This window comes from Asterias rubens, chromosome 19, assembly GCF_902459465.1.
Source record: "Asterias rubens chromosome 19, eAstRub1.3, whole genome shotgun sequence".
NCBI classification, from domain to species: Eukaryota; Metazoa; Echinodermata; class Asteroidea; order Forcipulatida; family Asteriidae; genus Asterias; species Asterias rubens.
The window spans coordinates 7,140,467-7,266,987 of NC_047080.1; the positions used below are offsets into that span (position 1 = coordinate 7,140,467).

The following is a 126,521-nucleotide window of genomic DNA, read 5'->3' on the forward strand; positions in this document are numbered from 1 at the left end:
TTGTCTAGAACTGCTTGTCCCTGTGTAATTACTTTCTTTTCCGGAGAATTATCACTTGACGTTGACTCTGATAATCTTGAATCACCGCTCTCTGTAATCTTTATTTCATCACTAGAACTTGCCGTGGAAATATTACTTTCATCTTCCCCTGAAACTTCACCTAAAAAGGATTCGTTCTGGATCTCTTGTTGTACTGGACTTTCCATCTTTATAAATTTCTCTTTTCGTCACTTTTAAACTCTTTAATTCTCTTTTCTTGATTCGAAGTTCTTTAATTCACCAGTCTTGAGATCCCACCGCTGCCACCAAAATGTAACGATTCCGGGGTGGGGTATGGTTCTTATAAATTTAACCAAGCCGCCACTCTGGAATCTGAAGAAGCCACAGGGGAAGGATGAAACATAATATTGGGGGATTGTCCTTAAACTCATCGGATGGGGCACATTGAAATAAATCAACTGTTTCAAACAGAGGGTTGACATTAACCGCAAGGAACTACACAGTGTGTATTTTATTTAATCATACATGTTCAATCACAAAATGTACATAGCGCCCTCTCTTGATTTAACCGGTATTAACTTAAGGTAATCTGCAATCAACCAGTTCGCTGGTTCATCATTCGCACGCAGCAGTACATGGTAGCGTGGCTGCTCGTGTTGTAGTAATTATCTAATGAGATTCGCCAATAAAGTGAGTAGCATCGTTTGCGTGTGTGTGTGTGTTCTTGAATGGTCTTGAATGGTCTTGAGGTCTTGAGTGGCGATCTCTAGTCTGGAAGCGACTGAGCTCCCTCTGGTTGGCTTTCGTCCCCTTTTAAAGCCTAGCAGAAGTACGCGCTGCACGCAGCTTGCCTAAGCCAGAGAACTGATTGGTTAATTTATAAGCGTTAAGAAGACAATAGACCTTATCGCAAATACCAATGCGCAAGCGCAGACTGTTGAATGAGGTGCATTGTGGGATATATATGGATCAAATTTGGGTACCAGCTAGACCACAATGCACCTAATTCCAAGCTTTACGCGCGCGCCCCGGTATTTGCGAAAAGGTCTATGTAAACACATTTTGGTAGCGTGTGCGCTAGCAGTTTGTAAGCGTGCGCGTAAAGCGCACGCGAACGCACAGTCCAAACGCACAACTAAATGTGTGAACACTTAATTTAGCTGAAACTTACAATAATGGTGAATTAGCAAGACATTATAAATAAAGAGATAGCATTTAGGTTGTCTCAACAACTCTATAATTAATTCTAAAACGCAAGGCAGTTTTCGCCACACTATGCTTTCATAGTTACGAACTTTGTGAAACATCAACGGCTGTTTTGAAGCTGTAAACGAACATTCCATTCAAAGTTCTGAAGCAACAAAATTGTTAGAACGCAGTTTGGTCAGGACTCGGGATGTAGATTTTGCCAAATCCGTTTTGTATTAAGCAATCGGCCGTCGGGTTTTGTTATCGAAAGAGCCCTCATGTGCAGCTGAATCGGGTACTTTTTACGAATTTCTCCAAACAAAATTAACCAAACTGGCCTATAAACCCTTAAAACAACAAGGCAAATGTTTTCTGAAAGTGAATTAAGTGAGAGGATGTAGGGGTAGCTGGCATACAAAACCTCAAAATAACTAGGCAAATGTTTTCTGAAAGTGAATTAAGTGAGAGAATGTAGGAGTAGTTATTAAAGACCAATAAAATTACCGTTTCTATTATTTTAGTTTGTATAGGGTTCCACAGATAATTATGATAACATATAAAATTGGATGTTTTATCAGGGGACTTCGTCACGCGGGGCGCGCGCCCCGGCGGATGTTGACCAGAAAGTTTACATGAGAATTAATTGATATGAGAATAAACTATAATGAAAGCAGTTTGGGCGGGACTCAGGATGTACATTTTGCCAAGTTTAACTGAATAATAGCAAATGTGCTCAACACAATAAAATAAGTGTGTCATTGGAGCAGTGTACGTGCTATATTTTTAGTCGACTAAACATTATTACCCTTACAGCCATCTTAGCTGGGAAATACTCAGTGCAGTGGATAAAATTGACACAATGACAAAAGCCGATTGAATTAAAACTATGAGTAAAAGAGGCGAAACATAATCCACATTACGGATAATGCGTTGGCCCGCTCGATCAACACTAAAATATTACGAAATACCCTACATAGCATGCCAAGTACCATCATTGCCAAGTATACCCATCCCCAATATTAAAGCTCAGTTCCAGAAATAAACACCAATTCCTTTAGTTGGAGAACGCAAGAGAGAAGGTGAGGAGGGGAGGCGACGCGTCGCGACGTTTCACAACTAAGTTGTGCACGCTCAACAATTAATTTTTATCAAAATACAACATTAATGACAAATTTCCATACCGATTATAAATACAATTTCTAATCCAATCCTACGAAATGATTATTACCTGTAAGAATACCTCCCTTGCCCCCACATTACCTTTTACAACATTTTTGTAGAATCCTCCTCATCTGCTAGTTTTATTCAATCATAGACCTTATCGCAAATACCAATGCGCAAGCGCAGACTGTTGAATGAGGTGCATTGTGGGATAGATATGGATCAAATTTGGATACCAGCTGGACCACAATGCACCTAATTCCAAGCTTTACGCGCGCGCCCCGGTATTTGCGAAAAGGTGCCTTTTCGCAAATACCGGGGCGCGCGCGTAAAGCTTGGAATTAGGTGCATTGTGGTCCAGCTGGTATCCAAATTTGATCCATATCTATCCCACAATGCACCTCATTCAACAGTCTGCGCTTGCGCATTGGTATTTGCGATAAGGTCTATAGACCTTATCGCAAATACCGGGGCGCGCGCGTAAAGCTTGGAATTAGGTGCATTGTGGTCTTGCTGGTATCAAAATTTGATCCATATCTATCCCACAATGCACCTCATTCAACAGTCTGCGCTTGCGCATTGGTATTTGCGATAAGGTCTATAGACCTTATCGCAAATACCGGGGCGCGCGCGTAAAGCTTGGAATTAGGTGCATTGTGGTCTTGCTGGTATCAAAATTTGATCCATATCTATCCCACAATGCACCTCATTCAACAGTCTGCGCTTGCGCATTGGTATTTGCGATAAGGTCTATGTTCAATCACAAAATTTACATAGCGCCCTCTCTTGATTTAAACGGTATTAACTTAAGGTATTCTGCAATCAATCAGTCTGCTGGTTCATTCGCACGCAGATGGTAGCGTGGCTGCTCGTGTTGTAGTAATTATCTCATGAGATTCGCCAATAAAGTGAGTAGCATCATTTGCGTGTGTGTGTTCTTGAATGGTCTTGAGTTCTTGAGGTCTTGAATGGTCTTGAGTTCTTGAGGTCTTGAGTGGCGATCTCTAGTCTGGAAGCGACTGAGCCCCGACCATAGAAATAGAACCCGGAGAACGCTGAGTGTCTCATTGTGCGTGCGGTTTCGACCGAGCTCTGGTTTTCGTCTCCTTTTAAAGCCTAGCAGAAGTACGCGCTGCACTAAGCCAGAGAACCGATTGGTTTATTTTGACATCGCGTATACGCACCAATCGTTCAAACGATAAAAAACGTTTGCGCGAACAGTTGCGAGTCGTTTGCGCGAGTGGAACGCACCCTAGATCGGCCGTGCGGCGCGTACATACACGGGTTCTGGCATGGGGGCCGCCATTGCCTATCTCCCGTGTTTATTTTCGCGCGTAACATTTCGAACGTGAAATTTTTACCAAAACTTGTTCTACACAAGCAATGGCGCGTATGCACGCGCGGCCGATCTAGTTATTTAATTATATATCTATGGTGAACACTTATTTAGCTTAAGTAAAAATCCGGAATAGTAAATTAGCAAGACATTATTAATAAAAGATATATAATTAAATTGTCTCCAACAACTCTATTATTAATTCTAAAACGCAAGGCAGTTTCGCCACAATAATATTATACACAGAATAACCTGAAATCACAGTTTGTTTTGATAAAATAAACTCAGTAAAATATCAGATAAACCAGTGACGTAAAATTGTTGCTTTGTCTGTGTTTTTTTTTAGGGATGGGGGGGGGGGTCAAATCTATTATTTTCTATACTATGAATCAAAAACTACAGTGCAGCGGTCTTTCACTCACATGGACAAATTTTGGCAAATTTTAATTCGCCCCAGATTACAATCCTTTTGAACCACTGAAATTGCCATTTTCAAAACAATTACACATTAGTTTTTCCCTTTTTTTGTTTCGAATTCAAGCAAAAACAAGTTCACATAAAAAGAAAAAATGCAATATGCACCCAGGAGTCATCTCATGCTAGACATGCTGAAATCAAAGATTGTTTTGATTTAATAAACTCAGTAAAATATCAGATAAGCCATGGAAAACACAGACATAGCAACAATTCTAAGTCAGACTTAGAATTGTTGCTTTGGCTGTGTTTTGTAAAGTTTCTCTGATTTACTGTTACACACTTATCTTTATTTGCAACCCCTGTTTCAGTTCCGCTAAGCATTATTTTTTCTAGACTTAATTCTAGGCAAATTTAATTCAACCAAAGATTGCAATCTCTTCGAACCACTGAAATTGCCATTTCTAAATAAATTACACACTTCTTGCCCCTTTTCTGTTTCAAAGTTAAGCAAAAACAAGTTCACAGAAAAAAACAATATGCACTGCCCACGTTCATCAGCTCATGCTAGACAGGCCCTTTGGTTGTTATGGCGAACGCTTCCTCCCTGGTAAGGGTACCATACACGCGAAATTACAATGCCGATATCAATCGATGATGTCTTCGTTAGCCAATCAGCGTTCAGGAAAACCATGTTGTCTAGTGGTGAGTCTTTTTTTTTTTTTTTGTCGTAATGTGAGATTTGGATTAACGGTGGAAATCGCTGTATCCTGACTGGACTAGGAACGATCCGGTCTCGGTTTAAACCATAGAGCTATATATATTGACTAGAGAGCTAACACCCCGCGTTATACACGCACCAATGTTTTGAAGCCGTGTGGGCGCATCCATGTTTATGTACAAACCATAAAGCTATATATTGACTAGAGCGCTAACTTGCTCTGCGTTTTGAAGCCACCCTGGGCGCAGACATGTTTGATGTGTTGCGTGATTACAGAACGATCTTAATTTTAGGAGAACACACATTGCCGCGATTTTTTTTTACATTTGGCGTGGGCGCTTACATACGCGACTGTCCATTGCGTACTTCCGCGCCATGAAAACTGTAAGTTCGACTTGGTTGACGTACTAAAAAAAGTATACGCGCCTTTTAAACATGATGCACACAGAGATATAGAACTAAATAACTAGATCGGCCGCGCGTACAATACGCTGGTTCAGCCTGTGCGCTGCCATTAATCACGTGCTGACGGCAACGCGCAACATTTGAAATGATGTGACGAGCATGCTTTCGACGACTAAACACACATTTTGACTAAAACGAGGAGCCAAACGTCTTTAAATTTCCGGATACTGTAGTCTCTTTCCATCCATTGTTAGAATAGGCCTAACGTTTACCGAGTATTTCTTATGGTGTAGATGAAATGGTGACTAATTGTGCAGCAGCTATATGTAAAAGCCGAGGGAGGAGAACAGAACCTGGAGGACAATCTCTCCCTAAACTGAGATACCATAGGTGAGTACAAGTACATGTACATAAACACTCATTATACAAATTTATGCGTGCACTATAGTTGGGATAAATGCTAGGCCTAATTTGTTGAGGGTGGTCGATGATACAGGAGTCCAGAGTCAGAGTTCGTTATTGAGGTTAAACTAACGGTTCTTTTCAGAAAACAAGAACAAAAGAATGAAAAGAAATATAGATTACTGACACCAACGGCGAAGCAAATCGTATGCCCTACTTACTACTAACTGGGCAGTCATTGGGCCAGATAAATAAAAACTAGCATTTGCTTTTACTAGTCTTTTACTTAAATCCTTATAAATAAAAGTAAGCCTTAATATTGCAATTGGTCGAACTAGTAGGTAAAATCAATGCTTGAGGGACTCTTCTTATTGAGACATTTTACTATTACCTGATAGTTTCACAAGATACTGGGCCGTATAAAGGGCAGCATTAACAAAATGTCGATAAGTTTAAGATCAGGCATGAGAATTTGCTCAAATCTCTATAAATAACCTTTTACTGCAAAAACACCATGTACTTGAACGGATTAGTAAGTGGTCGGAGAAAAGCACAATAGCGGGGTATTCAGGAGTATAACAATAGGCATAGACTCGCAGATCAATAGCGATTAACTGAAATGCAGGCAGGGCAGTTTCCACTTAGTCAAAGTTTTTGATGGCGGCAGTGGCTATGAGGAAACAGCCAGCCTCTCCACGCCAGCGCTCCAGAGATTGGTTCTTTTAGAGCAATTAAAGTACACACCAAATTTATAAGTAACATTTGTAGTTGGATCATTAGGCCAAGGGAAAAATAACCCTTTAATACTGACGCGATACCGAGTCATATATGCAACACTGTTGTTCAAGTAAAATCTCAAGCTCCTCATGCAGTATGCAGTAGCTTGTAAAAATACAAGTAATTGCTACAGTATGTTAGTAAAATGTCGTTTTTATTTATATGTCTATAAGTGAAAGGTAATCCAGCGAGCAAAATGTTCATGCCTGATCTTTTACTTTTCAGTCTTCTTGCTAATGCTGAACCTTTAACTTGATAAGTAATTGCTAGTTTTTATTTATCCGGCCCATTAACCATAGCATAGACTCATATGGTGGCTTTAAAGGGACATCGCAAATATATATTGACGCCAATATTGACGCCAATATTTGCGACTTTTACCCCAAGTTGCAAATATTGACGCCAATATTGACGCCAATATTCACGACTTGGCCCAAAGTCGCAAATATTGACGCCAATATTCACGCCAATATTCACGACTTGGCCCAAAGTCGCAAATATTGACGCCAATATTGACGCCAATATTCACGACATGGGCCCTATGTCGCAAATATTGACGCCAATATTGACGCCAATATTCACAACATGGGTCAAATGTCGCAAATATTGACGCCAATATTGACGCCAATATTCACGACATGACCTAAGTCGCGAATATTGACGCCAATATTGGCGCCAATATTTACGACATTGCCTCCAAGTCGCAAATATTGACGCCAATATTGACGCCAATATTCACGACATGGGCTACACGTCGCAAATATTTACGCCAATATTGACGCCAATATTCACGACATGGGCCCCAAGTCGCAAATATTTACGCCAATATTCACGACATGGGCCCCAAGTCGCAAACCCGCTCAGGCGTGAATATTCATTGTTTTTTTAGCAACCTAGGTAGCTGGGTGGGCAAGAAAATAGTCTGGCTACTCGTGCTGCGCCGCGCCATGCGTAGGAAAGTACAGCCAGAGATCGGTGGGTCTGGGTGCCAGACTGTGTGGGAAACAGACTCCCCAAGTTGCTTTAAAAAAAATTCACGCCTGAGTGGGTTTGCGACTTGGGCTATGTCGTGAATATTGGCGTCAATATTGGCGTAAATATTTGCGACGTGTAGCCCATGTCGTGAATATTGGCGTCAATATTGGCGTCAATATTTGCGACATAGGGCCCATGTCGTGAATATTGCCGTCAATATTGGCGTCAATATTTGCGACATAGGGCCCATGTCGTGAATATTGGCGTCAATATTGGCGTCAATATTTGCGACATAGGGCCCATGTCGTGAATATTGCCGTCAATATTGGCGTCAATATTTGCGACATAGGGCCCATGTCGTGAATATTGGCGTCAATATTGGCGTCAATATTTGCGACATTTGACCCATGTTGTGAATATTGGCGTCAATATTGGCGTCAATATTTGCGACTTTGGGCCAAGTCGTGAATATTGGCGTCAATATTGGCGTCAATATTTGCGACTTTGGGCCAAGTCGTGAATATTGGCGTCAATATTGGCGTCAATATTTGCAACTTGGGGTAAAAGTCGCAAATATTGGCGTCAATATTGGCGTCAATATATATTTGCGATGTCCCTTTAAAGCCACCATAGACTCATGCTTGCGTTCTGATTAAATCCAAAGACGCATTTTCTTAATCAGCTGAGGCAACTGACATCATTTGAATTCATATTCGAAACAGACATTCAGCGCCAAGTTGCAGAGTTATTTTTCAAGTGTAAAATACAAACAAGCAACAATTATTAAAGCTCATAATTATTTACCAATAGACCCTATTGATTTTTGTTTCCATCTCAGATTTCCCCTCAAGGACAAAAAGAGGATGAGCATTTGGTTGCACAGAGTAAAGAGGAAACTACCAAATGGCAAACCTTGGCACCCAACTGAACATGACATGTTATGCAGCGACCATTTTTCTGCCGAGTGCTTTGAGGTTCGATGGGGTAAAACATATCTTCGCGATAACGCCTCGCCATCATTGTTTGAGGACTACCCAAGTCATTTAAAGCATGTAAGATCAACACAAAGCCAAGAACTAAAAGTTGAATTTTTACTATATTTGTTTCATTATAGTAAAACGGATGTTGAGTTGCTTTTAAAATATGATTGTTGTGAAACTATACTGATACTTTATCATACGTGTATTTTGTTACAAGCGGTCGTAAAACAAACAATTGCAAGATTCAAACATGCATCGTCAATAGAAAAAGGTATGCTATATAGTGTATATCAGAGCTTACCAAACAACATGTTTTAAGCTCACCGCTCTTATTAATCTTGCAATAATTTCCCCTTTAAATATAGAGCAAATGTGATCTCTTCGAAGATGGCCTTAAGCCCCCGAAGAAGAGTACAAGGCCAGTCGTCAAAGACGAAACTTCACTTGCCCCCTCACCACCAAAAGCAAGTAATCTGAGCGACCACGACTATTCACGGCCAACAGAAATGGATCTACCACAAAGTGTGGTAGACCAAATCGCAAGTCTAAAAAAAGATTCAAAAGAGCTCAAACGTACAAATAGCCGCTTGTCCAAGAAGCTCACAACAGTAAAACAAGTTGTGCTTTCTTTGAAGAAAGAAAGCCTCGTCACAAGCGACAGGGCCGAGACGATGGAGTCGAATTTCTCTAATTTGCAGTTGGAATTCCTTGATAAGAGGCACGACTCGTTAGGAGATAACCAAAGCTACAGCGATGAGATGAAAAAGTTCTCCCTGTATCTGTACTACTGCTCCCTCAAAGCATATGAGTTCATCAGGAAAAAGATCAAGTTGCCTTCAGTACGCACTGTGAGGAGATGGCTGGCTACAATATCCTGCTACCCTGGTTTTACAAAGGAGGCATTGGATGCCATTAGAGAAAAACATGCATCTTCAGAGCACGAAACCCTTGTTTGTCTCATGGTGGATGGAATGAGCATCCGGAAGCAGGTGGAATTTGACGGGTCTTGTTACGTAGGGTACGTTAAATTAAGTCTTTACAAAAATGCCACTTTGTTAAAATGGATTTTTTTAGTTTGATTAGTGCTGCTAATGTTTTTTTACATTTCTTTCCCTTTAAAAAACAGATACGAAAATCTCGGCTTTGGAAACATCAGCTGTTGTCCTGCTACTGAGTGCATAGTTCTGATGGCAGTTGGAATGAATGACAATTGGAAACTTCCAATTGGATACTTTCCTGTAGCAAAAATGTGCGCTGAGACACAGATGCGACTGATTACAGAGGCCTTGGTTCTGCTGTGGGATATTGGAGTAACAGTAGTTTCATTAACTGGTAAGTTTGCTAATACTTCATTATAAATCAACCAAGGAGTACTGTGGAATTGTTACAGTTTTGATATACCAACATCTCGTTGTCCACAGGTGACGGATTGAGTGCGAACCTTGCAACAGCAAAGCTCCTTGGAGTGGTCTTAGACCCCCCTCATAGTATGCAAACGTGGTTTCCACATCCATGTAATCCGCTGGAGAAAGTAATAATGGTACATACTCGATGCCTGCCATATGCTCAAACTCATGCGCAACTTACTTGGTTCTTGGAAAGTCCTCTTGGATGGAGAAGCCAACTCATATGGTGAGCTAAATCTTCTAACTTATTTTTGTTTTAATCTACATTCCCTGTACTACCAAAAAGGAAGAAATAAACACTTAAATAAATTAATGAATTAATCAATAATAAACACAAAATGCAAAAACAGAAATAAAATTCAAAATAATTAAAATAAACTAATAAACAAAAAATAAATCGCACATTATTTTGTAAATTTAGTGTGTTGGCAGTTCATTGAAAACCTTCATCAAACCCAAGATGCAGAAGGGCTCCGAGCAGCAAACAAGCTTCGTTCAGCACACATACAATGGCAAAAGCAGAAGATGAAAGTATCATTGGCCGCACAGACGATCAGCAACTCGGTGGCAACAAGTTTAGAGTTTCTGAGAGATCTGGGTCAACCAATGTTTCGAGGCTGCGAGGCAACTACAAAGTTCCTTCGAACTATTGACAGGTATATGATCTAGTTCTTGTTGTTATGGAAAACTAAAACGTGCTTCCTTATAATTTTATATTTCGATCCGCTCTGTGTAATCTTACATTATTGTATACTTTCAGATTGTTTGATATCTGTAATTCAAGAAATCCGTCTGCAAAAGGTTTCAAGGAACCCCTTAAGCTCTCCAACTTGGCGTCATGGCGACCATTCATGGAGAGGGCTAGGCTGTACCTGATGAACTTGAGGGACATCAAGGGTATTCCCGTCATCGATACACGAAAGAAGACGGCACTGGTCGGCTTTATTGCCGATATTCAGTCCATCGATGGTATCTTTCAAGACCTATGTGAGGGTCCACAGCCCAAACTGAAGTACGTCATATTAAGCATTACAAAAATATATATATATTTATTATTTGTAATAATATTTAGATTTGTGTATCTCGTAACATTCCATTGATGTAAAAGTATAGATTCTGGCGACAATGGAAAGTATATGGAAATGTAGCTATATCTGGCATGTTTTACAATGTACGGTTTCCAGGTATTTGTTGACTTACAAGTTGAGCCAAGACCACCTGGAGCTCTTCTTCGGTGCTATCAGGGGTAGAGGAGGGCACAACAATAACCCATCTGTTGCCCAGTTCAGGTGTATGTAAACCATGTTAAACTAGAAATGACGAATATTTCGTAAAGGGGATGTAAAGTGTATGTTATGCATATTATTGGCACTCTTGAATTGTATTATATTAATTGGATCTGCTTAAATTCTGTCACATAGACGAGCGTACCGCCCGACAGCTCCTGTTGTGCCACATCAATCCGCCGCCATCAAACACAAACTCAACGGTACAGGATGACACGACCCTATACTGTCCCTAACCCCACCTACAGATGTCATCACGACCACACCTGGAGTACCTCCTGAACTCAGTGAGTTTAATTGCAATGTAGTTGCATATATAGCTGGATTCGTGATAAGAAAAATCGTCAAATCAATCAATCCATGCACCGAATGCATGGAGGCGCTAGTAAAACTTCCTCCAATTCCTCATCACTACGACAGGCATCTTCATCTAATCCAACTACGAGATAACGGGGGGTTGATATACCCATCTGATGACGCCATGGCCGTTTGTAAAGCTTCGGAGAGAGTGTTCCGTATGTATAATGGTACCACCACACCGTCACCTATGGCCAACCTTATGGAGACCATGGTAGGAAGAGCAGCCCAAGATATGATTAAGAGTGGTGTGTTTTCGTCACCACAGCACACCCTTGATCCAACTAATTCTTTCCTCCACGATCCATCACATGGAGAGAGCCTGTAACCAGCATCGCTCGCCAGTATCTTCGAGTCAGGGCGTATGACTTCGGGAAAAAAACAACAGAGAAACTTCAAGGCCAGAAAGTATACGAAGCGTGTATTCCAAGTTGGTTTTGTTCAAAGGGCAATAAAACTACAAAGGACATGACTGGTTTCAGACGATTGGTGATTTTTACAAAATATTGTAGTCAACATTTAAAAGACTATTAGGACGCCAGTTGTTTAAAGGCAGTGCACACTTGGTAATTACTCAAAATAATGTTTAGCATGAAACCTCACTTGGTAACGAGTAATGGGGAGAGGTTGATAGTATAACACATTTTGAGAAACGGTTCTTTCTGAAGTGACGTAGTTTTCGAAAAAGAAGTAACTTTCCACGAATTTGATTTCGAGACCTCAAGTTTAGAATTTGAGGTCTCGAAATCAAGCATCTGAAAGCGCACAACTTCGTGTGACGAGGGTATTTTTTATTTCATTCATATCCCGCAACTTCGACGACCAATTGAGCTCAAATTTTCACAGCTTTGTTATTTTATCCATATGTTTAGATACACCAAGTGAGATGACTGGTCTTTGACAATTACCAATAGTGTCCTGTCTTTAAATCATGACGGGTCCTCAACTTCTTTTAAGTTTGACCAGAGCGGACCTCATAGAATTGCTTAAAAATAATCATTGTATAATTCCAAGATGTCATTATGTACCAAAATATTTGGTAAAATTCTACCGTGAGGCCGTTTTTACATAGACTTTTGTTTTCGTTCATTTGAAAGAGAGCATGTTTTATCTCTTCTTCGGGGATTTTGTTGTTATCCGAATCTTCAAGGATACCTTCAGGAATTGCTTAAGCTTCAATGTTCGACACAATTTCATCTAAATGGGTTTTGGATAAATACTCTGAATTGTACAGGTTACTTTAGAACTCAGTAGCAACATCGATCATTATTCAATCATTTATTTATTTTTTTGTTTATTTATTTATTTAATTATTTTGTCATCATTTAATTTCATTTTGTTTATCTTTATTATTGTTTTAAACTGTTCTTTTTTATCAATATTTTGTGCCGTTCTTTATTGGGAATTTCATATCTTTCGATAATGACGAGTTCGTTGAAGCATCTCTAATCTATCTTGTTTCAGCTGTCATGTCTTATGTTCGTCTGTTCTTTTGTTTGCGTGTCTGTCTGTCTGTTTGTGTTTTCTGTGTTTGTCTGTGTGTCTTTTTTTTACAAGGTTCTACTTATCAAAACAGTCACATACTCTTATCTTATCATTACATTTATCCTGCTTAGGTCTTCATTGCTTTACTCAAGCTTCATCTTGTCGACCCTTTCACAGAAGTATGGAAATAAAATGTGTGTCTGAATGGAACTGAATTAATTGAATTTAAAAACTTTACTGCTTAATTGGTTAGTTTGAACTGCATTGTAGCTACCCACAAACATGTTAAGTCAATGTTAAGACGATCGTTTAATATGTACACTACTTGTTAGTAACACGAAACTGGCATTGTCAATTATTTTTATTCTGCGCGTTGCCGTCAGCACGTGACATTTTACCGCGTCCATGGCGAACCAAAATTGTTTCTACACAGGCAATGGCGCGTGTGTACGCGCGGCCGATCTAGTTATTTTAATTCTATATCTATGGACGCACATGACGCTCGCAGTTTGTACGCTCATAAACTCGGATTGTGCGTTTACATTTGCTGCATTTTTTTGTTCGATGACACAAATAAAAGAACAAACGCACTATCATGCAAATAGCCGTACAATTGCCGTACAAAATTTCAAGCTTTGTATTGGTTTGTACATAAACATGGATGCGCCCACACGGCTTCAAAACCTTACTGCGTGTATAACGCGGGGTGTTAGCTCTCTAGTCAATATATATAGCTCTATGGTTTAAACCAATACAAAGCTTGAAATTGTGTACGGCAATTGTACGGCTATTTGCATGATAGTGCGTTTGTTCTTTTATTTGTGTCATCGAACAAAAAAATGCAGCAAATGTAAACGCACAATCCGAGTTGATGAGCGTACAAACTGCGAGCGTCATGTGCATCATGTTTAAAAGGCGCGTATACTTTTTTTAGTACGTCAACCAAGTCGAACTTACAGTTTTCAAGGCGCGGAAGTACGCAAATGGACAGTCGCGTATGTAAGCGCCCACGCCGAATGTAAAAAAAAATCACGGCAATGTGTGTTCTCCTAAAATTAAGATCGTTCTGTAATCACACAACACATCAAACATGTCTGCGCCCAGGGTGGCTTCAAAACGCAGAGCAAGTTAGCGCTCTAGTCAATATATATAGCTCTATGGTTTAAACAGTTCCAGGTAGAATATGAAATCATCTATCCATACATACTAATTGGGGACTGTTGCCGACGTTCACAACAGAAACATTTGCCGTGTTTCTGTGACTTGTTTTCTCCGTTTTGGAAGCCATTTTTCACGTACAAATTTCTCTTTTTAAAAATTGAGTTGCACCGATTGTTTTTATACATAACGACAGATATGCTCTTCGTTTCAATTTACTGGTACATTATTTTGTTTGAGACTTTTCAGAAAAGGCTGAAAATGACCGAATTCCAGAAGCCCTTTTGACTAATTAGTATTCAAACCGAGGTCACGAAAAAACGCTGCATATCCCTGCAGATAAATAACAATGGGGATTAGTGTTCTGCAGGTAGACTGAGTGGGTTCAAACTCTCCAATCCAGTCTGAGCTATACAAAGTACAGGCCTGTACCATCTAGCCTCTACAGTCATCATTACCAGCCGACCGTTGAAGTCTCATCGTCTGTCGAGTAATCCAATTACGGAGTGGTCTAAACATAGAGCAACCTGCTTATTCATTCCTGGATCTGACCCTCCACTGCATGGACATTATATATCTATGGATATATCTCTTGACCCAGGTCCCATCCAACAACCTGAGCGACTATTAGAAAGACCTCAGAACTCATATATTTTACATCATTCAATGGGTTTACTCAACACCAGAAGTATTGGCCGAGCCAACTTTCAGTGACAAGAACTATATCCAAGTCATTGGACATAATGAACAGATCAAAAACGGAAAGTTTGTAAACAATACTTCCCTCAATCAACGATCATGAAATTGTGCCTCAAAACTTTAACATCTTTCGTCGTGACAGAAACCGTAACGGTGGAGTCTTTATAGCCGCAACACCTTCTCTTTCACCCAAAACTGTTGCAATATTCCAACATGAATCGTTGGAAATCATCTGGATTGAAATACCTATCAGCGGGGAAAAACTTTTATTCGGATGCTGCTATAGACCACCTATAGCGCATCTGCTCAATGGCATGACCTTTTTTCAGGAGTGTCTCAACTCTGTTTTGGTTATTAGCCAAAATTACCTGGCTTTCTACATCTGCGGTGATTTTAACATTTCTTTTACTTCTGATGAACCTCTTCTGGGACAGTCAAAAGTCTTACAGAATAGCTTGACAGCATTTGACATGGATCAGCTCATTAACTTTATCACTCGACCCAGCCCAAACCTGTACCCTCAGACGGAACTACAATCGATCTGGTTTTTACCAATCGACGATGAACTTTGAAGGTTTGATGACCTGTCTCTCGAACACTCATTGGGACTTGTGTTTTAATGATTTAAATGGTAAAGGAACACGCCTTGGATCGGACGAGTTGGTCTATAAAAAGCGTTTGAAACCGTTTGTTATAAAATGCTTGTGGTTGGAAAGATGGTTTAAAAGTAGAATACAATGATCCACACAATTGCCTCGAAATTGCGTGGTTTTCCTTTTACTTTGCGTACTAACACGGTCGGCCATTTATGGGAGTCAAAAATTTGACTCCCATATGGCCGACCGTGTTATAGTCGACGAGGTAAAAGGAAAACCGTGCAATTTCGAGGCATGTTTGTGTGGATCATTATGTTCTACTTTTACAACATCTTTCTACCCATATGCATTTTATAACAGATTGTTACAAACGCTTTTCAAAGACCAACTCGATCCAAGGCAACGTGTTCCTTTAATGAATCTTGGAATAGCTAATTGTGATTTGTTTTTAGCTGCTTTCAGAGATAATGTCCCCATCATCACACTTAAAGGAAAAAACGCTCCCCTTGGAACTCTGATGACATTGTCGTAAGAAAAAAAGATTGTATAAGTCTGCTCTTAAAAATCCAGGAAATCTACCCAAGTGGACCAATGTCGTAATTCGCTCAAGTACTTGGTAAACAAATCTTACTGTTCTCATTTTACCAAACTGGCTTCTAACGTTAACCTCGACAACCCTAAAAAGTTCTGGTCTTTTGTTAAAGACAGTAGAAACTATTGGTAATTGTCAAAGACCAGTCTTCACAGTTGGTGTATCTCAACATAATTATACATAACATAACAAACCTGTGAAAATTTGAGCTCAATCGGTCGTCGAAGTTGCGAGATAATAGAGAAAGAAAAAACACCCCTGTCACACGAAGTTGTGTGCTTTCAGATGCTTGATTTCATGACCTCAAACTCAAAATCTGAAGTCTCGAAATCAAATTCGTGGAAAATAACTTCTTTTTCAAAAACTACGTCACTTCAGAGGGAGCTGTTTCTCACAATGTTTTATACTATCAACCTCTCCCCATTACTCGTAATCAAAAAAAGGTTTTATGATAATAATTATTTTGAGTAGATAGTGTCCACTGCCTTTAATAGCAAGCGGTCCTCTCATGTAGCTCACAGTTTTCGCATTGATAATGCAGATGTTTCTAATCCTCAGGTGATCTGTCATAAATTTAACAATCTTTTAACAATCTTTTAACAATCTCATTTCAGTACTCCTGATACACCCACTTATTTTTATTGACATCTTCCTGAAGGCTGTGGGGATCGCGTTGGCTACTCACCCCTCGGAGGAATATCCACCTCCCATTCTGAAGTTCACAAATTGCTTAATTTTCTCAATCATTCTAAATCTGCTGGCCCTGATGGCATTAATTCATGCTGGAAATTACCGACCCTGTCATCTGTCCCCTAGCTAGCTCCGCTCCACAACCAATGCAAACAAAATGACTCGGATTTGGCTCGGTCTTACTATAACTTACATTTTTGTAATTAGTTCTCAATAATTGTTTGCTTTAAAAGCATTAATAGACAATAAATTGTTATATTATCAATTAACAAATTGTGATGTATGGCTAATATTTCAGAATTCGTTCGAATAAAACAGATCTTCACCTTCAGAATTGAGCAAAATGAAAATGTTGTCACATCCCTGTACTGTATGTATTCTGGAACACGGCTGGTTATTTCTAGCTTCGGTTTCGGTAGCTTCTTTGTGTGGTGCGGATGCGCACGTACAAGAGGCAGGTTGTCTAGTAATGTGTACACAGGCCAGATGTGTGACTTCTTGACTTGCCGTAATCGTTGGGAATGTTCCCATATGGTTCTTTAAAACAGCGACATTGTACCACACAAGATATTAATTATCACAACTAATGTTTACCACTACGACAACACATGTTTTCAACTAAATAAAACATGAAGAATCAACAGGCAGAGCGGAGCTAGCTACAGCATGACAGTGACAGTGTATACCCCACAGCGTACCATACAACAGTAGCACCAGACACCAGACTGAGTAGCGCTGAGTAGTAGCACGTACACTAATGCATACACACGTACTAGCTGAGCAGTATGGAAGTTTTGCCATTAATGAGATTGAATTCGAAATACGTGTTTAGTGTGTTTCTTATTTGGACTGCATACGTATTTTGTAATTGTGCCAATGTACCTGCTCTTCAGTCCTTGTATAATATTTCTGACCAAGTAACGGTTCTAGAAAACAAGACTTTGAAAAGTACAGTTTATAATTCGGAGCAAGCTTGGTTTGTTCAATTTTATTCTAGTTGGTGTGGACACTGTTTGCACTTTGCACCAGTATGGAAGGCTTTTGCTGTCGATATCTCTGGTAAGTTTGGCCGATTTATTATATTCTTTGTAATGTTATCTACTCTAGCCCAAGAAAGTGGCTCTCTTTTTAACATCGGTCTCATCACAGTCGACTGTGATGAGACTGATGAAATGTTAAAAGAGAGCCATATTTCTTATTAAATTAAAGGAACACGTTGCCTTGGATCGGACGAGTTGGTCTATAAAAAGCGGTTTGAAACGTTTGTTATGAAATGCATATGGTTAGAAAGATGTTTTAAAAGTAGAATATAATGATCCATACAAGTATCACTCAAAATTGCACGGTTTTCCTTTTACGTCGCGAACTAACACGGTCGGCCATTTATGGGAGTCAAAATTTGACTCCCATAAATGGCCGACCGTGTTAGTCGACGAGCTAAAAAGGAAACCACGCAATTTCGAGGCATTTTTGTGTACACAATGTAGATCATTGTATTCTACTTCTACAACATCTTTCTACCCATATGCATTGTATAACAAACGGTTCGCCTACAGAACGCTTTTCAAAGACCAACTCGACCGATCCAAGGCAACGTGTGTTCCTTTAACAGTTCAACAAGGTGGGCTACATGTGCATGTACTCATACATACATGTATCATGGTGAGGAACACCAATTCTAGAAGTAGAACTGTACAATAATAGTACAGTGAGTTCTACCTCCATGGTATTATCTAGCTAAAGGTTCGATCATCAAGATTCATCTTCAGTTTCAGTAGGATTTGAAAGGTGCATGGTGGAAATTAGTTGCGACAACGTAACCCTCCTCCCGATGGCTGGAGAGGAGGGTTACGTTATCGCAACTACAGTAGGTGGAAATCTGATACAGAAAGGTTTGCGGTAACACATTGTAATGGTAATCTCTGAATGAGTGGTTCTGAAAAGAACCATTGGTTTCAACTTGAGGTTTCGATCAGTGTGCTCTGAGCGTCATGTTTCGTCCCAACTTGATAATCAATCCATCATCCCAACTATAGTTAGGACTGGTCCATCGTCCCAACTATAGTTGGTGGTCCCAACTTGAGTGTTGAAAGTGGGGCGTCCCAACTGTAGTTGGGATACCCCATCTCCATAGATCTCAACAAGATCAATTTAACCGTGATCGTTCATGCATGGATTGCAACAAGCGGGACAGGGCAGGGGGTCCCAATTGTAGTAATGACTGTAGTGGGGTTTATTTTATAATATTTATTATTTTATCTGGTAGGGGTGGCCTCAACTATTATGGGACAGCCATACTACAGTTTGGGACAGTCATTACTCAAAGTTAGTTGGACCCCCAGTCCCAGTCTGTTTTAATGACTGTCCCAACTGTACCTATGACCAGATGACTGTACCAACTATAGTGGGAACAGGCCAAGTCCATTTAATAATATTTTAACTGTTAGGGATGGTCTCATCTATAGTTGGGACAGTACTAGTCATACTATAGTTGGCACAAGTTATTTTAGTTGTGACAGTCTGAACTGTATAAAAGTATTGCTTGTTCGTTGTCTTAGCCCCTACCCACAGGATATATATTTTTGTTTGATGCACCCAAGTTCATTTTTATTTACAGTTGGGCTCGAACGCGAAACACTGCAATTTTCTAAAGCTTATTACTAGATAATAATAAGTTGTTCCACTCAACCCAACCCTTCTACTACATGTATGCGGCTGCGTTTGGGCCACAAAACTTAGCTGTTTCACACTGTTTAATCTGTGCACTCACAACCACTAGCACACATCAGCAAAAACCAACCCAGTACCACTGCAGCACGCTGGTACCCTGTTTTACTGTCCCAACTACAGTTGGGACGCCCCAACTTTAACACTCAAGTTGGGAGTTGGGACCAGTCCCATTATCAAGTTGGGGCGGAACATCTACAAGACTCATCATGGACTAGTAGTAAACATACAGTTCCCATCCATCGTCCAACCAGCACCCTTTTCTCGGAAGATGTGACCATACCATACCAGGCACATCCATAGACCAATACAAATACTTGGCCTTCTACCTAGAACTTAAATGAAAGAGAGTACAAATTTTTAAGATATAATTGGCATTTTAAATAAGGGAATCAATGTGTGGTGAAGAGGTTTTCAACTAGTGGTTTAAACCCAACGAGGCCTGGTTCTTGACAATTTTACCGAGACGAAGTTGAGGTAAATTATCAAGAACCAGGCCTCGGCGGGCTGTAAACCGGTTGTAAACCGATTCAATACACGGTCAAAAAACATCAACACTTTTTGGTCAAAAAGTAAAATCAATGCACAAATTTTAATTGTTCAATGATTTCTTTCAACACAACACCCCTCCAACTATGAAATGGTAGGGCCCTCGGCCCGATCGGGTAAACAACTCTTTCTCCTTGTAAGGGAATGCTGTGCACGTCGCGCGTATCGCGTGATGTGGAACAATTGTCTCGGCTGTTGCTCTCGACCAATAGGAATGAAGAAACTGTCTTATAAGCACAGATGCAACCTCGCGTGTCACGCCCATGTTTCAACACTTTTTACTGGTCATAAACAGAGGTGTAAAGACACCCACGTGACGCGCTCTCCACCAATAGAAATAGCAAAACTGTCTTGGGTATTTGTGAATAAGAATTTAATTACTACTTTTGCGATGGATTTAATTTAATTGGTTATTTGATTTTGTCCAGGTTGGCAAAGTATTGCAAGATTAGGAGCTGTTAATTGTGCCGATCAAAAGAACTCTAAAATATGCAGTCAAAACATCGATGTGGGTTTTCCAACATTGAGGGTAAGTGAATTATACCCAAAACCACCTACATTTTGTGAGCAAACATTGGCAAAAGGTGTTTTTAAACATATGGTGGTTGCCGATAATATTTCCACTTCCCGTCAGTATTTACAATGTTTTAAAATCTTTACCAGGCCTCTTCATTAACTTTTGTTAAACTTTTCATAACTGAACTTGTGTTCTATTGAGGATACATTGTACCCTTGTCCCAATGAAAGCCAAGTTGCATGCCATGCCTGAAGACCTTATGGTTGAAGGTTTCTTTTTCTGTAAGGTTGTATTTCTGCCATTCATTTAATTTGTTTTCTTTCTTTTTTGTTGATATTAAGCTTTTCAGGGCTTTGCAGAAAAATGGCACAGGTGATGTAAGCAAAGGTATGTAATCGATTAAAGATTTAAAGGGACATGTTGCCTTGGATTGGGCAAGTTGGTCTACCATTTGTGATGAAACGCATAGATTAGAAACATGTTTTTTAAAATATAATGATCCACACAAATAGGCCTCGAAATGGCCAAGTTTTCCTTATCATGTTGTGAACTTACATGTCACTCCAAAAAATGGGTACTTCGGTAACTGTTGGGCAGTGGCGCCAAAATTGAACAAAAATTGCATAGTTTGTGAAGTTCTGGAAGTCTGACTCTTATACATGTTCATGTAGCTAATAATGGTTAAATGAAAATTTCTCTTTGCACTAAGTGACTCCCAGCCATACAATAAAATAATGTGCATGGGAGATCTCCTGGGAGGAAAAGGATAGCTCTGCCAGTACTGTTTTTGGATTTTATCAAGTTTTATAAGAAATACTTCGGCCGAATTGTCCTCGACAGCATTCACAACAATGAGGGAGACGCCCAATGCGCAAACATGGCTCTATAGTACCTGTAGCTCGATGCATGATACACATAAAAAGATGGCAGGACGATAGCTAACACTTCCTTCATGTTCCTTCATGTAGTTTGGAATGTTATCTCCGTTTTTGACTGTCTTCATGCCTGTGTTCTTCTTTTGATTTGTTGTGTTTGGTTCCCCTGATCAAGTGATTTCCTGCTAAGATAGATAACTTCTTCTAGCACTTAATGTTGGACTTGAACTTTTTTTTCTTTCTGCGAACTCTATTTACATGAGTGTACATAAAATGTAACCTTGTTTTAGACAACTTTTCAGACCAACTTTCCAGCTTTCATTGCTCAATTCTACAAGTATGTCGTCTATCCCTGTTGCTTCCCCAGGTTTGATTACAACATTGATCACGGTGTCAAGTGGTTTTTTATTTATTTTTTATTTTTACTGTTTTATCCCACTTATCTCACCTATTAAAAATACATTATTTCACAAATTTTGATAGCAAAGATATGATTTAAAAATCAAAGACACTAAATCAAAGAAGATCTGCAATTACAATTACTTTAATTTATTGGTTGTTTTTGTTTTGTTATAAAGGCCAAAGAGATGTTATACATTTGAGGCATGCATTGATCGATCACATCTCCAAACACAGCGGAGATTACAAACCATCACACTGGCCCAGACTGGAACCAGTTGGGTAAAAGATTTAAATTTTATAATCTACATTATTTACTTAAAGTTATGGATGGGGGTATGCTTTGAAATGTTTAAAGGCACTGGACACTATTGGTAAACTACTAAAAATAATGGTTAGCATAAAAAAACTGACTTGGTAACGAGCAATGGAAAGCTTTTGATAGTATTAAACATTAATTTTGGGGTTGAACAAAGAATTGACTAGAGTGGGATTCGAACCAACGACCTCCGGATTAACATGCCGGCGCTCTACCAACTGAGCTATCTAGCCCTATATTGGCGGTGTCCCTATTTTGTCAATATCTTTGTTCGGGGGTGCCAGTCAGAAGCCATACAACCGTTAACTGCCGTGTAGCCAGGGATCATACCCAAATTACGATACAACCTGGGAAGCGGCAGCCAGGGGATCACCTTAAGGGGATGCGACTTTTTGTTTCAGATATCAATTAGTATTGAACATTGTGAGAAACGGCTCCCTCAGACATAAAATAGTTTTTCAGAAAGAAGTAATTTCTCACTAAAATATTTGAATTGAATTCAAGACCTCAGGTCGCAAAATCAAGCATCTGAAAGCACACAACTTGCGCGACAATGGTGCTTTTCTTCCATTATTCTCGACTATGATTGACGACCAGCTCAGTTCAAATTTTCACAGGTTTGTTATTTTATGCATATGTTGAGATACACCAAGTGAGAAGACTGGTCTTTGATATTTACCAAAGGTGTCCAATGCTTTGACAATTTTACCAAAGGTGTCCAGGGTTTTTTAAAATTGCCATTATGTGTACAGTGTACATTTTGACCCATGGATATGTACAGTTAATGTTGTAGAATGAGTTTGCATGTAAAAGAACCAGTTTCATACCTGAAAAACACAAGATTGGGCTCTGCTTTAAATGGAAACAAACTGCAGCTTTAGTGCTAGCATGTACCAGAACATAATATTATTGTCCACTAATAACTGCCAAAATTTTAGAACTCTAGGTCCGTAATGTTTTAACATATTTTGTGTATTTTTATGCCCCGTCGACGAAACAAGCTAAATGGGCATAAAAGTGTTTGCCCTGCCCTTCTGTGTGTGTTGGTGTCAGTAGGTTTACACATTTAAACCGGGGACCTATGACAAATGAGGACAATAGGGTCCACGGTTCAGGAAAGGTCCACAGTTGGAAAACGTGTACAAAATCAATGGGAGCTGTTGAAAGAAAGTAAGAGTATAAACAAAAGCAGGACAATAGGAGGTCCACAGTTGCTGGCTTATAGCTAGTATAATTATACTAGCTTGTGTGCATGTGTTTACGTGTACATTTTGTAATCATTGTCCAAGTGATAACTCAAGAAGGACTTGGCATATCAACTCCAAACTTGGTTTTGTGGACTGGTCTTAGGATCCCCCAGAAACCTATTGTTTTGGATCCACTTGGTACACGTAGCTCAGGTAGCAATAGCTCAAAAGGGACTTGGCGTATCAACTCCAAACTTGGTGTGTGGACTAGTCTTAGGATCCCCAGAAGCCTATTGTTTTTGGATCCACTAGGTACACGTAGCTCAGGTAGCAATACAGTAGCTCAAAAGGGACTTGGTGTATCAACTCCAAACTTGGTTTGTGGACTGGTCTTAGGATCCCCCAGAAGCCTATTGTTTTTGGATCCACTAGGTAGCTCAGGTGGCAATAACTCAAAAGAGACTTTACATAGCGACTCCAATATTGGTTTGTGGACTGGTCTTAGGATCCCCCAGAAGCCTATTGTTTTTGGATCCACTAGGAAGCTCAGGTGGCAATAACTCAAAAGGGACTTTACATAGCGACTCCAATATTGGTTTGTGGACTGGTCTTAGGATCCCCCAGAAGCCTATTGTTTTTGGATCCACTAGGTAGCCCAGGTGGCAATAACTCAAACGGGACTTTGCATATCGACTCCAAACTTGTTTTTGTGGACTGGTCTAAGGATCCCCCAGAAGCCTATTGTTTTTGGATCCACTAGGTAGCTCAGGTAGCAATAACTCAAAAGGGACTTTGCATATCGACTCCAAACTTGGTTTTGTGGACTGGTCTAAGGATCCCCCAGAAGCCTATTGTTTTTGGATCCACTAGGTAGCTCAGGTAGCAATAACTCAAAAGGGACTTTGCATATCGACTCCAAACTTGGTTTTGTGGACTGGTCTAAGGATCCCCCAGAAGCCTATTGTTTTTGGATCCACTAGGTAGCTCAGGTAGCAATAACTCAAAAGGGACTTTGCATATCGACTCCAAACTTGGTTTTGTGGACTGGTCTAAGGATCCCCCAGAAGCCTATTGTTTTTGGATCCACTAGGTAGCTCAGGTAGCAATAACTCAAAAGGGACTTTGCATATCGACTCCAAACTTGGTTTTGTGGACTGGTCTAAGGATTTCCCAGAAGCCTATTGTTTTTGGATCCACTAGGTAGCTCAGGTAGCATTAACTCAAAAGGGACTTTGCATATCAACTCTAAACTTGGTTTGTGGACTGGTTGTAGGGTCCCCCAGAAGCCTATTGTTTTGGGAAATGTAAAGGTCATTATTGCTAAAACAAAAGAAATGTTGTCCAAGCAATAAATTATGAATGAGATTAACCTCAGCGGGGCATCTGTGTTTGTCAACACCATTCTTGTATGTATTTAATTTGGACTTGAACAGCCCTCATGTTTTGTTATCTGGCAGGATCAAGTGGTTACTTGAAGATTCTACAAGAAGTACAAAGCCTGGCGTCACGTTTAGAGCAACAGTTTTTGAGGATGCCGAATCATATGCTGGGAGAGAGGTGAGACCAACAGTTTGGATATTAATTTTGTTTTTTACCCATACACCGATGTGTGTTAGCACTGTATACTCAGTACTTTCCAGAGTCCTGTGAACAAATATCACAGGCATATTACTTCGGTGGGATTCGAACCCATGACCCTTCAATTCTAGAGCAGTGTCTTATTACCAACTAGACTGCCGAGATTGCCCGGTGGCGAGAGGCAGTTTGAATCCTATGTTTTGGCAGCAGGTACCGCAACGATAAATAGAAATTTAATTTGCACCGTTTAGATAATTGGGTTATTTCTATACTGTAAAACCATGATATTAATAGACTATGCAAAGAGGTAAGACTGAAAGGAGTGAAGATCTGAAGATGTTGCTAAAGTAAGAAGGGTAGAGTAACTTTATTATTGACGTACATGTTCAAAGAAGGTTGGATAAGGATGAGGCTTAGCTTGTGATAATCAAGAAACTTCACAGCTTGGAGGTTTGTATCGTTATATTGACTTGAAGAGACTCATTCTATGTATATAAAATTATATGTTTTGATTTCTTGTACATTTATATAGCTTATCTTGGACACGATGGCTAGGACAGATGTTGTGATTGTGAGAGTGCTACAACCAGACTTGAATAATTCTGTGGCTAATTGGAAAATTACAAGATTGCCCTCATTGTTTGTTTATAAACAAAATGAAGAACCAAAGGAGTTATTATTCAAGTAAGTAAATATAATAAGTACAGAAATTGGCTTGCTGATGCTAATATTACAGGTGCATGGTTTGCTAAAATTTTCCTAAATGGACTTTTCCTATTTGTTGGTCATCTTTAGAAAAAGTAAAACTTGTTCGGTCATTTGTTTGTGTCGGAACATATAATTTTCAGTTTAGTTTCCAGTCTCGACCAAAAGAGGGGGGGGGGTCAAATTATGTCGGTTCAGTGCAACTGAATAAAGTAGGTCCCTTTTTGTATACGTTCAAATTGTCAAAATAGCTTTTAGAGCTTTAAATTAATAAATCAACTAATGACGTGTAACACAGACAACGCTGTCATCTTCTGGTGTTGCTCTTACTAGTTACTAAGGTAGGAATCATCATTTAAATTTTCAACTTTGGCTGAGGTCGCACTCTATTTGGCGATTCTTAAGTTTGCAAAGACCATTCATACTGTGATTAAAATAACAACATATATTTGCATGGTTTAGGATCTCCAATTTCATGCTTGGAAAATGTCTACTCCAAACATGAAAGTTTGGCTGTAGTGGCTAAGTTACCTCTCTGTGAAAACACTCTTGATATGTGAAGTTTGAAGGTTGTGTGAGCTTGCAAAATGTGTTTTTCTAATCCAATAATCACAAGGGAAAAGAATAAAAAAAGTATTAAGAAAAACACTAACAAACTAAACCAAAAGACTTTTCAGGCGGATCGCCTGAACACATTATGAGAATAAATGCTTAGTTTGACATTTGGGAGAAAATTTGGTAATGGCTCAAACCCTTTTAATCCCATAGTGACTAAAAAGTTGAAACCCCCAATCTTGATGCAATGAGGGTGGGATTCAAACTGGGGTCTACAGCATGGACAAGAAAACCTCTAAGCCAAACTGATCCCCCCCCCATTATAACTTGGATTTTGAACATGCAACATGAAAAGTGTTTTGACTAGAGTAGGGTAAATTTACTTAAGTCAAATTGTTTTGGACGGGCATAACATTTATTAGTGTATATAAACATGATAAATGTCTTTTTGTATTTTCAAACAATTGTTGGTGTATAATGTTTTCCTTACAGATCAGATACAAGAGAGTCGATTCATAGTTCACTTGAGGCTTATTTAAATCAGTCTGAACTGAAGATTAAAGGTAAGTTGGTCACCCATACAATAGGGGAATAAAGGGTTAGCGATGAGTTTTTTCTTTGCCGTGTGATAAAGGCTTCGCCTTCGGCTCGGGCCTTTATCACACGGCAATGACCCTGCAAGAGGTTTTAAACGGCCAGGAAAGAATGAGTCACTACTCTTTTATTCCCATTCATAAATGCCTTTTTGGTTAAAAGGTTTAATCAAGTAAGAAACTCTGTAAAACTTATCCGTTTCCAACGTGCTTGAGCTCTGTATGTACGACGTCCCTGTGTTGAATGAGATGCCTATTTCCGACAGTTTCTTGATTCTTTCGTGCGCGTGCGTGTATAGTCTTGGTGCAGCAGGTTCTCGTTTTCCTTTCACACACCTTTTTGCACCAAGACTAGCGCGGAGTATCCGCTCACAACCGGCTATAAACACTGGTCATTATCAAATATTTAAACACCCCCACGTGACGCGCCCTCCACCAATAGGAATAGCGAAACTGTCTGAGGTATACAGTCGACTTAGTCGGTATACAGTGGTTTTGAGCCACGCGCGTGATTTAAGCCCTCTATTGTCTGCTTGGGTAAACCAGTCCGTTGAATAGACTGGTGGCACTCTACAAGCACCATGCAATTATCACCTATATTGTATTGATCATTGGGTTTAAGGGCTTCATGTCATTTCTCAACCTTGACGAAGGTAAGCTTTTTTTACTTATTCCAGGCCCTCGCTACAAACATCTGAAAACAATACATTTTGTCTCCAAGGGACCGCAAAATTACCTCGTTATAACCGTGTTCTCGCTACTTCCGTGCTCGTATAATCCATATTTTAATGCATTGAAACACGCACGGGGCAGTTCGGGACCGGCAAAAAACCTCGTAATAACCGGAACCTCGTAACATGCGAGCTCGTAATAACGGGAGTCGACTGTATATGAGTACAAAATAAAGACCCCTATTACTTTTGTATAATTCCGCAAAAAGCAACCCAAGGTCTCTTATCATTGATTCGATACTAATTTTCAAGATTTAATATACTGTTAAAACCTTGTAATTTGACACCTGATGACATCCTGACGTAAATTGGATCGTCTCTGGTTATTGCCCACAACCAGTCATTGTTAATATTTAATACATGTAGCTTATGTCTTATGTTGTTGAGGATACACATAACTACATGTACATGTACATAGTGCACTTTAAGGGTGAGCACTGGAACCATCTAAAAAAGAAACGGGACAATTAAAAGAGGAAAAAAATACCTTAATATCTGCCACCCCCCTCCCCCCCCCCTCCGCCCCTCCCCCGAACAATAACAATAGATGCTTGGCTGTAGCTACAAACACTTACATGTAATTATAAGACTAGAAAACTCTATAAAGTGTCCTGGTATTCTTGCAAGCAGATCAAAGCAGAGCTTCATCAAACTTGGCTGGCATAGATGAGAGAAATCATAGAGGAAATGATGAACACAGAGTGACCGCCTTACAGAGGATCAATGGCGTAATGCAGGACAGGGAAACACTCCCAACAAAAACAAGGATGAGGTACGGTTATGATTATCTTGACTTGTATTTATAGTGTTAATTCAGGGGAAGAAATCACATTTAAGTGTAGCAATGACTGTATACCTGAACTAAGACTTTTGAATAAAAAGTAGTAAATATCGACAAGTACTAGCAAAAAGTAAAAGCATCAACTTTCAAGTAGAAGCATTCAGTAAATGCATCTTCCAAAGTTTGTATCTATAAACTTATTCTTTTACAGCAAAGTATCCACTTAATGCTTTGGAGTAAATACTTCTGATATCAAGCTGTCTGTCATGGCTTCTAGTTAAAATTAGACATATCATGTGACGCACTCTAAACCAATCAAAAGGCAGAATCTTTGCACGGGGCGTTATAATAGTATACACATACTGCCTGGCAATGAGATGTGCGTCTATTCCCCTGAGGGACTTTGAGTGAGCCTGCTTCGGGAAATAGGTCCCTCTTCTGATCACTCATCCAAGTCCCTCGGAGGAAATAGACGAACATGTACAGGTGTACATGAACACTATTTACCTCATTGATATTGTGTATAAATATTGCATTGTTACATGTGGATTACTATTACTAGACTAGTATACACATATTGACAGGCAATGAGGATAATAGTGTATGTCTATTCCCCTGAGGGACCAGAAGAGAGACCTATTTCCCGAGGCCGTATGTGTAATAAGAAAAGACATTTGAAATTCCTAGTTGCCGTTCACGGTTTACCTCAAGAGAGGGCACTGAAACCAGTCAAAAGTTAAAAGACTAGTGCTCGCTCGGGCACTAGTTCCTGCAAAACATGGCGCGCATTTACTAGACTATAGTTAATTCCTACGTGACCGTGTTTCAGCCAGCCAGAATACAGAACAAGCACGAGCTGTGTTATAATAGTCTTTATCTTCCAGTACGCACTGATCCACCAATCAGATGCTTGAACTGGAGGGTGGTACAAAAACCTATAACCTACTCCCAGTTTTTTTTATTGCACAGTGCGTATTGTGTGTGTCACTGCCTCTCGCTCCGTATACGGACAGTGCAAAAACTACCTTCTAATCTTTGTGCGCGTGCATGCTTTTCAGTCTGAAATTTAAAAATTGCGCGTTGCACATGAGACAGGAAAATGAGTTTAATAGAACACACGCTCTCGTGGAACATGAAGAATAACACGCATCTGCGTCCCATATCCATGGGACGCAGAAGCGTTATATTTTTTATTATAGTCCACTCGTGCTTGTTTGATAACTTATTACAATACATTGTTTCGTTCAAACTAATATTACTCGGCTGGATAGTGACTCCACACTTTATCCAAGGATATTAAAATCAAACAAGTAACTAAATGTTTTTCAATTTGTATAATTTGTTTGGAACTGGATAGGTCAGTTGTCTCTATGCAAGATTTAGAATCAACATTGGTGTATTCACTAAAGCATGAGGTCGGTCTGCAGAGGGTTATTAGTGCACAGGCATTGGAGGCACTCAAGGCATTCATTCTAGTTTTAAACAAAGTAAGTATTTTTTTCACTTTCTGGGGAATCCAGCTATGTTTGTTAACTTTAAGTTCATTTCGAACACACAGAAAAATGTATGAATTTATTAAGGGGTATGTTTGTTACAGCATCATTGGCATATGATAAGGACAGCTCGTTCTATAATAATAACAATATTTATAACACGCCTTTTCCTAAAGGATACAAAGTATTTTTACTGCAAGGTGAGTGGGACGAAGATTTTGAATTGTGAGACCTAATCCATGTAATCTTTAGCACCATGTATTGGTTTACAAGGTGCTACGGCGGTCGATCAGCAGCCATAGCCAGGAACACCGGGGCGAACCCCTTCTCTTTTGCGATAAGTGCATACACTAGGTTCTTTTACATGCATTACACAACATGGGACCAATGGCTTTACGTCCCATCTTGCTTCCCATCTTGCGTAAGGACTTTTTTGACTTAGGCGCACGGTCCATTTAGGGCCGGTTCGGCAACCATCACACGATTGTCAAATGATTACAGTAGCAAACGATTCAGCAGCGGTTGTGAGACGATTGGGGGATAGGTTCTTCAAATGCTTCAGTGCGCTGAGCTTGTCCGGTCGTCCAGAGTCCAAACAAAAGGGCTATAATCGGATTACTGTCCATTGTGTTGGGATTATAGCTTTGACTGTTGCATAGTAGACTATGAATATGAATTTCAAAAGTAAAATGTTCAAACGCTTTATTTTTTGTGCTGTGTTTTTTTCATTTACAAAATACTTGTCAAAAGATACCACACATAGTTTTTTTAATCGTGAAAAACGATGAAGTATAACCTGACATTCTACTTTTACCTCTTTATGTCATGTATTTGCTGGTTGGCTTTGCCTAGCGCTGGGAACGTCAATGTATGTCACATGGGTACATCATGTGCATGTATACATGTACTGCTCTCCCTTGTTGTTAAAGAGATCACAGCCTAGCTAGGTCCACAGCAGATCAGGAATTGGGTTGCCTCGTAGTTAAATAGATCACAGCCTAGCTAGGTCCATAGCAGATCAGGAATTGGGTTGCCTCGTAGTTAAAGAGATCACGGCCTAGCTAGGTCCATGGCAGTTAGGGAATTGGGTTGCCTCATAGTTAAAGAGATCACAGCCTAGCTAGGTCCATGGTAGATCAGGAATTGGGTTGCCTTGTAGTTAAAGAGATCACAGCCTAGCTAGGTCCATGTCAGATCAGGAATTGGGTTGCCTCGTAGATAAAGAGATCACAGCCTAGCTAGGTCCATGGCAGATCAGGAATTGGGTTGCCTCGTAGTTAAAGAGATCACGGCCTAGCTAGGTCCATGTCAGATCAGGAATTGGGTTGCCTCGTAGATAAAGAGATCACAGCCTAGCTAGGTCCATGGCAGATCAGGAATTGGGTTGCCTCGTAGTTAAAGAGATCACAGCCTAGCTAGGTCCATGGTAGATCAGGAATTGGGTTGCCTCGTAGTTAAAGAGATCAAAGCCTAGCTAGGTCCATGGCAGATCAGGAATTGGGTTGCCTCGTAGTTAAAGAGATCACAGCCTAGCTACATTTGTAGGTCCATGGCAGATCAGGAATCGGGTTGCCTTGTAGTTAAAGAGATCACAGCCTAGCTAGGTCCATGGTAGATCAGGAATTGGGTTGCCTCGTCGTTAAAGAGATCACAGCCTAGCTAGGTCCATGGCAGATCAGGAATTGGGTTGCCTCGTAGTTAAAGAGATCACAGCCTAGCTTGGTCCATGGCAGATCAGGAATCGGGTTGCCTTGTAGTTAAAGAGATCACAGCCTAGCTAGGTCCATGGCAGATCAGGAATTGGGTTGCCTCGTAGTTAAAGAGATCACGGCCCAGCTTGGTCCATGGCAGATCAGGAATTGGGTTGCCTCGTAGATAAAGAGATCACAGCCTAGCTTGGTCCATGTCAGATCAGGAATTGGGTTGCCACGTAGTTAAAGAGATCACAGCCTAGCTAGGTCCATGGCAGATCAGGAATTGGGTTGCCTCGTAGTTAAAGAGATCACAGCCTAGCTAGGTCCATGGCAGATCAGGAATTGGGTTGCCTTGTAGTTAAAGAGATCACAGCCTAGCTAGGTCCATGGCAGATCAGGAATTGGGTTGCCTCGTAGTTAAAGAGATCACAGCCTAGCTTGGTCCATGGCAGATCAGGAATCGGGTTGCCTTGTAGTTAAAGAGATCACAGCCTAGCTAGGTCCATGGCAGATCAGGAATTGGGTTGCCTCGTAGTTAAAGAGATCACAGCCTAGCTAGGTCCATGGCAGATCAGGAATTGGGTTGCCTCGTAGTTAAAGAGATCACGGCCTAGCTAGGTCCATGGCAGATCAGGAATTGGGTTGCCTCGTAGTTAAAGAGATCACAGCCTAGCTAGGTCCATGGCAGATCAGGAATTGGGATGCCTCGTAGTTAAAGAGATCACAGCCTAGCTAGGTCCATGTCAGATCAGGAATTGGGTTGCCTCGTAGTTAAAGAGATCACGGCCTAGCTAGGTCCATGTCAGATCAGGAATTGGGTTGCCTCGTAGTTAAAGAGATCACAGCCTAGCTAGGTCCATGGCAGATCAGGAATTGGGTTGCCTCGTAGTTAAAGAGATCACAGCCTAGCTTGGTCCATGTCAGATCAGGAATTGAATTGCCTCGTAGATAAAGAGATCACAGCCTAGCTAGGTCCATGGCAGATCAGGAATTGGGTTGCCTCGTAGTTAAAGAGATCACAGCCTAGCTAGGTCCATGTCAGATCAGGAATTGGGTTGCCTCGTAGTTAAAGAGATCACGGCCTAGCTAGGTCCATGGCAGATCAGGAATTGGGTTGCCTCGTAGTGAAAGAGATCACAGCCTAGCTTGGTCCATGTCAGATCAGGAATTGGGTTGCCTCGTAGTTAAAGAGATCACGGCCTAGCTAGGTCCATGGCAGATCAGGAATTGGGTTGCCTCGTAGTTAAAGAGATCACAGCCTAGCTAGGTCCATGGCAGATCAGGAATTGGGTTGCCTCGTAGTTAAAGAGATCACAGCCTAGCTAGGTCCATGTCAGATCAGGAATTGGGTTGCCTCGTAGTTAAAGAGATCACGGCCTAGCTAGGTCCATGTCAGATCAGGAATTGGGTTGCCTCGTAGTTAAAGAGATCACAGCCTAGCTTGGTCCATGGCAGATCAGGAATCGGGTTGCCTTGTAGTTAAAGAGATCACAGCCTAGCTAGGTCCATGGCAGATCAGGAATTGGGTTGCCTCGTAGTTAAAGAGATCACGGCCTAGCTAGGTCCATGGCAGATAAGGAATTGGGTTGCCTCGTAGTTAAAGAGATCACAGCCTAGCTAGGTCCATGGCAGATCAGGAATTGGGTTGCCTCGTAGATAAAGAGATCACAGCCTAGCTAGGTCCATGGCAGATCAGGAATTGGGTTGCCTCGTAGTTAAAGAGATCACAGCCTAGCTAGGTCCATGTCAGATCAGGAATTGGGTTGCCTCGTAGTTACAGAGATCACAGCCTAGCTTGGTCCATGTCAGATCAGGAATTGGGTTGCCTCGTAGTTAAAGAGATCACGGCCTAGCTAGGTCCATGGCAGATCAGGAATTGGGTTGCCTCGTAGTTACAGATATCACGGCCTAGCTAGGTCCATGTCAGATCAGGAATTGGGTTGCCTCGTAATTAAAGAGATCACAGCCTAGCTAGGTCCATGGCAGATCAGGAATTGGGTTGCCTCGTAGATAAAGAGATCACAGCCTAGCTAGGTCCATGGCAGATCAGGAATTGGGTTGCCTCGTAGTTAAAGAGATCACAGCCTAGCTAGGTCCATGTCAGATCAGGAATTGGGTTGCCTCGTAGTTACAGAGATCACGGCCTAGCTAGGTCCATGTCAGATCAGGAATTGGGTTGCCTCGTAGTTAAAGAGATCACAGCCTAGCTAGGTCCATGGCAGATCAGGAATTGGGTTGCCTCGTAGTTAAAGAGATCACAGCCTAGCTAGGTCCATGTCAGATCAGGAATTGGGTTGCCTCGTAGTTAAAGAGATCACGGCCTAGCTAGGTCCATGGCAGATCAGGAATTGGGTTGCCTCGTAGTGAAAGAGATCACAGCCTAGCTTGGTCCATGTCAGATCAGGAATTGGGTTGCCTCGTAGATAAAGAGATCACGGCCTAGCTAGGTCCATGGAAGATCAGGAATTGGGTTGCCTCGTAGTTAAAGAGATCACAGCCTAGCTAGGTCCATGTCAGATCAGGAATTGGGTTGCCTCGTAGTTAAAGAGATCACGGCCTAGCTAGGTCCATGGCAGATCAGGAATTGGGTTGCCTCGTAGTTAAAGAGATTACAGCCTAGCTTGGTCCATGTCAGATCAGGAATTGGGTTGCCTCGTAGATAAAGAGATCACAGCCTAGCTAGGTCCATGGCAGATCAGGAATTGGGTTGCCTCGTAGTTAAAGAGATCACAGCCTAGCTAGGTCCATGGCAGATCAGGAATTGGGTTGCCTCGTAGTTAAAGAGATCACAGCCTAGCTTGGTCCATGTCAGATCAGGAATTGGGTTGCCTCGTAGTTAAAGAGATCACAGCCTAGCTAGGTCCATGGCAGATCAGGAATTGGGTTGCCTTGTAGTTAAAGAGATCACGGCCTAGCTAGGTCCATGGCAGATCAGGAATTGGGCTGCCTTGTACTTCCCCTGGGCTGGCAGTTCTGACTAGCATTACACATTTGATGAGCTTTCTAATTTTGTAACACATGTCAGGCAATCAGAAAGCTTTAGTGTGACGAATAAATCTGGGCCATTATACTTGTTCATGTTCGATGGAATGCTGATTCACATACCTTTGTAGACTCTTCCATTGGTCACTGACATGCACATCTCTTGAGGACCAATATTCACGAATGGAGCGTGTTGCGTCTCGCTTGAAGTCGGACCCTCTTTTGAGAATGATTCCGTGTACATACATGTATGTAGCTCATTGAGTTTGTCAGCTGTGTGTGTCTGGATTTGCCTTTAGCGTGTTTGCGACACAGCGATGAAGTCAGTGTTCATGTTACTTGCTATTGGCTCTACATCTGGCTTGGTGTCTGGTAAGTTGGTACAGCTTGCCCAGGTTTGTACATGTAGGTAACATTAACAGATTAAGGTTTAAAATTTGTAGTCGCAGTAGCATAGCTTGCAACCTCATTGGTGCAGAGAGGACTTGCTTGGTGTAGATAGCCTGTACGAGCTTATAGTCGCTTTCCACTGTCACTGGTTTCCCAAAGACGTTGTTACCTGCCATTAAGTGGTTTTGTTCCGCCAATCTTAGTGTCTTTCCTCTTTCTTTTCCCTCTTGTACTCCTTCGGCCCAACTTCGCCCGCTTTCAAGTATTTCTGCACAACTTTGAACAAGTTCTCCTCAGTCCTCCTAATACGACAATGGAAACTCCTGCGCTCGATGTTGACACTGTCTGCCACACTCAGCAACCCCCTACCGCCCTCTGACCTGCTCACATTCGTCTGCGGATGAAGCATACCATTTGTGGTCATCAGTTTTCTTGTTCTCCTGTCCATGACATCTAGATCTTCCTTAGTCCACTCAACTATACCCGTTCTGTACCTCATCCTCACCTTTGATTCCACATGAAGGACATGGTCCGATTCTAGTACATCAAGAAACTGGTAACTCTCCTCTTCACCCAAAGCCCTCATCTGTGCGCTATCTGGCAGAGCGATGCCATTGGAATGTACCCTCTTTCCCCTCTTCATTGTCATTGAAGCGCGTTTCTCAAGGCAAAATTGCATCCCGATGTCATCGCTTAAAATCCTCACGGTCTGCACCAGCAAGTCGATCTCTACCTCATTCTTTGCAAACAACTTCAAATCGTCCATCAAAAGCAGATGGTTTATCTTACACCCCTCCTTCTTCATTTCATAACCGGCACTCACCTTCCTCCGAATCTTTGACAGGGGCATTTGTGCAAGAACAAACAGCAGCGGAGACAGAGAATCACCTTGGAAAATACCTCTTCCTACACATATCTTGCCCAGACTATCATTGTTGGAGTGGACTTTCGCACTGTGCTGTTTCATGGTTCTGCCTAGAACCAAAGTACTGAGTATACAGTGCTAACACACATTGGTGTATGGGTAAAAACCAAAAATGTAATATTCTTTATCCCTGATGCAAATTAAACATCTATTATATCGTTGCATTACCCGCTGCCAAAACATAGGATTCGAACTGCCTCTAGCTACCAGGCGATCTCGGTAGTCTAGTTGGTAAGACACTGCTCTAGAATTGCAAGGGTCGTGGGTTCGAATCCCACCCAAGTAAAAATGCCTACGTGATATTTTTTCACAGGACGCGGGAAAGTTAGTACTGAGTATACAGTGCTAACACACATCGGTGTATAGGTAAAAACCAAAAATGTAATATTCTTTATCCCTGATGCAAATTTAACATCTATTATATCGTTGCGGTACCCGCTGCCAAAACATAGGATTCGAACTGCCTCTAGCTACCAGGCGATCTCGGTAGTCTAGTTGGTAAGACACTGCTCTAGAATTGCAAGGGTCGTGGGTTCGAATCCCACCCAAGTAAAAATGCCTACGTGATATTTTTTCACAGGACGCGGGAAAGTTAGTACTGAGTATACAGTGCTAACACACATCGGTGTATGGGTAAAAACCAAAAATTAATATTCTGGTGTTTATGTTCAGAAGAGTGTGGGTTCGAATCCCCAGTCGTGAAACTTATGTCCTTAAGCAAGACACCTAACCATTGCTTCGTCCTTAGGATGGGACATACATGTATTAAAGCTGTTTGTCCCATGTGTTGTGTAACACGTAAAAGAACCCAGTGCACTTATTGAAAAGAGAAGGGGTTTGCCCCGGTGTCCCTGGCTGTGGCTGCTGTATGCACCGTAGTACCTTGTAAACCCTTATAAGGTGCTACATAAGTGGGCCTCAGAATTCATAACTGCAATAACCTATCTTTCTGAAAGTTTGTACATACTCAGCGCCTTGAGTACCTTGTTGGTAGATATGTGCGCTATAAGACTTTGATACTATTATTATTATTAATTGTATTAAATGATTCTACGTCTTGCAATACTTGACTGATTTATCCTAATTTTAAACCTGTAACTTTTCCTCTTTTGTTTGTGCTCAGTACTTTCCTGGTAGATTGCAAGTCATGAATGTACTCAGTAATTTGCAGAGAATGCTTGAGCCAAAGTCACAGCTATCAAATGATGATTGGTTTAAGATCCTACAACGAGTCAAGGGAAATCTTGCTGCTAATCAGGTACATAGGTCCCACTATAATCCCAATTTGAACTTGTTTTCCACTCCCAACTAGAAGTGGGGCAAAAACTATTAAAATGCCATAATTGCAGCTTTGCAGTCAATATGCAATGGATTTTGGACATGATTTCATAGCTTGAAATGGCTTACACTTTCTTCATGGCGTTTTATATTCAGTTATGATGTCATCAAAGTTGACAGTACCTTACTGTGGCCAGTTTTAAATCGTATTGGTTTCACACCTATATTTATTAATACCTCAGACAGTTTCGCTATTCCTATTGGTGGAGAGCGCGTCATGTGGGTGTGTATAAACCTTTGTTTATGACCGGTAAAAAGTGTTAATTCATGGGCGTGACACGCGACCTTGCACCTGTTCTTATGAGACAGTTTCTTCATTCCTATTGGTCAAGAGCAACAGCTGAAACTGTTGTGCTGGATGTGCGCGACACGCACAGCATTCCCTTATAAGGAGTTGTTGTAAGGGCGGCGGAGGGCTTTACCATTTCAAAGCTGGAGGGGTGTTGTGTTGAAAGAAATCATTACACAAATACATTTTTTGCATTTATTTTACTTTTTGACCAAATAGTGATGATGTTTTCGACCGAAAAGGTATTTATGAATGGAATCAAAGTGTGTTGAATCGGTTTTCAACTAGTGGTTTAAACCCGCCGAGGCCTGGTTCTTTATAATTTGTAAATTATCAAGAACCAGGCCTCGTTGGGATTCAACCACTAGTTGAAAACCTCTTCATTACACATTGATTCCCTTAGTAATTTTGTGGAACAAAATTTCATCATTCATACTTTACTGTTGGATAGTATCATTTTGTGTGAAATTTGAATAAAATACAATTTATGTAACTAGGTTTATGGTGAAAAAAAATGATGTTTTTTGTGTGATCGAAAAAGCACATGTTAATATGTCCCGAAGAACTATTGTTGTACTTTCAGTGTTTTATGGAACTTGGTATGATTCCTGTATTAGAAGGAAAGAGTAACAATGACATTATTCACACCACACTGTTAAATTATGGAATTTGGTATGATTCCTGTATTAGAAGGAAGGAGTAACAATGACATTATTCACACCACACTGTTAAATTATGGAATTTGGTATGATTCCTGTATTAGAAGGAAGGAGTAACAATGACATTATTCACACCACACTGTTAAATTATGGAATTTGGTATGATTCCTGTATTAGAAGGAAGGAGTAACAATGACATTATTCACACCACACTGTTTTATGGAATTTGGTATGATTCCTGTATTAGAAGGAAAGAGTAACAATGACATTATTCACACCACACTGTTTTATGGAATTTGGTATGATTCCTGTATTAGAAGGAAAAAGTAACATTAACAATGACATTATTCACACCACACTGTTTTTTTAATAGGAATTTTCGTTACAACTTGGGTTGCAAGCCAAAAACAAAAGCTGATTTGGTAGAAACTGCTTGTGTTGTGATATTTTGAAAATTTGTCATCTTCGTTCCTGAATACATGTACCTATAATTTGTTTTACTCTGAGTGTCTAGTTTGGATTGGTTTTCCAAAGTACACAGACTGATTTAAATAAAAGTTTGTATTGCCTCATAATTCTATACGATATTTAAATATATTTTTATCCACAATGCAAATTTAACATCTACTATAACAATATGTCTATTTGTCTTGACAGCAGTTTGCTGTTTTTCTTGAGAATGAAGTGAGATGGCTTAGTTGCCAAGGCAGCACACATGTTTACCGTGGTTATCCCTGTGGTCTATGGACTCTTTTCCACACCCTAACTGTAAGCCAAGCAGCATTGAATTCAAATGGTAGGTCAAATTGCCACTGCTGGTTTTTAAAGTTTTAATATTTTTGATTTGCAAGTTCGCCCCATGAACAAGGCTTATATTAAAGGGCTACTCAAAGAAAACTAATAAAGATGAAAGTTAAAGGTCAAAATAACTCAGGGGGTTGGGGGTGGGTGTGGAGCTGAAAGTGATTTTTCTCGTAAAACAGTCTTAAAGCAAGGAGTCCTAAAGAGATATTGGGTGCGTTCGTTTAGCTTCCCTGGGTCGACCCCGGTCTGCCACGTTCGAATAGCTTTGATGGGGCTCACCTGGGTCAGCCCCCAGTGCCCTGCTTGTGGAGTGAGTCACTTGGGGGTGACCTGAGGTGCATGCCGTCACCATGGAGGGCGAGTGTGATAGTTCGATTAGCTCTTGTCAGAGGCTCACCCGAATGAGCACCGCGGGGTCGACCCAGGGAAGCTTATCGAACGCACCCATAGTTTGTGGAATGAAGCTGATGGAATGGTTCTTTGTTCTACATCTTAGCAAAACGACCATTTTGTTTGAGAAATATCTTATTCTCTTATGTTTATGTATTTTAAAGTAACTAAAGTTACCAGAAGTAAGTCAGGAACACTCTATGTAGCTCTCAGATCTATTGCCATTAGTGTTTTTTATTTTATTTATTTGAAGTGAAAATGTACATTGCGGTTTATCTGTGTTGTTTTGATTACAGATGTGGATGCTGATGCCAAGGAAGTACTGAATGCAATGAAAGGATACATGAAGTACTTCTTTGGATGTCGAGAGTGTAGTGAGAACTTTGCTGAAGAAAGTATTAGTCTGGATTCCAGTGTTGTTTCGTTAGATGACTCAATATTGTGGCTGTGGGAGACTCATAACCGTGTAAATAAACGTTTGGCTGGAGCTCTATCTGAAGACCCTGAATATCCTAAAGTACAGTTTCCATCTGAGACTGAATGCAAGCTATGTCACGATCCATTCAATCCTAGTCATTGGAAGACGTCTGCTGTCTTACATTACCTCAAGGAGTTATATAGTGTTAAGAACATAGATATGAAAGTAGATAAGTTAAATCGGAGAGTTACATTTGGTTACTTCACAATTGGCATAAATGCCACAGATATTAGTATGTGTTTGCTGCTTTACAGCCTATGTTCTGTATTACTTGTTGTAATTTGTATATATATCAATCATAGGAGAAAGAGGAAACATGTCAAGTACATAATTTGACATGACTCTAAGACTGCGTCACAGTACTCCAGCTTCGTCTCATTTTAAAGCATTATATCATTTATGCAAAGATAAAGTTTGAACAATGACCAAGAAGTAGCCTGAACCATTCAATTCCATGCAATATGAAAAGGCACATGCAATACTAATTGGTTATTACAGGTCACATCAAGTGAAATTTATTGTATTTTTCTTGCTTATTATATGGTTTTACTTTTGTTTATTACAGTATTAATTTATGACCTTTACATGACCTTGTGGTGGTCTTTTGTGGCATAGACCTACATCATGTACATGTAGCATTAAATGACAATGCGCATATAAATGACGCAGTAGCACTGGTTATTGAACATTTAGCTACCTACATGTAGACCTACATGTAGCATTAAATGACAATGCGCATATAAATGACGCAGTAGCACTGGTTATTGAACATTTAGCTTGGCATCTTTTACTGTTGCCATTTTGAATCAGATGGGAATCTGTGCAGACTGATACCATCTTTAGTAGTGTTGCAAAAACACGGCTCACATACCGAATGTCCAGAGATTTGTACAAAGAAACAAAGTGCATGTAGTTCTTTCACACTCGTCAATCGTTGTGTACTGATCGACAACAGGTTTATATGTCTACGGCACATATTTGCCCACATTTTGGGTGCAGGTTTCACCCCAAATTTGAGTTTGTATGGGTGTTTTTTTGTTGTTTTGTTATTTTGTTATTGCTGGCGTTCGGTGCGGGATATAAACCTTTACATTTGAAACAAACTTGCATTCATAGGGTCAAAGGAACACGTTGCCTTGGATCGGACGAGTTGGTCTTTGAAAAGCGTTTGAAGTTGTTATGAAATGCATATGGGTAGATAGATAATTTAGATAAGTAGAATTTAATGTTCCACACGAATTCAATATTCCTCGAAATTGCATGATTTAACGTCGCGAAAAAACACGGTCAGCCATTTTTTTTTCCTTCAAAACTTTGACTCCATAAAATGGCCGACCGTGTTAGTTCGCGACGTTAAAGGAAATCTGTGCAATTTCGAGTGATACTTGTGTGGATCATTATATTCTACTTTTAACATGTTTAAAGGCAGTGGACACTATTGGTAATTACTCAAAATAATTATTAGCATAAAACCTTTCTTGGTGACAAGTAATGGGGAGAGGTTGATGGTATAAAACATTGTGAGAAACGGCTCCCTCTGAAGTCCCATAGTTTTTGAGAAAGAAGTAATTTTCCACGAATTTGATTTCGAGACCTCAGATTTAGAACTTGAGGTCTCGAAATCAACCATCTGTGAAGGCTAGTCTTTGACAGTTACCAATAGTGTCCAGTGTCTTTAAAATATCTTTCTACCCATATGCATTTCATAACAGTTTCAAATGCTTTTCAAAGACCAACTCATCCGATCCAAGGCAATGTGTTCCTTTAAAAGTGCATGTTTTATACCTACTGGGAAAGAATTAGAATTGATAAACCCTTTGGTAAGTTTATTAATCTGCTCAAAGCCAGTGCGATGCTTATGCAGAAAGGCTTTATATTGTTCCTTATTGTCTGCCACGTCATTGTTTTGGAATGACACTTTTCTGATCCCTTTCTATTTAAAGACACTGGACACTAATGGTAATTTTCAAAGCCCAGTATTCTTACTTGATTTATCTCAACATGCAGAAAACCAGAGGCCTACATATACCATCACATTAGATAGATGTATTGTATCATTGTATACAGCACTGTGGTTAACCCATCTATTGTATCATTGTATACAGCACTGTGGTTAACCCATCTATTGTACCATTGTATACAGCACTGTGGTTAACCCATCTATTGTACTGTTGTATACAGCACTGTGGTTAACCCATCTATTGTATCATTGTATACAGCACTGTGGTTAACCCATCTATTGTATCATTGTATACAGCACTGTGGTTAACCCATCTATTGTATCATTGTATACAGCACCCCATCTAGCAACAATAGTGAATTATGTACAATTGATTTACAGATAGCATTAATTTACACGAATGTTCAATTGATTAAGAAAGAGTCAGTTTTGATTTATGAATAAATTTCTGTTTATCTTTAAAAGGAAACCCACCTAGTTGGAATAAATGAATGTGCTCAGAAATACACTTGAGTTAAAGCCTTGCAAGTATTATCGGTTAGCATTATCTGATAGGTCATAATGGGTCCTGTTGGTGCCCATACATCAGCGGCTTAGAGCCACTTAGAGCCTTGCAAGTATTATAGGTAAGCATTATCTGATAGGTCATAATGAGAACGCTATACATCAGCGGCTTAGAGCAAATTTTGGATTGATTGGATTGACCAAAAACTAGTCTTGCCAGAGGCCGTAATGTATGCCTAATATTACTGGCCTGCATATTTGCTAAAATGTTTGAAGATTGGATACATGTACAATGGTTTCAATTTGGGTCACTAATAATAATAAGCAATCCCTCGATGTCCAGGAAGATGTTCTCCACAGAATAAACTAAGTTATTAGGGCTGAGGTAGCTGGTGCCTTAGGTGACTTCGTCGATGACTCAAAAGTCCGATCCGTGAGCCACATACTCTCAGGCAGATGTCACAGGTTGTAGTTAAAGGGAGGGTTGGACCATGGAGTTGTCTCTCGCGTGCTGCTGACGCTTAGCTGTTGCCTGAGCTAGTCGATTCATTTCAAAACTAGTCGTGCCTCTGTGCAACAGTTGCCTCCATTATGCTCGATCTGCTGTCAGGAAGCAGTAATTTATACTACACTTTTGTAGCGATGCTTTTAGGGTATCTTTGTAGCGCTTCCGTTGCCCTCCGCGAGTCCGTTGTCCTTTGCTAAGCTGAGAGTAGAGTACCTTTTTAGGAAGGCGCTCGACTGACATCCTGACGCATTGGCCAGACCATCTCAGCTGGTGTTTGATGATCATAGCTTCAATGCTGGTGGTTTTTGCCTCAGTGAGGACACTTGCATCCGTGCGGCGGTCTTCCCATTTGATGTTAAGTATCCTTCTGAGGCAGCGCTGATGGTAGCGTTCCAATTTCAGCAGGTTCCTGCGATATGTAACCGTACAATAGCTAGGGGATTACAACAGCACTATATACAAGAAGTTTGGTGTGAGTTCGTAGATCATGATCATTGAAAACACAATGCAGCAGCCTTCCGGAGGAAGAACTCTCACATTTCATTCTGTGATGAATCTCGTTATCGATGTTGGCTTTCTGGGAAAAGTGACTATCGAGATAGGCAAAGTGCTCCACGTTTTCAAGTTCTTGTCCACCAATGAGGGTTTAGGAGCAGGTGAGAGTTGACCGGGAGCAGGTTGATGAAGCACCTTAGTTTTGCTAATGTTGAGAGACAAGCCCCAGACGTTCGTATGCATCAACAAAGAGGTTTAGTATACACATAATGAATGTTTATGAGTGCAATGGTGCGAATATGTTCATGAGTTGAAAGATGGAATGTTCTATTCAACGAGGCGGAGCCGAGTTGAATGGAACATTCCAGCTTTCAACGAATGAACATTTCGCACCATTGCACGAATGAAAAACCTTCATTATTTGTTTTATATAACATCCAAGTAGATCTTTGTAATTTTGATTAAAAGATACAACTTTCAAAACAAACAAAATGTAGGCCTACAATTTTTAATTGTAGAAGCCGAATGTTAAGTAATTATACTACCTTGCAGTAACACTGCTGCGTTACCAAAGACACGCGCACGCAGTGATATGTGTTTACTCAGCCTTTTCGTTCCATCCGAAAAGTACTATTGCACGCTGGCAGCGTGCAATGGTACTTTTCGGATGGAACGAAAAAGCACGGTGAGTGACTCAGCGTGCAATGGCACTTTTATTTGCTATCACGTGACGGACAATCCTCCAATCAAATGGCAAGGATCTGCTCGGGTGTTATATAAAGTGGATTGTAAGCCAGCTTCAGAGTGTGCAGCTATTGCACAGTGTGCAACTATTGCAGAGTGTGCACCTATTGCAGAGTGTGCACCTATTGCAGAGTGTGCACCTATTGCAGAGTGTGCACCTATTGCAGAGTGTGCACCTATTGCAGAGTGTGCAGCTATTGCAGAGTGTGCAGCTATTGCAGAGTGTGCAGCTATTGCAGAGTGTGCAGCTATTGCAGAGTGTGCAGCTATTGCAGAGTGTGCAGCTATTGCAGAGTGTGCAGCTATTGCAGAGTGTGCAGCTATTGCAGAGTGTGCAGCTATTGCAGAGTGTGCAGCTATTGCAGAGTGTGCAGCTATTGCAGAGTGTGCAGCTATTGCAGAGTGTGCAGCTATTGCAGAGTGTGCAGCTATTGCAGAGTGTGCAGCTATTGCAGAGTGTGCAGCTATTGCAGAGTGTGCAGCTATTGCAGAGTGTGCAGCTATTGCAGAGTGTGCAGCTATTGCAGAGTGTGCAGCTATTGCAGAGTGTGCAGCTATTGCAGAGTGTGCAGCTATTGCAGAGTGTGCAGCTATTGCAGAGTGTGCAGCTATTGCAGAGTGTGCAGCTATTGCAGAGTGTGCAGCTATTGCAGAGTGTGCAGCTATTGCAGAGTGTGCAGCTATTGCAGAGTGTGCAGCTATTGCAGAGTGTGCAGCTATTGCAGAGTGTGCAGCTATTGCAGAGTGTGCAGCTATTGCAGAGTGTGCAGCTATTGCAGAGTGTGCAGCTATTGCAGAGTGTGCAGCTATTGCAGAGTGTGCAGCTATTGCAGAGTGTGCAGCTATTGCAGAGTGTGCACCTATTGCAGAGTGTGCAGCTATTGCAGAGTGTGCAGCTATTGCAGAGTGTGCAGCTATTGCAGAGTGTGCAGCTATTGCAGAGTGTGCAGCTATTGCAGAGTGTGCAGCTATTGCAGAGTGTGCAGCTATTGCAGAGTGTGCAGCTATTGCACAATCATCTGCATACTCAAGCAGATTTACTGCAGTCACATTGGTCTTGGTTTTGACACGCAAACGAGCAAGATTGAAGAGTTTTCCATCCATGCGATACTCGATGTTTACCCAAGGCTGAAGGCGGTCCCCAACGAGAAACAGTATGGCAGCTAAATACAGGGCGAATAGGGTGGGAGCAATGACGCAGCCCTGCTTGACTCCAGTTTTGATTACGAACGGGGCCGACTCAGAGCCATTACACAGGATAGTGGAAGTCATGTCTTCATGCAGAAGCTTGACGATGTTAATGAACTTCTGTGGACATCCGAAACGTCATAGTAGGCACCACAGGGCCTCTCGATTGACAGAGTCGAAAGCCTTTGTGCGGTCAACAACTTTTCATTCGCATCACTTTTCCTGCAGTAGACGTGCCACAAAAACCATGTCAGTGGTACCCCTGGTTGGTCTGAAGCCACACTGTGATTCGGGTAGAACTTCTTCAGCAAGTGGGAGAATTCGATTCAGGAGAATACGAGCAAGTATTTTCCCAGCAATGGAGAGAAGAGATATTCCACGATAGTTACCATCAATTAGGGTTACTAAAGGCTCTTTCACTACACAGTGTTTAGTCAAACTCTTGATGATATTCACAAAACCACTGATATATCCAAGCAATCTGCATACATTGTACTTATAACAGCAAAGCTTTTGAGAAATTAATCAGTAACATGTACACATGTAGGTGCCATGGATCGTTAGTTTTCTGTCTTCTCGTTCACAGGTACATGTAGTGAATGATAGAGTCAAGGTACATGTACCAAACAATACTCTCCAGCTGGGACAGAAAAAAGTAAATGCTGGGGCCCAACAAGCTACACAACTTTGCCTGATTGCTTTTCTGGTTAACCAATCCTCCAGAGATTACTTGTTATGCTGAGTTGATGACATGACCCTTACCCCCGTTTCAGACAGTGGCGCCAGAGTCCTGCCAGAGTCCTGTCAGAGTCCTGCCAGAGTCCTGCCAGAGTCCTGCCAGAGTCCTGCCAGAGTCCTGCCAGAGTCCTGCCAGAGTCCTGCCAGAGTCCTGCCAGAGTCCTGCCAGAGTCCTGCCAGAGTCCTGCCAGAGTCCTGCCAGAGTCCTGCCAGAGTCCTGCCAGAGTCCTGCCAGAGTCCTGCCAGCGTCCTGCCAGCGTCCTGCCAGAGTCCTGCCAGAGTCCTGCCAGAGTCCTGCCAGAGTCCTGCCAGAGTCCTGCCAGAGTCCTGCCAGAGTCCTGCCAGAGTCCTGCCAGAGTCCTGCCAGAGTCCTGCCAGAGTCCTGCCAGAGTCCTGCCAGAGTCCTGCCAGAGTCCTGCCAGAGTCCTGCCAGAGTCCTGCCAGAGTCCTGCCAGCGTCCTGCCAGAGTCCTGTCAGAGTCCTGCCAGAGTCCTGCCAGAGTCCTGCCAGAGTCCTGCCAGACCAAATAGATAAGGAGCAACTCTACATGTAGGTCTTCCTAAGACAAGTGAACTTATCATAACACTTAAAGACAATGGACACTATTGGTAATTCTCAAAGACCAGTCTTCTCACTTGGCGTATCTCAACATATGCATAAAATAACAAACCTGTGAATATTTGAGCTCAATAGTTCATGGAAGTTGTGAGATAATAATTAATGAAAGAAAAAAACCACCCTTGTCACATGAAGTTGTGTGCTTTCAGATGCTTGATTTCGAGACCTCAAATTCTAAATCTGAGGTCTTGAAATCAAGTTCGTGGAAAATTAATAGTGTCCACTGCCTTTAAATAAGGTTCGTCTCATGACAAGATCGACGTCCGAAACCAAGGCGCACCAGAGTAATTCCTAACGACTGCAACAGTTTGTCTTTTGACGTCTAGCACGTCCAGTCGCTCGTAACTATTTCAGATTTCAAACATTTTATGTACTTGGGTAATTCAGAATTTAGTTTGGCACACTTGGGGATGCCTGTCTACCGTACTACCCTAGTTTTCTTTCTTCTCGTTCTTCTCGTACCATGGATGGTACAACGTGCGTTAATCAAACCATGCACTATGGTTCATTCATTCATTCATTCATTCAACGGTTAACTTTCATTATAGAGTCATTAAAGCCATTATACACTTTCGGTACAGAAAAAAAAAAAAGTTCACAGATTTACAAATAATGTACAGGGTTTACAGAGGGTAATGGTGAAAGACTTCTCTTGAAATATTGTTCCACGAAATGCTATACTTTTTGAGAAAACAGTAAAACAATATCAATTCTCGATAGCGAGAATTACGGATTTATTTAAAACACATGTCATGACACGGCGAAACGCGAGGAAACAAGAGTGGGTTTTCCCGTTATTTTCTCCCGACTCCGATGACTGAATGAGCCTAAATTTTCACAGATTTGTTATTTTATATATAAGTTGTGATACACAAAGTGTGGGACTTGGACAATACTGTTAACAAAAGTGTATAATGGCTTTAAGGTACCAAACAATAAGCATGATAAGTGTTCAAACATTTCATCAAAAAATGCATGCTTTTATTATGTTGAAACTGTTCATCAAAGAATTGCGACACTTGATATACATATATTTATTTGGAATATTTTAGGTAGTTTGACTGTTGCAGATATCAAGTCTTACGTAAAGCTGAATACTTTGACAATTCTCAATGCAATTTTAGTCCATCTGGTTTGTTATTAAGATTTATGTAATACATTTGATTTTATCCAAATACTGGTGTAGTTCTTGCTACATGTTTGACAGAGCCTTGGGTTGTTTTGTATGTTGAGACGGATTGTTTGTGACGCTTTCAACTAAATGTTTACAAATATTTACAGTTTAAAGATGACATGTTTCTATTGCAATGCACTAATTCAAGCAGTCAACATACATGTAAGCCACAACAGTGTACATACAATGTACGTGTACATACACTGTACATGTATTAAGTTTGCAATCAATTTCTTTCATACAGCATTGAATATTAAAAGATGACAATCCGCCTAGCTACATAAACAAAAACAAAGCCACAATCACTGTTTGTCTCAATTGATAATGGTATATAAAGCAATACAGACACACAATACAAACTAAGAAATACAAACAATTATTTTTATCTTAAAAGAAGAACTAGCCATGTTGTACTAACTTAAAGTAAAATAAAAGACACTAAGAACCAAATTGATATGTACAATAATACCCAAACTATACTAAATTGAAAGTAATTATGAAAGGTTTGCCTGGCCATGGCTAACAGTAATGACAGTGACTTGCCTGGCCATGGCTAACAGTAATGACAGTGACTTGCCTGGCCATGGCTAACAGTAATGACAGTGACTTGCCTGGCCATGGCTAACAGTAATGACAGTGACTTGCCTGGCCATGGCTAACAGTAATGACAGTGACTTGCCTGGCCATGGCTAACAGTAATGACAGTGACTTGCCTGGCCATGGCTAACAGTAATGACAGTGACTTGCCTGGCCATGGCTAACAGTAATGACAGTGACTTGCCTGGCCATGGCTCACTCTGAAGTGAAATGAATCATTTTTAATAAAAATTAAATAACTAAGTCAGGAGGTCAGCGAGGTCACAGTTTTTGCAAAAAAGCATCAAACTTGACAATAATCAAGGATAAGAGAGTGCTTCAGAACATGGAATTTGGTTTACCTTTTTCATGGCACTGAAAAAACATGAAGAATTGAGGGAAAACTGAGCAAGTTGTCTCAAAACTAAAAATGGTAGCGGGCTTATTGTTTAAAGGCACTGGACACTATTGGTAATTACTCAAACTTGTGAGAAACGGCTCCCTCTGAAGTAACATTTAGTTTTTGAGAAAGAACTAATTCAATTTGATTTGAAGACCTCAGAAATAGCTTTGAGGTCCCGAAATCAAGCATCTGAATGACAAGGGTTGTGTGACAAGGGTGTTTTTTCGTCCGTTATTATCTCCCAACTTCGAAGACCAATTTTCACAGGTTTGTTATTTTATGCATATGTTGAGACACACCAAGTAAGAAGACTGGTCTTTGACAATTACCAAAGGTGTCCAGGGGTGGACATCACAAAGAGTTAGGACTAGTCTTATCTCAGGTTAGGTAAGGACGAGTTACTCGTCCTAACTTAGGACTAGCCATGCGTTTTTTATATATCCTATGACTAGTGACTAGTCCTAAGTTAGGACTAAATCTAACTCTTTGTGATATCGACCCCAGTGTCTTTGAATAAAAAACTTAATGAAAATACCTCATGTAACGAGCCTGATGTGATGTGGTTGTTGATCGCTGTGGTTCAATCATAGAAACACTCTCTGTATTAAGACTAACATCATTGAATATCACTAATTATATAACACCCAAGCAGATCCTTGCCATTTGATTGGAGGATTGTCCGTCACGTGATAGCAAATAAAAGTACTATTGCACGCTGAGTCACTCACCGTACTTTTTCGTTCCATCCGAAAAGTACCATTGCACGCTGTGCAATGGTACTTTTCGGATGGAACGAAAAAGCTGAGTAAAAACATCACTGCGTGCGCGTGTCTTTGGTAACGCAGCAGGTGTTACTGCAAGAAGGCATAGTAAAATTACTAGCATTCAGCTTCTACAGTTGAAATTGTTTGTTTTGAAAGTTGTATCTTTCAATCAAAATGACAAAGATCTACTTGGATGTTATATAAAACAAATAATGAATGTTTTTCATTCGTGCAATGGTGCGAATATGTTCATTCGTTGAAAGCTGGAATGTTCCATTCAACTCGGCTCCGCCTCGTTGAATAGAACATTCCATCTTTCAACTCATGAACATATTCGCACCATTGCACTCCTAAACATTCATTATGTGTATACCATCTTTCAACTCATGAACATATTCGCACCATTGCACTCGTAAACATTCATTATGTGTATACCATCTTTCAACTCATGAACATATTCGCACCATTGCACTCATAAACATTCATTATGTGTATATTAATGGTTTCTACATGTACATGTAGATAGCAGACAGTCACAAGCTGAGCTCAAAATAACTACAACGGTGTCTCTCCCATTGAATTACTTCAAGTAGTCTCAATCATCAGTCAGTGTGTGTTCAAAGTCATACAAAAATCTGTATTGGACAAGGCTGGCACTCCAACAAGAAACCTGACATGTTCCTTTTTACATACAACCAGTACCAAAGCTCATACTATGTGAATGTATTGGACAAGGCTGGCATTACAACAAGAAACCTTCCATGTTCCTTTTTACATACAACCAGTACCAAAGCTCATACTATGTGAATGTATTGGACAAGGCTGGCATTACAACAAGAAACCTTCCATGTTCCTTTTTACATACAACCAGTACCAAAGCTCATACTATGTGCATATCCTGTAGTGGAACTCAAATGTACTTCAACCTGTAAAGTTCACAACTCCATTTCAAGGCATGTTGCCTTTACAACTACCCTCAACTGCCTCCCAGAATGAAAGCTTCCATAGAGGTCACCAAGCTTTGTCTAATATACATTGCATTCATGACGAGTGTTAACAGTCAGAACGCCATATTTTAATTGTTTTATCATTTTCTAGTGCTGCCGATGCAATTAGATTCTCTGTAGGATGACATGCTGTGCACAATACCACATCTGAAACAAAACAAGAATAACATCAGAAAGCAAATGGACTTTATGCATTGAAGACACAATCAAAGATTTTACAATATTGCTCAAGGCTGTTTCAGTAGAAATTGCATTTTCATTCAAATCATACAAAATAAAAGATATTCAAACATTCTTTGCAAAAGGAGAAAATGCGAGAGGGCATCAAAATTGGACTTTAATTTTTTTAAAGTCCAATTTTGATGCCCTCCCGCACTTTTCTCCTTTTGCAAGGATGTTTGAATATCTTTTATTTTGTATGATTTGAATGTCTTTTAAAATTGTAAAATTGTCGTTGGACCGCAAATTTTTGAATGTTTTTAATTAAACCATAAACTAAGATGTGTCAAGTTGTGCCATGAAATGTAGCCTAAATGTTGGAAAGAAACTTTTATCTTGAAAGGACTGGTAGCCAGTTTGTTTATTTTTCACGCTTGCCGTAAGCACGTAATTCCCTACTTCCGTAAGCGCCGATTCTGTGCTTACGGTAAGCAGAGCCATGAAATTGGGCCCAGGTTGATGGTTGGCGAATATTTACACACAAAAAAACCCCAAAAATATTCAAACACATTCAAATATCAGGTCTTGGTCAGTTAACCATTAAAAGAAGAAAAAAACCTTATGGGGCCCCAGGTAAAGTCTACTGTAACATAAAATAAAGAAAGTAAGATTCGCTTGATTTAAAAGTGAAGGTACGAAACGGTTGCCTTTTACAGTTTATCTGTTTAATTGTATTTCTTTAGCCGTACTTATTTGAATCCTTGTTGGAGCGAAACCTAACCCTAACCCTAACGCATTAAAATTAAATTGGCTGCTCATTTTCCGAAATTGACCGAGAAAACCTATAAATGAGCGGCCTGAAAAAGAGAATGAAATTCCAAGCTGATTAATGACTACATGTATGTACATACCAGTATGTCCTTGCAGTTTCTGTACAATCTCCTTGGTTTGTAGATTCCAGATGTACACCATGTTGTCTTCAGACCCTGACACTATCCACTATTTTAAAAGATTGTTATTGGTAGGCATTAAATTTAAATACAAAACGAAAAAGACTCACCGTGGTTATAATTATGTCTCAATTCTGTAGACTGTATAATGCTTGTATTACATTTGATGCTTTTGTTGTTGTTGCCAATATTGAAATAAAAAATGTCTGAACACAACACAAAGTTTCAAATAAAATCCTAAAATAAATAGCTTCAAGGCATCACTGAACTACTCTGAAGTAAGAGTCAGAATGCCTTAATACAAGCTCAGAAAATACCAGGCGCTGGTTTATACAAGGTCCTGAACTGTCCCATGCGTGTTTCTATGTGTTAAAAAGCTGAAGATAAGAGCTACCTTACAATGTATGATGAGGTCAAGGATAGTAGGAGTTATTTTAGCAGCCTTGGCGCATCAAAATGGGTTGTTTTTCATACTTTTGCAAAAAAGCTTACCGTTTAGTAAAGGTTTGTAAATTACATTCCGGTTATAGGATTTGAGGCATTGCATGGTGAGGTATCAATGTATATTTGGTTTGCGGTAACACCATGTGTGTATCTACTTGCCAGGTAGAGTTGTTCTTAGGGAACTGTCTTGCTTTATTCTACTGCCGAGGAGTAGATAATCGGAGGTTCGGGAGACTTCTCAGTTCTGAAAAGAACTGTCCTTATTTATAGGGGTTCAGTGGATCCACTGCAGGTCAATCAATGCTCTGATTGGTTGTGTGGTTGGCGGGCTCAGGGCTATTGTTAGGGTTGGCCATTGTGTGAGAAACCTCTCGGGTGCAGTGAGGCGTGCCAGTAGGTTGGGGGTTGTTAGAGGAGGAGGAGGGTGGTAGGATTGTATGCCAAATGCTGCTGATGAAATAGCCGATATCTTGTGGCACAGTGTCGTGTCTGTATATTTCGATAGTTTCCCTTATACGCCTTGTATACCAATGTCTCTCAGGTGCTATGATACGAGCCTGATCCCAATCTATGACATGGTCTAAATCGGTGGAGTGTTTGACAATGGCAGATATGTCATATTCCCCTCTGCGGCCGTGTGCTTGATGTTCTTTTAGCCGGGTAGTTAGGTCTCTACCGGTCTCGCCAATGTACACTTTACCACAAGTACAAGGAATTCTATAGACCCCTGCCTGACTGCTAGAGTCATGCTTGTCTTTGTGAGTGTGTAGCTTAGTATCCAACTTGTTGCGAGTTCGGTAGTAGACCTTGATTTCGGCCTCACGGAGGATCCGTTGAATTTTGTGTGAGGTATGACCAATGTACGGAAGGACCGCAATGGGCATATCTTTGGATTGTGCAGACTGAGAGTTGTGTTTTGAAAGGGACTCTCGTTTGTTTGGTTTATACCCATTCTCTTTCAGCACTGTGTTAAGGTGCTCCAGTTCATTAGGTAAATGCTCCTTATCACAAATAATGTGTGCCCTTTGAAGTAGGGTCCGGTTCACTGAGGCTTTCACAGACGGAGGATGGAATGACCGAGCGTTGAGGTAGCGGTCTGTATGGGTGGGTTTTCTGTACACGGAGTGTGCTAGGGAACCATCAGTCTTCTTGGAAATGAGTACATCAAGGAAAGGTAATGAATCGGATGTCTCAGTTTGAGGTTTCTCACACAATGGCCAACCCTAACAATAGCCCTGAGCCCGCCAACCACACAACCAATCAGAGCATTGATTGACCTGCAGTGGATCCACTGAACCCCTATAAATAACCCCACTCTTCTCTTACCTCTTCAGTCTCCTGACGATGACTAGAGCAAGCTAGTCGAAACGTTGAGACCAATTTCAGAACTGACTCCGCGGCAGTACAGTTAATTACGATCCTATAAGCTAAAGTAGTAGTCCAGTCTAATTTCTATACCATCCGCCCTGGTAATAGTTAAAAAAGCAGGACAGTTCATTTCAGAACTGAGAAGTCTCCCGAACCTCCGATTATCTACTCCTCGGCAGTAGTATAAAGCAAGACAGTTCCCTAAGAACAACTCTACCTGGCAAGTAGATACACACATGGTGTTACCGCAAACCAAATATACATACATTCCGGTTGTCAAACTATTTATTGGATCCGACTGGCCTTACAGTTTCATCCGGTCTGAACACCAGAAAGATTCTACTGGTAAGATACGCTTGAAATGCTTCTTCCCTTGCATACATGGATGACTATTAGCATACAATGTTCAGCATAGGCGCTATGCAGTACTGAATTTGTCACATCATGGTCACATGAACGGCAAGTACGACACTCCATTTGATATGAAAATTTATCTTGAGTTATTCAAAATTATTAAACTTCTATAATTAATTAGTGAATACAAATGCATTTATTATTTTTTATTTTTGTGTACAGGGAGCCATGTAAGATCTGTACTAGGAAACACACTGCTCCGTTCTAGCCTATACATGTACATGTGTGTAGTGCGCACACAATGAAGACATGTATCTATAGAGTGTTGCATTTAAGACAAGGTTCGGATAATACCAGGAAAACGGGTCAGTTTGGTGGACCTCGTATTAATGGGAATTGACTGTACTTGTCACATGTAAGTTGGCTCCGAGGAATTCAGATTCTCACTACATGTTTGCCTAGTAGCATCTTGCGATCATTCAATACCCTGAATTGGGCAACAATCTCTCTCCATGTCTCATTCCTCCTACAAGGAAGCTTTAATTCTAAGCTTTAATTCTAAGGGAAATCACCAAAGGTACAGTAAACTTACCTTTCCTCCTGTGACTGAAAAGTTTGCAAAGATACAATACTTCTCATTTTTGTGCCCTGTGTATGTCTTCAAACATTTGCCTTTACTGTAGTCCCATAACTTCAATGTGCTGAAAATCAAAATAAAGATCTTCTTATCAAGAATGTTCAAAAGGTTACCATGGTCTTATTGACACATTAATGTATATTATCCAAATAATGAATGTCTAGGAGTGCAATGGTGCCAATATTGTCATGAGCTGAAAGATGGAATGTTCTATTCAACGAATGAAAATATTGGCACTATTGCAAGAATGGAAAACATTCATTATTTGTTTTTTATAACACCCAAGTAGATCTTTGTCATTTTGATTGGAGGATACAACTTTCAAAACAAACACAGCGTAGGCCTACAATTTTTAATAGTGAAAATACACCCGTTTCTTTTGGGTTGGCCTGTTGGATTCAACAGTGACTATGTGCGTTCTGTACAGCTATTTTGAGACACACAGACGCAGATTATGTGCCTTGCAGGAACAGTGCTGCATTTCCAAAGACGCACACACAGTGATGTTTTTACGCACTGTCCAATAGTACTTTTTGGATGGAACGAAAAATGCACGATGAGTGAGGTAGCGTGCAATAGTACTTTTATTTGCTAACACGTGACAGACAATCCTCCAATCAAATGGCAAGGATCTGCTTGGGTGTTATGTTATCATTGTTCATAAATCCCCCCCCAAACAGTTGCGCTTTTCCTATTGGTTGAGAGCGCGTCACGTGGGGGTCTTTAAATAGCTGATAAAGACACAGCTAGAGCTGTTTAAAACCAGCTGGCTTCGCGTATTGGGCACGCAAGCTCACGTACTCCACTTAACTTACGCGGAACACAATTCATAGCTATTAGTAACATCGAGTAATGTTTGTGCACACGTGCGTACTCACACCACCACCGACGCACACAAAACATTTTGGCAAAAGATTTTGAAAATGCAAAAAAAAATAAAAAATTGTGTGTTGGGCGCGCAAGCTAATGTACGCCAATTTTAATTACTCGTAACGCAATTCATAGCATAGCTATTATTTACAGCGCGTAAAATGTTAGTACACGCGCGTATACACACCGACCGATGGGCCAAAAACATTTGTACAAATTTTTGACAATTTGCAAACTTAAAAAAAAATGCAAATGAAACAGTGTCACACTGTCTTTACCTGTTAGATTATGTCACTTTTAACATAAGGGCATTTATGAACGGGAATAAAAGAGTAGTGACTCGTTCTAAAACGGTCGTTTAAAACCTTTCAGGGTCGTGGCCGTGCGATAACCCTTGCCTTTGGCTCAGGCCTTTATCACACAGCCACGACCCTGCCGATTTTAAACGGCCGTTTAAGAACTCTTCGCCTACTCTTTTATTCCCTTAATATTCTACAAGAATATGATTTTAAAATATACATGGATTAGAACACAAATGATTCCATCTTGGGTACATGTAGTTGTTGTTTGGGACACGATGCCACTATGATGTAAGTGTTGGATTTAACATGTTTAAGGTAGTGGCCAATTTGGGTAACTTAAGTTTGATTCTGATCTAGCTGGAGGGCATTATACTGAATAGACATCAATACCCCAATCACCTCTGGCTCCTTTACAATCAGAGATTAATCAATGTAGATCAATTATGTGTCATCAACAAATATGTTGGACATGTAGTAAGTCAAGGTGAATAGGGGATCAATAATCTATTGTTGAGTTTGTAAGATTCTAAGCAGTTGCTATAACTTACTTGTCTAATGTAGCAGCAAGAATATATTTGCCATTGGGTGAAAATTTGACAAATGATACAGGAGGGTTGTCATCATCTGAAGAAGAATAAGACATGATGGAATTATTATCAAAACAAGTTATACAATGTATACTACAAGAGAAACTAACTTGGTAGATTTGAAATAATTTTAGGTTGAACAAAAACAATATGACTAGAGCGGGATTGGTACCAATAACCTCCCGATTACATGCTGGCACTCTACCAGCTGAGCTATCTACCTCCCGATTAACATGCTGGCACTCTACCAGCTGAGCTATCTAGCCCTATTACATGCTGGCGCTCTACCAGCTGAGCTATCTACCTCCCGATTAACATGCTGGCACTCTACCAGCTGAGCTATCTAGCCCTATTACATGCTGGCGCTCTACCAGCTGAGCTATCTACCTGCCGATTAACATGCTGGCACTCTACCAGCTGAGCTATCTAGCTCTATTACATGCTGGCGCTCTACCAGCTGAGCTATCTAGCCCTTTTGGTGGCGGTCTCCCTTTTATTATGTCAATATCTTCAAGGATGGTCAGTCAGAAGCCATTCAACCTGAATATTTCGTATAGCCAGGAATGCGATAAATCCCTCTCCTGATTCGCAGGTTCAATCTGACCAATCACAGGGTAGTTGGTCATTCAGTGATCAACCACTAATAATCCACGAAACCAAACAAAAGACCGTTATCGCGCTGTCATCATCTGGGTCATGATCCCTGTTTCCAATAACAGTAATGAATGGTACTATTCGTTGCGCATGGCACCAGACTATTTTTTCGGCCAGCCTCAGTTTGGCTACAATGAGTTGGAATGGAGTAAAATCAAGATGACCACACCGTGATAAAGGTCTATTGTGTTCATCTGTTTCCCTTTGTCATGCTATCTTGCTTACACTGTTGTAGCCAAAGCTGTCATAGGATATTATGCATGAATCAAATAATTAAACAAATCATTGTTTGTTTAAAGGATTTGGGTACTTTTTGTAACACAAAACTAAATGTCCACGCAGATTTACATTAAACTTACACGGTTTGAATAGTAGAAAGCTATTACTACATTAGCTGAGGTGCTGATAGTTTTTGAGAAATGAGTAAAACAATGTAACGGAAATACTCTTTACCAATCAATCAATCAATCAATCAACGTCGTACGCCACTGGCGCCTTGACGACTATGACTGCGCAACACCATTGAAGATTTTGCTGGCTGTTTCTTTGGAGGGATGGACGAGCGGGCCGCCACCTCGTCAACCAGAGTGTCTGCTGTGGAGCCCGTCCAACGGCGTAGGCCATCTACCCAGCGAAACCGAGGCCTCCCTGGGGTGCATCGTGACCCGGTTGGCTGTCCGTTGACCAGAGTTGTGTGGTTCGTGTGGCGTTGGAAGTGACCAAGCCACGCCCATTGTTGATTCATCAGGGTGGCCTGTGTGAGTTGCCAACGGTCGCCAATTCTTTGCTCGAGTTCCTGGTTCGAGACAAAGTCGCTCCATATGATACCAAGCAGTTTCCTCCACATAGTTCTGCCAAACGCATCTATGGCTTTCCCACTGGTGACAGACACTGTCCATGTCGACGCGCCATACAACATCTTGGAGAGAATGAGAGCTCTCGCGAGATGGAGTTTGGTTTCAGTGCGGATGCAGGGTTTCTTGAGGTAAACGCAGGTGTTCAGGGCGCTTTTCGCTATGGCGATGCAACTGCGAATCTCGGTGGAGTCATCCATCGTAGTGTTGATGCTGCAGCCCAGATACTTGAAGTGGTAAGTCGATTTGATGGGGTTACCATGCAGCGTGATCGGTGCATCTGCTGGTGGGTTCAGTGCAAGGTGTTCAGTCTTGTCTGGGTGCAACTTCAACCCGTATGATGTGGCTATGGAGTCGAGCTTCTCCAGCATGTAGGTGGCATCTTCTGCAGAACGGGCAAGGAGCACCAAGTCATCTGCATACCTCAGCTCCCAGAACAGATCACCGGCGACGTCTGGCGGGGTGAGATGGGACACCTGTTCCTTCCATTCGCGCATCATGGCTTCCGTGTACAGGTTGAAAAGTACGGGGGACAAGGGGCAGCCTTGCCGCACCCCAACCGGTGTCTCAAATTCGTCAGTGGTCTGTCCCTTCCATGAGATCGAACCCTGGGCACCGTTGTAAAGGTTGGCGATGAGGCGGATGACTTCCGGCATGACACCGTATGCGTCGATGGTTTCCAGCAGTTTGTGGTGTATGACGGAGTCGAAGGCCTATCTGAAGTCGACAAACACCAAGTGTAGTCTGCGACCAACTGCCAAGTGCGCTTGTCCGATAAGCTTGAGTGTGAATATGGCGTCGGTTGTAGACTTGCCCGCACTGAATCCATATTGTGTGTCGCTAACGGTGACCTTGGCGACTCTGTTCAAATCCTCTAGGATGATGTTGAGCATTATTTTGCTGGCATGCGTGATTAAAGCCAGGGTGCGGTAGTTACCGCAATCACCATTGTCACCTTTCTTATAGAGGGCGATGTAGTTCGATACCAGTGCCGAGGATGGCCATATGCCAGTTGTCCAGATGCGGTTGATGGCGCGATGGATTGCCGAAAAAACAACCGGGTCGTCTAGCATGGCTTTCAGAAACTCAGCTTGCAATCCGTCTGGGCCAGCAGCTTTCCCGTTTTTAAGCCGGGAGATGGGGCGTTTGATGACATCAGCAGGTAGTGGAGCGGATGCAAATTGGTGAGGCGTACACGTTGCACGCTGCAGGCTGGACTGAAAGAGCTCTTGAGCGTATTCGAGCCAGCGTTGTACTTCGTCTGCAGGAGTATCACATAGGGTGCCGTCGCTTAGCTTGATGGTGGCTACCGGTTTGCGTGATCCGGCAGTCAGACCCTTCGCTGTCTTGAATAGGAGAGCAGAGTCGTTGCGGTGGAAAGCATCGTTGATTATGTCTGCCGGTTTGAGTAGCCAAGTGTCCAGGTCGTTGTCACATGCTGCTCTCACCTGGTTCTTTAGCAGACGATATTCAGGTGTACCGATCGCTTTCCGCTTCCTTTCAATCAGGTCGATGGTTACGGAAGTGATGTGAGGCGCCGATTTGTTGTGTCTCATGGGGGCACATGTCTTGAGTGCTGCGTCATGGATAGCTGTTGTGATGGTTTCCAGCTCATCCGTGTCAACGACACGGTCTCTGACTTCCGTCTTGATCAAAGCTGCAAGCTCGGAGGTGAGCAGATTGGCACATGGCTTTGGTGGAGGTTTAGCGGGCTTCAGTGTACGTTTGATCTGCATCTTCATGTTGCACAAAACAAGCCTGTGGTCGGTGTCGAAAGCAGCCGAGTAGGAGCGGCAGTCGACCAGCTGTTGGAGGTGTTTCTGTCTGACTAGGATGTGGTCTATTGCATTTCTTGCATTACCAGCGCGACTTATCCAGGTCACTTTGTGCAGCAGCCTCTTCCTGAACCATGTGTTAGCGGAGGTGAGTTGGTGGGCACGGCAGAAATCCAGCAGTCGCAGTCCGCGGTCATTGATGGTGCCGATGCTATGTGGGCCGATAACTAGCGGATCAATACGGTTTGCACCAAGTTTCGCATTCAGATCACCTGCAAGTACCAGCGTGTCCGAGGGCTTCACTCTTTGAAACACACCTTCTAGTTGTTCGTAGAAGGTGTCTATTACTTCATCAGTTGCAGTGCTGGTAGGTGCGTAGGCGGCAACCAGGACCAGCGAGCCGGGGCCCTTTAAGCGGAGTCGGGCTGACATGACACGGTCTGAGATGCATTCGTGTGATATAAGTGCTGCTTTAGCTTTTGGAGAGAGGAGTATGCCGACACCAGCGTAGTGTATTGTTCCGCCGGAGAGGAGTAGTCTGCCATCCAGTCGAGTTTCGATGCCGATGCCATGGGTCTCGGTCAGAGCGATGGCGTCGTATTTATATGTCTTCAAGGCCTGCACTAGATGCTCGTCGTCTAGGGCGTGTTGCAGCGTGGTCACGTTCCACGTTCCAATAGTAAAAGTTGATAGACCCGGCGCAGCACCAGTTCCACGGCGCATCAGCCCCACACCGTCCTCGGAAAGCTTTAAGTGTGACGCGTCATTAGTCGAGGTCTGCTGCAGCGGCGGGGCTACATCCCAAGTAGCATTGAGATCCGGGTCGGCGCTCGGGGGCCACACATCCACCAGATCATTGTTGTCTTCATTGATAGTTGTAGTCATAGTTACTCTTTACATGCTGAAATAATTTCGTCTTTAGAGACAAAAATTATTTTGGGACTTGTTTTACTAAAAAACCACAGATGGAGCACTCATTATGTCTTTCATGTTTCTTGAGCTTTATAATTTTGCTCAATCTGTGGTTCCACTCGATCTGTGACATTGCTCAATATGTGGATTTAACTTTTCTGACCCGAATAGTTCATCACCTGCTTATGGGGAACAATTCAAGCCGGTAAGGTTCTGCACTCGAATTTCATCATCGTTCTGTACACCTCCACATATGATGTTCGGACTTTGTCGCCTGACAAACTAAAACCACTAAAAACTACAAGCATTTTCAGAAATGGTGGAATTTGTTGGAGCAAACTCGCCAAACAAGCGAGTGCAGGGTAAAATTTAACAAACTTTGTGACCCGAAAGGTCAAATAACAAAGTCATTACAAATAATAATAGATTTTACAAATAAAATGTTGCAAAAGTACACCTAAATAATCAACAATATTTGAAGAAACACTTAAATGCTTACCAATCAATGTCTTCAAGCACTGGCCTGATGCAGTATCCCAGATGCGACTGATAACAAGAAATACAAAAACAGGGTAATTATCGACATATTAAAAAAGGGAATAAAAGGGTAGCATTTAAAACCGGCAGGGTCGTTGCTGTGTGATAAAGGCCCAAGCCGCCTTTATCGCAAGGCAAAGACCCTGCAAGGTTTTAAACGGCCGTTTAAGAATGAGTCACTACTCTTTTGTTCACATTCATAAATGCCTTTTTGGTTAAAGAAAGAAAGAAACTATGTAAAACCATGTAAAGAGGTAATTTCTTACTCAAATAATAAAATACTTCAGCTAAAGCCTTTTATTATGCATCTGAAAGCACACAAAGTAATGCAACAAGGGTGGATATTTTTTATCATACTCTTGCAACTTCGATGACCGATTCAGCCAAAATGTTAACAGGTTTGTTATTTTATGCATAGTCTGGGATACCAAGTGAGAATACTGGTCTTTGACAATTACCAAACGTGTCCAGTACCTTTTAAGACAGTTTAAACAAAGTTCAGTACATTTTTCCCGATCCCTCAAGTTTGAGATACATCATTGTACAAACACCAATGCCATTATGCCACTATGCATTTCATCTGCTAGGTTGATATAACTCAAAACTAAAATAAAAATTAACTACATCTGCGTGTAGTACATGTACAAATGTATATCATAATGAATACAGTGTTAGCCAGTGAGGTCACCCTGCTCTTCTACTTAAAAGTCTCTAGACATGGTAGACATCAAACAATATGGAATCGTATTTTTGAAAATTCCTCAAAATCACACAATCTATTTCTTGATCCTTGCTTACTCCTTGTAGTAAGTCAAGACAAAATGGAAATGTAATGACATGAATATCAGGGCTTTATATAATAGGCAGTGGACAATATTGGTAACTACTCAAAATAGTTATTAGCATAAAACCTTACTTGGTAACGAGTAATGGGGAGAGGTTGATGGTATAAACCATTGTGAAAAACGGCTCTTTCTGAAGTTACATTGTTTTCGAGAAAGAATTAATTTCCCACAAATTTGATTTCGAGACCTCAAGTTTAGAATTTGAGGTCTCGAAATCTAGCATCTGAAAGCACACAACTTCGTGTGACAAGGGTGTTTTTTCTTTTGTTATTATCTCGCAACTTCGACGACCGATTGAGCTCACATTTTCACAGGTTGGATATTTTATGTATAAATGTTGAGATACACCAAGTGAGAAGACTGGTCTTTGACAATTACCAAAAGTGTCCACTGTCTTTAAATTGTGTTTCAGTTCATGATATGAATTACTTACCAAAGTCCATCATAACTACTTGAAACAATCAGAGAGCCATCACGATTGAAATCCACCTGTAAATACAAATGCAAAGACATCAACTTGGAGTAAGATGTTCTTATACATTTTAATGTAAATGAACATAATTTTCAACCAAAACCAATTTGTAAAGCCGCTTTGTTGCAGCGTGGAGGTATAACAAAGCAAACTCCCACAAATGACGTCAAAGCAATTACGCTTTGACACGCGCCGTCAATGGCAGAAGTGTTATTAGTTTTTCAAAACTTTTAGGATGGGGCTTGATTTTTTAATTGATAATTCATAAACACCTAAGACAGTTTATCAATTCTAATTGGTCGAGAGGGCATTACGTGGGGGTGTTTAAACGGATGATATAACACCAGTAAAAAGTTTTAAACATGGGCGTGACACGCGAGCTTGCACCTGTGCTTATAAGACAGTTTATTCATTCCCATACGCCTCTCTTAATATTTATGCATGACGTCATAATTCTTACCCAAAATGAGGCTGTGGGGGCACGTCCCCCATCACTTGCAGTGGCTGCGCCCATCGCCTCGTTTTGGATTAGCATTGTGACGTACCTCATGCATAAATATTTAAGAAAGGCGTATTGGTCGAGAGCAACGGCTGGAACACCTGTGCCACATCACGCAATACGCTCGACGCACACCTCAATCTCCTTATAAGGAGTTGTTTACCAGAGGGCCTTACCATTTCATAGCTAGAGGGGTGTTGTGTTGAAAGAAATCATTGAACAATTATAATTTTTGCATTTTTCAAACTTTTGGACCAAAAAGTGTTGATGTTTTTTTACCGAAAAGGTATTTATGAATGGGAATGAAAGTGTGTTGAATTGGTTTTTAACTAGTGGTTTAAACCCGCCGAGGCCTGGTTCTTGATAATTTACCTCAACTTCATCTCGGTAAAATTATCAAGAACCAGGCCTCGGTGGGTTTCTTTGAGGTAAAATATCAAGAACCAGGCCTCGGCGGGTTTAAACTACTTCTCTAAAAACTCTTCACCACACATTAATTCCCTTATTAAGAAAAATTCAGAAGTGTACACATATCAAAATTACATTTAAATGGTGAACAAGTGCATTATAAACAAGTTAAAATACCATATCCGTTAAAAAAATTCCGCTCAAGTAGCTGTTTAATTATGACAACAATAGAACTGAAGTCTAGTTACACTACAACCCCGGCTAAAATGCCTGGGCCACACATTCCCAATATGACATTAAACATACCCACCCCCTTCCCCCGCTTAATGTTGATGGCAGCCCAGACCGCGCAATGAGAGCCAACATTGAAAGAGGGGTGCAGGGGCCCAACAAGATATGGCTTGGATTGTAGATTCTTACAATAATTAAGAAACTTACAGCAGATACTGGATCTGAGTGAGCAGGAAGGGTCTTCAAACACTTGCCAGTTTTCACATCCCAGATTCGTACACTCTCATCAAACTAATTACAAAGTACAAATTAATACCAATAGTTAATAATGACAGTATTGTTATTTAAACATCTTGTCAAAGTTCAACTTCATAAAAAAAAAACATCCCTAAAACAATCCAAACAAAACATAACACAAACATCAACTAAAACTAGAAATTTAGAGTTTGTAGCAAAAATCCTGGGTGTTCGGGAATGAATGTATGAAAAGTAATGTATGATTAGTTTGGCAACTACCTGCGTCTTGTGTGTTCTATGGTTACGCATGTAGTGAGCTTGGTTACGTAATAAACCATCCACGCATGACCGAGGCTTGGCCGCTGCACTAGGGCGACCAAGCAACGAGTCAGTCGTGTTCCTGATTTCAACGTGAGTGCTTGCCTCGATTTATTGAGTGTATTCCACCCCTGCTTGGGAAGCAACAGTGCGCGACTCGCCCCTCCAGCCGAGGACTTAAGGTAAATATACCTGAGATACAACATTGGCAACGAGGACTAATTGGTCCGTGCATTTTCATAGATTACTTGAAGATAAATACGTTATCATTCGGTCTTGTTGGATATGGGACGCAGAAAGGCTATATTTTTCCGTATTCCACTCGCGCTTGTGTGCTAACCTATAATACAAAAAGTATCCAACAAGGCAAGAATCGGTTTGGCCTTGTAAACAGTTTTAAAAACAGTTTCAAAATCTTTTTACAAAAGGGCGCTGTTAGAATTTCATGTCATTAATCAGTTTTGTAAAACAAAGAGGTTAATGTTTTAAATTTCCTAACACAGGGAACATATCAAAATTCCTGTTTATTTTGAACATTGTTCATTTTAACGATGACATCATCTTTGTTTTTACACTGGAAGCAAACAAAGTTAGGGTCTTCCTATACATGTAGATAGATTTCAGGTTATGTCACCATCCACAATGCTACAATTCTTGCAGAGAAGAAAATGAAGAAGTAAAACAGTGACAGTGTAACTGTGCTAACTTTCCAGGAAACTGCAATTATGTCCATTTCTAAAACACAGCACCTTCTTTTTACAATAACTTCAGTATGCAAATGCAATTTTTGTCAAACTTTACAACTCCAATGTAAGCTTCAATTGATTTTAACTAAACAGTAAAATAATGCTGATAAAATTCTGGTTGATAATTTTGAAATTGTTCAATTTGTCGCTGTATACTACCGTCAAAGTCGATGAGGTCATCATTGTAAAATTTAAATTGGCCCAAAACAAGTCATTTCTTGCACTGAAAGCATTTCCAAATTCTTTTTGCTATTAACTGCAGAGCTGAAACTAAGATTTTGGAGAGAAATTTACACTTTCACTTCTGGTTTAACCCCAAAGATCGTATTAATTTAGGGTCATGTGCAACATTTATTCAGCTTTCGAAGCCTCTTTTGATGATGTATAGATTCAAACAAATTGGAAATACAAGAGACTTTACAGTGACTTACCGAGCCCAACACAATGAGGTTAGATTGTGGATTGAAGTTGGAAAGACAAGAGACTTTACAGTGACTTACCGAGCCCGACACAATGAGGTTAGATTGTGGATTGAAGTTGGAAAGACAAGAGACTTTACAGTGACTTACCGAGCCCGACACAATGAGGTTAGATTGTGGATTGAAGTTGGAAAGACAAGAGACTTTACAGTGACTTTTACCGAGCCCGACACAATGAGGTTAGATTGTGGATTGAAGTTGGAAAGACAAGAGACTTTACAGTGACTTTTACCGAGCCCGACACAATGAGGTTAGATTGTGGATTGAAGTTGGAAAGACAAGAGACTTTACAGTGACTTACCGAGCCCAACACAATGAGGTTAGATTGTGGATTGAAGTTGGAAAGACAAGAGACTTTACAGTGACTTACCGAGCCCAACACAATGAGGTTAGATTGTGGATTGAAGTTGGAAAGACAAGAGACTTTAAACAGTGACTTACCGAGCCCGACACAATCAGGTTAGATTGTGGGTTGAAGTTACAACAGAAAACATAGTTGCTATGACCCTTCAATGTCTTCAAACACTTTCCCTGTTGAGGTCAAATAAACAATTTGCAAAAATTGTTATTGATAAGTGAAACAAATATCAAATAATTGTTTGACTTCAATGTTGCTTGGACAATGGACAATATTGGTAATTATTCAAAATAATTATCAGCATAAAACCTCACTTGGTAACGAGTTATGGGGAGAGGTTGATAGTATAAAACATTATGGAAAACGGCTCCCTCTGAATTGGAGTAGTTCGAAAAGAAGTAATTTGCCACAAATTTGATTTTGATACCTCAGATTTAGAATTTGAGGTTTGGAAATCAAGCATCAGAAACCACACAACTTCGTGTGACAAGGGTGTTTTTTCTTTCATTATTATCTCGCAACTTCGATGACCGATTGAGTTCAAATTTTCACAGGTTGGTTATTTTGTGCAGATGTTGAGAAGACTGGTCTTTGACAAATACCAATAGTGTCCACTGTCTTTAAAATGTATGCATATTTGGATTTATTAGTTATGAAGACATGCTTGCATTGCACTCTGTCAACATTAATGGATATCCACCACAGTGTTAATTGTCATTTGACTACACATCATTGATGCCCTTGTATCAAGTTATGAACCCTTTATCTCAATAAGAGCTAGTACATGAATTGGAGCTCTAATCCAATTCTTATAACAACAAAAAGAATCTAACAGCCCTCATTAATTATCAAGTGTTTCTGATTGATCAAAAAGAGACACACACACACAGCTTTGAATAGTGCTGACTACATCATTACAGTTAGGAGCTGTAAACAGTGGGTTTCTTGCATGACAATTGACATCAAACTGCGAGAAAGTACATTCTTAGGCAAGTACTTTTTATCATTCCTGCGCTTGATGTTTGCTCTGGGTGTTCTGCTATGAATTAGATTCACTTTGGTATATTATCATTTATTTTGTAAGACGTTTTTGCGACAACGCAAGTTTACTTCTTAATTTCCCCTAATAACTACATATCCCTCCAAGATTAAAAATACTGAATAATTGTAAGCCTTTCTTTAAAGCCATTACATTTAGACTTAGTTTGATGGCAGTATTGTCCACACATTGGTCATTGGTTGAATTGTACAAGCAGCTTCCCAACTTGTTTCAAGATACTTACTGTGTTAAAATCCCACACTTTAAGAGTTTTATCATCTGAAGCGGAAACAAGAAGACGCGAATCACTGGACCAAGCAACATCAGAAATTCCCTGCAATGATAAGTGGTCCATATTAAACAAGAAGACGTGAATCACTGGACCAAGCAACATCAGAAATTCCCTGCAATGATAAGTGGTCCATATTACACAAGAAGACGTGAATCACTGGACCAAGCAACATCAGAAATTCCCTGCAATGATAAGTGGTCCATATTAAACAAGAAGACGCGAATCACTGGACCAAGCAACATCAGAAATTCCCTGCAATGATAAGTGATCCATATTAAACAAGAAGACGCGAATCACTGGACCAAGCAACATCAGAAATTCCCTGCAATGATAAGTGGTCCATATTAAACAAGAAGACGTGAATCACTGGACCAAGCAACATCAGAAATTCCCTGCAATGATAAGTGGTCCATATTAAACAAGAAGAAGTGAATCACTGGACCAAGCAACATCAGAAATTCCCTGCAATGATAAGTGGTCCATATTAAACAAGAAGACGCGAATCACTGGACCAAGCAACATCAGAAATTCCCTGCAATGATAAGTGATCCATATTAAACAAGAAGACGCGAATCACTGGACCAAGCAACATCAGAAATTCCCTGCAATGATAAGTGATCCATATTAACCTTAAGAACATACATACATCCTCAGGTACATTGTACACGGTTATGTACTTGCCACGCTTGCTGTCTTTTTGATCAAAAGATAAAGATATTGGGAACCTGAAAGACATACATTCATAGTAACTAGAATAATCATAATCCAAACAGCGATGTCACTCTAATAGGGAAGACAAAACTTACCAATTTGTGGCCGGAAACTGTCTTCTCAAATTTGCCATCATATGCACCCCATATTTTGATCAATTTGTCGGCAGCTTGAGAAAAAAGTAACACAAACCATTATTATTATTACCATTTAATTTTAGCTATTTCAAATTTGTTTTTATCAACAACAATTTGTTTTTATTCGTGGAAGTGTCGTGGCCGAGCGGTTAAGAGCACCGAATTCAAACTCTGGTGTTTCTGATCAGCAGAGTGTGGGTTCGAATCCCCAGCCGTGACACTGTGTCCTTGAGCAAGACACTTAACCATTGCTTCGTCCTTCGGATGGGACGTAAAGCCGTTGGTCCCATGTGTTGTGTAACGCATGTAAAAGAACCCAGTGCACTTATTGAATAGAGAAGGGGTTCGCCCCGGTGTTCCTGGTTGTGGCTGCTTAATGCGCCGTAGCACCTTGTAAACCCTTATATGGTGCTATGTAATTGGGTCTCAGAATTCATCACTGCAACAACCTATCTTTCTGAAAGTTTGTATATATACTCAGCGCCTTGAGTACCTTGTTTGGTAGATACGTGCGCTACATGTATATAAGACTTCGATATTATTATTAACAGTAAAACTTAAAGACACTGGACAATTTTGGTAATTGTCAAAGACCAGTCTTCTCACTTGTGAAAGTTTGAACTCAATTGGTCGTCGAAAGCAAGATAATAAAGGAAGAAAAAATACCCTTGTCACACAAAGTTGAGATTCAGAATCTTGAACGAATTAATTTACTCTTTTGATGTTACAATTTGCAAGTTTCTGGGTTAGCATGATAACATGAGTGTGATGAAATACTGACTATTAACAAACAACAATCCTGATGCTTTCTGTTGTTAAATACTCACAAGAACTTGCCAGCCATTCTCCGTTTGGACTAAATTTGACTGAAGATACTGCCTTGGTGTGCCCAGCAAGAGTAAATTTCAAAGTGTAGTTAGGTTTCTGAAAAACAAAAACACAAAACAGAATCCCATCACTGATAATGTATTTTAAGAATCAGTTTACATTGTACTTGGGGTTGAACAAAGAAAAAACGACTGGACGCTCTGCGGTTTAGTTACTCACACCTGCTCTTGGAAATTTCTGCCCATTTCTCAGTAATATGCCCTTGAAAAGAATTGAGTATAGAATAAGAGAATAAATGAGTGGTGACGAGTTCTTAAAACCAGCAGGGTCGTGGTTGTGTGATAATGCCATCCACGGCCCTGCAAGGTTTTAAACGGGCGTTAAGAACTTGTCACTACTCCTAATCATAATGCCCTAAATGTTAAAAAGCAAAATAATTTCACAATTACAGACAGTCTGTGACAATCTGTTTCTTTTGCGAATTTTCAAAGTTTGTAAACTTTTATAAACTTTTGTAAAAATGTTTTGTGTGCACTGTGTGGGTTGTGTTTGTGCGAGTGTTCAGATATATTACGCGCCTTTACTTATAGCTAAATGAGTTGCGAACAGTGCAAGTAAAACTGGCGTACATGAGCTTGTTTTTATGAATGCTAAATCACACATCCATAAATAAATACCTTGGACAGTTTCTCCATTTTGATTGGTTGAGAGGACATCACGTGGGGGTGTTTAAAGGCAGTGGACACTATTGGTAATTACCCAAAATAATTATCAGCATAAACCTCACTTGGTAACGAGTAATTGGGAGAGGTTGATAGTAGTGCTGGGCGAATAGTGAAATTTTGTTTTTCGGATACCGCCGGCCAACTATCCGAAATTAACCAGATATTCGAATAGTTTTTTCGCCGCTAGAGGGCGCTATTAAAAAAAAATATATATATATATATATATTAAAACAATATTTTTTGTTTGCCGCTAGAGGGCGCTGTTCATTTGTGAATGAGATCTTATGGGCGGATTGATATTAGTTTTAGACAGTGTCACTCGGTTCATTCATAAAAATGATCGGATCTAATTTAAAGATGGCGATTTGCTTTTTCTTTTGATCGTGATTGACTCTACGTGAAGGAAAACTTTTGTAATCTTTGAACAAAAAACGGCGGAAATGTCATTGTTTTAACTCTTCACGGAGGTGAGCATAGTTAAATACCTAATTTATGCTGTTTTATGCTGTCTTAATAGAAGTTTCATAAGGATTCAGAAAAAACATTTATATCAATTGTCGCCCGACGTCCGCGGATATTCGGATATTAAAGATTATCCGGTTACTTGGTTGTAATTACAGAACTATCCGGTTTATAAATAGGTATTCGCGCCCTATGCGGATATCCGGTTAAGAAAAAAAAGGCATTCGTGGTTACGGATAGGAAAACCTATTCGCCATTAACCGGATATTCGAATAATTCGCCCAGGCCTAGTTGACAGTATAAAACATTGTGAGAAACGGCTTCCTCTGAAGTGACATATTTTTCGAGAAAGAAGTAATATTTTCCACGAATTTGATTTCGAGACCTCAAGTTTAGAATTTGAGGTCTTGAAATCAAGCATCAAACACACACAACTTCGTGTGACAATGGTGTTTTTTTCTTTCATAGTTATCTCGCAACTCCGACGACCGATTGAGCTCAAATTTGTTATTTTATGTATATGTTGAGATACACCAAGTGAGAAGACTAGTCTTTGACAATTACCAATAGTGTCCAGTGTCTTTAAGCGGATGATATAACCACAGCCAGAAGTGTTTAAACACAGTTAGCCTATGTATGGCCCCTGAATCAGCATAAGGAGTATACAACTTGGATTTCTCGACTTTGTCTTGGTAAATTATCAAGAACCAGGCCTCGGCGGGTTTAAACCACTAGTTTAAAACCTCTTCACCACACATGGATTCCCTTATTTTAGTAGCTGACATACACAAAATAATATGAGCTCTAAATTGAACTGTCTTACCTTTGGTAGATTTGAAGCAGATGTTGTGTTAGAGACAGTAGTCATTGGTGCTGTTGATGCGTTGTTTTTGCCATGCGAGTCCTGCTTCATTTGGTGCTCAATCTTTTTCTCCTCACTGCTTGCCATAGTTCATACGTTATTGTTGTAATCAAGATATAACTGCATGACAAACATTCAAGGTAACATCAATTCATCAAATGTCAAACACATCATGATGGCAACAAAACATTATCAGGTTTCTAAGCACCTGCTGTGATCTACATGAAGCGTCAAGTTTCAAAAATGGCAATTTAATCATTTGTGAGCATAATGTAGGTGTCACACTGTCCCAAATTGACACCAGATAGATCACAAAAATAAACTTTCAAATTTGATCCTAAAATCATTGGGCTCCGGCAGCAACTTCTTGAGTGGTGGCAAAATCTACACGTATGGCATGCCAAAAAATTGCCAAAGGACCTTGCGAAGTTAACTTTTTTTAAATGAATTTGTGTGTCCTTTTTTCCCTTTGTAAGGCCATTTATCCAGGAGGGCATCTTGTCAAATCGTGTAATCTTTTGTGCGGATCGCCGCTCTGCGCATGTGCATAATTGTTGTAACAGTAAAATAGTGTGGATGAAGATGGGATCTGATTTATGGTAAGAATTTATAACTTTTTAAAAATTTTGAGTTTGCAGTAATGGATTTTCTGGACCCACTTCCCAAGCTCGCTGAGAGTTCAAACTTTGGCGAGATTTGATTTAATAAAAATCCCTGTAAAAATAACTTAGTGTAATTAAAGGGAACCGTGAACGCAGCGTTTGTGTTGTGAGACTGGAGGCCCTATGAAGTTCATGAAGCAATTGTGGAGACTGAAACGATAGTGGAACGAACCACATATAGTTCTAAATCTAAGGAGTAGTGTAGTGCAATACACCTTCAGTAAACTTACATTAAATCAGTAAAACTCATGTTGAAGACCGTTGCAGGGCCAAATATACGGAGTGGACTGCTTACTCTACTCTAGACCAATTTTGGGGGCTATTGAAGTAGGACATGGATAGCGACAATATCGCGAATCCGACCAGGCTGATTATTCACCATTGTCAAAAGGCATTGTGGGAAGGAACAGGGGGGCATACAATACAAAGCCACCTGTTCTTTCCCACAATGCATTTTTACAATAGAGACAAATAAGCCAGGCGGGATTCGTCATGTTCGTGAGGTCTAAAAACTCTAAGTAACTTAATGATGGATGGAATGATGGAATTATCTTTACCATTATTGCAGTGGGTAGTTGCGATAACGTAACCCTCGCCGCCGTCGGGAGGAGGGTACATTATCTCAACTATGCGCATGCAGTGGGGAAATAACATTTTTTCTAAGTAAAAACTAACTAAATTTAAACTAAATATTTATATTTAATTTTAAAAAAAATTCTGCAACATTTCTGATTTGTTCTTTCTTCTTTGCTATCGATTTAAATTTTAATTCATATTATGATGTTCGGAGACCTACGGTAATTTGAGGCTTGACTATGATGTTTCAATCTTGTCGGTTGAGTTAGTGGAGTCATGGAGGTAGAACCCTCCATGGTCATGCAATGGTTGAGTGTACACAGTCACAGTCAGGCAGTCAATTCAATGGGGGTCCTACTACTTGCCGTCAACTCGCCGTCAACTCACTTGCGCCGTCAACTCGCCGTCAACTCCTCCGAAAAACTGTCGACCGCCATCTTGCTTTTTCACAATGATTAGTCTTGGCCCAAGATGTCAATGATTGGTACTTTTTTTTTATCAACACAAAGTCGTTTTTGTGAATGAAGAAATATGTAGTTTAGCCCAGACTTAACACTTCCGTGCCCCCTTTTTATAGATTTTTCATGTAAATTTAATGAGTTGACGGCGCGAAAATGAGTTGACGGCGAGTTGACGGCAAGTCGGCGAGTTGACGGCAAGTAGTAGGACCGATTCAATGACAGTCAGTACAGACGACCCGTACAGCATGTACAGACCACGTACAGGCCATATACAGACAGACTGGAGTCGAGTACATGATAAAACAAAAGTTACACAATTAGTTAACATTTAAACAATAATATTAATGCCCCATCATTTCGCCACAACCTACAGTTTTGAATAAGTACATACATTTTGTGTTGATTAAACAGATGATTTAGGTCACCAACATCATCTATCATCGAAATTTACACCACCACCATGTGCACCACGTTCAGTTTTCATTCAGTTTTCATACGAATGTACCAACATCATGCAGTGTAGTAGCAATGGGATGCACGTCGTGTTTGATATGTACGGACGGACGCTCTGCTATCATTCACACATTGTTCAAAAGCTCACAAAAAGATGACCGCTTCAAAGGACGCCCTCTCGCGAATGAGAACCTCAAAAACGAAGTTTCAATCAATGTACCAGAGGCGCAAAAAACAGAGTTGAGTTATCTGTTATTGTTTTATTACATTTTTTTTAAAACAAGTATAGGTTTTCTCGGTCAATTTCGGAAAATGAGCAGCAAATTTAACCTCCAAGCTATTCTATTTTGCGCGAAATCGAATGCAACTGAAAAGAGTCATTCGATTTCGTTTCAAGAGTATATTGCGTCATTAGATGTAATAAAAATTAAATAGTCATTCAATTTAACAATTCATCAAAGCAGCATTCAAATTCGCAGACGCTTCTTGAGGCGTGTGTCACGAAAACGAATGACGATAAGCTAAATTGAACAGAGTGCTAAAGGAATTTGACTCGACTCAAAACGAAATTGAATGGCCAAATTCTGAATTTGAAATTGAAACGCAGTAACAACTGGAGAGGCAAAACGGCTTTAACTCGAACGCACGAAAATGAAATTGACTGCTGATTTTCCAAATTTTGACCGAGAAAACCTGTGTATAGGTTTATTTAATAAAGAAAATTTCACGGTTCGCTTGAATTAAAAGTGAAGGTATACGAAACAGTTGCCTTTTAACAGTCTTTCTGTATTTTTTTTAGTAAACTTATTGATTGCCTGTTTACAAAATTGAAAATGATTAAATCAGCAAAATTTCTAGTCGAACCAGCTTTGCTAAATTATTGAATGATGACTGTGTGTCATAAACAAAGAATGCGTGTGCTAGGAGTTTTAATGCTTCAAAACGAAATTGAATGACCGAATTCTGAATTTGAAACGCTGTAAAAACTGGAGAGGCAATATAGCTTTAATTCGAACGCCTGAAAATTAAATTGGCTGCTCATTTTCCGAAATTGACTGAGAAAACCTATTCAAAATAATAGGTTTTCTCGGTCAATTTCGGAAAATGAGCAGCCAATTTAACCACCAGCCTATTGTATTTCGCACGAAATCGAATGCTACTTAAAAAGGGTCATTCGATTTAATTTTAAGACACGTCAAATCTACTTTTACGTCATTCGATTTAACAAAAATAATCATTCAATTTAACAATTCATCGAAGCTGCGTTCAAATTCGCAGGAGTGTTTTTGAGGCGTGTGTTTAGTCATTCAATTTCATTTTGAGGCAGTCAATTCTGATATTTTATTTTGTGCAGTCTTAACAACGCTTGGTTAACTTTTTGTTTCCTTATGCGAATGTAAAGGGATGCGTTTAATGTTTTGGCACTCTTGGACATATATGCCAATGTCTGGCACGCCAACAGATGGTTGGTGAATATTTACAAAAAACAACAACTGGAAAAACATTTAAAAAAAAACTTTAAAAAAACATTCAAACACATTCAAATGTCAGGTCTTGGTCAGTTAACCATTGAAGGTCTCCCGAAAAAATAAAGAAGAAAACAACCCTTATGGGGCCCAAGGTAAAGTCTACTGGAAACACAAAATAAAGAAAATAATTGTTTTGAAAGATTGATTGTAGTGTTCAACTCGACTTCGCCTTTTTGAAGGGAGCATTCCATCCTGAACCTGTGAAGGTACGAAACGGTTTGCCTTTTCTATACAGTTTATTTGTTTATTCGTACTTCTTTAGTCGTACTTATTTGAATCCTCGGTGAGCGAAATTGATTGCCTCTTTACGAAATTGAAAATGATTAAATCAGCAAAAGCTCTAGTCGAACCAGCTTTGCTAAATTGAATGATGATTGTGTGTCATGAAAAAGAATGAGTGTGCTAGGAACTTGAATGCCTCAAAACGAAATTGAATGACCGAATTCTGACCTTGAAACGCAGTAAAAACAGTTGAGGCAAAATAGCTTTAATTCGAGCGCCTGGAAATTAAATAGACCCTTCCCATGCAACATGTAAATTGCACATAGCGCGTGCGCACTAACGTTTTGGTTGGCAAAATGAGGGAACATCGCGCTGTTTTGTACACGGCTAATGGGTGCGTGACGCAGACGCGATTGCGCGTCTGCTTAGTGCACAACTCTATGGCGTTTGCCAACCAACAGGGTCTGTAAGCATGCGTAAATGTAATTAGCATATTTCATGGGAAGGGTCCATTGGCTGCTCATTTGCCGAATTTGACCGAGAAAACCTATAACCTTCATGGCTATAACATCAAGGATAGCGCAGAAATTAGTCATACTAAACTAAAGTATGACTCAAGAACCCTCAGGTGGAAAATTAAAATCTCTAAGTTTAAAATATAAGTGTAAAACTGAAAGAATTATGTTGTTTCAAGTTGTTTGTTTTAGTAAAGGCCAGCCAAAGTGTGAAATATTACACTTTGGACGGCATAGTTGTTAATGGCTGGCATCCATGCCATGTATGGATTATGGGCTCGGAAAAACGATTAGGGTGGATGCCAAGCTTGATTGTGAATTTTAAGATCATTTTAAGGTCAAAAGGTAAAACAATTATTTAAAATTTAACCACATTTGATAGATCTACCCATAATATGTATTTTTAACTCTAAGTTGATATTACAAACCTATGTAATTAACGGATAAACTTTGACCATACAAAAATGTATAGCAAAACAAAGTGTAAAAGTGTGATTGTCTTGAAAAGTGTATTATTTTGAGTACAACAATGGTGCATATTATTATTGGTTTCAAACAACTTTTTTTGAAAGTAAATACAACCCAGGCAGTTTTTAAGGAAAAATAATAATTCAAATATCACCTTCATGTGAGGTCATGTTAAGGTCAAATATTTAAAATAAGGTCAAATTATGCATTTTTGAACTTAAGATAAAATTTGACCCCAGGTGGTAGATCTATCCAGACTTATTTTCATCATAATGACATTCCAAGTCTGTGAGCTGATGAGTTAATCTTTTTTTTTGTTTACACAAAATGGGAAAATTAAATTTTTAAAGTGCGATTTTCTCAAAAAGTGCATCTTGAGAATAATACAGTCTTTTGCACTTCCTACCCCAATAAATTGTTTTTAAAACCCCCCTTTTTTAACTGCCTGGGTATATTTACCTTTGAAACAGGTTGTTTGAAACAAATAATTATTTGCACCTGTTGAGATGGGGAGTGCAAACAGTTTTGGTAAGCTCAAAATAATGTAAACACTTTTTAAGAAAATCTGTTGATATAGGTTTTCTCGGTCAATTTCGGAAAGTGAGCAGCCATTTTAATTTTCAGGCGCTCAAATGAAAGCCCATTAATTTTGCCTCACCGGTTCTTATTGTGTTTCAAATTCAGAATTCGGCCATTCAATTCCGTTTTAAGGCACTCAAATTCATTAAGCACCCTATTCAATTTAGCAGATTGTCATTCTTTTTTCACAACACACAGCCAAGCTGGCTCAACTGGAGATTTTACTGACTTTATTATTTTCAATTTCGTAAAGAGGCAATCGATTTCGCTAATAATGAGAATTAAAATAAGTACGAATAAAGATATACCAATAAACCGATAAACTGCATCAGGCACTGTCAAAGACCGGTCTTCTCACTTGGTGTATCTCAACATATGCATAAAATAACAAACCTGCGAAAATTTGAGCTCGATCGGTCGTCGGAGTTGCCAAATAACTATGCAAGAAAAAAAACACTTGTCACACGAAGTTGTGTGCTTTAAAGATGCTTGATTTCGAGACCTCAATTAATTCTAAACTTGAGGTCTCGAAATCAATTTCGTGGAAAATTACTTCTTCCTCGAAAACTACGTAACTTCAGAGGGCGTCGTTTCTCCCAATGTTTTATACTATCAACCTTTCCCCATTACTCATTTCCAAGTAAGGTTTGATGCTATACATAATAGGTTATCTAGGTCGAATCCAACAATTAAGCAGCCTGTTTCATTTTCATGCGTTCGAATTAAAGCTGTTTTGCCTCTCGAGTTGTTACTGCGTTTCAAATTCAGAATTCGGCCATTCAACTTCGTTGTGAGTCGAGTCAAATTCCTTTAGCCCTCTGTTCAATTTAGCGTATCGACATTCTTGTTTAGCGTATCGACATGTTGTTTTGATGAATATTGTTAAATTGAATGATTATTTTGTTAAATCGAATGACGCAACATTACATTTGACTAATCATAACACGAAATCGAATGACCGTTGTCAGTAATAGCACTCGATTTCGCGCGAAATAGAACAGCTTGCGGATAAAGACAGGGGCCCAGTCTAGCCTACGACTAGCTCATGTCAGGTGTCACCCGAATAATACCCTTGCGCACCGCTATAGCAGCCCACACTAGACATATACATTGTAGTTCCCCAAAAGTGGAGCATATCGAATGAAAATGAACAACCAATTTGTATTCATTTTAGCCTTTTAGAAAGATTATGTGAGGGTCGAAACGTCAGCCATTAACCTTTGTTTACACTTTCAGTATACAAGAGGGGGGACAGATTCTCCTGGTGCAGACAGAAAACCCCGACAGGGACAGAATTGATTGACGGTGGGGGCGTCCTTGTATAGACAAGCCGGGTTCTGACTGTGGGTACCAGAATCTCATACCAGCTGACATGTAGACAACCGAAAAGTACTTCAAATCCAGACTTGATGCCATAGATCTGAGATCTGACCCCAAAGCACACTTTAAAAATGTAGGTAGCCTGCCGCATGCATGACAAACATTAAGTATAACTTTCTGAAAAGTTCTGAAGGTCCTGATAATGAGTGACTCACTTTGAGAAAGATTACAATGATAGTTCTTGTTCCCCTTAAATCTGGGAAACATTGTGTTGTTCCCCTTAAATCTGGGAAACATTGTGTTGTTCCCCTTAAATCTGGGAAACATTGTGTTGTTCCCCTTAAATCTGGGAAACATTGTCTTGTTCCCCTTAAATCTGGGAAACGTTGTCAGGCCCTATAAACTTGTATGAATACCATTCATTATTAACTCAGTCATGAGTTGGGACCAGCTATATGATCCCGGATGATACACCAATTAACTTCCTTATTAGGATTTAATGATCGATTCTATCAAATGCTTTCGAACAATAAGTTAACAAAACGGGGGACAGTAACTTTTGAGGATTAGCATTGGCATTCAATTAAAGTGAAAACATTTGATTTGGTAATGGCAAGTAGCTTATGTTGGTTCCCCAAACTGATTTGTATAAATTTCGCCGCGCTAGATCTTTAAACAACCATTTTGGATGTTCCAGCAATTTTTGTAAACCAGCTGGTAATGGGTTTTTGCCTGAAATAACTGACGGTTAAAGGTCGCTTTTTTGGAATGGTTGTAATTTCAGCACATTTCCACTAAGCCGGAATTTTGGCAATACATCAGCGGCTTGGCCCCCGTACTCCCTTGTGTTTTGCCCTTCTTAACATTTTAGAAATGTTTTTATTGACAGACTGAACCCTTTATAAAGTTAATGGAGAAATTTGTTCATATAAAAGCCCGTTAATACCGTATGGCCGTGGTATGACTGAGCAGCGGCTGAGATCACAAAGACTGATAGTTCGGATGGGGCGTCAATCTGTCCGAAAGATGGGGGGGGGGCATCGTAAGTCATAACATTATTTTACGGCGTGGGGTCGAGGGCCCGCTTTAGGGCCCGGAAATGATTAAGGTCGTAGATGCTCTCCGTTCCCCCCCCCTCTTTTTTGAGGGGTGGGGGGGGGATTTGGGAAGACTTATTAAAGATGGAGCATGTGTGTGCGGAACGAGTATAGCCTATTATGGCGTGGGGTCTTTGGTCATTTAAATAAAATCTTACTTGGTACTGAGCATTGGAGGGGTGTTGATAGCATAACACATTGTAAGAAACGACTCCCTCTGAAGTAACGTACTTTTTGAGAAAGATGTAATTTCTCACTAAAATAATAAAAGGCATCTTGCCTGTTTTATACAACAAGGGTGTTTTTTTCTTTCGCCATTTTCTTGCAACTTCAATGACCGATTGAGTCAAAAAGTGTACAGGCCTGTATACATAATGTTGGGCTACACCTAACTTAGGACTGGTCCTATCTCTTAGCATTGCATAGGACTCCTAACTTAGGACTGGTCCTATCTCTTAGCATTGCATAGGACTCCTAACTTAGGACTGGTCCTATCTCTTAGCATTGCCTAGGACTCCTAACTTAGGACCGGTCCTATCTCTTAGCATTGCATAGGACTCCTAACTTAGGACTGGTCTTAACTCTTAGCATTGCCTAGGACTCCTAACTTAGGACTGGTCTTATCTCTTAGCATTGCATAGGACTCCTAACTTAGGACCGGTCCTATCTCTTAGCATTGCATAGGACTCCTAACTTATGACTGGTCCTATCTCTTAGCATTGCATAGGACTCCTAACTTAGGACTGGTCCTATCTCTTAGCATTGCAAAGGACTCCTAACTTAGGACTGGTCCTATCTCTTAGCATTGCATAGACTCCTAACTGAGGACTGGTCCTATCTCTTAGCATTGCATAGGACTCCTAACTTAGGACTGGTCCTATCTCTTAGCATCGCATAGGACTCCTAACTTAGGACTGGTTCTATCTCTTAGCATTGCATAGGACTCCTAACTTAGGACTGGTCCTATCTCTTAGCATATTGCATTGCTAGCTAGGTGTCCCCACATAATCATCCTGTCAAGCCAGTTGCATGTTGCATGGATCACATGGCTGTCATTGCTCTGAATTGGTAATACAAGTATAATGTAAAGTTTATGTTCAATGTTTTATTGCACAATAGTCAAACGTGGGCCTACTTAAAAAAGTAGTAGCAAGTAATGGTCTGAACCGCACCGCATGCATAATCATGAACAATAATAGTTACATTATACTTTCTCTTGATCGTGGGCACCTTGATTTTTTTTGGTTGTAATTTGTGTGTTTTCTTGGCTCTCAAGTGCCTCAGCTCTATCCACATTCTATTTGGACCATTTTTTGAATGGACAGTGTTCAGCAAAATTAACCATGCCTTAATACATACTTGCATGAGGAACTCACCAGGAAACAACGATTAACAGTTCAAGTTGGGTTAGTTATTGAAGGCAGTGTAAATCTACGGAAGCATAAGGGACGTAAAGACAAATAAAAGAAAACCACAAAGACAAATTAATAATAAATCATAGTTTATTAACATTTTTTACATTGTTACTATTTTTTATATATTATAAATGGTTAATTTAATTGCGTCCAAATTGATAAGAAAGACAATTGCACTCAAAAGACTTGTGAATGAGTGATGACTACGAATAAATAAAGTCAGCTCATCTGGAGTGAGATCACCATCCAAAAGAGCATCAATTCATTTTATTCCTTCTCAGTTCGGCCAAGACCAGCTGCAGAAACTGAAGCATCCTTGTGCCACAATTATTCACGGTGCACCGTGAATTTTCGTTATTGTTATAGCGCCCCCTGTTGACTACGAAGCGGTTCCGCTGTAGTTGATGTAGACTTGTCCCCTGTCTTTCCCCAAAGGATAAAGACAGGTACGTGCTCTTCAGATCCAGTGACTCCATCGGATAAAATCATATCAATGGATAAACGTGCGCAGTCAGTGATAGAGCTTTCCATTGATGCCCAAACAGCACACTCCAATCACGTCCGCGACAGAATTTGACTGCGTATCTCTATGTGAAACTCTGACGTCACACTTCGAGGCTCGTGATTTTCATATTGAGCCTACGTCAAACCCCGTCCATGTTATGTGAAGATTCGCAGCTAAATCCCTACGTACATTTACATTTCCGAAAATATAAAACATAATAATGTGAAACAAGGTAGATTGAGAAATTACTCAAATTTGTGCATTACGTAATGTTAATGCCGGTAGAATGTTAACTCACTTTAACCACCATGTGGGTTATAACCTAATTGAAGAAAAAAGAAAAGGTCGCTACCCCTTTATGTAATTGGTTACTTAATAAAGACTACAACGGAGTTGAGTTTGTTGAGTCTGTTCCATTGATAATAGTCAATGTTAAAACATTTCGATATAGGCCTAACATTGATTTATTTACAAAATATAGGTTTTCTCGGTCAATTTCGGAAATGAGCAGCCAATTTCATTTTCAGGCATTCGAATTAAAGCTACTTTGCCTTAACGGTTTTTACTGGGTTTCAAATTCAGAATTCGGTCATTCAATTTCGTTTTGAGGCATTCAAATTCCTAGCACACTAATTCTTTTTTATGACACACAATCATCATTCAATTTAGCAAAGCTGGTTCGACTAGAGATTTTGCTGATTTAATCATTTTCTATTTCGTAAAGAAGCAATCAATTTCGCTAAACGAGGGTTCAAATAAGTATACGACTAAAGAAATACGAATAAACAGATAAACTGTAAAGTTAAAGGCAACTGTTTCGTAACTTCCCTTTAAAATCAAGCGAACATTGTTTTTTTGTTTTTATGTTTCCAGTAGACTTCACACTTTTTTTTTTGGGTACATTTTCGCCAACCGTCAATCTGTTGGCGTGCCAGACATCTTGGCATTATGTTCAAGAGTACCAAAATACTGGACAACAAACCTTTAACATTCGCAAGGAAACACAAGTTAACCAAGCGTTTTTAAGACTGCACAAATAATTCCAGAATTGACTGCCCCCAAAATGAAATTGAATGCCTTAACGCACGCTTTAAAAAAATCATGCGAATTTGAATGCAGCTACGATGAATTGTTAAATTGAACAATTATTTTGTTAAATTGAATGACGTGTAAGTACATTTGACTAGTCTTAAAATGAAACCGAATGACCTTTTTTTTAGTAGCATTCGATTTCGTGCGAAATAGAATAGGCTATGTGGTTAAATTGGCTGCTTTATTTCCGAAATTGACCGAGAATCCTATATTATAAAAAAAAGTTTTATTTCTTTTGACCCACCCACCCACGATTTCAAAAAAAGATCGAAATGCTTAAACGTTGACTGTTATGAATGGCCCCTTAAGCCAATAACAACTTAGTCAATCTGACTTAGGACAAAAGCTGCAGTTCCTGAGTTCAACCAATTTGGCAAAACGTGTATTTATAAAAACTTCAGACAGTTTCGCTATTCCTGTTGGTGGAGAGCGCGTCAAGTGGGGGTGTTTAAACGGTTGATAATGACCAGCTGGAGCTGTTTATAACTGGTTGCTTTCGGATACGTTTGTGCGGGTTAGCCCACAACCTCGTTCTAATGGGTGATCGGTCTCGCCGTGCCATTTTAACCCATAAAAACGGGGATCGTACTCCGCGTACGATTGCATACACCTGTATCCGAAAACTGTCTCAGTCATAAAAGTGCAACATACGTACGGAGCTCAAGGACGCAGGACAACCGATAAGTTTTACAGAGTGTCTTACTTTGTTACACCTTTTAACCAAAAAGGCATTCATGAACGGGGAATAAAAAAGTAATGACGCGTTCTTAAACTGTCGTTTAAAACCTTCCAGAGTCGTGGCTGTGCGGATAAATCGCACGGCAAGGAAACCCTGGACCCTGCCAGTTTTTCAGACAACGACAGTTTAGGATATCGTCGCTACCCTTTTATTCCCTGATCATTTGGCGATCCTGATGGCATGTGGGAAAGCATTCCAAAGTAAAACATTCCATCTGTAAAGTAGACTTGATTCAAGTCTTAGATCGCGGTTATTCTTCTGCATTTCAGCCACGAAAAACGCCTCCACATTATTAGCTACCACGCGCCCTTTGATCGTAGGCTTAATGATGAAAGTTAATCACAAGAGGGCGCTGTTTGTAGCGGCTATCAGGACGACTAAAAAGCTACGATCAAAGACTTGGAACCAAGTCTATCGGTAAAGAAGCGCTGCAGCTTGATAAAAATGTATAACAAAAAACAAGTGGTGTAAACATGTTGAGAAACGATTCCCTTGCACAGATATCTGCTTTGTGCCATATATATATACGACAATTCCCGTTCATAATCACCCTTGACCTCGCATTCATTTTCACATGGAGATTCGCAGTCCCTACATAAAAAAAAAATGCACGCTGTTGCATGCAGGCGACCTAAACTGCAGCTGTCAATCACATAATTGTCACTGCACATTTATCTATTGAACTCATTGCATCCAATGAAATATTCACTGGTTGTGTAAAACCAATGTCGAGGGGATCAGTCAAAAAGCCTTTAAGTCACACCAGAATTTGTTTTCAATGTTGAACACGGATACGATGTATAAATGTTGACAACCTTTTCACAACAACTTTTCACCACGGTGTCGATCCGGATGGACGCTTTATCCGTGTTGAAACCAACCCTGCTCGGAGGTGGTTTGATAAATCTCGATCCGTGCCGAAAGTTTCAACACGGCCGGATCGCAAGCCGTAGTGTGAACACCTTTGGGTTCATTTTACGATCCATGTTGGGTGTGCTAGGCGCAGTAGTTGTTAAAGGCACTGGACACTTTTGGTAGTTACTTAAAATAATGATTAGCATAAAACCTTACTTTTGGTAACGACTAATGCTGTTGAAAGTATAACAAAATGTGAGAAACAGCTCCTTCTGAAGTAACGTAGTTTTTGGGAAAGAAGTAATTTCTCACTCAAATAATTGAATTTGATTAAGAGACCTCAGAATTTGATATTGAGGTCTTTAAATCAAGCATCTATGCATTAGTGGCGTTTAACCTTCCATTATTTTCTCGCAACTTCGATGTCCAATTTAGTTTCAATTTTCACAGGTTTGCTATGACTATGTTGAGATAAACCAAGTGAGAATATTGGTCTTTGACAATATTACCAAAGGTGTCCATTAAGCCCGTGAAGAAAAATAGCCTCGTAGAAAAAACAAATTCGTTGTAAGCTTAAAAAAGTATCACAGCGCCAGTACACACCACACTTCAACACGTTGCGTCGTGATGCGTCCCACTTGAAAGACCTTGCAGTGTGAAAGTTAGACGTGTAACCCAAAACTAATTTCGCCCAGAGATATTGTGAAAGCAACGCAGTTTGTTTCCGTGTTGATGATACGGAGCCAACACGGATCCTTCCGGACAAGTTTCGACGTGGATAGAAAGTCATTAATGTAACAAGGAGCCTTAGTAGTCGGTGTCTTCGTTGGTATAAACTAAGAACAGAGGGCGCCCTTCGGCCAAACCGCTTCACCGTGTTTGTGTCTCTCAGTGTTTTGTCTACTGATATGATGACCAGAGCCCAATTTCATAGAGCTGCTAAGTACAATAATTTGCTTAGCATGACATTTTTTCCCTAAGTTGATAAAAACAGGATTACCAACCAATTAATAACTATCCACTTGACTTTTAGGATAAGCAAACAACAGCTGATTACCAGTAACAAGCAATAATTATGCAACAAATGGAAATTTGGTTGGTAAACCTGTTTTTATCAAGGAGGAAACGTCATGCCTAGCAAATTTGTGTGCTTCGCAGCTCTATAAAATTGGGCCCAAAGCTCAATTTCATAGGAGCTGCTTAACTGCCGATGTTGTGCTTTCTGTACGATTTCCATTTCACAGCGTTGCTAACCGTAATAAGCACACGAAACGGCATACATTTTGGTGCTTAAAGTATTTCTTGTTAACCTGTGAGTACGTTTTACACCGTAGAAAATGTTTCTGCTATTATACAGTAAGCACAAACATTTGCTTACCGTTAAGCGGCTCTAAAATTAGGCCCAGCAGCACGTTAAACTATTTGAAACAAACCAACAGAAAAACGATTTAATTACTGTTTGTTTAATAAATAAATTAAGGGAGTAATTTCCCGATTATTGGCCAAAAGAGTCATTATGTCTACACGTTCAACAAAAACAAAAAATACATGGATTGAAGCATTCAGGTTTGTAACTTAATAGTAAAGTATTAAGGAATGTTTGGGGTGTTATACAACAAATATTGACTGCTTTTACTGGCAACGAGGTAACTAGTATACGTCTATTCCCACGAAGGACTGTGACCAGAAGAGCGACCAGATGGGCCCCTCTTCTGGTCACTCATAGGCCCGAGGGGAAATAGACGTACACTAGTTACCGAATTATGCCAGTCATATGTGTTTTATAACACAGCTCTGTCTTAAATGTCAAATAAGAACAGAAAAAGGAGTTTGGTATTATTTTGTTGTTCACGGTTCGAGTCAAGAGAGGGCGCTGTTACCGCGGGCACTATTTGCAAAGACTAGTGCCCGCTGTGGTACTATTCCCGCAAAACACGCACGCGCGATCACTAGCCTATAATAGTTCATCCCACGTGACCTAGTTTCAGCCAACCAGAATACAGAACACGCAAGAGGTGTGTTATAATTAAAACCATGACTCCCTCGGTGATCCCCGGACCGTTCTATTTTCCCTCGGCTTCGCCTCGGGAAAATAGAACGCTCCGGGGATCACCTCTGGAGTCATAGTTTTAACCATAGCACTCGAAGCAGTCAATATTTGTATATTATAGAACAAGGTTACCAGTCAAACCAACATGTCGCATGTACATGGTACGACTGGTATCCTGCTCATTTCTGCGTAGCAGACAATATGAAGCAATATATTTTGCTTAAAAGGCAGTTGAAACTATTGGTAATTACTCAAAATAATTATTAGCATGAAACCTTTCTTGGTGACGAGTAATGGGAAGAGATTGATGGTATAAAACATTGTGAGAAACAGCTCCCTCTGAAGTGCCATAGTTTTCGAGAAAGAAGTAATTTTCCACGAATTTGATTTCGAGACCTCAGATTTAGAACTTAAGATCTCGAAATCAACCATCTAAACGCACACAACTTCGTGTGACAAGGGTGTTTTTTCATTATTATCTCGCAAGTTCGATGACGGATTGAGCTCAAATTTTCACAGGTTTGTTATTTTATGCATATGTTGAGATACACCAACTGTGAAGGCTAGTCTTTGACAAATACCAATAGTGTCCACTGCCTATAAAGCAACTGTATGAAATTGGCAGGGCCGCCGTTCATGAACGCAAGTTTGCGAAGCTCTGTTTTTCTGGGGGGGGGGGGGGGGTCTTTAGATATTTTCGAAAACCGTGTGCATTTGCATGCGCGCTAGTGAGTACAGCACGCGGGCTTTTGAAACATTTCAGATGAGTTTAAAATTACACAAAATGTCTCAGAAGTTGTCTGAATCTACGACATGAATCTACGACTTTAAATTTTCCCGGGACCCTAAAGGGGCCACGGACCCCACGCCGTAAGAGCTTCACAATTTGCGTTCGCTATTTAGTTCCTTATTTTGAAAACACTTGTTATTTTTATACCTGTTTTTCCTGCAACTTCATTCGCATGCCTGATTTAAGTGGATATTTGTTTTCCCCCAGCTAAATCCAGAAAGAAAGAAAACATCCACAAGGTCCCATACACATGTACTCACAGATGTCCATATTCAGCCGGTCCTAAACAAAAGTGTTTCAACCAAATTTGTTCAACATTTGTTATTAATTGGTCACATAGAAATACCCACATTTACAAAGCTTTTTGGAGGTCTGCCCATTCATGTACCTCCCACAGATCTGCCAGGCGGGACTGGGCATAGCTAGGCCTTTGGATAGGTCCAATGCTAAAATTGTTCCGACCCCTTTTTTAATTATGCAAGATCCTCCCCGTAACTGGGTCCCCGTGTTTAAAATTGCATGAATTAGTGTTTCCAAATAACTAGGGGAATTCTTACAAGGGGTTGATTTTTTCATCAGACACTTTCACCCCCTCCGATAAGAAAATCTCAGAATTGCCTTCAAGTCAGTATCACAATATGCGTCTTAAAAGCAGCTTTTCTTACGTTTAGGGATTTGGACTCTACCTTCCCGGATCTGCTGATCCAAACAACCCTATGTTGGAAATTGTTTGTGCCCCCCCCCCCCCCAAAAAAAAAAAAAAAAAAAAAACAACTTTGAAATACCTCCCGGCGGGCCTGAAATTTGGCCGGGGCTTTCCCAGGGGATACTTTGTATAGTGCTCAGGCTTATTTATAGACATTTTATCTGCTGTGGAAAAGGTCATGGGTTGGAATCCCACCAGAGCGTTTCATGTGTTTTTTCAACAGAACTCGGTGGAGAATACTGAGGATAAATAGGGCTACAGTGCTTTTAATACACATGGGGGGATTGTATTTAAGGGAAAACAACAACAAATCATCAATGATTAGGCCTACCATTGAAACAAAAACATGATAAGCAAAGTAAAAAAAAAGAACTGTTTTTGCTCAAATAGAAGTTGGTTTACTATTTATAAAACTCCTCGTTATAATAGCGAATCAGCTAGCGAATTGATTTGCCCTCCATATGTTTCACAATAGTAATATCAAACCCGTGGTTTCAGACTGCTGTTGGTTTTTATACTCATTCAAGTTTAGAGCTTAAAAATTCTCATGCTTATGTAACGTCTTTTAAGTGTCTTTAAAAAGACACTGAACCCTATTGATAATCACTCAAAATATGTGTTAGCTACGAACTTGCTTGGTAACGAGCAATGGAGAGATGTTGATAGTGTAAAACATTATGAGAAATGGCTCCCTCTGAAGTAATGTAGTTTTTGAGAAAAGGGTAACATCTCACTAAAAATATTAAACCCACACTTTTACGAGGCATTATTATTTTGTATAAACCATTGTACATCTTTTAAAACCTCTCTCCGACGATTTTCATTTCATAGAAAAATGCTTTTTGTAAGCAGAAGACGCACAATCTTCGGCAACGAGTCCCGGAAGTGCATTCTTTCTAGTTCTATTTTATAAAAAAAGGTAAACTTTAAGTCATCTGGAAGTGGTATTTTGTCAAAAGAAAGCTTTTGTCATTAAAATATGTGTCTTGACGAGTGGAATAATTATGAATAAACAGTTTACTAAAGTTTAAAAAAATTAGTTCCCATTTTATTTACAAATTTAAAAGCAGGCCCGTCCCAAGAGGGCGTTGTTCCTGACGTCAATCGAGGCGCGATATAGACCTTTCTTTTGCAACGTCACAGCCCGAGCTTTTGCCAACCCAGATTGGAAAACTATGGAAAGCCATCAAGTGCAAATCAAGAAAAGATTGCTATTTTTGTGATAATGTAACCAAATTTGTCGATTGTGTTTAAAACAAAACAACTAATTATGAGAGGTATTTTATTTAATTGAAAGTTAGCAGAAAATGTTGAATATTGTTTGAACATTTGTTTTTACGATTTAGTGTTTTACTAACATTCGGCCGACCATGCCAACCAAGGCGGTTTGTTGATCAACAAAAGAAAGGTCTATATAAAGAGAAAATTTGTAGTCTGGCCCCGTACACTACGTCTGGGTACCTTATCGGTATGATGCCTACTGTACAGAACTACGGTCACGGAGCAGACTGCACGCACTGTAGGCCTATGGCTGCTGTGCAGACGGTCCACTCGGATTACCCAGCACGGTGAATCGCATGCAGTGCCAACACAAGATATTGACGCTTGGCGCAAGCTAAAAACATGCACTAAAAGTTGAAACAATACCCGATTTTTTCACGTTAGGCAAATGCTCCTTTAGGTTCATCACGTCTTTCAGGTACCTTCTTCGACTTCCCACTAGCTGGAAAAATTGTTGGGATTGCGTCATGTTTTAGGAAAGAACTGTTCTCTTCATTTTAAAATGTGTGGTTTGACCGGATTCTCGAAGCAAGACGGCTTGAAGTGTTTGCTGCACCGCCCTGGAAAAGACGTCGGACTGTACCACTTTGCAAACTGACCCCATCTTTAGTTGTTTTGCTGCATCCAGCAGCAATACACCTGGTCGACATTGCCGAAAAAAATGCAATTTTCTTTTCCGAAACGTACAAACTCACGACTGTATGACTTGCACGTACGTGTGTGTTTGATGTTAGAACGAGGCAATGTCTGCCTCGATTGACGTCACAAAAGGGGTAGGCGGAGTCACCCCAAACAACTTTATCTATATTAAAACATATCAATCGTTACAAACAATTACTATAAAAAATATGTTGTTGTTCATAAACATATGCTCTCATGTTTGAAGAAAAAAACACACATATATTTCCAGGTGACTTTAATTTTTAATTCGCCATCGTAAGTTTACTACTTCTCACCGATGTTCTTTCAAAACACCGGGCCCAATTTCATAGAGCTGCTAAGCACACAAATTTGCTTAACATGAAACGTCTTCGTTTGATAAAAACAGGATAATCAACCAAAGTTCCACATGATATTCAGGGTAAGCAAACCACAGCTGATTACCAGTAACACGCAATATGCAACAAATGGAAATTTGGTTGGTAATCCTGTTTTTATCAAGGAGGAAATTTCTCGCTAAGCAAAATTTTGTGCTAAGCAGCTTTATGAAATAGGGCCAAGATGAACGGACCCGTCATGACACGGACACAAAATGTATTTATACATGTCGACGAAGTGTGGCGTTACAGAAAATGGCGTTGACTTATTTCAGGGTTCTTTTATACCAAACTTGGGGTCACCCGCAGGAGTACGATTCTCAAAAGGTGACTCTTGGTCCAGATCCTGATAAACGTCAATGCAGTTTTCAAATTGATGATGTTAAACTGCCAGGAGACACGAGGTGTAATGCCGGGAACAATAACACCAAGAAGAGAATTGCTCCCTATTAGTTATTATGTCAAATGCAACGAATAGTCCAAGTTAATTCAGCAACTGACTAAACGCAATTGGAATGTCCAAATCGAGACGATTCTTATAAACTGTCGAAATCCTTCGTGACTTTGTACTTACAGTTGACTGCTATTAACAATATGTTCATTGTTTTATATTAGGGCTTTAATCCAAGTCTCAGTTAACATTAATTAATTCTTTGAGAAACTTTTACCACCCCATAAATGCCACAGATGGGTAGCGCTGAGTTTGTCGGTAGTTGGCAGCGTCCGGCAAGTCTAGTCAGCTCTTATACGTGGCAAATGGGCGTGAACGATTGCTTTTCATGACATCGTGCTATCGCTATACTGCAACCAGTCGAGTACATAAGCCACTGGTCTTTGCCTAAATAAAGTACTCGCAGAATAAGGGCGATGCTTTTATACTATCGCTTACTAATCATACCCGCCTAACCATTTGATTTGCGAGAGAACAAACTGTTGACAAACAGGTCTGGGCGTTCAACTGTTGCCTGGGGTTATTCATTCCACTTAACACAGTTTCTGGCGTAAATCGCGCCGTTGTATTAATAGGTAAATTGACATTGAATTGATCTGAAACGAGTGCTACCTTTTGCCTGTTTGATTAATTCATTTATTTTTGCCAACGCCCGGGCATGCTGCGCTTACACTCCTAATAACATTTGGCGTGTAGGCCGGGCAGACGGGTCGCAGAATGGCCGTCAATTTACCGGTGATTACCAACGGCTCATTCACGTCTCGTTTGCGATTGCAGTCCGTAGAAGACCAATGATTATACGCATTATGTACTTCAATACCGATTTAGTATTGAGCACTAACGACGGGTGGTGCCGTGCGTACGCGTGTCTTGGTTTTATATGGGGACCAACGCTTGTGACTGGTTGTTTATTTAGTATTCATAGCCCTCTTACATTAGCACTAATGTAGTAATTGCTTGACCTTAACTCACTGCTACCGACATAGTGTGCCGTAACGTGTGGCACTGATTTAAGTCGCTCCAGTTTCGCTGTATTCTTGTTGGAAACCATTGTTTGTTCTTTCTCTCAAACCACCGCATGCTGTTGACAGAACCAGCCAAATTGGCCGATAGGGGAACATCTCTTTTGCAAGCACTGAGTATGCATATCAAGGTACACCCATTTCAACGCGCAAGGTGACAGATTTCTTGTTACGTTCCTCCCACCTTCATGCGTGGCGTTTGTTGCGAGTACTCGCACGTGTATATTGTTAGAAGTGCAAGCTATCCGCTGCACACATGTGCTTAAGATTGAAGCGGACAAGAATAGAGCAGATAATCTAGCTGCGGGGACCTTGCTTACCCATATACAGCTTTCAGAGCTGCTTTCGACCAAGCCCTTTTTCTGATGCATGCCCTATACCGAGATCAGCACCACAGCGGGCTGCGCTGCAAGTTTCACATATGCTACATTTTTTACTCTCAGCTCTCAGACAGTACTCCGTGGTTTTTACAGAATGCACGCGCACAAAACTCGTACTCAAAGGCCCAGGAAATTAGGGCCTGACGAAACTTCCGTAATTATTACCAGCACTGGTGTTTGTAAGCGCATTAATACGCACTCAATAACCAAAAGTGACACCGCTGCCAAAGATGGACTAGCTCGCTGTTTAAGCTGTGTCCAGTTGTCATGAATAATTACGTGCTCGGAGTTGGACGATGGCATTTTACGTGTATAGTTTGAGATAAATTCACCTATAAGTACGCCTTAATCATACATCTAGTGTTTTATATTAAAGCCATTATACACTTTCGGTAAACAGTATTGTCCAAGTCCCACACTTCGTGTATCACGACTTATATATAAAATAACAAACCTGTGAAAATTTTGGCTCAATCGGTCATCGGAGTCGGGAGAAAATAACGGGAAACCCACTCTTGTTTCTGCACTTTTCGCCGTGTCATGACATGTGTTTTAAAATAAATCCGTAATTCTCGCTATCGAGAATTGATATGGTTTTAATGTTTTCTCAAAAAGTAAAGCATGTAATGGAACAATATTTCAAGAGAAGTCTTTCACCATTACCTTCTGTAAACCCTGTAAGTTATTTGTAAATCTGTGAACTTTCTGTACCGAAAGTGTATAATGGCTTTAAAGGAAGCCCTGTCATAAAAGCCATGTCTTGGCAGCAATAGTCAACTACTCGAAGGGCATATGCATGCGCTCTGCGTGTTCAGGTTGGAAAATATAGCGGGGGGGGGGGGAGGAAGTGATTTATCACAAATAAAGCTTATCACAAGTGAAACGTGTAATAAAATAATGACTTTGAGCTTCACTTTGTAAATGACAATCTGAAGCAAAGAGGCCCTACGTACGGAAGCCATGGCCTCGTCCAAGTCTTAATTGGCCTTGGTGCACATTCACAAAATTCACCATAGACTTTCAGTTTCCGATGGAGGATTATTTAAAGATGAAAATGGCCTCGCCTAAACCTTCAAAGATGAAATTCCAGTCTTGTGTAAGTGTAAGTGTAAGTGTGATAGACACCGCATGAATCCCAAAGGTCTAACACGGCATGAATCCCAAAGGTCTAACACGGCATGAATCCCAAAGGTCTAACACGGCATGAATCCCAAAGGTCTAACACGGCATGAATCCCAAAGGTCTAACACGGCATGAATCCCAAAGGTCTAACACGGCATGAATCCCAAAGGTCTAACACGGCATGAATCCCAAAGGTCTAACACGGCATGAATCCCAAAGGTCTAACACGGCATGAATCCCAAAGGTCTAACACGGCATGAATCCCAAAGGTCTAACACGGCATGAATCCCAAAGGTCTAACACGGCATGAATCCCAAAGGTCTAACACGGCATGAATCCCAAAGGTCTAACACGGCATGAATCCCAAAGGTCTAACACGGCATGAATCCCAAAGGTCTAACACGGCATGAATCCCAAAGGTCTAACACGGCATGAATCCCAAAGGTCTAACACGGCATGAATCCCAAAGGTCTAACACGGCATGAATCCCAAAGGTCTAACACGGCATGAATCCCAAAGGTCTAACACGGCATGAATCCCAAAGGTCTAACACGGCATGAATCCCAAAGGTCTAACACGGCATGAATCCCAAAGGTCTAACACGGCATGAATCCCAAAGGTCTAACACGGCATGAATCCCAAAGGTCTAACACGGCATGAATCCCAAAGGTCTAACACGGCATGAATCCCAAAGGTCTAACACGGCATGAATCCCAAAGGTCTAACACGGCATGAATCCCAAAGGTCTAACACGGCATGAATCCCAAAGGTCTAACACGGCATGAATCCCAAAGGTCTAACACGGCATGAATCCCAAAGGTCTAACACGGCATGAATCCCAAAGGTCTAACACGGCATGAATCCCAAAGGTCTAACACGGCATGAATCCCAAAGGTCTAACACGGCATGAATCCCAAAGGTCTAACACGGCATGAATCCCAAAGGTCTAACACGGCATGAATCCCAAAGGTCTAACACGGCATGAATCCCAAAGGTCTAACACGGCATGAATCCCAAAGGTCTAACACGGCATGAATCCCAAAGGTCTAACACGGCATGAATCCCAAAGGTCTAACACGGCATGAATCCCAAAGGTCTAACACGGCATGAATCCCAAAGGTCTAACACGGCATGAATCCCAAAGGTCTAACACGGCATGAATCCCAAAGGTCTAACACGGCATGAATCCCAAAGGTCTAACACGGCATGAATCCCAAAGGTCTAACACGGCATGAATCCCAAAGGTCTAACACGGCATGAATCCCAAAGGTCTAACACGGCATGAATCCCAAAGGTCTAACACGGCATGAATCCCAAAGGTCTAACACGGCATGAATCCCAAAGGTCTAACACGGCATGAATCCCAAAGGTCTAACACGGCATGAATCCCAAAGGTCTAACACGGCATGAATCCCAAAGGTCTAACACGGCATGAATCCCAAAGGTCTAACACGGCATGAATCCCAAAGGTCTAACACGGCAAAGTGCAGAGTCAAGTCGGAGGCACTCGTCGGAGAGGTGGCTCGTGGGGCCAGTGTAAGTGTTCTTATGATAGACACCGCATAAATCCCAAAGGTCTAACACACTATAATTTTTGCTGGGGCAAATGTTGTTGTAAATGCGGCTAACATTATTGCAACACTGTTAAGTTTTACAAACAAAATTAATAGTTCAAAATGCTATCACCTGAAAGATGGGGTATGGTTAGTATACAGATCCCCCACATTGATCAAAATAGAATGAAAAAGGAATTAAAGGGACATTGACCATCCAACCTATTAGGGGTACCACATAGGAACTATCTACGCTGCATCGTGCTATATCCCAGCATAAAGGGGTGCCACACCCTAGAGGCTAGTCCATGTATCAGTGCTATATACCTCAGTCCCCCTTTAAAATACAAATTCAGGGAGGCCTAAATGTCGATGATGTTTACAAACATTGTCCAGTGATTTCTGCCAGCGTTTTATTCGAGTGGACTTTACAGTCCAGTCTGAATGTCTGAAAGAAAGCAATTTACAAACTTTAAAATGCCAACATAACAAGTTTTTAAGTAAAAAAATGTAAGTGGTAAACGAGATTGGACTAAAGGCAGTGGACACTTTTGGTAATTACTCAAAATAATTATTAACATAAAACCTCACAAGCCATCTGAAAGGTTGATTGTATAAAACATTGCGAGAAACGGCTCCCTCTGATTAACGTAGTTTTCGAGAAATAAGTAATTGTCCACGAATTATATTTCGAGACCTCAGAATTAGATATTGAGGTCTCGAAATCAACCAAACTTCCCGTGACAAGGATGTCTTTTCTTCCACTGTTATCTCGCAACTTCGACGATCAATTGAACTCAAATTTTCACAGGTTTGTTTTTTATGCATATAAATGTTGAGTAGGGCCGCAACTACGAAAGCCGTTTAACCCATTAGATGCGTATAAATTAGTAGTCACTGTATAAACCTCGTATCTTACTTCAAACATGTACTACAAAGCTTGATTTTAGTTAGCCGCGTTTAAATGACCATTAAGAGTTAAACAGTGTCTTTAACGCACATGTTTCTCAAATTAATGATATGATTTTGGTTGGCAAAACACTTGCGATATATTAAGGTTATGAGTCGAAAAGGATGTGACTAAAATGAGTCAAATTCCTAAATTTCATTGTTCCGCTTTCGGAAGCATGTTCAACACATTTTCAAGCAACAATATTTCGTACTTGAAGTTTACCAGTCACATGCAGTAAAACTTTAATGGAAATGAACCGAGAAACATTATCACCTTAAACTAAAAAGTTAAGTCGTTGGATTACTACATCATATCCACTGCTTTTGGTTATGACTCAAAATAGAAGGACCACTGCCTGCAAAGTGTCGTGTTCAACTACACAACTTACATACATTGACAACAATGAATGATTACAATCACGCGCACAGCCTTCACAACCACAATCTGTAGGGACTAGCGCTGTTGTTAACGTGCTCATGTTTAACGTATTATGCTTAATGGTTTATAGGGATTGTTGCTGAAGATTCAGTCCCGCTCACACCCATCTGTGATGTAAGTGGGTTCTTGGATGGATGGGTGGGTATGCCATCGATGAATAAATCAACATTTAAGAAAAGAAGAAAAGAAAAAAAAAACAGTCGTAATAATAGATGTAATAATAAATATCAAAAGGGGAGGAAACGAGGAACACTAAAAAAGGGATTTGAGCCTTAATTTTTTCTTTTTTTTAATCATAAGTATTGCTATGTTAATACAAAGACGAAAGAAGCCTCCGACAACATTCACTTTGTCCATGTGAACTGTGCATCATTACACTATACAGCTAAACATCTGATCCGTCCATGATTGCTGAAGAGTGCATTGAACCTCTGTGGGCCTTGGAAACGTATTCCATCACAAGAACGGCACACTGACACAGCAGACAGACAGGCAGGTCTACTAACTTTTTGGAATCCCGGAAGCGGTAAGAAGTCAGGGGTTATTTCGTCACACTTTTCAGCAACAAACAAACAAATAAATAAAAACAAATGATTGGGAAAAACAAAATCACAGTGATCAAAATACAAATGTTTGGTCAGTGTTAGTCTGTCATTGCGATCAAATCAAATGTCAAAATGAGGTCACTGCTGTTCATCTAGTTGCCAGTTGTACATCAAACTATTCACGACGCAGAGATCGAGGTCATAGCAATAGGATTATAGTGAACCCATTGTGTCTTCCTGAACCTTTACCGTATTTTCGCCGCTGTCAAATAATTCAAATCATGAAGAGAAAGCTCATTTTAACGGCGATGACAATTTGATGGCAATTTCAAGCCCATCTATTTCCTGCAGAACGTCTGATTAGTGCCATAAGATACACGATTTCGTGCTGCGCGTGCTGTTGCATTTGCCCTATTACAGACTTCTATTCAAATTATAAGCAACAAAATTAGTTCAATGTACTTTATTAAATTTAGGCGAGTGTATTAAAATATCTCGAAGTAGCCAAAATAGTGTATCAATGACACAAAATAAGTTGTTCTAAGTGAAAGAAACAAGATATACATTGGGATCAAGACAATATTTTAATGAAAAATTTTGTAAAGACTCCCTGATATTTTAAAGCTTTTATTTCTTTAAAACATTTGTTACTTTTAAAGGGAAGGTACACGTCTGGTAATTTTCAAAGACCAGTATCCTCACTTGATGTATCCAAACATAAGCATAAAATAACAACCTGTGAAAATTTGAGCTCAGTTGGTCATCGAAGTTGCGAGAAAATTATGAGAGAAAAAACACCCTTGTTGTACGAATTTGTGTGCTTTCAGATAGAAATAAAAGACTGCTGGCTAGAAGTCGTTTATTATTTTAGTGAGAAATTACCTCTTTCTCAAATTCTATTCTACTTCGAGGGAGCCGTTTCTCACAATGTGTTATGCTATCAACAGCTCTCAAATGCTCGTTACAAAGTCAGTTTTTAAAGTCACCTAGAAGTGGTATTTTGTCAAAATAAAGTTTTTGTCACTAATATTACATGTGTTTTGATGAGTGGAATGTGAATAAACAGTTAACTAAGGTTCTAAAAAAAATAGTACTTATCTTATTAACAAATTTAAGAGTAGGCCCTGACCCGAGAAGGCGCTGTTCATGACGTCAATCGAGGCGCGATATTTGTAGTCTGGTCCCCTGACCAAAGACGTCTCCTGTTAAAAATCTTAGGTCAGGTATCACCCATGGTTAAAAATAGAGCATGACGCAACTTGTCAGGGTCGGGGGTCATCTCCAGGGAAACCATGTCTGCACTAGTTGCGATAACGGAACCCTCCTCCCGACGGCCGCCAGGCCGGAGGGTTACGAGATTATTTTGATCGGCAAAATGACAATCTGGTTCAACACGTATAATTTCGTAAGCTAGTCACCAGATTTGCCTCATTTTTACCACTTTCAAAAATCATGACACTTAATCCTCAATGTCTAATGAACACTCAAGTCAAAAGTTACAAAACACCTTTGAGAAAATATTTTTGAAGAAAAAAGACAAAAACTTACCAGATCTCGGAGCGATTTCCCAGGTTTATATATTTTGAACTTGTCGCATCGCTTTGCAAACGCTTTATTTAGTCACAACGCCTGCACTGGCTTTAAATAATAATAGCTGGCATAAATACTCCTGGATCTACGGCCGACAGGACTGACATTATGATTCCATACCGAACATCAACAATACTGTCCGAATGTTGACGACAACACGTTCGGAACATTTCGGATAACTTCGAAAAAGGAGGAATTCCTCCTTTTTGGTCACATGATTTTGGGTGATACCGGACCCTAAATTCGACAGAGCGTAGTCGGAGATTTTTGGGTCTGGGAACCAGACTACGATATTTGAAGAGAAAATGCTGCACAGCGCTGAAAAAGACGTCGGACCGTACCACTAGGTACTATTGCTCTTGTGAGTCTGACCAGCCATGCAGACTGACCCCATCTTTAGTTGTTGTGCTGCATCCAGCAGCAATACACTCGGTCGGCATTGCTGAACAAATGCAAGAAAACAACCTTTTTTGAAACGTACAAACTCACGACTTGGACTTGAATGTACTTTGCACGTGTGTTTACTCTACGCATCAAGGCAAAGTCTGCCTCGATTGACGTCACAAAAGGGGTAGGCGGAGTCAACCCCCAACCCCTACTTTTTAAACATATAAATCGTTACAAACAATTACTAAAAAAAATGTTTTATTGTTACCAAACATATACGCTTATGTAAAAAAAAAAAATCTATTTCTAGGTGACTTTAAGTTAATATTTCTTTTGAGTAATTACCAAACGTGTACCTTTCCTTTACATTTAAATGGTTCATGATCCAAACATTAACTGACACAAAAAAAAGAGAAAAAAACTTATACACCAGAGCAAGCAACATTTTTGTGTTAATTTCAGCTTTCATTAATAGCCCTCGGTATTGCTCAAATATACCCACAATTGGTTTTGCCTCCAAATTCTGGCTGGGACAGTGTCTCAAGCTAACCGTCTTCACTACTGAAAACTCGCTATACGTCTCCATCTAGAGCCAACAACATATTATTTCTAACCACTACCAATATTTAGAATTCTATCACGAATTTGACAGTCGTGCCGATTTAAAGGCAGTGGACACTATTGGTAATTACTCAGAATAATTTTTAGCATAAAAACTTACTTGGTAACAAGCAATGGAGAGCTGTTGATAGTATACAACATTGTGAGAAACGACTCCCTCTGAAGTAACGTAGTTTTCGAGAAAGAAGTAATTTTCCATGAATTTGATTTCGAGACCTCAGAATTATATTTTGAGGTCCCGAAATCAAGCATCTGAAAGAACACAACTTCGTGTGACAAGGGTGTTTTTTCCCATTATTATCTTGCACCTTCGACGACCAAATTGAGGTCAAATGTTCACAGGTTTAATTGCTATTTTGCGCATTATTTATGTTGAGATACACCAAGTGAGAATACTGGTCTTCGACGATTACCAATAGTGTCCAGTGCCTTTAAATATCATCTTCATTGCATATCAAACTAATTCAAAAGGGATCTCCCATAACAAAAGCCATATCTGTAAGGCATTAGTTCTTAACGAACAAACACGTATTCGCATTTTTTCCGTAAAGCAGCACCATCTGCGACATAATAGCGCCCTCAACCGGTCAATGAAGTATTTTGTTACAAAAGTGAGAGACGTACCATGGCACGGTGTATTGTGCCGTGTGCACCGCTAATTCTGTCGCCCGCACGGTGTGGGATGCATTAACACTATGCATCTTAGGACAGCCAAGCGAAAATACTTTCATTGTGTGCGATTCGTACTCAAGTTCTGTGGATTTACAAAATATAGTAAACGAGGTAAAGCTGCAAAGATTAAATTATTTAACAAGCCTTCAGATACACGATCTCGTGCTACGCGTGTTGTTGCTTCCCTATGAAAGAAAAGTACACGTACCTTTACGAATACAAAATTACTTACCGCCCACAAAGTTGCTGTTTAGGGTGAAAATGTGTGTCAAACCTCAAAAATATCCCGCTGAAATTCCGTAGGTGGCACTCATGCCGTGGGGACAAATTCTGAAGCTATACAGTAATCCATGAGCACGGAGGACAGAACAACCTAACGAGAGACAGTTTATCCTAGGAAATATTGTCTCTGGACGTTGTACCCTGGGCAAGCCAGGGACGATTGGGGGACAGATTCAAGGGGGGGGGGGGTTGTCCGTCCATATCGGCATTAGAAACGAGAATATTTTTACTAAAATAACGAAGACTTAGAGTGGGAGCTACAATGAGTTATTTCACTCTTGGTAAAATTAATGATTAATGAGTGACAGTTTTAGTACAACTTCTGCTATCTGTTTTTTTTTCCAAGAATTAAATTCAAGTAAAAAGTTTCAGGATAGTATTGTAATTCGGTAATGACCCCGAACCACGCACACATGAACTGAAAAACTCACAAAATACTGTATGAGGTTGAGTATGGTGGCGTATAGTATTCTGATGTAGGTACAGCGCATTGGGGTCTTGCCATATACCGAGTGCGCTTTATAAGAATGATTTATCATTATCATTGTTCCTCAAACCTAGCCAAAATGAGGAGGGGACAGATTTGTATATCTTTTGATCCTCACATTCAGCCGAAAAAAAGGAGGGGATAGATTTGTATATCTCTTGATCCTCACATTCAGTCGAAAAGAGGAGGGGATAGATTTGTGTATCTCTAATTCCTCAAATTCAGCCGAAAAGAGGAGGGGTCGGTTTATAATTCTCTTGTTCCCCAAACCCAGCTTAAAAGAGGAGGAGATATACAAATATTTCAATTAAATAATTGATTTATCCATAAAAAGAAGAAAACATTGAAAATTACCCTGTTATCAATGTTTGACATGTATAACTTTCCATTTTTTTCTTTTTATGGACAAATAATTTATTTAACTGATAGATTTGTATATCCCTTGTTCTATTAATTCAGCCGAAAAGATGGAGGGGGGGGGGGGTGATTTGTACACATCGTGTGCGCCCCAAACCAAGCCGAAAAGAGGATTGGATAGATCTGTGTATCCCTTGTTTCTCAAATTCAGCCCAAATGAGGAGGGGATAGATTTTTATATTGTGAGCGCCCCAAGTCCAGCCGAAAAGAGGAGGGGATAAGTGTACGTATCTTTTGTTCCTCAAATTCATCCGAAGAGAGGAGGGGTAGATTTGTAATTCTCTTGTTCCTCACATTCAGCCGATAAGAGGGCGAGGAGTGGGGGGGGGGGGGTGTAGATTTGTGTATCCCTTTCAGCCGAAAGGGGATATATACGTGTATCCTTTGTTCCTCAAATTTGTGTATCCCTTGTTTCACAAATTCAGCCGAAAAGAGGCGGGGACAGATTTGTGTATCCCTTGTTTCTAAAATGTGTTATGTTCTTGTGAAATGATGTCCGTGTGTATTTAATAATGGCAATAATGTGCGTTTTGTTAAAAGGAAGGTACATGTTTGGTAGATGTCAAAGACCTGTCTTCTCACTTGGTGTATCCACTCATAACCATAAAATAACAAGCATGTGGAAATTTGGGCTCAATTGATCATCGAAGTTGCAAGAAAATGATAAAAGTAAAAACACCCTTGTTGGACGAATTAGATAAGATAAGAATAAAAGACTTTAGTGAGAAATTACAATCTTTCTCAAAAACTACGTTACTTCAGAGGGAGTCGTTTCCCACAATGTGTTGTACTATCAACAGCTCTCCAATGCTCGTTACCAAGTAAGTTTCTAAGTTAAATTTTGAATTGAGTTATTACCAAACGTGTACCTTCCCTTCAACAAGCAACTGGAATTTATCTTTTTTTTATTATGAGCCTGGAAAGTTTGATTCGTAAAGTATGGAGCATGTTTTAACAATTTGGAGGAGAAAATGGTTAATGAAAATTTCGTTGTAATCGTTTCTCAGTGACAATCTTTAGACTATAATAAAGAAAGAAAAAAACTTAAATGAAAAAGGAATGCAGTTAAAAATCAACCTGTTCATGAATGACTTCACATATTTTAGTGTGGCGCGAGTGGATTGCAGAAAAGAAAAGAAATACACTAGGAGGCTCTTCAGTGTCAATATGCAACTCGGCCCTCGCATAAGAACTTTGATGTTTTTCCATATTTCATTCTCGCTTATGAGAAATCTTGATAGTGTGTTCTCTTTCGATCATAGCATGATACCAAACCGTACCTTAGAATGCTTTAAAGACACTATTGGTAATTACTCAAAAATAATTATTAGCATAAAACCTTTCTTGGTGACGAGCAATGGAGAGCCGTTGGTAGTATAAAACATTGTGAGAAACGACTCCCTCTGAAGTGCCATAGTTTTTGAGAAAGAAGTAATTTTTCACGAATTTGACTTCGAGACCTCAGGTAGAACTTGAGGTCTCGAAATCAACCATTATCTCGCAACTTCGATGACCGATTGAGCTCAAATTTTCACAGGTTAGTTATCTTAAGCATATGTTGAGATACACCAGCTGTAAAAGCTAGTCTTTGACAATTACCAATAGTGTCCTCTGCCTTTAAAGGCAGTGGACACTCACCAGCCTGGCGGCCTGGTGACCTGGCGGCCTCCGCATGCGGAGAGTGGTACGAGTGCGGATGACCTGCGCACAGTAGTTGTACGGGCGTCGTGCGCTGTGGTGATGGGTGTGTTTACGGCGTGAATAAAATGACACTGCCTCTATAGACATTTCCATTGTTGATGAACAAACCGAGCTGGTTGGCTTGGCCGGCCGAATGTTGGTAAAACACCCAATCGTGTTAATAGATGTTTTAACCAACTTCAATATTTTCTGCAAACTTTCAAGATATACTTCCCAAGATTGTTAATAAATAAAATACTATTTCTCAATATTTCTGTAATATTAAAACAAACTGTGGCTATATGTTTTGCCTGCATTATTTTAGAACCTCAATTGGCAAAAACTCGGGCTGTGACTTTGCGGTTAAAAAGGTTTTTAAGCAAAAAGTGAATCAATGTTTGTTTACAAAATATATACAAAGCTTGGATTGTTGTTAAAGGTTTTGTACGGCTGTAATCCATTTATTCTGAACAATGTATTTATTTGAATAGATTATGCATTACTTTTGAGACCTCATACCACATACAGATCCTTGTCATTTAATTGGTTGATCACGCGTCACGTGTCAGCTATTATTTTTGACAACTTTACTGCCAGGACTTGTCAACGTACTTTATGAGGCATAGTCGTATGGCGGCAAACAAGGTTGACATTCACAGGTAGACACCTACGTTTGGTTTTTGAAAAAGAGTATTCAAAGTTTGGGTATGGATGAGTTTCCGTGTCTTGTTTTATGGTTATTGTAAACAAGTTCAAAATAACAAGGGCTCCAGATGTGTGATTAATCAGCCCATCCACCACGGATCAGCCCCTCCACCATGGATCATCCCCTCACCTATGGATCAGCCCCTCCTTGGATCAGCCCATCCACCATGGATCAGCCCCTCCACCATGGATCATCCCTCACCTATGGATCAGCCCCTCCACCACGGATCATCCCCTACCCCATGGATCAGCCCCTCCACCACGGATCAGCCCATCCACCACGGATCAGCCCCTCAACCACGGATCAGCCCCTCAACCACGGATCAGCCCATCCACCACGGATCAGCCCCTCACCACGGATCAGCCCCTCCACCACGGATCAGCCTCTCCACCATGGATCAGCCCCTCCACCATGGATCAACCCATCCACCATGGATCAACCCACCCACCATGGATCAGCCCATCCACCACGGATCAGCCCCTCATCCATGGATCAGCTCCTCCTTGTATCAGCCCCTCCACCACGGATCAGCCTCTCCACCACGGATCAGCCCCTCACATATGGATCAGCTCCTCCTTGGATCAGCCCATCCACCACGGATCAGCTCCTCCTTGGATCAGCCCATCCACCACGGATCAGCCCCTTATCCATGGATTAGCCCCTCCACCACGGATCAGCCCCTCACCCATGGATCAGCCCTCCACCACGGATCAGCCCCTCACCCATGGATCAGTCATTCCCTGAATTTCCTGGATCTGGTCCTGAACCATGGATCAGCCCATCCACCATGGATCAGCCCCTCACCACGGATCAGCCCCTCCACCACGATCAGCCTCTCCACCACGGATCAGCCTCTCCACCACGGATCAGCCCCTCCACCATGGATCAACCCATCCACCATGGATCAACCCACCCACCATGGATCAGCCCATCCACCACGGATCAGCCCCTCATCCATGGATCAGCTCCTCCTTGTATCAGCCCCTCCACCACGGATCAGCCCCTTATCCATGGATCAGCCCCTCCACCACGGATCAGCCTCTCCACCACGGATCAGCCCCTCACCCATGGATCAGTCATTCCCTGAATTTCCTGGATCTGGCCCTGAACCATGGATCAGCCTTAGCATCAACACCACACACGCGTTAAATACTTTGAACTTAATTGGCAGTAACAGTTGACTGGTTGGCTCAGTGAGTCTGTTACCGAGACTTCTGGTAGTAATGCTTATTTCCAAGTAAACAATCTGAGTTGTTTAGACATTTAGGAATGTCAGGACCCAACTGACACACTTAAGTTTTATCGTTCTTAGCATTATACATGCAGTTCAACGCTACTGACAGTGAACGGGGGAAAACAAGCAGAAAGCAAAAACAATTTTAGTCGGCAACGGCGTTAGCATTGCTTGAAACTTTTTTTTCAAATTCAACTTCGATTTCACAATTTGTGTTGCTATGATTTTTGGGGGGACATGTGAATATCTCAGATTACTTATATAAAATGAGATATTTGAAAAGACTTTTAATATTACACTTTGTGATTTAATATTGCACTTTGAAGAAATTGTTCCGTTTCTTGCACTTTGAAGAAATTGTTAAGTTTCTTTCAGTCGCTTGTTGAAAAAGGGTATAAAATGCTTTAAATAAATAAAATACAACATTGTTAGTAAAACATTCAACGAAGTTACATTGGTCAAATAACTTTATTTCAGTGACAATGCAAGGTTTGAATAATTTGTTGGCAAAGATAGGTGTTGTTTTGTTTTTAACATGGTATGCACGTTTCTTTTCTGCATACAAGAGCATGATTAATTTATCTCAGTCCGTATCTAATAATAACAGAGAGTAAAAGCAGGGAACTTATTAAACTTACCAATTGATGACTTTATATTTAACTTAATGAGTTACAATATTCAATTTTTTCGATATTCTGTTGTCATTTGAAGAAAACAAATCAAGATCAACCTGTCATGTCCATCTCCTTGTCATAGAGATAAAACTCATTTTTCCCACGTTTAAGATAAGTTATTGGATTTTGTTGTTAACAAGTGCATTGGAATTTCTAGAACGGCGCGCAGTTAGTACCATGTCACGATTCAGACGGGTCTGCCTATGGAGTCGTCATCTGTCTTGCCAAACTTTGCTATTAAATTTAAACACATTTTAAATATTAAATGCCAAGGAAATAAATTTATACCGTTGAAATAATGAAACGAAGCGGCGTTTGTTCTGTCCGTATTTTAGATGAAGCGGTCGGATCTTGCAATATATACACAATAGCAGCCGATGCATTCAGCTAGGCTTGTTGGCCACGTGTTTCCATCAAGTCAAGCTTTACTCTGCGTTTATCTTAATAACTTGTTTATTTTACTATTTTGTTTTGTTTTTGTGATGCATAAAGGATATGTTGGTAGAAGATCAAGTGTTAAAACTGCAACAACCCAATAACAAAACGGCGTGACCTAAAAACCTACTTCTGCTTACAAAGGGTGTGTCATTAAACAAGAATGGAGGTTAGCTTATGGTACAGCTATACAGAAAAACGTGTTTATCTGACAAGTGTAAAACGTCTGTTGTTGCAAACTTTTGGTCACAAGTCGAGGACAGTTATTCACAAAGTATTCCATGAGAACGATTTCAACGTAGAGACAGTTTTAACTAGCGCCACCAACGCCCGTTTAGAATGTGAGGCATAGCTCTGCGCCATACAGTCTGACAGGTCGCTACATGTTTCCTATGCATGTGATTCGTATGTGCACATTCACAAATGCACATTATCACAGGAGGCAATCGTTCCGGTTATCATATTAAGTATTTTGAGTTGTTTTCTTGATTTCAAAGGCTAATGCAAGTATTTGCGTTTAATATAAATAAAAGGAAAAGTTTTCAAAATTAGGCGCCAATAAAATGTTTTCACAATTTTCAAACACAAACTACAAAATAATCACATGCGCAGAATTGTAACTCTTGCTGTCACTGTCAGCTACTAAAATGTGAACAACTTGTAATTATTCCATCCTAAATGCAATTTAATATTCAATGAGTACAGGGCCAAGAAAACATGTTAAAATGTATCTCAAGACCAATTTAATTTTCTGTTAAGTTCCACAAACTACAATAGACCATTATATACCGTTGGACGTGGTTTTAAATGGTATTTCATTAATAAGTGTGTGAAGTGAAATGCTTAAATTTCTGAATTGTTTTGTTTTCCTTTAAGACCCAAGCACTTCGGATTAGTAATGGTAGATTGAGTTAACTTTCGGTAAAACGCCTTTAGTACATACATTGTGTTAATGGTGTAGGCGTTAGGTCACCTGAAAGCACCCCAACACAATAATAAAAGAAGTTAACAAAAACTGTGACCTTTGTAACTATTATCTCAACACCATACGAATTGAACTAAATATATTTTCGAGTCTAATCGAGTCTAATTGATTATCAAGCAATCCGCGGTAGATCTTACAATGTTTCAGTTGTAGACTTCGCCAAAGAACCAGAACTAACCATAGTCATTCACCCATGGACAGTGCCGGTACGGACCTATTATGTGTGTCGGCAAATTCTCGGAGTTTTCAACATAATATATAAACGAACTGAGCACGTCGACAAGTTTACATTTAACTAAATTTGTAAGGCATATATTACCGTAGCTTTGATGACACATCAAGTGTCCCTCAAAATATGTCAAAACTGTCATAAAATCGGCAAAAAAAAATATTTTCAGACATGGTTGACGCATGTTGGAGTCAATGACGAAACCTGTTGCCATGCCGTGTGCCTCGTTTCGTCAACTTTCGTTTAGGTTGAAGTTGTTTTCTTATCAAGTACAACACTGTCTCTAAACTTTAAGTGCATCAGTAAACTGAATGTTTCAAAGAATATGTGTACATTGATCAGTAAAATACCTTAGTTTGGAGTGCAACTGGAGGGGTAGGGGCAGGCCGGGCATTTGACGAGTGCGTACGTTGTTGCCTTTCTAGCGATGGGTCTACACCCATGGTCGCCAACCGTTTGTCGCGCGTCGTGTGGGAACTACAGCGTTGCCGCTAAATTCAAATGAAAGCAACCGTTCTGCAACCATCTGGAAGGTGACGGCGACTAGTCAACAGCAATCGGAATGTCTTTTTGTATCAGAAATTCCCAGCGCAATCCTGCCTATTTTCCCAGTGCTCGCCAACCGTCCGACGCCGTGGCCATCTGTTAGGTGCCGGTATTCGGCAAGCGCCAACTTCTTGCACCCTTTCACCAAACTCACTCACAGCGTGGTAAAGAAAAATAGTATTATAGAAGCCTCTAGGCATAATTCATCTTTTTATTGTCGAAATTAAAGCTTTTTGGGGAGTACATGATATTCCACGTCATGTGAAATGGAACCAGATGGGAACTAGATGAAACAAAGCCAAGTCTAAGTACTATCTGCAGTTGAATTGCCCAAACTAACCCGATCAAACAATGCCTACAGAGTAAACACCTCCGTCTACACAACTCCTTTCTGCTTCTGATTCCCACACACGTAAATGTAGTCTAGCAAATGGGGAATTGTAATCTAGTTCCATCAGCAACTCCAGACTACCCCCAACAAAACTTTGTTGTTTTGTTTGACGTTGGGAATGCACGACTGCGATTGACACTTGTCTCAAGATTCTAACCTGTATTCCGTGCTTCCAATAACCACTTCACTACTGGACAGTTTTATCATCGTTAACAAGTGTGTTATCCAACTTGTTGCTGCAGTCAATAATGGGGAAAGCAATCCACACATTTTGGTTCGGTAATAAAGCTTACTTTCATGTTATGTCACTTATTGAAAATGGGTTGCAAAGAAGTGACTGTCTGAAGCATGATACGTATTCGTTGATATCGGCTGTTTCTTTTTTGACGTCATACATACAAGTTGAAAACAATGCAATGAACAGTAGGTATGCTTTACCGATTTGATACATATTTGAAAAGTAACGAGAGTAATTGACTTACATACTGAAGAGTTGCAATTAGTTATTGGGGGGGGGGGGGGCGTTTCAAGGTCTTACAACTAAAGCTCGAGTTGTTTCAATGTGATTGTCAGAAGTTGTGCTGATATCAGCTTATAATGTGCATGTCGGCGGTGTGAACGTGTTTCACAACACTTGCCAATTACATAATACCCAGATAGTTCAGCATTCGTTGAGGTTTGCATCCGATTGCTTTAAGTTCCCCACAATTCTGGAAAATGTCAAGTTGTAATGTTTTACCTTAGTCTACCTATCTTTCTTCATGTATTTAGTCGCCAGTCCTCAGGAAGTTGTTCAATTCAGGTTTGTTGCATTCCAGAAAGTTGTGCCCGAGTACAGGCAGTTCACTTGACAGTTTAGTCCTTCACGTGTTGTTAATTGATATCTTACGTGGGCCTTTACTATTTCTAAAGTCACTTGAACATTCCTCTTATTTTGTCACTGGAATTTTTGAAACCATTATCGTTTTTGTTTGAAAGTGTGTATTAAAAAAAACATGTTTTTGACGTTCATTTAAAGTCGGCATGTTAATCTGGGGTAGAGACTATAGACATCGCTGATCGAGTATTGAATTGAAAGTTGTATTACGACATACCTTAGCGAGCATAGTTTAGTCACCCATCTTTGCTTTAGGAGACGCATCACGACTCGTGCTAAACTGTAAAAGTGTGACAGTTGTAAGTTTTAATACTTTGATTATCTCTGTTTCATGGAATACTTGTTGGAGGCATGCGCATACAAGTTTTGCGCTTTTTCGGACTTCCCAATGTTCGAATAAACACGAGACTTCCACAGCCAATTCTCCCTAAAGTGCCATACCAAAGAGACATTGATTAGAGTTCTAACTCACATACTTTTTTAGAAGACATGGACGAAGACATGTTTTTCGTATGTTTATGACAACCGATTTTTTTTTACAATAACTTCACGCTTGCGTCTGACACTGTTGGTTTGCAAACATCATAAAGTTGTGCTAAAGAAAGACTCGCAAACGCGTTGCGTCATGAAACGATCAGCCAATCCAAACAAACTCTGTCTTTCTTCATTTGGCATCAAGTAATGTTAAAATGCACATGCACGATGTGCAATATTTTTACACGCAAGCGTACCGACACTATTGATGGGCAAAATAATACTTGAGCAACAGTGAGATAAACAACCACGTATGCGTCACGCCATCTATACAAAATGGTTATGATCTCTCGATTGCACACACATTACAAGTGCTAGTGGACACTCGTGATGTGAAACTTAAATACCATCATAGGTGTTGTCTTTTTACCCATTATGTCTTCTCGCTCGCTGTTACTGGAGCCAATGCATAGAGCTGCTTAAAGGCACTGGACACGATTGGTAATTACTCAAAATATTTGTTAGCTCCAAACTTACTTGGTAACAAGCAATGGAGAGCTGTTGATAGTATAAAACATTGTGAGAAACGACTCCCTCTTAAGTTTTTGAAAAAGAGGTAATTTCTCACTCAAATAATAAAATATGAAATGGGGCCTTTGAACTAGCCAATGAACATTATGCAAGCGGTCGGTTTACTCTACCCACACGTTAAACATGGTGTTGAAATAAGGCATCAAGTCATACAACAAATAGTGGTGTTGCCTGCTGAGCCTGCGCTTACTGACCACCAATTTGTGCCTTACCGGAAGCCGTAATCGCAGAATTATGTGAAAATCCATGAAATTGCATTTGACACGCGCTGACCAAATTAATACCAAAGTTGGATGCTAAGAACACCTCATCCGGACCGTTCTGCCCAACTTTACAAACAGTATGTTACACGCTCCATGTTTAAAACGTACGCACTTTGGAAAACACTCCACTATCTCAAGACACAGAGTGATTACTCCTGGGAGATGATAACAAAGATACGCGGATGGACAATGGGGGAGGTGCACATGCTCGTATTCTCGCTGGCCAAGATGATCCCTTCAAACTAACATTCATCCGTATAAAATCTGCCCGTGCCCGGATGACTGGAAGTGTTTGGGCGTGTTTGTGTCATCTACCCATTCAAAACTTTTATCGAGATTAACGGTGAAAACGCTGCACCACCAAACTGGTAGATAAAGGCTCAATAGAGGGCGCTTTTGACCAACTAAAAGCATTTCCAAAATACAACGACTCACTTGGAATTTCGTTGACATTAAACACGAGGTTAACCAAGTTGGAGTATGACCCCCCCCCCCCTCCATGTTTGTGGGTGCTGTTTACTTCAGTGCAGGCGTATGGAGACATAGTATTTTGGGATAAACTGTCGCATCAGTTAGACAATAGAGCAAAAACATGCAAAATTGATGCATTAAGTAAAGATGCGTCGAGCTCTATTTTGACCTGGACCGGTAGAAACAAGGTTTCTGAGTTGTTCGTTTGCAAAAACAGTTATTTGGCAATAATCCTGGTTTGGTTGCCCTGATAGCTAAGAATTGTCAATATCTGAATGACAATGATGATAGGCAAATCATTGCCAGATATTAATTCAATTCTAGAGTCAAGAAGTTGTTTTAATTTTAGTTAATTAGGGAAGCAATTTAATTCGGTGAAGCTATTTCAGTCTGGCAAATTTGAAATAAAACTGACTTTCGGCTGTGGAAATACACTCTTTGTTTTGAAGTATTTTGACGGATTGTGTGATTGAATATTTAAATTAGCACACGAGCTACTTAAACAATGAAGTATGCATTTCATAGTATTGCGTACTTGAGCGCAATGTCTTCTTAAAAATCGCATTGATTTGATTAATATTATAGTAAATTAGTCGGTTTGTAAAGGTTTTACAGTGGCTAGCAGTAATTGACACAAGCCAAGAGCTAATGCAATTTAACTTCCCCTTGCTGGAAATTGAGATAATACTATAGTGTAAACCAGAAAAAAAAAAAAATGGTTTACCTAATTTGGGGGTGCTGATTCTGAAAATGATAGATACCAAAGCTAATTGTTAGCCCTTGTCCCTGAAAAATCACTTTTAACACAGCACATAAAACCTAGCAGACGACAGTATTCATACAAACATATACAAGTAGTCAGGTTCTGCCGTAGTTCCATATAGATGTTGTCAGGATACCACACAAGCCTCTATCCGGTTTGTCAGGTATTCACACATTCACACCGTGCATTTACTTTATACACAGCTGGGTGCGTTCGATTAACTTCCCCGGGTCGACCCCGCGGTGCTCATTTGGGCGAGCCCCTGATGATCACTCACCCTCTCGTGGGGACGTTATGCACCTCGGGCCAGCCCCAAGTGACCAGTTCCACAAGCAGGGGACTTGGGGCTGACCGGGATGAGCCCCTGGAATGAGATCAAAGCTATTTGAACGTACCGGAGGCGGAGAAGCTAATCGAACGCACCATTGACAGTGTGTTACAAAAAATATACATTAAAAAAAATTGCTCCAAAATGGATTTTTGAAAGTTTACCACAAATCTAGCACTAAGTATTGATGGAACAAGATCGTGGCTTTTTTTTTTCTACAAACTCAATACTCAGCTGTTTTGCATGAGTGAGCACTAGCTAATTACTTTTATCAGATTTTATTGGCTTGCGCACAAAGGTGAAAGAGTTAAAGCAGAACCAAACACAGTAGTAGGGTAATTGAGGTATAAACTTTGTTGCTCACAAAATGTTAGAACATTTTGATAAACCCTCACCAGTCCTCCATCAATCTACAACATGAGTCAGTCTTCAACATGGCCACCATCTCTATGCACACAAACTTCTGCCCTCCTCAGCATGTCATAAACAAGCGCCTAACGTCGCGGCATCCTGCCCTACAACAGCAACCTCGGCAGTAACACGTTGCTGCAGGTCATCTAGGTCTCTTGGTGGAGTGATGTATACCTTTGACTTTAGATGGCCCCACGAAAAGAAATCCAGTGGGGTTAGATCAGGTGATCTTGGGGCCATTCGACGGGTCTGTTCAATGCGATGACGCTATCACCGAATAAATTTAATTCAGCAAGACTTTCAGTCACGACCCTTCTCCTGTGTGGTGGTGCCCCATCTTGCGCCCACCAGACACGCCTCAACTGTGCATTTCCTCTGCCAGGACGACAACGACGGATGTCATTATTGGCTGGCACGACATCTTGTTATAATCATGTGCAGATATCCATCACCGTTGATATTATTCCTGAAGAAGAAGGGGCCAATGATTGAGCCATTCCCCCATTTTTGTGAAACACTCTGTATAGACCAGATTTCAAAAAGGGCTCTACTCAATAAAGTTGATAACCCATCCAACTTACCTAACTTTGGGACGATGATTTCAGAAATCGAAGATACCAAGCCAAACGTTTAGGTTAAAGATGTCGTATTGACACATTAAAGTCATCTGGAAATGTATTTGTTGTCTTCAAACATTAGAGTATGTGTTTATAAACAATAAAATAATTTTTTGAGCAATTGTTTGTAACGATTTATATGTTTAAAAAATAGATAAAGTTGTTATCCTCCTACCCCCTTTGTGACGTCAATCGAGGCAGACTTTGCCTCGGTCGAACATCGAACACCAAACGTGCAAGTACATTACGTGCTGGGTAATCCGAGGGTTGACCGTCCGCACAGCAGCCACACAGTGCGTGCAGTCTGTACGTAGGCATATTACCGATCAGGTATCCAGACGTAGAGTACGGGGCCCGACTACACATTTTCTCTTCAAATATCGCGCATCGATTGACGTCACGAATAGCGCCCTCTCGGGTCGGGCCTTCTTTTAAATTTGTAAATAAAATGGAAACTAACTTTTTAGAACCTTATTCAACTGTTTATTCATATCCCACTTATCAAAACACATACTTTAGTGACATTGCTTGACCTCGTACTAGGAAAAATAACTGAATCCAAACATTAAAGGAACACGTTCCCTGGTTCGGGCGAGTTAGTCCATGAAAAGCATTTGAAACCGTTTGTTATGAGTTACTATGGTTAGAAAGATATTTTAAAAGTAGAATATAATGATCGAAACTGCGTGATTTCCCTTTTACTTTTCAAACTAAATATTACGGTCGGCCATTAAATTTGTGGAGTCGAAAATTTGACTCCACAAAATGGCGTGCCGAGTTAAGGCCCGGTCCCGCTGCAGCGATAACGAGAACGACAACGATAACGACTCAAAGGGAACGCATTCCATTGGTTTAATGAGCTGTATCCCACGTGGAGTAATTCAACCAATAGAATGCGTTCTCTTTGCGTCGTGATCGTTATCGTTTTCGTTATCGCTGCAGTGTGACTCGGCCTTTTACAACGCATAATGAAAACCGTACAATTTCGAGGCATGTTTGTGTGGATCGTTCCTAATGCTACTCTCACACTAGCGAATGTGCTTACGAATGTAAATATTTAACAATCGCTCAAACTTCCCAACACTCGCCACAAATTCACTACGTTCACAAGTCAATCTCAACCGCCTTACGAAGATTGGTCCTTCTATGCTGCTCTCACACGGCGAATATGCTAGCGAATATGCTATCGGAAGGACGTATTTGACAATCGCTCAAGCTTCGCAGCATTCGTAAGCGTTGGTAACAAATTCGGAACGTTCACAAATTATTCCCCACCTCCTTACGAAGATCGCTCAATTTACAAACCGGTTTGTTAATTTCAGCGAATGTTGCGAAGACGGTCATTCGGCGTGATTTTCGTAAGCATTGGTAACGTTGGTAAATCATGCGTAGGCGTTTGCAAAGTTCGTAAAGGCATTGACAAGCGTTGGTAAGCATTCGTAATATACTAGAGAGATATTGGTAAGGAGAGGGCAGACCGAGGACGATCGAGGGGTGGGACCGATACGAAAATATTCACTATCCAATCGCCATGTTGGACCAGTTCAACGTGAAATTCAAATATTCATGTTCGCAAGAACATTCGCCATTCTGTGAGAGCACCAATACGAAGCGCTTCCGTACATTCAGCGAAAGTTGTGAAGACGGTAATTCGCCATCGATTTGCGTAAGCATTGGTAAGCCATTGGTACTGTTGGTAAAGCATGCGTATTATGTGTAATTATTGGTTAGGAGAGGTTTAAGGACGACAGAGAACATATTCACTATAAAATCGCAACTTTTGGGCGAATTCGTCGCGAATTTCAAACATTCGTATTCGCAAGATATTCGCCAAAGTGTTAGAGTCGCATAACCAGATGCATTTTATAACAAACGGTTTCAAAATGCTTTTCGTGGACCAACTCAACCGGTCCAAGGCAACGTGCCCCTTTAAATTATTTATTAGTTTTTGTTCCGATTAAAGATGCATTTTGTAAGAATAGTTAAAACACTTAAAATGTGAAACCAAGCAACATTTTTAAAAGTTTCAATTTGACGTCACCAAATATATGCAATGTATAGAACAATGTTTTATGAAGTAATTAAGCTCTCCTCTCGATATAAAGAGAAGAAGAAGAATATATGATAATAAAGAATAGTGGCCTATGAATAATGTCCTTTTCTGTTGTCATCTGGTCATTTTGGGGGAAACCCAACAACTACCATGCAGTATAATAGTACTGACAGGAAAACAGACAAGCAAACAAACAGACAAACAAACAGTGCAATACATTGTTAATGTGAACGTCCTTTGGGGAGATTCTGTTACATGACACTACAAAAATACCTCAAATGGAATCTACTCCAGGATCAAAGCTGTTATTTCCAAAAACAAAATAGTGTTCACCAATTAATTTGCTGATGTTGTTTGGGGTAACTGTTCGTTGACAAGAAAGGAAGAATCTACTTTTCTTCAAAAAGAGCTGTCGGGATTGTTGCTTATGATTTCGATTATGTTAATTATCATGGTGATTGAATAATTATAACTCTTTCTTGGCAAACGGAGGAGGGATTTCTTTTAGCCTGCAGTATATAATGTGCTAATGGTTAAGCCACCGAAAAACTTTGTAATAACAATTAGATGTACTTTGATAGGCATGGGTTCAATACTAGAAATGCTGGTTTTCTTAATGTTGTTCTCCCTAAAAGCCCAACATGGAATGTTTTAAGCAATCTTTTAATTATTCTGGTGCTACATTAGAACAAGTTTCCTACTAAGGCCCAGAATGCATCGTCTATCGGTTGTTTTAAAAATATGTACAAACAAATCAATTTTAAGTTTATTTTAACCCTCTTGCTGTTTACCGTTTAAATATGTATAATATATTGACTCTGGATGTAAGTTTATTTTTAAGTAATGTTTTCTGTATTCTCATTTTTCCTACACAGGGCTTTTATGTGAATTAGCCGTTGTGCTGATATTTGTATCCTATATAAAGACCATGAAAAAAAAGAGGTAAATCCCAGGGTTTGAACCCACACTAAACAGAAAAACGAAAACTTTAGTCCAGTGCGCTTTACTGCTCAAATATTCATTATGACTGAAATTTCAAGACTGCAGGGTTCAAAATTTGTAATTGTATCCAATTGGGAGACATCAAAGATTTAAAATTTACATCTCTGTTTTAACTTTCTGGACTGACTCCCTATTGCCCAAATATGTTTGTAGCAAGTTTGTTATGTTCATGGTATCAATTATTTACCAACCCTACCAGGGCTAGTCACTCACTTAACACCATCAACGCTAACAGAGACTGGGCGTCATACCAGGGCTACTTACTAACTAACACCATCAACACTAACAGAGACTGAGCTTCCTACTAGGGCTAGTCACTCACTTTACACCATCAACACTAACAGAGACTGGACGTCCTATCAGGGCTAGTCACTAACTAACACCATCGAAGCTAACGAAAACTGAGCGTCCTACCGGGGCTAGTCACTCACTTTACACCATCAACGCTAACAGAGACTGGACGTCCTATCAGGGCTAGTCACTTACCAACCCCATCGACGCTACTTGAGACTGGGCGTCATACGCAGGGAAAGTCACTAACTAACAGGCTGTGGGCAACCTAACAGGGAGAGTCACTTATAACACAATCAACATTAACAGAGACTGTGCGTCCTACTAGGGCTAGTCACTAACTAACACCATCAACACTAACAGAGACTGGGCGTCCTGCTAGGGCCGGTCACTCACTTAACATCATCAACATATTAACAGAGAATGGGCGTCCTACCAGGGCCGGTCACTAACTAACACCATCAACACTAACAGAGACTGGGCGTCCTACTAGGGCTAGTCACTAACTAACACCATCAACACTAACAGAGACTGTGCGTCCTACTAGGGCCGGTCACTAACTAACACCATCAACGCTAACAGAGACTGGGCGTCATACCAGGGCTAGTCACTAACTAACACCATCAACATTAACAGAGACTGGGCGTCCTACTAGGGCCGGTCACTAACTAACACCATCAACGCTAACAGAGACTGGGCGTCCTACCAGGGCTAGTCACTAACTAACACCATCAACGCTAACAGAGACTGGGCGTCCTACTAGGGCCGGTCACTCACTTAACATCATCAACATTAATAGAGACTGGGCGTCCTACTAGGGCTACTTACTAACTAACACCATCAACACTAACAGAGACTGAGCTTCCTACTAGGGCTAGTCACTCACTTTACACCATCGAAGCTAACGAAAACTGAGCGTCCTACTGGGGCTAGTCACTCACTTAACATCATCAACGCTAACAGAGACTGGGCGTCCTACTAGGGCCGGTCACTCACTTAACATCATCAACATTAACAGAGACTGGGCGTCCTACCAGGGCTAGTCACTAACTAACACCATCAACGCTAACAGAGACTGTGCGTCCTACTAGGGCTAGTCACTAACTAACACCATCAACACTAACAGAGACTGGGCGTCCTACTAGGGCCGGTCACTAACTAACACCATCAACACTAACAGAGACTGGGCGTCCTACCAGGGCTAGTCACTAACTAACACCATCAACGCTAACAGAGACTGAGCTTCCTACTAGGGCTAGTCACTCACTTTACACCATCAACACTAACAGAGACTGGGCGTCCTACTAGGGCCGGTCACTCACTTAACGTCATCAACATTAATAGAGACTGGGCGTCCTACTAGGGCTACTTACTAACTAACACCATCAACACTAACAGAGACTGAGCTTCCTATCAGGGCTAGTCACTAACTAACACCATCGAAGCTAACGAAAACTGAGCGTCCTACCGGGGCTAGTCACTCACTTTACACCATCAACGCTAACAGAGACTGGACGTCCTATCAGGGCTAGTCACTAACTAACACCATCGAAGCTAACGAAAACTGAGCTTCCTACTAGGGCTAGTCACTCACTTTACACCATCAACACTAACAGAGACTGGGCGTCCTACTAGGGCCGGTCACTCACTTAACGTCATCAACATTAATAGAGACTGGGCGTCCTACTAGGGCTACTTACTAACTAACACCATCAACACTAACAGAGACTGAGCTTCCTATCAGGGCTAGTCACTAACTAACACCATCGAAGCTAACGAAAACTGAGCGTCCTACCGGGGCTAGTCACTCACTTTACACCATCAACGCTAACAGAGACTGGACGTCCTATCAGGGCTAGTCACTAACTAACACCATCGAAGCTAACGAAAACTGAGCGTCCTACCGGGGCTAGTCACTCACTTTACACCATCAACGCTAACAGAGACTGGGCGTCCTACTAGGGCCGGTCACTCACTTAACATCATCAACGCTAACAGAGACTGGGCGTCCTACTAGGGCCGGTCACTCACTTAACGTCATCAACATTAACAGAGACTGGGCGTCCTACCAGGGCTAGTCACTAACTAACACCATCAACGCTAACAGAGACTGTGCGTCCTACTAGGGCTAGTCACTAACTAACACCATCAACGCTAACAGAGACTGGGCGTCCTACTAGGGCCGGTCACTCACTTAACATCATCAACGCTAACAGAGACTGGGCGTCCTACTAGGGCCGGTCACTAACTAACACCATCAACATTAACAGAGACTGTGCGTCCTACTAGGGCCGGTCACTAACTAACACCATCAACGCTAACAGAGACTGTGCGTCCTACTAGGGCCGGTCACTAACTAACACCATCAACACTAACAGAGACTGGGCGTCATACCAGGGCTAGTCACTAACTAACACCATCAACGCTAACAGAGACTGTGCGTCCTAATAGGGCCGGTCACTAACTAACATCATCAACACTAACAGAGACTGGGCGTCCTACTAGGGCCGGTCACTCACTTAATGTCATCAACATTAATAGAGACTGGGCGTCCTACTAGGGCCGGTCACTAACTAACACCATCAACGCTAACAGAGACTGGGCGTCCTACCAGGGCTAGTCACTAACTAACACCATCAACGCTAACAGAGACTGGGCGTCCTACTAGGGCCGGTCACTCACTTAACATCATCAACGCTAACAGAGACTGGGCGTCCTACTAGGGCCGGTCACTAACTAACACCATCAACACTAACAGAGACTGGGCGTCCTACTAGGGCCGGTCACTCACTTAACATCATCAACGCTAACAGAGACTGGGCGTCCTACTAGGGCCGGTCACTAACTAACACCATCAACATTAACAGAGACTGTGCGTCCTACTAGGGCCGGTCACTAACTAACACCATCAACGCTAACAGAGACTGTGCGTCCTACCAGGGCTAGTCACTAACTAACACCATCAACGCTAACAGAGACTGTGCGTCCTAATAGGGCCGGTCACTAACTAACACCATCAACGCTAACGGAGACTGGGCGTCCTAATAGGGCTAGTCACTAACTAACACCATCAACATTAACAGAGACTGTGCGTCCTAATAGGGCTAGTCACTAACTAACACCATCAACATTAACAGAGACTGGGCGTCCTACTAGGGCCGGTCACTAACAAACACCATCTACGCTAACGGAGACTGGGCGTCCTAGCAGGGCTAGTCACTAACTAACACCATCAACGCTAACAGAGACTGGGCGTCCTACCAGGGCTAGTCACTAACTAACACCATCAACACGAACAGAGACTGGGCGTCATACCAGGGCTAGTCACTAACAAACACCATCTACGCTAACGGAGACTGGGCGTCCTAGCAGGGCTAGTCACTAACTAACACAATCGAAGCTAACAAAGACTGGGCGTCCTACCAGGGCTAGTCACTAACTAACACCATCAACGCTAACAGAGACTGGGCGTCCTACCAGGGCTAGTCACTAACTAACACCATCAACACTAACAGAGACTCTGCGTCCTACCAGGGCTAGTCACTAACTAACACCATCAACGCTAACGGAGACTGGGCGTCATACCAGGGCCGGTCACTAACTAACACCATCAACGCTAACAGAGACTGGGCGTCCTACCAGGGCTAGTCACTAACTAACACCATCAACGCTAACAGAGACTGTGCGTCCTACTAGGGCCGGTCACTAACTAACACCATCAACGCTAACAGAGACTGTGCGTCCTACCAGGGCTAGTCACTAACTAACACCATCAACGCTAACGGAGACTGGGCGTCCTAGCAGGGCTAGTCACTAACAAACACCATCTACGCTAACGGAGACTGGGCGTCCTACCAGGGCTAAATACTAACCAACACCATTGACGCTAATAAAGACTGGACGTCCTCCAGAGGTAGTCACTAACTTTCATTCCGGTAACGTTTGTTCGAAGAGGCCTTGCACGACGCGGAGGGGCAGGTAGAGTTGTGCATGCAGGCTACTAAAAATATTTTTTTTAGGATAAAGATAGGAGAACATGCGTTTCAGTTCGTCTTAAGTTTGAAGCTTGCCGGAAACAATCAAAGAAATAATTGGACCCATAAATTAGTTTAGTGGTTTTAACCACTAACAATTTAAAACAACAACAAACTGTACATTTTTTTTTTATAGATACTTTGAAGAATAAATTTGCTTTCAGTAACAGTAGAAAAATGAAGTTTATGAAAGAAGGACTAGAGCGCTCTTAAAATGGTTCCTTATCAATCTTAAACCCCTTGGATATGACGTCAAAGGCTCGAAACTGTCCCATCACTGAGGTTAATGAAGGGCAATCATTGGTTGAAAGTCGTGCGCAGTGGGCATGAATAAAAGGTAATGTCCAATGCAGTGGATCTATAGACCGTTTCACGCGCAAGTGATGCGCCCAATTTAATGGATCTGCTTACCGTTAGCAAAGAATCCGTGCTTACGTCAAGCGTATTTCAAGAGTTATCGTGGAATTCTGGGTTATGCGCGTGCGTACTCCACGTTACTAGGCATTCTACGCTTACAAGGCTAGCGCAAAAAGTCGCGCTTGCACGTTAGCGCCGAATGGTGATCTTAAGCGCAGAATTCGACGGTAAACAAATCCATGAAATTGGGCCCTGTACGTTACCGTAGTCTGCGCCGCCATTGCTGGGGTCGCGGCAGTGCGATGTTTGGACACAAATGCAGGGGAAAATTGATGTTTCTTTTACAAGATTAACACAATTTCCGTGACAGGACAGCATAACATAACAATGCTTATACACTGACCTTAAATATTTACTATAAACGGAAATTTAACTTCACCTATGCTAAAATCTTGATTTTTAAAAACACAATTTTCTGACGTTCATGTTCACGTATTTTCTCGCGTACACGTGAAGCTAAAGCTCCCTATTGATTGATAGCCTTGCATGCCTGCGGGTTTCATCCACAGTGGCGGTCAATAGAGGTGTGTGTACGGATAGCTTGGTTAAGTAAACTTGACCTGGGCTTAAATTAACAAAGCACTGAGATTCGTAAGTTGTCAAAAGATCAAACTTAGCTCTTTGTGAAATCTGCCCAGTTTTTTTATTCTTGAGAGAAGCGTATTATATTAGAAATGTTGGCTTGATTCGCACATACTTGACACGTCCAGCCACTGAGAAAATAGTCCATGCACTCATTTATTCACGGTTTGATTTTGGTCTTCTGTTTCATTTACCTCAAACTCAACTTTCTAAACTACAACAATATAACAAAATGCAGCTGCTCGATCGCATTGTCACTCTTACCAGGAAACATTACACCAGTACTGAAGTCACCTCATTGGCTACCAGTCAAATCTCATACTGCTTTCAAACTTCTGTTGCTCATCTTTCATTGCATACATGCTTCCTTTCCTAAATGTGTATTTGGTAAAACCATATACTCTCGACGATCTCTTCGATCGTTCAATACTTGCTTGTAACATGTTCCTAAGAGTATGAAATCGTGGGGTGATAGATCATTTTGGCATGCTGCACCCACCCTCTGGAATGACTTGATAATGTGGTTTATCTGTATTTGTTCTTTGTCTAAGTTTCCTCTTTCTTTACTTTGTGAAGATTCACTCTCTGGTGAAGAGGTCTTAAAATAAGGGAATAAGAGGGTAGCGACGAGTTCTAAAACTGCCGTTTAAAACCGACATGGTCGTGGCCGTGGACGGCAGGGTAGTGGCCGTGCGATAAAGGCCCGAGCCGGAGGCCCGAGCCGGAGGCGAGGGCCTTTACCGCGCGGTCCTGACCATGCAAGGTGGGTTTAAGAACGAGTCAATACTCTTTTATTCCCATTCATCAATGTCTGTTTTGCTTAAAAGGCGTAATAAAGTAAGAAACGCTGTACAACTTATCCGTTTTCCGACGTCCTTTCCTTGAGCTCTGTACGTGTGTTGCATTTTTATGACTGGGATAGTTTTGGGATATGTATTCGCGCGCGTAGTAGTAGGAGTAGTATGCATCCTCGTATTCACAGGCCAAAATGGCACGGCGAGATCGATCACCCCTAGGAACGAGGACGTGGGCTAAACCGCACAAACGTATCCGAAAACAATCGGTTATAAACAGCTCCAGCTGGTCATTATCAACCCACGTGACGCACTCTCCACCAATATGAACAGCGAAACTATCTGTGAGGTATTAATGAAGTTCCATTCATTGAGCGTTTCCTTTTGCAAAGTGCATGGAGGACTCATTTTGTTTATTATTAAACGTGTGTCTTCGAGATAGGGTCAGTGCTCGAAGAAACCAACAATAGTGTCGATGGAAAAAGGGAACCAATAAAATAAAGAGGGAAGCTCAAACTAGCGTGCATATCTATAAACTATTATAACATAACTTATGCCATATGGATTGGCAATAACACATACAAGAGGGCAGACTTTGTGTTGTGATATGGCGATGAACTGTGCTGAAGCAGAATGTAGGAGGATAGTAGGGAGGCAAAGGATTTGCAAATAAATTGGCGCGTTCAGGAATAAAACCAACTAAAACTATTAATTTTATTTTTAATGGTGGGGCTATTATCATACTTACTTCGCTCATCACAAACTGTATTGTTTTTTTTAGTTATTAATCAAATCCAATAGTTAGCACAAAAGTGATGGAAGAACACCATCAATGAGGAAGTAGGCCTACACCTATATTCAATTAATATTGTTATTTGTTTGTTTTAGTTTTGGGGGGTTAGAAATGCTTGGTCGTAAATCAATGATTACACTACTTCGATCAGCGCTCTCTGTCATTATAATTTTGGGATTTACGGAGGGGGGTCCTTCCCAAGAATTACCCCCAAATTCTTCACCATCATTTTTGTTGATACTTCAGAGTAAAAACATACATATATATGTATAATTGGCAAAGCAACACCAACAAAAACACCACCAATAACAACAGCAACATTAAAATGTCTGTGCATTTCCCGATATGTTTACATATAATGACTTGTTTACATGCCCAGCTAGTGTATAGATTATTGGAGCCCTTTCTTTTCCAGCTGACAAACACACTACCTCCATTTCGAACCGCGTTGAACCTTACCCGGGTCCTCTCCGGTTCAGCCTCGCTTCTTTTCGACACGGATCAGAGATCAGCAACATTAACACTGGTCTTTGACCGTGTGAATCGGCCAATGCGTGAACCGTAAACGCTTCACGCCGAAAAAATGCAATTTCGATCCGGATTGAGTTGTTTAACCCTTGTTCCTGCCAGGGTTGATTTCAATCCGGCTAGAGTGCGCTACCCGGATCAGAGGCGGATTAAAATTTTACAGTGTGAAACGAGTTGAACAAAATTTCCGGTTCGGAACCGGTTCCTACCCTGAGATTTTGGACAGTGTGAAAAGGCCTTAGACGGTTCCAGTTTGATCTTGGTTTAATCTTTATTTTACATGGGATGTGATAAGAACATGAGCGAAACTAGTTTTCAGCAATTAAGAGTGATTCGTAGTTGAGATCAATCTTAGCTCTTTGTGAGATCGTGAATCACAACTTTAAGATATCATTATTCATTCAACTTTGGGGAAATGGCTCCTATGTGGTTTGATTAATGTAGGCCCCTTCGACTCAGTTAAAGACATGGATACGTTTGGTAATTGTCAAAGACCGGTACTATCACTTGTGAACATTCGGGTTTATTTGGTCATTGAAGTTGAAAGAAAAACACACTTGTTGCACAACTTTGTGTGTGTGTGTCCTGATACATAATAAAAGGCTTCGAAGCCTTTTATTATTTTAATTAAAAATTACCTCTTTCTCAAAAACTACGTTACTTCAGAGTAAGCTGTTTCCCACAATGCAATGTTTTAGACCACAAACAGCTCTCCATTGCTCGTTATCAAGTAAGCTTGTATGCTATCAATTGTTTTGAGTAGAGAGCTGTTGATAAGATAAAACATGGTGAGAAACGGCTGCCTTTTTATTGTTATGCATACTGTGTGTATAGTGAGAATATTGGTCTTTGACGATTACCAAAAGTTTACAGTGTCTTTATTTTTTCACCCAATCTAGGTTTAATTTTCTAAAAAGAAAACGAAGATATTTTTTGGTTAGACGACGATGTGCGTACGTCTTGGATCCATAAAGTGATGTGTTTAATGCAGTAGCTTGAGGGCATGTCTTGTGCACAGTTCACCATAGGTCGTGAGTCCCATCTTGAACACGTGTTGCTTGCAAGGTGTGAGGCAAGTTTACTCGCCTATATATTTCATCAAGCTGTACACCTGTGATCGACGTTATGCCGTTCAACTTCAAATATCATCCTAATTTAGAATTTATCACCACTTTTGGCTGTGATATTAATTGGTTATCTTTATTCAGTGGGTGTTCAGGGTGCAGCTGTTAGCACCTTATCATCACCTCAATGTACTCCCGAGATAACTAGAGCCCAATTCATTCAGGTTCGTGGGTATTGTTGGTTTAATCAGTTAACTCAGACTGTGATTTGGGGAGAGTCGCGCAGGTATTATGGAAAGCATTTTTATTTTCTACTCATGTATGTAGCCGAGTGGTTAAAAACGTCAACGAGATCAACATCAACCATGGTATGTAGAACCATGGAGGACTTCATGGTAGAATAGTGTATATAAATCATATGACTGCATTTGATCTCAGTTTCAACTTAGCAAGTAAAATTCAAGTTCAACAATTACAATATTATCGATAACAACGTTAACGTTGTAATTAAAAGTAAATGGGGGCAGTATCGCTAGACATTGTTATTCATGTGGTTTGGGGCGGGGGGTGGGCTAGAAATATATTTATTTCTTCAAAGGGTTGTGTGCTTATGATTGGATCATTAATGTGTGCATTTTCTGGTCTTCATGGGAGGAAGGAACAAGGGGCGGCAAGGATTCGAAGCCATGGAGCACGGTTGGCTATAAGCAACTGACTGGAATATACTACTCTTTACATACATGTCATCTAAGGAATCCTTTTGTTTCGACCATGTGCAAACCAAAGTGATTGGTTAAAAAGTGTCACTCCTTACCAACAGGACTGGCATGGTTGAAGGGTTTCTAAAGGCGTGGCTAATGATTGAGTGCAAGCTTGAAGTGAAGATATGTTAATTATCGTCTACAGTTTGAGGGAATTTACAGCAGATGACTAAAATGGACACGTAAATTAACATCAACAGTTCGGATGTATCGGGCACGTGTTCACTTGTTCATTACTTTGGTAGATAGACAGCTCTTTGAATGGGTGTAGGGCGGCATTACTTTGCGTTATGGGCGTATCTCGCGCCATTCCAATGAAAGATCTCAAACCAGATAACATATGACTGTAGGAAAAGGTTAATTGTAGGGTTGGTGCAATATAGGCATATAACCCACTATGGTACAGCCGTGACCGTGTGAACGCCAAAGGCAGTGATTACGGGATAACGTTGCTAGGCTATACAGAATAGATGTATACAAAATTATTTCACGTTTGATAATCCTATCATTTTTGTAAGCGTGTGAGAATTTCTGCTCATTCAGGACAACAAATTGATCTTTATTTAAAGAATGAAAGTTGTATGACGGCCTTTGGTTTACAACTTCCCAATTTGTTTCAGGACATCAAAACATAGAGCATGAATCTTTCATGTAATAACGAAACTTGTTTATTAAAGTAATCCTTGGAAGAAAGTAATATAATACCAGTCACCAACCCTGGCCCATCTTGCAGTTCAGAACTATACAAAAGGATCTCCCGTTACTTGTAGCTGAAATTTAATGAAATCAAATGGAAACACTTAGTTTGCCATTTCAGCGTTTACCGTTATCTATTAAAGGCTTATTGACACCAGAGGATTACTTAAATCTAACGAGTGTTGAAAATCTAACATTGAGATCCATTAGAATAAAAGACTTTTTTTCATAGTGGGAAATATGATTATTCTACCCGGCCTTGAGTCGTATGTCTCAACCTTCAAGACCTGATGACGTCCCTTACATCCAACGGGATCAAAACCTATGGATAACGTAAAACAATAATGTACATTTATATTTAAGTTGGACGTTAACATAAGAATACCAGTTAGCATTACATTCAACGTGGGATGGAAGCAAGTTTAATATTACTCGACATTACCACAGCTCATGAACCCTCGGACTCAAAACTTTGATACTCATTTGATGGGTATAGGTAAGCTGGCCTACACAACTAGCAGAACTATGACTGCATCATTGTCTTTCTTGGAATGAAACAGTACAATGCGAACATTTCATTGCAGATTGTTTGAGAGATTATTTCTGTTCCACAAACAGGTTGAAGTATGGGCGGAATGCAATTTGAATTGAGTGTGAAAGGAGAAGCAATTACTGGCAAGATATATATGGTCAAAATGCACATCTGTCAGTTAGCAACCCTACAAGAAAAATGCCGCAAGAATAAACAATTTAGGGTATTATATATTAATCTTTGTGTTCAAGATCCGTAAAAAAAAAAAACACCGAGTGCATAAAGACAAGAATAAAATAATCGCATTAGTATCAAACCATACCTTTCTTCCAACATTTAACCTGCCTGTAATTAATTGAATTTTATGTTATTGTTTGATTGCTTCCTTATATTAAACCGGCGGCTATGGAGCCTTCTGCTTTCATCTGTTTTAGCATTTCTGACAATGTTCTTTTGGTAAGTAGAACTGCCGCTGGAGGTGTGCATAAGGTTCAACACATGCCCAATCTCTACTTGCTTTTGATATTCCCCGTCAATAGCTAATCATAAGAATAAGAAGGATTAGTTCAATAATCTTAACATGCCTCTTACGGACTACAAGATAGCACAGTTTACTCTCATATCAAATAGATTTATATCAAACATTAGTTGAGAGAAAACATAAACAAGTATCTACTTTAAGTAATAACAAAATAATAATCACTGACAAAACAGGCGAAAGCAAAATACACATTTCAATTTGTGGCCCAATTAATTAGTCAAGAAAATAAACAATTAAAAAGGGAAAGGTTTTGACTGGTCGGTCTTTTCTTCAGCGTGCAAACAATAGGGCTACTGATGTGGTTCCTTTAAGAAACATAATGTAATGCGGTGAATAAGTCGTTCTTAACGATTTTGATTTTGAAAAGATGATTGTTCTGGACATACATCCCGATTAACATAAATGGTGTTGATCATTGGGGCTTTAAAAATCATTTTGTAGCCAATCACACATGGATTATTTCGTAAACAAAAGTCATATTTAGCAGTCGTTTCGTTCAGATGCACAAAGCTTCCGTTATCAAGTCACACATCACTGCTTCTCTTTGGGGAGAGTGGGACGGCGAACATTATTCCACATTTTGAATTAAGAAATTACCCTGGGTAGGAAACATGCGGTGGCTCAAACGATCGAATTCCTTTGGTGTCCCACTTTTATGGCCATTTCACACCCACGTTATTGATAGAACAGTATACGTCGTGCAGGCTGAAATATAGAGAAAGACCCACGGCTGGTTTGAGTATGTATTTATATCATCAGTAAACCATTTTGTTTTATGTTACCCTTTTTGGGGTGTCTATATATACACCTGTGATACAAATATTTTAACTTTGATTTTTACGCAAGACTTAAAGTAAAATCATATCATTTGCACATTTTAAAGGGAATCCCCTTTTATAGTTGCAATTAATAATACAAGATGTGTAATGGTCTAGAGCAGAGGTCAAATGTCACGAATTGAAGTTAATGCTATTGGCAGATTATTTGACTGAATACCACTGATCCTTGAATTAGCAATGAAAAGCTACATAATGGAAGCTATATAAAGTGAACCATTGTAAGGGGCGTGGCATTGTAGGATAGAGTTCAACAGAGCGAGACATGAGTGATGATAGTGATTGTTGCTACACGGCAGGCTTCTCATTAATACAGCAAAATATTTGCACAGTG

General features: G+C 40.5%; 3 protein-coding genes and 1 non-coding gene across 6 annotated transcripts; 2 read left to right on the forward strand and 2 right to left on the reverse strand.

Annotated features, from left to right (window-relative positions):
• The first annotated feature begins 17,098 nt into the window (after positions 1-17,098).
• LOC117303178 (sulfhydryl oxidase 1-like) lies at positions 17,099-40,903 on the forward strand. Of its 2 annotated transcripts, none has more exons than XM_033787305.1 (12): positions 17,099-17,687; positions 20,333-20,433; positions 20,763-20,808; positions 21,875-21,977; positions 24,659-24,758; positions 25,312-25,463; positions 26,532-26,602; positions 27,994-28,135; positions 29,502-29,631; positions 36,752-36,886; positions 38,572-38,710; positions 39,405-40,903. In XM_033787305.1, the coding sequence occupies exons 1-12, from the start codon at positions 17,414-17,416 to the stop codon at positions 39,920-39,922; spliced, it is 1,911 nt and encodes a 636-aa protein (XP_033643196.1). In that variant the 5' UTR covers positions 17,099-17,413; the 3' UTR covers positions 39,923-40,903. The 2 variants fall into 2 exon arrangements, with proteins under 2 accessions (XP_033643196.1, XP_033643197.1); XM_033787306.1 differs by having other exon boundaries at positions 38,575-38,710.
• Trnan-guu lies at positions 22,175-22,247 on the reverse strand. Its single transcript has one exon. It is a non-coding gene; the product is annotated as a tRNA-Asn (tRNA).
• An 8,806-nt stretch (positions 40,904-49,709) lies between the features above and the next one.
• LOC117303194 (WD repeat-containing protein 5) lies at positions 49,710-72,600 on the reverse strand. 2 transcript variants are annotated; one of them, XM_033787329.1, is made up of 13 exons: positions 72,408-72,600; positions 70,279-70,437; positions 68,268-68,364; positions 67,399-67,472; positions 66,545-66,634; positions 65,345-65,434; positions 63,331-63,414; positions 61,947-62,002; positions 60,631-60,677; positions 55,898-55,973; positions 54,133-54,241; positions 51,336-51,423; positions 49,710-50,412 (listed from the first exon to the last, which is right to left on the reverse strand). In XM_033787329.1, the coding sequence occupies exons 2-13, from the start codon at positions 70,402-70,404 to the stop codon at positions 50,312-50,314; spliced, it is 1,038 nt and encodes a 345-aa protein (XP_033643220.1). In that variant the 5' UTR covers positions 70,405-70,437; positions 72,408-72,600; the 3' UTR covers positions 49,710-50,311. The 2 variants fall into 2 exon arrangements, with proteins under 2 accessions (XP_033643220.1, XP_033643221.1); XM_033787330.1 differs by lacking the exon at positions 66,545-66,634.
• A 29,379-nt stretch (positions 72,601-101,979) lies between these two features.
• On the forward strand, positions 101,980-103,155 carry LOC117303334 (extensin-2-like). The gene has a single exon (XM_033787501.1). The coding sequence runs from the start codon at positions 101,980-101,982 to the stop codon at positions 103,153-103,155; it is 1,176 nt and encodes a 391-aa protein (XP_033643392.1).
• Positions 103,156-126,521: the final 23,366 nt, after the last annotated feature.

Coding starts and splice junctions, on each gene's coding strand:
- LOC117303194 (XM_033787329.1), bottom strand. CDS start 70,404: ATGGCAAGCAGTGAGGAGAAAAAGATTGAGCACCAAATGAAGCAGGAC. Junction 68,365..70,278: donor CTGCTTCAAATCTACCAAAG/GTAAGACAGTTC, acceptor TTTGTTTTTCAG/AAACCTAACTACACTTTGAA. Junction 60,678..61,946: donor AGTAGTTATGATGGACTTTG/GTAAGTAATTCA, acceptor TCTTGTTATCAG/TCGCATCTGGGATACTGCAT.
- LOC117303178 (XM_033787305.1), top strand. CDS start 17,414: ATGGAAGTTTTGCCATTAATGAGATTGAATTCGAAATACGTGTTTAGT. Junction 21,978..24,658: donor CCCAGACTGGAACCAGTTGG/GTAAAAGATTTA, acceptor GTTATCTGGCAG/GATCAAGTGGTTACTTGAAG. Junction 28,136..29,501: donor CCAACAAAAACAAGGATGAG/GTACGGTTATGA, acceptor GGAACTGGATAG/GTCAGTTGTCTCTATGCAAG.
- LOC117303334 (XM_033787501.1), top strand. CDS start 101,980: ATGAGTTTCCGTGTCTTGTTTTATGGTTATTGTAAACAAGTTCAAAAT.